Source organism: Cryptomeria japonica, chromosome 10 (assembly GCF_030272615.1).
Source record: "Cryptomeria japonica chromosome 10, Sugi_1.0, whole genome shotgun sequence".
Taxonomy (NCBI): domain Eukaryota; kingdom Viridiplantae; phylum Streptophyta; class Pinopsida; order Cupressales; family Cupressaceae; genus Cryptomeria; species Cryptomeria japonica.
Window position 1 is genome coordinate 34997333 of NC_081414.1, and position 144179 is coordinate 35141511.

Sequence of the window (144179 nt, forward strand, 5' to 3'; positions counted from 1 at the left end):
CAATATTAGGACACTTGAAGATAGTGTCAAAGAAATCTTCATCCAGTCTGATCAAAATTTTCCCAGTGGTGTCCTTTACACTTTTGCTAGCAGGATCAAAGTGACTTGTCGTTGCCATGACAAATTCAGGGTTTTGAGTAGACATAGGAAAAGTAGCAACTAAATGGACACAACTATTGATAACAGACTCCATCTTATAATATGAAGAAGGTTGCTCAACTCTTAAGAAACTCTGTTAGGTCAACATGACCTATCTCAGTGTCCTTGATATGATCTATGTTTGATGAGACTGAAGAAGGTGAGAAAATCGGATGTGGGTCTTGCTTCTTGAACTTCATGGCCTTCTTGTTTGGAGATGCCTCTGTCATTTGTACAATAACAACACTGTAACATGGGAAAACCATTAGTATTGAAGAAGTGCAATTGACCAACCAATTGTTCATTCTGACTTGAACAAACTCCTAAATGTGATGCATTTGAAACCATTAGGGTTTTCAAAACCCTCCTTGTATCATAATAAGTTCAAAATAAATTGATCCCATGAACCCAATTTATGTGTGTGTATTTGACGCAATTCAGGTTCTTAGGCCCGATTTACATTTTTTGGGCAAAGTGTGGCTCACAAGTGTAATTCGAGTTCATAGCCCCGAATTGCACCTAAGGAAAAACAAAGGTGAAAATCAGGGTTCTTAACCCGAATTACACTTGTATGAGTGAATCGTGGTGTAAGGCAGGTTCACAAACCCGCCATACACTTGAAAAAGGAAAAACTTAAAACAAGGTGTAGGGCGGGTTTGTGAACCCACCATACACAATAGAAACAATAGATGGTGTAAGGTGGGCTTGCAAACTTGCCATACATTTAGGATATAGCATTAGATTGATCAAGGTGCATGGCGGGGTCATAGACCCACCATGCACCAAGCCAAGGATTTCGGTGCATGGCGGACCTACGGCCTTGCCACACACCACCCACACAAGAAAATGCAAGATATAAAGGGAGGTGGAGTGCAGGTTGGTGAACCCAAACTTCACCTACACTTGGGCTGACTCAGAGACAAAAACAAAGAGCAAGATGAAACGCATGGTGAACCACCATGCACTAAGCCAACCCAAGGTGCATGATGGGCCTATGGCCTCACCACACACAATAGAGGGCAATGGTAAAGGGGAAACGATGGAGAACGGGTTAATGAACCTGTACTCCACCAAAACTTGGTGTAGTTAGAGTTCATGAACCCGAACTCCACCACGATATTGGAATTTCAAAATACTGCAAAAAACGTAAATCTTGGGGAATGATATGATGTTGCTCGGGTCCATCAACCCTTGCAACACCACAAATGTGGTGTTGTTCAGACCGATGAGCCCGAAGGACACCACAAAAAGTGTATAGCATATTGTTAAATGATTAGTAAGACAAAAAAATGCAAATGCATTTAACCATACTATCGAAAATACAGATGAAGGTTTCAAACCCGAAAAGATATAGAAAAGGAAGAACAAAAGCTTACCCGAGAATGAGGAAAATAATCTATGAAATCCAAAATGATCTTTCTCCTCCACAATTTCGGCTTGGTTTGAAATGAAAAATTGAAACCAAAATGCAAAGAAATAGACTCCCAATCGAATTGCACAAAGGGGTAATTAATAACTTCAATTGCCATAAATAGGTGCAAATCGGGTTTATAAACCCGATTGGCACTTGCCAAGGTGCATTTCGGGTTTACAAACCCGATTTGCACCTTCGGGGCAAAAAGGTGGCAAAGAGGTGTAAATCGGGTTTATAAACCTGATTTGCACCTAGATTTCACACTTAGTGAAAAAAGGCACAACCAAGGGAAAAACATGGCTACGATGACGAAGATGTCTCGTAAATCATGTATAGAGCTTAAAAACCACAAATGGGCTAAAAATTTGTGGGGTTACCTCAATTTTACCTAATGTTAAAATTGAGGATAACATTGGCTTTGACTGCGGAACAACCTTTTACCTTTCTTGCAGAATGAGTGAAGGTTGTAGAATCCCAACGCTCTATGTGCCTTCATCCATCCATTGGGCTAGAGCCAGGCAACAAGGAAGAACAAAAGAAATAAAATACACAAAACAAAAACTAAAAGAAAGAGCACACCAAGACACTAGAACTTCATTGAGTCAATAACTTGAGATGTTGGCCACTACGTGGCAATGAAAATGGAGTTACATCATTGTATGCAAGGAGGTAGCTTCCTTTACCAAATATCTGATGACTTGTGAAAGGTCCTGTCCACAAAGAGTCAAACTTGCCATGCACCCTTTAGGTTCACGTCTCATATCCCAAAGTAAGACAAGATCTCCCACCTTGAAATCTCTTTCTTTAGCTTTTTTGTCAAAAAGAGCTTTGACTTGATTCTTATGTTCTAAAATATGATCCACCACTTGGACTCTCTTATCTTCAATTTTCGAAAGGAACATGATGCACTTATATAGAGAACTCTCATAAGTTTGATCTTCAACTACCTTTGCTAACTTCAAAGCTGGTAGCTCCAAAGTAACTGGAAGTTCTGCATTAGTAGCATAAATAAGTTGAAAAGGTGAAAACCCAATTGCTTTCTTAGGAGTGATGCAATCTGCCCACAAGGCATCAATCGATGCCTTATGCCACAAACACTGATTATCATCAACCAATTTCTTGATAATGGTTACCAAATTCTTATTGCTAGATTCTACTTGACTGTTTCCTTATGGGTAATAGTCTGAAGAATGGGCAAGAGTGATATGATACTCAAAGCAAAACTGAGTAATCTCATATGAGGAAAAATAGGTGGCATTATCAACTACTATCTTATTTGGAACACCAAATCTACTCACAATATTTTCCTTTATGAAATCACATACCTCCTCTGATGTGGCATGCTTAACATGAACTGCCTCAACCCAACTACATTCTCTTGCACTACGATTTTGTTTGTTATGACTTGAAGCTTGTGTAGAGAAAGGTTGAGGATCACCCAATATTGGTTTGTTTTCTTCCTTTTCTCTAGAAATAGGAGGGACAAAAGAAACCACATTAGGTTGAGAGATCCTCATCATGAGAAGCATGAAGGGAAGAATTCTCAACAATGTTAGGTAGGGAAGGTATTGGATCAAGAGAAGAGGATTCACACAAGCTCCTAGGGAATAAGTTGACCAAGGCTCAACACCCTTAGTGTTTAAAGCATGGGAAGCCACGAGCCTATAACTTCTTTCTCATCAGGGTATTGGATTCGAGATTGTATACGGTGGAAATGGATAGTGAAAACAACAATATTGAAAGACTAACAAGGATTAACCACAAAACCCTATCCTAACAATGAAAGTAATCCACCATACACAAATGAAGATACCTAAGACCATGCAAATAAACAAAATAAACCAAATATACCATTCACATGTCTAGTAGGGTTTCAATCTCCATTTCTTCCTATCTCCATTGATCTTGCTTGATATATTTGCTCTCAGATTTTATATGTACACAAGAGCTCAACAAAGAATGAAAATGTGGTTGATAGCTTGATCGCAAGAAGGCTTGATTGCATAAGATCGATTAGGGTTGATAATGAAGGAAGCATCCACTTACATAAAGAACACTTTAGGAAATTGAGGGATAAGATTAAGAGGTGTAAAGACAAATGGTCGGCTAGGATTAAAGGGTAGGTAGAGGAAATAATTAAATGATAAAGGGGGTAGGTAAGAGAAGAATTAAGAGATGAATGACATGTGTCATGGGTAGAAAAGGCTAATGAATTAATTAAATAAATAAAGATTTATTTAATTAATAGAATACTTAGGATAAAATAATTAAACAAATAAAATATTTATTTAATTAGACAAGACAATTTTAGGTGTCTACAAAGACAATAGGTAATGAAACTCATACACAAGAACAAACTTCAACAAAGAAGGAAGGCAAAGATAATGGAATATGTGCTTTGATTAAACAATATAATATAACAATGAAATGATTAACTAACCACCTATGAGCTAAATAAACGATAATCAAAGCACATAAACGATGAATTTATGTCATTAAATTTAAAAATGATATGCAACTAGACTTAGATCTAAGCATCCAAATAAAAAAATATGCAAGCAATATTGGGTTCACAAAAATGATATGGAGATGAGTGAAGTTCATTAGTCTAAACATACAAAATAGGAATCAAATCCATTCACATCAACATTCATTGGAGAATAACTAATTAGGCCGAACTTCATACCCGTAGGAGAGAGGGGCACTTGGGGTTGATTATTCTCTTTTGTGATTTGATACGATTGTATAAGATAAAATGAGAAATGATGCAAGAAATAGGGATTTTGATAAGAAATATAATAAACAGGAAATACAAAATTGTAAATTAGGACATCTCAAATCTAAAAATGTGATGCAAAGAGGAACCTTTGTCTTCAATTTGGGGTTGAAAGTGCTAGTCATTGTGGATAGGCACCACTATCAAGGGGTCTTTTTGTCAGCTCAAATGTGTAGAATCTGGATTAGGATACTTTGTAGATTGTCCTCCTAAAATATCAATAGAAAAGTGTTAGACATGGCTAAGACACAGTGACCAAGGTTTTTTGTCTCTTTTGAATATGAAATTGTGTATCTTTGTCAGCACTTTCTAGATCTGTAACTCTTTGCACCAGATATGTCACCTACACACAGAAAGGAGAGGAAAAGTGTTGAGTTGTATAGGGGTTTGCCTAAGTCAAATCCCAAGCAAGAATTGACCTCCACTACAACAATGATTAATTGAAAAGGGAGCTCACCCTTGCAAAGTAGAGGCTGGAAACCTTTAAAAAATGCAAAAGTGAAATGTTATACCTTTGCTATTAATCTTATTTCCTTCAAACCTCATGAAAGGTTGATGTTGCTAGGTAGTAGGTCATACATGCCTTCCACTCATGGAGGAAACATATAAACTTGATCATGGATGCTAATTTAAATGCTTGAATGCTCGATCTCTTCTTCAATGCCTTGAAGATGACTAATTACTTGCTTAATTGGAGTGTAATTAGAATTAAATTGCTTACGAAGAGATGTTCAAATGAGGGGGAGGGAGTTGTATTTATACTCAACCTCATGAAATGTGTTAAAATTTTGAAGAAGACTGACATTAGGGAGCACTTTTCTGCATAACATTTTCTTGATTGTTGGAGGTTCAAATTTGACCAATTTTGACTAAATTGGGATGCTAGGCACCATAGTTCGAGAGGACTAGGGTGCTAGGCGCCACATTTCGGGAGGACTAGGGTGCTAGGCATCATAGACTTGGCTTTTTGAGCCATAACTTGGTCAGTGAGCATACAAGGGGTGTTGAGTTTCCTGATTTGACACTAGCTTAAGCATAATCAATTAGGTTCGGTGACATGAAAGGAAAAATATTAAAGTGAGCCCCAAATGAGTGTGAATTGTATGAGGATATAATTTATGACACAATAGAGGTGTTGGAACTCTAGAGCCACTTTTTTAGGACGCACTTGCTTAAAATTACATAGAGGTGAGAACATGTGCTTTGTCAATAAGAGAAAAAGAAAAAAGTGTACCTCTATATTGAAATAACATTATTTCTAGAATTTTAGAGCTATAAAAAATAATAGAAGCATTAAAAAAATCTAAATTTTAAGAATGTGAGATGACCTAGGAACCAAATCCCCAAATAGTACAATTCTTAAAGAAAATGGCCTAGGAAGAAAGGGTGAAAATGGACTATGATCATATTTAGAAATACTCTACACCTAAGGGAAAGTCTATAAAATATGTTTTTGTCACAAGCTTATTACAAGGTGAACATCTGTGATGAGAAATGTTGATTTGTGAAAGCACTACCCTCACAAGGAGCCCTTTGTAGACTAGACACTAAAAAAAATAAGCAATATTTTCTAGGATAGATTACCAGATGCATTTAACCCAACAAAGGCAAGGATAAGGAATTAAGACCCTAGTAGTAAATTGACCTTGTAGAAGGAAAATAAAATAGATTAAGAACATTATAAAACAATCCCAAAGTATACTTCTTAAAATCAATACTAAAATTCCACTACCAATCCTTCCACCAAGCAAGAGGTAGTTGGAGGCCTAGTTTCTGAAGCATAACATTAATCAAAAGCCAAGATCAAATGCAAGTTCATGTCAAATAGTTGGAATTTTTGTTGTAGCACTAAACAAGGGGACTAAACTCTATAAGAGACTAAGTCTCCAATAGTGTGTATGCACTTATAGAACAAGCAAAGAGCTTTGCTGACAAGGTTTTTTTGCTAGATGCAAACTAGAGCTATTAATAATAGAAGACAACTAAGGATTATGGTCTTTAAAAGGCATACACACTCTAAAATTGTCTTTCACTCACTTAAAAATAGGCTTATCTAAAAAAGGCCTTCGATATGCTCAAAACCATAAACCCCTTGACTATGACACTCATAATATTAAAAGTGGGAAAGCAAACAATGCAAACTAAAGAAAATGTAGTGCTTGAGAAAAAAATTCTAAGCTTTAAACCTTCAATGGCCTAGTCAACCCATTTAGTGCAAAGGGCAATACTTTGTTTATGGAAAGCAATATATATCCTAAGCAAATGTGTGGAACCCTCAAGTTTGTTTGGCATTGAACCAAAAAGAGTGACATGACATTTTGGGGTTCAATATGTCACTTTAAAAGAAGCTCAACAAGAGTAGTAATAAGTATGGGTTATAACCAAAATCTTGGAATAAACCTATAATCTATCTAAAATAAAAAGTGGCTTGTTATTCCAAAAGGAATTTTATTTTCAACACATTGGACATACTACCAAAGGGAGGAGGTTAATAATCAAATTAAAAAAATCTAGACGTATAAGTAGTGTCTTCCAAGGTTCAAAATTGTAATGAATTCCCCCTAACTATGATAATGTTGTTCTCATACATTATGCCTCATAATATGTTCCATATTGATGGGGTCCAAGCAACTTGTTCTCCTAAACTAGGTGTAATATTAATGACACATGAGCATGAAAAGGGTTATTTTTTAGGATTTCTTATGACCTCACTGTTGGCTCCGAGAATGCTTTGAGTAGATTGTTCTTATAGCTTAGAGGTATGATATAGGTATAATATCATTCATTAATAATGACTGGCTGCTGGTAATGGAAGATGGTGGCAAGGTTTCAGTGACCCTAAGCAGGCTCGTCAAGGACAGACTAAGGATGCCCTCCGATTCGCCCAATATTCAAATTTTGATATCAATCCCTTTACCAAAATCTTCATAAACAAACCTTTTATCAAATCGGTTTCAGACTTCCCTCCAGGGAACCGATGGTTGAATCGGTTCGCATGTCTCCAAGATCAGTCAGATAGCCCTGACACTTTTTTCAATCGTCCCTTTGCTCAACCGGCCTGCTCTTTTCAAATTCAACCCCACAAAGGAAAAGGAAATCTGCAGAATTATTTGAACTTCAAAAATTATGACTGGGGACCTTCACACAACCAAGGGGCTCGTAAGGATTCCAAAGGACACTTAGGTCATCGCCCATCTTTTCAAAAACAATTCGGGCGGGAATTTTTTTTTTTTACATTGGCCCATCCTTTCAAAAATCACTCGGGCGGGAAATTTTTTTTCAAAATCCTGCCAAAAAGCTTCCACTTGCGACAACGTTTCGGTCAAAACACCAAGAAAAACAACCGATTTTTGACATATGTAAAGCATCTCCATCTGTATCTCAACAAGCTTTATTCAAGGATTGTTTTGCCAAAGGGGATAATGAAGCAGATCAACAAGGTGATCATGGAGACCCCCTCAAGTCAAATCCAGCACACTTTGTGTGGAAAAGAAAACAGGCAAACTTCAAAGAGGCGGATACCTCTTTTCCCAATCCGGCTCCGGCTCTGGTAGAGAATGCTTCCGCCATCAAGATAACCTTTCCTGATCACGTTCTCTCCCAGTCGGTCTCTTTTCTCCGAAAGTCAGCTCTCATCAATAAGTTTAGTTCTTCGATCCCTCTTCAAACTTTGCTTCCATGGGCTAATAGTCACTGGTCAGGTCTTCGTGACATTTTCTTCATTGATAAACATTCAGGGTTTTTTATTGCTCTGTTTTCTTCATCTGAAGATAGAGACGTAGTTCATAAAAATAAAGGCTGGTTTTGTCAAGGGGTTGGTCTTTTTACCTTGTCTTGGATTCCAAATTTTAAACCAGATTCTAATCTATGCAGATTTTACCCTCATTGGATTTCTTTACCGAGTTTGCCTTTGGAATATAGAGATCCGGATATTGTTGAGACCATGGCCAATCAACTAGGAATCTTTGTTTCTCACAATCTTATCCCCTTTGAAATAATCCAAAGAGATGTTAGAGTTTTCCTTCTTCTTGCCTTAGATAAAACCCTGCCAAGGCACTTCTCTATCACATCAAAATGAGGTTTATGGTATCAAGACATTGTTTTGGACAACGCAGAGGTCATCTGCAAATATCAACACCAACTAGGCCATTTTACTAATGCCTGTAGTGGTCTTGAGTGCTCATAACTTTTAGTCTGTAAAAATCGCTACTCAGACCCTCTACTGTGCACTGTCCACCAGCACGAGGCAGTTTTGCCTTCTGAGTCTGTACAACCATGTAATGACCCCTATGAGCCTTGGGATGACTTAAATCTTGAGCCATCCTACGTTCAGTGGATTAATCAGTTAACCAATTTCTTTATCATGTATAGCTGGATTCTCTATAGCTATAAATCTTCCTTCACGTCCACACCAGTTCTCCAATTATGTGGCAAAACATCTGATGACAGAGAAGCTATAGTTTAGGACCTAATGTTTAACGAATCCCCGATTGATATTCAGAGTTTAATGCAAAATTTATCAGTTTCAGGGGTAGCTGTTTCAAATAAGGAAGGTCATATTCAGGAAGTAGCAGATGATATCCTGTCCACTTTAGTTGCCACTATGATTGAGTAAATCACTGAGGTGGAAGGTGTTAGTATGACAAACGTAATGTGTCCCTTACGACAGGCAATGTGTCGTTGTTCAACTATTGACCTCTCAGATAAAGAGGAACTTCCCTTGATGAACAAATCTCCCGTTCTGAGTAAACCCGTTGAATTAAATCCTCCAAACAAAACCCACCAAAATTTCTCTCTGATCTCCCCTCACTTAGATCTCCATTCGCAGGAAATAAGGCAGGAAGAAATGGAAGCCCCTCCACAAGATGGTGAGACAAAGAAAATACTTTTTGACTATGCACAGTCCTTATCGGTGGAGCAGAGCCCCAGTTTGAAATCAGAAGTGTTTACAACCCCTAAAAAGAGAGGTAGAAAACCTAACTCTGTGAAAATTCAAGAAGAAATAGAGGCAGGTGTGCAGAGTACTTTAGACAGAAAATTCAAAGTATCAAAAAGAATTAAAAGGAGTGCAAAAGGCACTCCCTGCTCATATGCAAGGTGTTGGGGCCTCGGAAGGATTGCTTACATTATGGAATCCTAAAAAAGTTCAAGCTCACCTATTAAATCAAGAGCACAATTGGCAAATGTTGAAAGTAGTATGCTATGACATGACCTTTACGGTATTCAATGTTTATGGCCCCATCCCCACTCAAGAAAAGAAAGAACTATGGGACAAACTGACTCTTTTACTCCAACAAGAAGAAACACATAATTTTATCATCGGGGGAGACTTTAATGCAATCTTGTCTCATAAGGAGAAACAAGGAGGAATCTGCCCACCCCCACGAACTATGCGGGATTTTCTAAGCTTCGCCATAGAAAACAACTTATTGGATGTGATTCCCAATAATCGTCTCTTCACTTGGACTAATAGGAGATCAAGCTTCCTTCAGATTGCAGAGAGACTTGATAGGTTTATCATTCCCTTGGAATGGTGCCTAATCAGGTCAGTTATTATTCAAATATTCTTCCTGTTTAAGAATCAGACCATTTTCCAGTTTAAATTGTCCTTGAATGACAATGGTGGGTATTTGCCCCTGCATGTAGTGGAACGAAGATGTTCCATTTTTTTAAGAAACTTTAGTTTATCAAGGTTCAGGCTAAGGAGTGGAATAGAAAGGTCTTTAAGAATGTTTTTGCTCAAAAAAAATCATTGTACAACAACTAGAAGAAGTTAACCAAAATACAATTTCCAAGGGATTGGATCAGCTTCTGCATTCTACACAGAAGGGTCTTCAAAGTGAGTGGGAAGAGGCTTGTAAGAGAGAAGAAGAATACTGGAGACAAAAATCAAGAGAGCTCTGGCTAAAGCAGGGAGATAAGAACACAAAATTCTTTCATGCATCCACAAAACAAAGAAAAGCATCAAATGTTATATTCTCAATTAAGCATGCGGACACAAGGGTATTGATAAAAAATTTAGCAGACATTCAAGATGGAGTAAAGTTCTTCAAGAATCTATCAGCCCCTACACCTTCTGATTTAGATCCTTCTTGGAAGGATAATGTTGAGCTTTTACTGCAATCTATCCCTCCTTTGATCTCCGACCAGGATAATAGAGTCCTACTGACCCTTTCACTCTAGAGGAAGTCCACAAAGTGGTATTCTCCCTTTCCCCAAATAAAGCGCCAGGTCTAGATGGGTTCACCGCCCTCTTTTTCCAAAAGTATTGGGATGTGATTGGTTTTGAGCTCTTGGCGATAATGGAAGAATCCAGGAAAAGGGGAGCAATGCTAAAAAGTTATAATGCAACAAATATTGTTCTTATCCCAAAAACACCTTCACCATTAACATTCGCAGAGTTCAGACCTATTTCACTTTGTAACACAATTTACAAGATCATAACTAAGGCCATTTACCTTAGAATGCATTATCCCATACCTAAGATCACCTCACAAGAACAAGGGGGTTTTGTCCCAGGTAGGGAGACTATGGAAGGAGCCCTAGTAGCACATGAGGTTTTACACTCTATCCATGAAAACCAGGAAGCAAATTTTGTTGCCAAACTTGATATGATGAAAGCATACAACCGGGTTAAGTGGGATTTTTTCTTTAAGGTATTATCTAAATTTGGCTTCTCAGACAAATGGTGCAAATGGATCAAAACTTGTGTCTCAGGTGCATATTTTTCTATTCTAATAAATGGACATCCCTCAGGGTTCTTTCAGGGTACACAGGGAATAAGACAAGGCGACCCTTTATCACCTTTTCTCTTCATTCTTATGGCAGATGCCTTTAGTAGATACATCAATTTTCAGTCTTCAAAAGGGCTTTGGCTTGGGGCCAGTCTCCCAGGTACTTCAATAGCAGTAACTCACTCTCTTTTTGTTGATGATACATTGTTATTTGGTAAGTCTTCTCTAAAAGAAGCCAAGCTCATCAAGCAAACATTGGAAATCTATTCTTCTGCTTCGGGCCAGAAAATCAATGCTGCTAAGTCTAAGATTTTCATCTTCAACACACCTTCAATCTTGTCACTAAGAATATCCAAGACTTTGGGCTTCCCAATGGATCAATTGCCATCTTCTCACCTTGGCATCCCCTTTTTCATGGGAACAAACAAATCTTCTTATTGGTCTGTTGTTATTGGTAGAATCAAGGCTCAAATTTCAGCTTGGAATTTCATTATCAGGTAGAATTCTTCATATCAAGTCAGTGTTAACAGCAATACCGAACTATTACATGTATGTTCTCAAAGCTACCTCATCTGTCATTCAACAATTGCAGAAACTTGTTAGAGATTTTCTTTGGAATAGTAATATGACAAATGAAAGGAAAATCCCCTTAGCCTCTCTAAAAAATATGTCATGTCAAAAATCCCAAGGTGGAGTTGGTCTTCATAATCTAAAGCATCGCAACAAGGCTTTTGGAGGGAAATTGATTTGGAAAATGTACACTAATCCTGTTTCCAAATGGTGCCAGATTATGCAAGCTAAATATTTGGACAACACTCAACCATCTAGAGTACTGACAATTTTGGATCCTCCAAAGGGGTCAGCTATTTGGAATTTTATGATGGATTCAAGGAATCTAATATCTAAGTATGTTTCATGGGAAATAAATAATGGTCTCAGTGCTAACTTCTGGACAGACTCATGGTGTGGGCATCCTCCAATTGCTCAAATGGATAATATGGAAGATATTATGAATATAGCTATAGCTCATTGGGGTACAAAATTGAGTGACTATGTGTCCGCCGTAGAAATATTTTCAGGTAAAATAATTTTGAAAGACCCAACTCTTCTCCCAATATCCACCCAACAATCTTCCTCCTTGGCAACTATCTTATCGAATGGGACAGTTCTCATGTCTAACAGAGAAGATGTGTTAATTTGGGCAGCTTCTAAATCAAGGCAATATTCAATTAAAGAAGGTTACAAAGCCTTGCAGCAGTAAGGTAAGTAGTCGAGCATATTCATTCTGTTGGAATGACATTGTTCTACCAAAAGCAGGTTGTTTTGCATGGTTAACGTTGAACAAAAGAATCCTAACAACAGGTAGACTAGTAAAATTGGGCATTTCACAAGCTTTTAAATGTGTATTTTGTGGCTTACAGGAAGAATCAGTTGATCACTTATTTTTACACTGCACCTTTGCCTCCCAATGTTGGTTCTTCATCATGAATAAACTCCAAGTTATGATGCCCTTCCCGAAATCACTTTGGGATAGTTTTAACTCTTGGCCTCTTTTATTTTTTTCATCAACCTTCTCAGACATTTGGAAATGTGCTCCTGCTCACATCATTTGGGCCATTTGGTGGGAGAGGAATAAAATAATTTTCAGAAAAACATCCTCTTCTCTGGATCAAGTTTTGATCAATTTGGAAAACTCGATTGTAGAAATTATAAATTCTTCTCACACTAATTCCAAGGACATCCATTCTTTCACCCAGTGGGATAAGGTAATTGCAAAATCATGTAATGGTATTATTTTGCCAATAGGGATTCCCCCGAATTGGTCCTCAGCTCATGTTAGTGACAGGGTTTCCATAAAATGGGTACCCCCTGCACCTAATTTCTTTAAGATCAACTTCGACGACTCTTCGCGTGGAAACCCAGGGAAGTCAGGGATTTGCATTCGAGATCAATTTGACAAAATGTGTGCTTTCCAAGCTTCTCCCATCCCTTTGGGTACAAATAACTGGGCGGAGGCAAATGCCTTACTAGCTGGCCTGGTGTTAGCAAGGAAATGCGGTTTCTCCAACATACATATAGAAGGGGATTCATTAGTTATTATCAATTCAATTACCTCGAAAAGATCTAAGACTTGGTACCTATCGTATGTTTTGAAGCATATCTTGGATTTACTTGACACATTTTCGGATTACATTGTCAGCCACACATTAAGAGAGGGCAACTCTGTTGCTAACATATTAGCAAATATTGGCTGCGATGGCATTTCAGTTGAGTTGGTTGCATCTCCTACCAAACTGTCTTCTTTTCCCATTTTGCTTGAATTGGTACAAAATGAAAGTACAACACTCTAATCACAAATTACTACTTAATAAGTACTTGCATGTATGCATTTAACCTGTTGTCTGCGAACATAATGACTGACAGGACACTAGCATTTATGCATTTAAATGTAGTTTGCGGATGGCATGAAGGAAAGATTAGTGTGAGTACTCTGGGATTTTCATGATGTCACTTCACATGGGGCAAAACAGATTTTGGCCTCTCACACATCCTCCCGACTGCATTACGGTCACAAGTTAATGCAAGAAATCGCGAATTCGATCTTAAAGTCCGATTAATTATTGCACTTCGAGATGTTAATTTTGCTTATAAATGGAAACTTGTATGCCTTTATATACACAGTTCTCAACGGAGATTTTTGAAGTTTTTGATTTTTGAAGTATCTCAGTGTTCTGCAATATGGAGAACGGCTCTTGCGAAGGGTGCAGGCAAATGCATTGGAAGTATATGCCATGGAACGACCGGGTTCTAGTGTGAATTTCAGAACCCTCAGCAGCTTTTCATGGACACATCAATGACAGGGACCTCGACCAACTTTTTCTTCTGCACAACCCACAACTAAGAAGAGTTGTCAAAGACTTCATTGGTGAGGAGATTTTATCCCCTCAAGCCAAAAGAATTATTTTTTCCTATCAACTTCTCAATTCCTTTCTGTCCAATGCTCTGGATCTCCTGCAATTGATTCCTCTGCTTGAACTAGTGTTCTTTAAGTTGGTAAGACAGGATGTGCTTGCACCGGCCTCGTTCCGTGAAGCCCTGGTAAAGTATAATCTATGGCAGGGGTCGGCTCTCCTTGGGGGCCTTTTTCCACGACACTTTATTCAATCCAACCATGCTTACATGGTACTCTATGACCGTATAAAGCATGCCCTTGAACGACAAAACTTCAACCATGTGAAGAACGACCTGCATCAATTTGGCAAACAATTGGACGAGCATATTGTGCACAAAGTTAGAATCAAAGTTGGGGCTCTCATGGTGATCCTGAAAATAGAAAATGTTGATCCCAATCTACCAATTTCGCAACTGGTGGAAAGGGGACAGGCTTTAGATAGGGTGCCAGAACTCAACGCACCGGTGCAGGATGAGGCCGTGGGATGGACTACCTCTTCTCAGCTCGAAGCGACTAAGGAGCGGGAAAAGACCGCATCGACCCCTTCGAGAGATGCCAAACTGCGACAACACACGAAGGTCAATATCTGGGAGGTCCTTTGTCGCCCTCAAGGAGATGCAGTGCCAGTGCGATGGGAGGTAAACATTCCAGCCTTCGATGCCCCTGAAATTCAAACCCAGGATGGTGCAGCCATAGACGAGTAAAGTAATTATGACTCTATTTTTTGCTGCTTAGAATATGCTCCAATTTGATGTGTAAGAAAATTTGTTGGCAATCGATATGACCCGGAACTTTTTGATTGCTCTTTGTTATTACCGGTCTTGGTCTATTCGTTTATTCCCACCGGTATAACAGAATCGGTCGTGGAGTCACCTTCTTAACCTGCCGGCTAGTACCAGTAATGGAGGCTCTTCTATGAACCGGTTAAGACGACAACATACCGGTTTCAAAGTTCTGATATAACACAACCGATAACCGGTTGTGGCATCTCTACAATGTTCTGACAACCAGAATTCCGCTTTCCAAGTCTTCATGATAACCAGTTGTGGGGGTAGTTTTTTAAGTTTTCTTTCGGACTTGTCCCGACCCGCCACTCTAAATTTGGCCTCTAAGAGGCTTGTACTATAGGCAGGTTCTATCTCTCTCTTTGGATATTTGGGGGGCTCCTTCTCATGCCTTTTTTCCACTTTGTTCATTGTATTTGAACAAGGATATAGGATTTTCTTCCTGATTCTTTCCCTATTGAGCTCTTGAATCAGTTATCTTATTAATATTTATATCAGTGGCTTGCCACTTTTGTTTTAAAAAAATAAAAATAATGACTGGACAATAAATTTTATGACCATCTTAAGATGGAAATCATAGAATATCATTGAAGATGCTCTCCTTTTGAAATCTACTATTATTTACAATAACTATTAATTTGAGAAACTAACAAACTAATTTTCTTTCCATTAATATAATAAGATGTGGTGAAACAAAAAAAAAAGACAAAAGGACAAAAAAGGTGTTACATCAATATAACAAACAAATTATTAACAACACTAAAGTGATATCTAACCACATATGGTTAATACCAATCAAATGACCAACCATCAAACTTTTGCTCACTTGAATCAACAAATCACTTATTAACTTGCTAGTTAGACGAATGATTATTTCAACATCTAGTTCAAATATAGGACAATGGGAAAGAGTAATAGGGACAACTTTATGACTTGATTAATTGTCTTGTCTCCTCTTGTATTAATAGCCCGTAGAGATGTCCAAACATGGTCAATTTTATTAAGTTTAAATCATTTGTTTTTCCTAAGGGTTTTTTTTTGGTAATTGCCATTGCATAAAGCATTATAGATGATGCAACTACATTTTTTGTTCAAAATAAATATATAATATAAATCAACATGCCTTAACAAGCTAACCAAGATGGATATAGCTTAGGAACTTGGCAATGAAAAGTAAAATGAATTGGGGTTAAAGAGCCAACCGTAGAAAAAAAATTGAATGTATATGATACATTGCATAGACATTATTTTTAGAGGTGTACTAAATGGGAGCAAAGCATGGGAGACTTAGGTGTCATATATATATAAAGACTTATATTTTTAAATATTAGAAATTGACTATTATAAGTAACATAAGAATTATCCAAATAATCAATAATGACTTTAAAAAAAATAAAATTCAAAGTGGCATACAAAAATAGCATAGTTCTTCAAGATAAAGACATTAAATCTTTAAAATACATATCATTGATTAGAAAATCAACAATTAAAGTAATATATAAGTAACAAAAGAATTATCCAAATAATGAATAATGACTTTTTAAAAATAAAATTAAAAGTTGCATACAAAAATAAATTAGTTCTTTAGATAAAAACAAAATAAATAATATAGATAATATAAAATATTCTGAACCAAAAATGAAAATTTATATTTTCATGTTTGTATGTATGTATATAATAATTCTAAAGTAAAATAAAGCAAGAGACTCATAAATTTAAGGAGACAAAATAAATTTGAAGTTAATTTTATCAAAACAAAGATTTATTTTCTTATTAACTTACTTTGCCACATAGAAAATGACTATCATGGTGTATATAATAGAGTTCATGCCATTACAATCATTAGTAGACTTGAAATTTGATTTAATGAATAAAATCCATTGCATTAGATATATAATTAAAAAATAGATATTTAAAAAAAATATAATAAATAAAATAAATAAGTGATAGAAAAATAAGTTTGCACTATTTAATTTTTTATAGTTAAAATAAAAATTTATATATTCTATAGCTTGCATCACACACTTAATAAGACTGTTCACATATTTCATCCAATAGAATGATGTGCTAAGAATTAAAATATAATAAGTATAGAAAGTCAACATTATATGTCACTAAAAGATATCTTTGAGCATGGTAAGTTAATTTTAATCCACATCAAGAATTTCCTTATAGACCCAAACACCATGGGAAAAAGTCCAATCTCGAAGAACTTCCAAAGTAATATGAGCAAAGCTCATGCCATTTCCTACTCAGATATTAGCATCCATCTAGCCTCTGTTGGTTATGTCAAATTCACTTCTTTTTCCCCCAATAGTTTCTCTTCGACTTCTTTTGGTGATGTATATATTTGTGGATAAAATAGTCATTTGTATTGCATTATATAGTTGAAGCTGTTAATAAGAGTTTTTCCCATGCTTGAAAGTGCTTGAAAGTGGATGTAGTCATATTGGTGAACCACCATAAATTTGGTGTTATGTCTTGTTTATTTTTTGAATCTTTAATTATGTTTCAAACTCATTTGATCTTCTCTTAATTGTTTAACAATTGATATCAGAGCAATGGTGCTCAATCATTTGACAAGAGAGATTCAAGTTTGAGTGGGAGCAATATCGTTTGAAGAAGGAAAGGTCAAAAAGTTCAATGGCCACATCTAGGATTGGTTATATCTGAAAGATTTGTGGCAACCATTACATGCTACAACAAAGAAACCAACAGTTATGTTAAATGAAGATTGCGATATTCTAGATAGAAAAGCATTGGAAGCCATTTGGTTTTGCTTATCCCTATCTATACGTTTAACATATCTAAAGCAACAACTGCTGATTTGATGAGTGCATCAGATAGGTTGTATGAAAAGCCCTCAGCATTGAATAAGGTATTTTCAATTTAGTGGTTGTTTAATATGAAAATGGTTGATGGTGGCTTTGAAGCAGACCATTCAAATGATTTTAATACAGTTATCAGTCAGTTATTTTTGTAAAAGTAAAGTTTGATGAAGAGGTTCAGGCTCTATTAATTATGTGTTTTTAGCTAGAAAGTTGGAACAGCTTGGTTATGGTAGCTAGTAACTCTGTTTTTGGTTCAAATACATCAAAATTTGATGACGTTGTTGGTGTAATTATAAGCAAAGAAATGTGAAGGAAGAGCACGGGTTAGACTATATTTTGAATGTAGAAGACGGGAAGATCAAAGTAAAGAGAGAAGAGTCCAAGAGGTTGTGGGAAATCATGAGGAAGATCAAAATCCAAATCTGGAAGTAGAGATATTGGTTGCTGGTATTGTCGCAAGCAAGGCCATATCAAAAAGCATTGCTGGTCTTATAAGAAGACTAAAATCAGCGAAGAGAAGATGAACCCAATGTAGCATAAAAAGAAGATGCAAGTGTTCTTATTCTAACCACAGAAGAAACTACAACCGATGTTTGTGTGCTTGACTTAGGAACATCGTTTCATGTCACTCTGCAAGGAAAATTTCAAAATCTACAAAGCGGCGACTTCGATAAGGTTATTTTAAATTTTTGGAAATAAAAAATCTTGTGATATTATTAGCAAAGGGGATATTTTGTTACAACTAACAAATGGATATAATTGGCTGCTACAAGATGTCAGATATCTTCCCCAACTCAAACAAAATTTGGTTTTAGCTGGACAATTGGATTCTCAAGGATCTGGAGTCACTTTTGAATCCAATAGATGGAAAGTAACAAAAGGGACTTTGGTAATTGCTTGGGGCAACAAATTACACACCTTGTATGTAGTAGAGAGCCACACTCAAGTGGGAGTTGTTCATCCCATGTCGACTCTTTCATTGCCTATGCAATCTCTAACATTGTGTGAAGCCTTGGCTGTTTGAAAACGGGCTTTGGAGCAATCTGAGAGTGAGAAGTTTTCTGCCAATGAGCTGGAGCAAGCCTCCACTGAGGCTTCATGTGAGATGAGCAATTTAGATGATGTAGCTAGCATGTTAGAATCTAATAGAAGCCCAACAATGTCTGGCAGTGACATGGAGTATCTGTAGCAGATGCAAGAAATGAAAGACAATTTGAAAATGGTTAATGTTGTGGCTACCGAGGTTGAAGGAGATACAAATTCTACCAAGGTTGAAGGATCTGCAGATTCATTAAATATCTGTATTGGAAGATGAGGGAAAATCTAAAAATGATCTGCGGATTGATTTGAAAGAGAATGAATCCCCATGTGATGGGGAAGTTTTGCGGATTCCAAAAGATCTAGGCTCTAGCCATAGAAGAGAAACATTTAGAGGAAGAACGAATAAAATGAGAGGAGGAAAATGAAAAACAAAAGGAAAATGGAACTCAACGGATTGGTGTTTTAGTCTTTAGCAGATTGGAGGCACTTCTTAACTAGACTCGACTTTATTCAGAGCTTTTGCTTGAAGATGCTAAATTTGGTTCAAGTGAGAAGGTGATGCAAAAGATCCCAAGCCTGGGGTAAGAGGTGTTGGTAGGGGTCACAAAAGCAAGATTACGAGGGATAGGGTCCGAGATGTCAGTCAGAAGATAGCACTTGGAATGACATTGTCTCCTTTGAGGCAGAATGGAAATGGCATGAGGAGTCCCATTTGCAGATTTGGTTTGGTAGGTACAGAGCACCCCATTGAAGTTGTGGGATGGATCCACCAATGCCCTGGCAGAGGAGCAAAAGACAAGGCAATTCACGTGTTGCAAGGGTAGGGGCATCCCATGTGGGTGAGAATGGATTTGGATTACAGGGATTTCAAACTTGATGGGGTTTCTGACACCCAGAGTGATGGGCTCTCTACATTTTACAAAAATTGTGCAAGCAAGGGTTGATAGTGTAAAATTAGGTGGGAAACGCACTGTTATGATGTACGGGCCTACTATTTCAGGAAAGAGCCATATCATGTTTGGTTGCTCCGCCGAGCCTGAAATCATTTACAAGGCTTTGGACAACATATTAGGTGGAGATGAACAAGAAGTCAAAACAGGTCTATGTCTCTTGGAGATATATATTGAAGAGCAAGTAATCCTCATAATGAACGCTCTTGTTGCCAGTAAACAATTTGAACAAGAAAGCATTTTGTGTTCCCTTGTTGCAGATGCCCGTATTCAAGTTTGTCCCAAGAATACAGTGAATTTCAATGTGGATAAGGTGCGAGTTGCCAAACTGTTTGGGGGAGGACTGCATGAATGCAGTGTGTTTCACGATATGGTACTGAAAACTGATGCTTTGAGAATAATCAAGCATGTGGAGAGAGTCAAGATTGCAGTGTTTGGTAAAGGTGTGGACACATCAACTCAGTGTACTAAGGGTACTGTCATGATTCAGAGTGATAAACAGCTGCTAAGTTTTATTGACTGTGACATAGCTTGAATAACTCATCCGAAGTGTTCTTAAACAAAATTTGGAGAATCTAAAGTTTTGTATAGCTTAGACTCTGAGCTTGTTTTCAAACAGACGTCAAGAATGGAAATGCAGGGGATATCATTGTTCATAGCGATATGAATTGGACTTCAAGTGGGAGATTGTTGGTTATGCAAAGTCCAACAGACTCACTTCTTTTTCCCTCCAATAGTTTGTCTCTTCGACTTCTTTTGGTGATATGGATATATTTGCGGATAGAATAGAAATTTGTATTGCATTATATAGCTGAAGCTGCTGCTGTATAAAAACAATGATCAATAAGAGTTTTTCCCTTGCTCGAAAGTGGATGTACCCATATTGGTGAACCACTATAAATCTGGTGTTAAGAGTCTTGTTTATTATCTGAATCTTTAATCCTGTTTCAAATTCATTTTATCTACTCTTAATTATTTAAGAGCCTCGAGCAGTCCCAAGACAAAACCCCCAAAATATAGTTATGCCATTACATTGAAGGAAACAAAATGTTGAAACAAAGTGCAAATTATAGAAATGAAAAAGAACAAAAAGAGATTAGCAGATACACAAACAAAAAACTGATATTAAGGTAGTGTACTTTGTGGAATCTTCCACTCATGCCCATCCAAGATTTGTAGAAAATTTCACTTACAGATGCTTGGAAAAGCTTCCACATATAATTGTCTGTAGTTAATGTGAAACCTTATTGCAGTAAGGTAACTGTGTACTGTCGTGCATAATTTTATTGCAACATATACACTTATTGTAATAACTTAGGTGTTGTAGCATATATAATCTTATTATGATGACTTATGTATTGTAGCATATACTAAAGAGAATTTGTATTTTCTTCATAAGTACAAACATGCACAAGTATATGTGGAAGTTTTTTTGAAGTGATTACAAAACCAGAAGGGAAAAAATTTGAACAAACAACCATTATAATGATTAAGTATGACATAGTAAGCCACAAATTTACTGAAATAAATATTACATTCCTATGATTTGAAGAACAGTTTTTTTTTAATCCATCAAACCTAACCCAATCGGTATGCAATTTTTTTCACAATTTAAGACAAATGTCTAACATATCAGTCATGATGTGAAATGCTTGAATTATAGGAACTCCAACTTAGCTTTTTCAAGCTTAAAATAGCATAGAAATACACGTATGAATGGATACCAAAAAGTATCAGATGATAATGACTACTCTTATTCAGCTCCTTGTTTGAAAGAATGTTATAATTAACATTTAAACATCTTCCGAACAGGATCAAATGTTACATAAATCTAAATTCCAAGGTATCAAAGTTTGGCAGTCTACAAATTCATGCCATGGAAAATGTCTTGCTTTGGATATTTACAAATGAAACATATGAAGGAAGTTGAATGGTCCATTTAACATTGGCTGTACAAGACTCAAATTATAACATTGGTAATTTCTGGAAATGATCCAGACTACACAAGTATATTCCGAACCATATCCACTATACGAAAAGACTACAGAATGGTTAAACCGTTCACAATATGTTAAAAATTCATGCTACCATCTAAAGATTCCTGGAGGTTCCTGAGGTTCACCGTATGAAGCCATTGTTGATAAATATTTTGATGCATATGCAAAGCCCCATAGCTGTTAGGTAATAAATATTAGCATGTGGAAATAGTGAATTCCTTAGCAAAAGAGAGAATGTGTAAGCCTTGAATAACTCAAAGGGTTAAGTATAATGGAAAGAAAAAGCACCTCCACATCCTTCAACTCAAAATCTTCTGTTCGGGCCAAGCAAGAGTTGCCAAATGTCTCACAGTATCCACTTGATCCACGCAACCTTAAAATATATCAATTGACAGCCTGAATTAAAATATTTCACCTCGTCTCCCTTGCTTGCTAAAGCATTCTGAATTTCTTCACTCTGTTCTTTCTTATGTTTACCATGTGCAAGAACTTGCTTCTTTTTTGTTTGGGTTTCCTACACCTAGATCACAACTTTATATAAAATATCTCTTGATTCAGAAGAAAGGATGGATACTTTAAAGGAAAACTTACAGATCTCCATCCAAGTAAAGTGCAAAGTGCCCACCCCCACCAAGTGCTAGTGAATCGTTTGAACATAAAACAAAATAACGATTTGCACCTGTGAAGCCATGGTAGAACAAAACAATCACATAAAGGAATAACGTTCTGACCATTCAGACAGATGAGTCACAAAAAAACTGAAGACCACTTAGTGCATCAAAGTGCTTGTTGCCCAATTTAGAGAGATGATCCCACTTTTTAAGCCTCATTTCCAAAAAAACTAGATGATATTCCTGAAAAAACAGTTGACTTTAGCCATGGAGAAATGATTCTTTTTTGTTCCAGGTTCTTCAATGTCTAGAAACCTTGAAAAAGCCGTCTTGGATGTGCTGTATGAGCATTTATCTTGCCTCCTTGCATTTTCCCTACTTAAATAGTTTGTGCAGGTCTACTTTATTTTAAAGAACGCTTTTTTTTACTGTCTATTTTTCTTTTAAGTTTGTTATATTTTTTTATTCTGGCCAAAATTTAATCCAATATGTTTTGCTTCTGTAATAAATTTTAACTCTTGACCAATTCTTTTTAGGCCATTAATAGGCAAAAAAATGAGGAAAACATGTCTGTGATATCAAGAGATTTAACAAAACAAAGTGCAAAATGTCTGCAGATTAAAGGCTGTGAACTTTTGTTTGTTCATCAATTTAAATTTATGCCGAGTCAAATGATTTATGACATTATTATCAATCACCCCCTAAGCAAATTTTGCATTATACTACTACTAGAAAACAAGACCATGGTCCTTGGATATCTTAATTATTTTTACACTATTCTCTATAGCAATTATACTCTAGCACCTTTTTGGAGCCCTAACCTATTGTTGATGTACTACAATTTGGCATAGTAGATCTGGAATTTAACATCCTATCAATTTTTGACAATAATCACTAGATTAGCAATTGCTGGATTGACTGGTCGGTATATAGGATCTCAGATTCTCAATTAAAGCTCATCAGCTGGAATCTATCTTTATTTTTTTATTGAAAAGCTTTGTCTCAGCATGATGAATTTCTCTCAGCCATGGATGCCTTCAAAATTCGAAAAAAAATCAACTGTCATGTCAATTGCTTTGAATATATGACCTTAGTTTATTTGTTTCTTGTTTCCAAAGTTCAATCTTCCACAAAAACCCTATCTTCACTGCTTACGTGTCTATGCCTGGCCATATCAAACAAAATGGAACAATGCTTTCACACAGAAAACCTTGCATTGGCCCTGGAGCTGATGACTCAACAAATATGACAATAACAACCAGGAGATGCATCTCTTGACACCAGAGACACATCTTGGAACCAGGAGACATTTTTGAGAAAGGCCTTGAGAACCTGCAGTTAGCCTCGAAAAGAGACATAAAAATAAACTGTAATAAATGTGTGGGTGTATGCATTTATCTTTCCAAAGACCTCAAAGCGGTAGAAGTGAAGAGGGTACAAACCTAAACAATTGCAGGCTTTTTGCAGCCTATTCTATCTATCTGCTGGCTTGCCTGCATGTGCACACAAGCAATATTGAAAACCAGCACATAACCTGCCCCTCAAGCCAATTACCCTGGTAACTATGATTCTAACTATTGGGAAGCTTAGATCAATACTTCCAAGATTGTCTTCGGTTTGGTACTTAAGAAAATGGTAGAAAACATAACTTTCTCTATTATGGATTGGCCCCCCAATCACTGCCTTCCACATACTATCCATTTTCCTCAATGCATATATCAAAAAACTTGGTAATCAACACCCTCTCTAATACCACCACTCTTATCTAATATCAATGATTAAAGAGTGTGCCTTTTGTCTTCACTAAAGGACCTTCCACAGCCAAATTAAGTATGATCTTGACTTGAGATGCCTTTCGATTACATGGCCAATTCTTGAACCTGTCATTATACAAAGAACCGTTGGCTTCAATACATATGATGTTAAAACCTGAAGGATCTCCTTCACGTCATGAAAGTATGTGATCTATCAAGGTGATTGTTCAATTCAATTCTAACCCTTCCATAAAAATTAACTTTTTAATTTTTATCCAATTGCTTCAAGTTTAATCTTGCAACAGTCTGCATGCCATCATGATCTATTTAACTAAAGACACCTGAGGGCAGAAGTTTGCTCCATTATTTCTCAAGTTATAACAAGACTTAAACTGATTCAAAGTACAAAAGTAACCAATAATATTTGAATCCAAGGTACTTGCCAATGGATTCACACAACACATCGTTCAAGCAGGGAGAATGATATATGGCTTGCAAATATCACAATTAATTTTACCATTTCTCCACAGTAATCGTTATACCACACTATCACAATTTCTTTTACTTGATAATTGCAATTTTCTGGTCCCAGAATTTTCAGCTTTGTGTAAGTGAAAAAAAGACATTCCATTCAGTTGATCAAGACTGAACTAATCATACAAGTAACTATATGCTAGTCAAGTAAAATCTTTGATGTACCATTATAAATACCTGGGTGAAAAGCGTAAATCTGGAAAAAATCGCGATCAGACGCGATTAATCGGGAATCGTCGCCGGCACCGATTTTTTCCCCAAATAAATCGCCAAAATCGGTCAACGATTCTTAACGTGTTTTAATCCCCAAAAAATCGCGTGTCTAATCGGAAAAAAACCGTGAACATATCAGGCATCCCTAAACAGCCCGCAAAAACCCTAAAATGCCCACTAAAATGTACAAATAAGCTGTGAATCTGCTATTTGTCATGAAAACGAAAGTTGCCCCTAGGGCTCTTGCATGTTCTGCTCGGCTCCACCTTAGAAGCTGAGAAAAGGGTGATCGTGACTTCTTTCTGGATGAAAGTGTGACACACTCTCTATGGGCCGAACTCCCTCTCGATCCAATCAGTGAACGAGCAAGCATAGTATAACACCCGCCTGCTACAAGTCATCCCCTATACAAAATTTTCGTGCGGCGGTAAGACTGGCACGATCAAATTGAAAACAAGCGCGACTGGAGATATTCGGGTCGTTGCAGAGAAGAAAGAAGGAGAAATCCAAGTTTTTTTGGTCGCGCGGCAATAGTTTTATTTATTTATTTATTTGTAATGTCTTTGGCTAATGGTTTTATTTTTTATTTATTTATTTATTTGTAATGTCTTCGGCTACATACGATTTAATTGTTTCAAATAGATTTTTTTTAATAGTTTTAGGTTTTAAAATTTTTATTTGTTAATTAGAATACATAATTTTAATTTTTTAATATGATGGTTATAATATACATAATTTAATTTATAATGTTTAATAAATGTTTAAAATATTAAATATACATTGTAATAGATTAATAGTATAATGTTTTATATTTTATATTTTATAATTTAATTTATAGTAAATATAAATACTTAATAATATATGATTATTAGTTGAGTGTCTGAAAGGTGGGAGCAATTGCTTATCATGTTTGGTGCGCAGCAAATGCAGGCAGTGTGAATTCGAATTGTGGAATGTATACGGACCTACCCAATCTCAAGAGAAAACGAATCTTTCGGAGGAGATATATCAGTCTCTATTGGCATGCGGTAATAAAAAGATAATAAAGGGGGAAGATTTCAATGCAATTTTGGATCTCACGGAAAAGAATGGTGGAGCGAACAAAATCACAAAGGACATGTTGGATTTCAAGAACTTCGTGCAAAGAATTGAAGTCTTAGACTGTAAACCGACTGAAGGGTGGCTCAAATGGACGAATCAGACGATAGGATTCTCCAACATTGCGGAACGTCTGGATAGATTCTTGATCGGCAATTACTGGATGATGAAAGGGATTCAGATCTCATCAAAAGTATTGCCTTTTAGTATCTCAGACCACTACCCGGTACAGCTGGAAATTGGAGTAGCTATTCAAGGTGGCAGCGGGTACTTAAAGTTCCAGAATATGTAGTGGAGAGACAAATCATTAAGGGAGCAATTGGAAGAATGGTGGAATCATTGTAGCTATATTAAAGGTACGCCTAGTTTCTGTTTTTTTGAAAAAGATATCATTTATTAAACATCCACTTAGAGTGTGGAATAAGGAGGTTTTTGAGAATTTTTTTTTGGAGAAAGAACGACTAGAAGCAGAATTGGAGGCCCTCAATAGGAAAGTATTTGCTGATGGGATGAATGTGGAAGACTTCAGTCAAAAGAAGGTGCTAAAAGAGATGTTGTCTGAGGTGTTAGCCAGAGAAGAAATCTATTGGAGAGATAAAGCTAGGGAGTTGTGGATTAATGAAGGTGATAGAAATACAAAGTTCTTCCATGCTTCAGTCAAAGCAAGAAAAGCACAAAATCTGATCTGCGAAATTACCTCAAGGAATGGAGTCAGTATCAAAGATAGGGATAGCATTGGTCAGGTGGTCGTGGAATACTTTGAGAAAATCTTGAATACGAATGAAAGGACTGATGAAAATCTTAGGGAGCTGATGTTGGAGGCCACCCCTAAGTTGATATCACAAGAGGACAACCTGATGCTAATGGCACCATTTACAAAAGAGGAGGTTAGGGCTGCGGTATTTGGGCTCCATCCGGATAAAGCTCTCGGGCCGGATGGCTTCCTTGCAAGATTTTATCAAAATTGTTGGGAATTCATCAAATCAGATTTGTGCAAAATTATCGAGCAGGGACGAATTAAAGGTAAGTTTGTCAAGGAGATTAATAATACTATAATCACTATCATCCCAAAGAAGGAAAGAGGGAATACATTTGAAGATTATAGGCCCATATCATTATGTAACGCAGTGTATAAGATAATAACCAAGGCTATAGCTAATAGATTAAATAAAATACTGCTGAAGCTAATCTCTTTGGAGTAGAATGGCTTCGTACCGGGACGAGAAATAGCTGACAGCATCATTCTTGCATTTGAGACAATACACTCCATAGTCAGTGATAGAAAAAAGGCGATGATAGTTAAGCTTGACATCTCCAAGGCATATGAAGTACATTGGGACTTCTTATTCGGGGTGCTGGAAAGAATGGGCTTTGACAAAAGCTGGATCAGAATGATCGAAATCTGCATATGCTCTCCCCATTTCTCTATAGCTGTGAAAGAAGCACTATATGGTTTTTTCAAGAGTAAGAACAGCTTGAGACAAGGTGATCCGATGTCACCTTTCCTTTTTGTTCTCATGGCGGAGTCTTTTAACAAACACATCATCAACTTAAGAGAGGTTGCTATTTGGAAAGAGATCACAGTTCACGAAGGGTTGAATTAAATCACGCATTCCCAATTCGCTGATGATACGACGTTGTTTGGGGAGGCCATTGTTAGGGAGGCAGAGGTTATCAAGGAAGAGCTAGAACTCTTTGCATCCACGGCTAGGCAGCATATTAATGAGAAGAAAACAGAAGTAATCTTTTTCAATACAAAAATGGCAACATAGAGGAGAATTGCTAAATTGCTAGGGTGGTAGATTTGGCAAATTGCCGACTAAGTATCTTGGGGTCCCACTATTCTCTGGAGCTGCCAGAACAACAGTATGGGAAGATCTGATCTCGAAGTGTAGGCACAAGATGGAATTATGGAAACACAAATGGCTCTCATTACTTGGTAGAATACAGCTCATCAAGTCAGTATTGGCGGCGGCTATGCCCATCTACGCCATGTCAGTTTTCAAATTATCTAGCAAAGCTTTACAAGTGCTGGAAAGCTTTTTCAAAAAACTCTTATGGGAGGGAGCTAAACAAGTGAAGAAGATCCCACTTCTCAAATGGAACTTGGTGTGCAAATCAAAGACGAATGGAGGGGCGGGATTGAGAAGTATGGAAAGGCAAAACCTGGCTTTAGGGGTGAAACTCATATGGAAGATGTACAGATCCCCCGAGAAGATTTGGTGCAAGATTATGCAGAAAAAGTATCTAGATAATGGAGATCCCAGTAGAATCCTCACAATGAACAGCACTAATGGTGGGTCAGCAATATGGAAATTTATGAGGGAATGCAGACCTATAATAACAGATCGTTTGACCTGGAAAATTGGAGATGGGAAAAAGGCGAATTTCTGGTTTGACTCATGGGACGGACACGAGAACATAAGCAAGTTGGTTAGTCAAACAGATTGGATGAAGGAGGCAGAGCTAGCTTACGGAGAATTTGTGGCATATTAAGTCAGAGAAACATACCCAAGCAGTGGAATTTATGAATGGATTTTGATTAGGACGGAGAGCATGACCAGTGATGATCAAAGGAAATTGGATGAAATTTTAAGGGATAGAAGAATTACCATTCAATAGGTTGCCGATGAAATTGTATGGCGCGGAGCTCGGTCTGGCGAATACTCTGCCAAATTGGGCTATCATGTCCAATGCTTAGAAGAGGAGGATAAAGACTGGCCAATCCATCTTTGTTGGGACAAGATGGTGGCTCCCAGGGTGGGAGCCTTCTTGTGGACAGTATTACACGGAAGGATTCTTACAGGCGAGCGGTTGAAATTGTATTGTATCTATGGTCCAACGGTATGTGTACTATGCAAACAAAATGAGGAAACTACTAACCATTTACTTTATGATTGTCCCTTTGCAAAGCGTTGTTGGAATTGGTTATGTCAGAATGGGTATCCGCAACAAATGACTATCTAGAAAACTGTATTAAAAGATGGTCGAGACTATATAGGAATTCGGTTTGGGGGGTTGTATGGAAGATATCGCCATCGATGCTGATATGGCAAATATGGAAAGAACGGAATCGAAGAATTTTTTAAGAAAAAGAGCTTCCCATTGAGAAAGTGATCGACAAAATCAAAGCAGGAATAAGTGAAGTAGCCAATACAAAGGCCTATGGCAGGAAAATTGAATTCATTTTTGAGTGGGATAAGCGGATTCAAAAGGAATGGGGATCATTGAAGCCTCCTAATATCAATATCATGTATAAGGAGGTCAAACGATCTCGAGTCACATGGGAGGCTCCAGGTGATGGGTGACTTAAGTTAAATTTCGATGGGGCTGCAAAAGGCAATCCAAGCACCGCTGGGTATGGCTGTATAGTTAGAGATGAAACGGGCAAAATGATATTTAGTTTATGCGGTCACCTCAGTGTCGCCACAAACAACACGAGATCATTTAAAACAATTCTCTCTGCCGGTTAAACTCTTTTCTGTCACACTGCTTCTCTTCTCTACATTTCCTAAGTTTGCTCTGTTTGAATCTTTTTAACTTAGTTTCTGCCTTGCTAGATATCCTCTCACACTCTGTCTGCTCTCCTTCACTCTCTGATGCTATCTTATCGATTCAGACATTGTTGGTTAGATGTAATGTCCCCTTTCTAGGTGACAGGAGAAGAGTAGTGGGATGGTCTATTATTTGGATCTCGTAGGCTGGCAGTGGTGGATAGAGACTCACACAGGGTATTCAGTATCCGAAGTTGGTGTTTCAGGCAGTTTGTGGGCCGTTGGGAGCAGTTCCTTGATTTTAGGGAGATTCCCTACTTTTTAGGAGGTTGTGGCAATTTCCATATTTGAGGTTCCACAGGACCATACCATGGTTTCAGTTTCAGGAAGATTGGGTGTGTTTCCTAGTTTCTAGGAGCATCCCTAGATTTTAGGGATGGGACTGCCAGTTGGCCCATCTTGTCCGGCATCAGTCACAGACAGGTGACAAAGTCAAATTCATGTTTGGTTGGTTATTTTGGGCTATTATTGGATCTATGGAAATATTTTAATATATTTAAATATTTCCTAAGTTAGCGATTAAATAAATTAAAATAAGGCTATGCATATAGCCATTTCAGAGTAATAAGGGGTTTTTGGCTTCATCTGGTTTGATATGCCTATGTGTTATAGCTCGTTGGAAAGGTCTTGAACTTTGCTACATGATTCTCACCTCCCGGAGTCTTTTTGGATGCTTGAAGCTATTTATTCGCAATAAAGTGATATTTTTCTATAGTTTGACGCCATAATTGGGAAAGTGTCACTTTAATTATAAAGCGCAAGCTCTATTATTCTTTGGGGTTCGATTTGCAAAGGGAAAGGAGTTATAAGTTGATGAAAACCTAGTTGATAGCATCTTTGATCATTTTGAAACTTGCGAATTTGGGAATTGCTCTGGAAGAGTGATTTTGGTCTAGGACGCAAACCCCAGGTCTGAGCTTGCTGGGACGTAACCCTCAACAGGAGTTGACAGTGGATTTATCCAAGATTGCACAGAGATTGTTAGAGGTAGAAGACACATCTCCTTGTCCTGAAGATTCAGCGTGCATATTGGGGGTTTCAACAAGGCGGCTAGTCTATTTCAGTTGGCACATGATTTGCAGCAGCATCCACGCCTCCTTTGCAACCACACCTTGTTTGTATGTTGGCTTGAAGGGTTGTATTCAGCTTATTTGGTCTTCCTTGTTTGTTGCCAGTAATATTCCTCCATCTGGCATCAATCCAGATTGAGAACGGCTCCAAATAAATGTATGGATTCTTGTTGAATACAAAACTAGGTTATTTGCCTAGTATGATTTGCAACATTTTCAGATTGCTTGTGTGTTCTTACATATGAACATTGTTTACTGTTTTATTTCACAGTTGTTGCTATTTATCAATTACTTTACTTATAACATCAAAACCCAAAAAGAAACAATCCCTTTCTCCAACTTTTTTCTATTCTATAAGATCACCGGAAAATTACAAAAATATAGTATGTTTAATTAAGAATTTACAACAGCAACAGCAAAAGGATCCATTTGGGATCTTTCATTAGATGAACTGTTACTCTCTGTAACTGTCTATCAGTTACCTTAAACCTTGCCGCTTAAACCCTTCTTACCAGTTCTTCGACTAACACTCAGTCACTTCAATATTTTGCTATCAACACTCAGACTGATCAACTCTCACCTGGCAGAATCACACTTTCTCATCAATCATCTATCATCCTCTTTCTTTTCTTCACAAAGCTTAAGTCTTAGATCTGCATATTAATACACATGCTTTCCCGCCAAAACAAAAACTCAAACTTCACGTGCTTAGGGTTTTCTTCACCAACCACAATCCGTATCAAATCGGATCTCATCTTCTTGAATCAACAACCTACAATAGGTCAGAAAAAAGCTCTGTCCTTTTTAATTCTTCCTATAAACGTTTACTATATTTAGCAAACTAGACTTTGTTCATCGGTCTTGATTTTGTCAATCACAATGAATGATCTGACTGTTTCTTTCTCCAAATCAACAAGACCATCAGATATCCTGCTTCGATCATAATGTCAAAGAATAAACTCTCTGCCCTTCGATCCAGTTTGAGCCGCAATCCTCTGCAACCAATCCATGATTTTTGTAGTCGACATTTGATACCGACCTAGTCGGCAACTACCTCGCTGACGCACCATCCACCTACCACTGCATGTTCGCCACCTAGAGTCCACATGACACCTCTATCAACATCCAGCTCACTTGATTGTGTCAGTTCAAACTTTGGTCACCGACTGAACATGCTACCGGTATACTAGTATACACTAACCGGTTAACCTCCATATCGTGTAGTTCTCTGTTCTGCCGGTTAGGACATGCTATCCCGGACCACACTTACCGGTTTTGCTTGCTTACCGGTTGACATCAACATGCCAACAATCTGCATACCGGTATCGGTTGACATCAATGACAATACAATGCCAACAATCTCCCCCTTTGGCATTGATGTCAATACATATTATTCACAATCCGAGCTCTTTTTCCACAATCCGGGCTCAAAACATGCACTATCTCCCCCTTTGACAACAATGACAAAGGGCTCAGACATCAATTACCTGTAGGTCTAACCACTCTACCCTTTCTCCCCAGCAGGCCAAATGCGATTTTTATAGATAGACAAATTGAATAGACAACTTCCCAATGCTTCGAATCAGCCGGTACTGCCATACAGACATCTGATCTCCCCCTATGTTCATCATATGGTCAAGAGTAAAAATGTATGGCTGTGAACTCCCCCTGAACCACAGATCTCCATGCACATTTAAGTGCATAAAGCTGGTGAGACAACTCCTAACTTGTGTCTTAGATATTCAAATGTGTTTACCGATAGAGGTTTTGTGAAGATATCAGCGACTTGTTCACTTGTAGGAACATATTCTACCTTCACTTCTTGCTCTGCAACCTTCTCTTTGAGAAAGTGGTATTTGATAGCAATGTGCTTTGTCCTTGAGTGCATAACCGGATTCTTTGAAATGTTGATTGCACTTCAGTTATGACATCGTATTGAAATAGGGTCAGATATTTCTATCTGAATGTCCTTGAGGGTCTACTTTATCCATAACACCTGAGAACAACATGTAGCAGCAACAATATATTCTGCCTCAGCAGTAGATAAGGAGACTAAATCCTGCTTCTTGTTGTGCCATGAAACTAACCAGTCACCTAAAAAGAATGCGCCACCGCTTGTGCTTTTCCGATCATCAATGGACCTTGCCCAATCAGCATTAGTGTAGGACTGTAGAGTGAAATCTCCTTGCTTCAGATACCATAAGCCATAATTAAGTGTTCCTTGTAGGTACCTAAAGATTCTTCTAACTGCATTCTCATGTGATTGTTTAGGTGCAGCTTGAAATTTTGGCACCATAAATACTACCTGCACTATATCCGGTCTTGAGGTAGTAAGGTATAACAGACTACCAATCATAGATCTATACAGGGTTTGATCCACTTCCAGTGACTCATCAACCTTGCTCAACTTGCATTCGGTCACCATGGGGGTACTTACTAGTTTGTTGTCTTCCATTTGAAACTTCTTCAACATATCTCTGACATACTTGGTTTGAGAGATAAATATTCTTTTATCTTGTTGTGAAATCTGCAAACCAAGAAAATATGACAGCTCTCCAAGCATTGACATCTCAAACTCTGATTGCATCTGATCAATAAACTCTTTACACAAGATATCCTTGTTGCCTCCAAATATTATATCATCCACATATACAACAACAATAATCAAGTGATTTCCATCTGCTTTGATGTACAGATTACTATTTGCACTTTCCTTTCTAAAACCTTGCTCCTTAAGATACTTATCCAACCTTGAATACCATGCTCTTGGAGCCTGCTTTAAACCATACAATGCTTTCTTCAATCGGCACACAAAAGTTTCATCATCATGCAGTAGAAAACCTTACGGTTGTTCTATGTAGACTTCTTCCAAATTACCATTCAAGAAGACAGACTTAACGTCCATTTGATATACCTTGTATCCTTTGAAGGCAAAGAATGCTAAGAACATTCTAATAGCCTCAAGTCTTGCAACCGGTGCAAATGTTTCTTCAAAATCAATTCCTTCTACTTGAGAAAAACCTTTGCACACTAACCTTGCTTTATGCCTGACAATCTTACCTTCTTCATTCATCTTGTTCCGATAAACCCATTTAGTACCAATGACATTTTTATCTGTTGGTCTAGGAACTAATTCCCAAGTCTTGTACTTTTCAATTTGCTGCAGCTCTTCTTCCATTGCATCCATCCATTTCTCACTTTTGCTGGCCTCATTGAATGTCATGGGTTCCATTTCAGTGATGAGACAGAAATTCACTTGTTCATTGTTCCAGGCAAGTCTTCTTCTTGTCTGTACACGGTCACTTTTATTTCCTATAATATTCTCTTCCGAGTGATTTTTTTGCACATATTTGTTAGGGGTCTTGCTGGGTGCTTTTCTCGGTTCACTTTTCGACTGAACTTCATCTTCATCACATGAATCATCATACCAGTTTGCGTGTGCTTGTTTACCTTTATGCAGATCTTCATCAACTCTTACATGCGCACTTTCAATGACTCTTCTCAGTCTTTTATTGTAGCATTTGTAGGCCTTGTTATGAGTAGAGTAACCTAAGAAGATGCCTTCATCACTCCTAGAATCAAAACCACCTAAACTATCTTCATCTCTCTTGATAAAGCATTTACTTCCAAAAACTTTGAAATACTTAACTGATGGCTTCCGGTCATACCACAGTTCATAAGGTGTCATTCTGCTATTTGTTCTCAATTGAACCCGGTTTAGTGTATATACAACAGTATGAACTACTTCCTTCCAGTACATATCCAGTATGTTTGCTTCATTCAACATAGTTCTTGCCATCTCCTTGATAGTCCGGTTTTTCCTTTCTACAACACCATTTTGTTGTGGTGTTCTTGGGGCTGAATACTGTCTTCTAATTCCATGTCTCTCACAGTAGTCTACAAACTCATTTGATGTGAACTCACCACCCCGATCAGATCTCAGACACTTCAGCTTGCATCCACTTTCCCTCTCAACCATCTTCCGAAAGATTTTGAGCCTCTCATACGCTTGTGATTTTTCATGTAAAAAAGTGACCCATGTCATTCTTGAAAAATCATCAATGAACAGCATGAAGTATCTCTCACCGGCTAAAGCTCTTGTTTTGGTTGGACCACACAGATATGTATGCACAAGTTCTAAGGGCCTTGAGGTATTATGTTCTTTGGTCTTGAAGGTTACCTTAGTCTGCTTACCTCTTAGACATTCATCACAAAAGGTGCTTGCGGGTTTGATGATCGGTGGTATATGTCTCACATAACCTTTCTTGCTTACCTTAACCAGATTATCAAAGTTTATATGGCCTAATCTTTTATGCCACAGCCAGCTCTCATCTACTTGTCCCATCATGCATTGGGACTCAAAGTATTCCTTCAGAATGTACACATTTCCATCTATCCTTTTACTTTCTGCAACAATCTGCCCGGTACTTTCCTTCCTTATCTAACAACCGGTAGAGTTAAATGTGAATTTGTATCCTTTATCACACATCTGACTCACACTTAGCAAAATATGTTTTAGTCCTTCTACATAGTATACATCATGTGCTTTTAATTTGCCATCTATGTTCAGAGTACCTTTGCCTTTTATCTTGATGGAAGAGTTGTCTTCGAACCTCACCGAACCTCCATTCCAATCATCAAACTTGATGAACTTCTTTTTGTCTTCGGTCATGTGATTGGAACAGCCACTGTCAACTACCCATAAATTTCTTCTTTTTGCATGCAGGGCAGTCTGGACAATCAAAGTTAACTCAGCCTTATTCTTATCCTTTTCAACCCAAACCGGGTTGGCTTCCTTCTTTCCTTCTTCTTGTCTGCTGCAATTTTCTGCTCTGGTTTTGCTTCCGGTCTCTGATCTGGTACTGACTTCTTTTGCTTAGATGTCCTGAGCTTGCAATGTGACTAACATTTTGACAATGATAGCATTTCACATTGACATTGAAAGATGAACTTGAGAATTTATTGTAGGACACCGACATACTTCTCCTACAATCATAACTCCTATGACCAAACTCATTGCAATGATAACAAATAACATTCATCTCTCGGAGTGTAGCAAACGAATTTCTACTTTCAAAACTAAGAGGGGGCTTACGCACCAAACTACACTCAGCAATTCATGTCCAAACTTATTACACCAGTAACAATAACCATGGAATTTGGGTACATACCAATCTTGTCTCTTGGAATTGACAAACCTTTGTCTCACCAAGTGTCTTTTTCTCACGTCATTGACTCTAGTGAACCCTGCATTATCAACCTTGGGCTTGCCCTTAGGATCTGCATTCCGGTTCACAAGCTGATTTCTTGTGACTTCAACATAGGTCTTTTTCTCGGCAGCTTTGCTGACAGTAAAGGTTTTTTTTTTTTTACTTTTACTTGAAGGAGTAAACTATATCTCCTTGCCTGATGTGTCTTTACTATTGGAACTTTGTCCTTCTTCAAAACCTATACCTCCGGTATCTTTTGAGTGCTTCTGATTACTCAACATTTTGTCCAAGGCTTCAGTGCTGCTCTCATATTTGCTTCTCGTCTTCAATTCATTCTTGCTCTTTTCAAGCTCCTTTCCGAGCCTTACAATTTCTTCTTCCAGATTCTGATGCTCCTTCTCCTTCTTTATCAAATCGAAGGATGTAACTTCACATATCCTTTTAGTTTCTTCCAACTGGAGTTTTAGATCAAAAATTGTTTTCTTGGACTCCTCCAGAGATTTCTCTAAACTATCTTGTTCTTCTGCTGCAGCATACTTAACCTACTTGAGTTCCCTTCTTGTTTTACTCAACTCCTCAAGAGCACTTATGAGCTCACCTTCCAAGTCCACTTCAACTTCAATGTCTTCATCTTCATTAGCTTCATCAACCGGTTCATCTAGTGCCATAAAGAGATTGGTTTCTTTTTCATCCTCACAATAGTCATTTTTTGAGGCACTTTCTTCATCTGTGGCATCATCTTCAAAAGCATATAGACTATTCTGCTTCCGGTAGCTTTTTCTTTCTTGTTGGTAGGCTTTTCTTCTTTTTATCCATACCCGAAGGTCTGCTGGTGCTTTGTAGCTCCTCTCCATTATTCTCACCATAGGGACATTTTGAAGCAAAGTGTCCTATTTTACCACAGTTAAAACATTTGACAGGTAATTTTCCTTTGTACTTACCGGATCCTTTTTTAAGCTTCCTTACAAAGTTTGCTACCACTGTATCTGAGTCTTCACTAGATTCTCCATGAGTAATTTCTTCCTTACCCAAATTGATGGAGTTGAAAGCAACCTCTTTCTTTGAAGTTCCTTCACCGGTTGTTCTCATCTCATAAGCGGTTAGGGATCCAAATAACTCATCCATTGAAAAGGTTTTCAGATCCTTGGCTTCTTCTATTGCATAAACCTTTGTATCATACTTTGATGTGAGAGATCTAAGCTCCTTTTAGACAATGACTTCATCAACTATATCCTCTCCAAGTCCTCTAATAGTGTTCACCGTTTCATCAATTCTTTGAAGATAATCAACAATCTTCTCTTCATCTTTCATCTTCAAGCCTTCAAGCTGACCTCTTAGTGTTTGCAGTTTAGCCTCCTTGACCTTGACATCTCCTTCAAACAATCTTTTCAACTTATCCCAAGTTTCCTTGGTGGATGAGCAGTCCATAACCTTAACAAATTCATTATCAGACAAACCACTAAGAATGGCATGCTTGGCCTTGACATTGTTTTCATACGCCTTCTTAGCATCCAGATATGTAGGAGGAGCATTAGGGACAGTATACCCATTCTTCACAGACATCCAAACATCAAAACCCAGGGAGGACAGACAGGTTTCCATTCTTATGCTCCAGAAAACATAGTTGGTACCGTCAAACATGGGAACTTTGGTGGAGGATTCATTCCTTGCCATTGTGTTCTTAAACTAGAATCTATCCAAGCTAGAGAAAGCTTTAACCAACCGGGAACCTAATGCTCTGATACCAATTGTAGAACACAAGATATCACTAAGAGGGGGGTGAATCAGTGATTATAAACAATTTCAAATAAAGTGTGCAACCGGTAGGATAATGAAAACACTAACAAGCAACTATACACAAGAGGATATCACATAATACCGAATATACGAGGAAAACCCAATGTGGAAAAAACCTCGGTGAGAATGCTGCTAGAGATCTGCTGCTTGAATCCAACCTCACAATGAAATAACAAGTTTACAAAGTGTAACAGTTCTAATAACCGATAGTGTCTAAACCGGTAAGATAGCAGCAAAGAGTGAAGGAGAGTAGACAAAGTGTGAGAGGAAATTCGGCAAGCCAAAAACTAAGTTAAAAAGATTCAGATAGAGTGAACAGAGAACCAGTAGAGAAGAGAAGCAGTGTAACAAGAAAGAGGTTACTCGACAAAGAGAATTGTTTGCAGGGGTTACAAAATGCATTTGTAACAAGTGTTTATCATTGTATTGTTTTATATCTCATTGTATTTCACTGAGTGGGTTCTTGGTGCAGGGGTTGGTGCTCAGAATAGATTAGGGGTTGGTGCCCATAAATTGCTAGGGGTTAGTGCCCTAAAATTTGTAAACCTGTTATTTCATTGTGAGGTTGAGTTGGAGCAGTAGATCTCCAGTAGCATTTCTCACCGAGGTTTTTCCCACATAGGGTTTTCCTCGTATATCTGGTGTTATGTGATGTGCTCTTGTGTGTCGTTGTTTGTTAGTGTTTTCATTATCCTACCGGTTGCACACTTTGTTTGAAATTGTTTATAATCACTAATTCACCCCCCTCTCAATGATATCTTGTGTTCTACACTCGGGTCACATGGGAGGCTCCGAATGATGGGTGGCTTAAGTTAAATTTCAATGGGGCTGCAAAAGGCAATCCAGGCACCACTGGGTATGGATGTATAGTTAGAGATGAAACGGGCAAAATGATATTTAGTTTATGTGGTCACCTCGGTGTCGCCACAAACAACGAAGCGGAAGCTATGGCACTAGCAAGGGGTTTGAAGCAATGTACTGATTTGGCGTTAAATTCAATTTCGATAGAAGGAGACTCACAAATTTTGATTAATGCAATTAAGAATGAAACTACACCTAATTGGAAGATTCAGAGGTCACTAAAGGATATTTTGACCTTTCTTGATAAGATTCTGAATTACAAAGTTTCCCATATATTCCGAGAGGCAAATAGGGCAGCTGATCACATAGCAAATTTGGGAGTAGGCTTGAGGGACAAAGAAGAACAAATTTTGAGTGAAATCCCAAATGAGGAATTAAACATAATCCTAAAGGACGATTATTGTGGATCGTGCAGGAGGAACAAGACAGGCATCGGATAAAGCAGGACAGAATAAGTGCACGCGTCTGGAACTCAAATTACGATTTGATTCCAACTTGACCTTGCCTGCTTCAAATTAGGACTAAAACAGGAGCCGTCAATCAAGGGATGAAGTGATGTTGCATTGGATAAGGGCATGGCAAGAGTCCATGGACGGATTTGGTATAATGAGTGCTTTGTTTCACGGGGATTAGTGTTTCTAATTTTTAGATAGAGCTCACTGATCGATAATGATGAGAATCCCGCAAACCTTAAATTGTAAGATTTTGGAGTCTTTATCGAGTTTCTTGCCTTATTGAACTAGCCTCATAATGCCCGATTATAAATATATGGCTAGATCGGTCTCTGGGGAGCATTGAGGGGTGTGGCTGTGAGGATGGTTCATCATTTTGAAATGAGCGGCTTGTGCGAGGAAGAGACATTCCAGCAGCAATGTCGAAGGCTTTTCCATTCGGATGAGAGAACATGGGATGCGGTGTGGAGGTTGGCGAGGGGTACTCTGGGTGACTGAGAGACATTGGTGCGACAATTTTATTTATGAGGCGGTGCTATGCCCTCTGGTTGACATTCTGGATTCGAAAGAAGTTTGTGTCCAAAAAATTGATGGATTGGTAAGATCAGTGGGATGGCAGGCTGTCGCCAGTGCTATTTTGGATTTAGATTCGGATGGATGGACAAGCATACTGGAGTGTTATTTTAATCCGGTCCACTATATCACTGACCCGTCAGATGAGAGCTTTGATTCTGAAGATGAGGAGGCCGTGGAGGCTCGGGCTGAGCAGGAGAGAAGGAAGAACTTCATCACTGAGGCATGGGAGGTATTTCAGGTGGGAGTTATGAACCGTGATTTGGGGCCTTTAGGAGATTGTTGTACTCCACGGACAATTGGCTCACTGTTGCGGCGATGGTTCGGGTGGTTGATATTGGGGAAAGAGTATCTGTCATTCTCCATTATTTGGATTAGTGTCCGATTAGTGGTTGATTTTTAAGTTTCTATGTAAGTCGGATGAGCTGAATGTACGGGAGCTATCCCCTTTTGATAGCACTTAATAATTAAAAATAATAATAATATATTATTATATATGTTCAGAATCGATTATATTTATAGTATCTAATTATTAATATTATATATTATATAATAAATTAATGTTTTAATTTATATTTATCATTTCTTATTATATTATTAATTTATTAAATTGTATATAAAATAACTATATTATAATTACACTTTTTTAATTCTTGTTCTTAGGTTATAAAAGTGTATATATTTATTATTTTTATTTGCTTATAATATCTCTATACTATGGAAATGCCCGTAAATACAAAAAAAAAATAGTTTTTGACTGTTTTTCTTCAAAATTTTACATTTTTTTGTAAATCCAATTTTTTGCCGATTTTTTCAAAAAATCTTATACTTTTGGTTTGCCAATTAATTCCCCAAGATTAATGCTTCTTTGTAAAAAGTATGGGGAAAATGCTTAGATATGAATAATCAATAAAAAGAAAAGAGAAAAGTACCTGTTGGACGAAACATAATTGGTCTGCCAGAAACATTTGTAAATACAAAATTATCATTTGATCCCTGGTTGCGTTTCACTATTAGAGTTTGGATTGATATAAATCCACATAAGAAAACTTAATAAAACTATACAACAAAGGAAAACTTTGCATGGCAAGAAATCTTCATACCGAATACTTTTTACTGCTGGTTGGTAGTAAAGGTGCTGCTAATAAGCCACCAAAAACAGCACCCTGGTGATCCCCAACTACCTGTCAATACATCCCAGATTCCAGAGTGACATTACAAGCATTCAAAGACATGATCATTAATCATTTTTCCTTATCTTAAACCAAACATATTAAGAAATCCAGATAAAAAGAAGTTTGAAAATAATTTCTGTTAATCAAACCGCGACTGAAGAATGCCGGCAAAGTCTACTGTCCAATTGGTTCACATCTCTCATCCTCGTTGAAAATACCTTATCTAGTTAAATTACTTGTTACTCATTTCAAGACCTTTAAATGGGATGTCTTTTATATAGAGTAGAGACAAACGGTTCATGCCACTGAAGCAATGAATTCAGATAAAAATAGTATGAGCAAACTTAGACCTTCAATGATAGTTAGAAAAAGGTATTTGATGTTATGAGTGCAGTAACACTAGATATTTTATAGTGGACCACAAGGAAGTATGGCCTGCACATTGTTTTGCTAATATCACAGACAACTATGGTAGCAACTCAGATATGACATTCTCTCTTGCAGATTATTCAAAATTGCTTGATAATCAGAGATAATACTCCTGAGTCGCGACCTTTTTGCAGGCTCAGCAGTAGGATTAGCTTTTAATACGATCAAGAAGCCAAACAAAGGCCAAGGTCACCTTATGTCTGAGGTTCCTACAGGTACAGTGTAAAGAGAAGTTTATTATGTACAAAGCACTCTCATTTAAAGATCTGACCCCAAAGTAGACAAGTCCACAAAATATATTTTCTTAACATTGCAATTAAAGTAGCTTAATCAGATATTAGCACGTGTAACTTAATTTGTTAGGATTCAACATAAAAGTCTACTACCATAACTCAAACAAAATATTTAAATTAAGAAATGTTTATCTCAATCCTGAACAAGGTCAGGACCAGTCTATAATCGTAAATAAATCAATTACAATTGTTTTCTACATTCAGGCGTTATAAAGAAGTTACCAAGAAACTTAAAACTACGATAAATAAGACAGAAACATACCAGAAGACATGGACCAGGACAATATGCGCTTCTCCGGTAAAGTGTAAGGAGTGATATTCCATGCTTCCGTGTACTGTTTCAAAAGAGAAAACAAGTCGTAGTTTAAAAACAAAACAACCTACTTTAGCTACAGCATGCATGTAATAATAATTGTACTGTAAAGGACTACCTATAAAGCAACATCCATTTTTGTCCTTGTGCCACTGTTGGAAGTGCAGAAGATAAGAAGCTGCTAAAAGACTTTGAAAGAAGAAATGAAGGTTCAGTCATTTCTGGAAACACGCCTTCTTGCATGCTTTCAGATAAGCCCATTTCGGACTTGAGATCATTCTCTGTAACAAGTTGCCAATCAGCTTCATGGTTATTCCCTACATGATTACCAGGCTCTTGGCTAGAATTTTGATGTTCATATTTGGAAGTGCTTGTTGTTGGATTAAAAGATTTTCCTGAGGAGTGCTTTGCCTTAGCATTGCGATGCTTTCTGCTACCAACAATCTTTGGGCCTTTCATTGAGTCTCTCTCATCCATCTCAACATACTTGCCCTCATCGTCATCTGAGCACTGATCACGTTCTTTGGTACATTTAAACAGAGAGAAAATAAAAGCAGTAAATGAGGAAGTGTCAGGCTCATCAGGCTGATCTGACGTGGACTTTTCTGAAAATGTCTTTCGATGACTTTTTTTCTTCCCCATGTTATCCTCCTGACTAGGATAAAGAAAGCCAGAGTCAATCTCCCTGGTCAAATTAAAAAACAATAATATTTAACTCTCTTGATAAAAATGAGAAAAACAGTGCAAAAACAAAAACATGAAGAAACATCTTATTGATATGCAAAATGTGTGCAATATTTATTAACTTAAAACTATGATTCAACTAAATTCGCATAAAACCATGGTTATTTGCAAGGCTTATATTAGTGTCACTATCATAGAGGATACAATTTGAAAAATGAAGATTACCTTCATAATGCACCAATACAATTCGAAAAATGTAGATTACCTCCATAATGCAACAATACAATTTGAACAATGAAGATTACCTTCAATACAACCACCAATTGTCCCCAATAAAAATTACATTAAACTTCAAACACTACGTTCCACACACTGTTTCCAGGGCAAGTATGGGGGAAATGAGGGGATGCATTTTCAAGACAGTAGGGAATGGGAGGCCTTTAATTAAGAGATAGCAGGGAATGGCAATTAAAAAAATGGGGAAAGTTTTAAATATAGGAAATTTCAAAATATTATAAGGTTAAATTTTACATGATAAAGGAGAAATTCATAATTCATTGTTTACTAAAGATGGCATGTTTCAGCATGCAAATTGTCATGATGTCTAAAAGTATAAGGCTAATTTTTTTGATAAATGCTTTTCCTAATTCAAAAAAGGGAACGTTGAAAGCAGGCCCAATCACATTGAAGTGAATTTGTCAAATTCAAGTAGGGATATTAAATGCTATTGACATGGCCTAGTAGGTGAGTAGATCATTAGACAACAAGCTGACATGGTCAATGATCGATGGTATTGATGAAGCATTTCATTTGGCCCCGCCTCCCCGCCAAAGAGTAATGTTCATTGCAGGTAAAAGTAATGGTAATGTAAATGGATGATGTGTGGAGCAGGCTTGTCATGTCTGTTTTGATATTTTCTTCCACCCCGCTTTAACCTCCATTCGTTCAAGCATATTAAAAGCAATAAATGATCACATGTAAAATGGTTTCAATAATGCTCAATTCATTGTGTATTCAATTTGTAGAGCAAAGGTAGCAGCATACATTAAACACCATGCATATCTCCTATCCCCTCTATTATATTGTAGCATTGTGCATTTGTCTTCCCCCACCCATCTTTTTTTTTTTTCTTTTTAATGAAACGGGCAGTTCTGTTTTATTTTGGGTGGGGACAATCATAGCTGTACTAACTCCTTAATTCAATATAATAAAACATTTGTGTCCTTGTGTTTAAACCTATTAAATCGTTGTGTACTTGCATTGATCAATCTTCGCCTTCAGCTGAACATGATGAGTGTGTAGTTGTAAGTGTGTCAACCTTTTGCTCTAAATGAATCCAAAAAGACATACCATTACTTTTGTTCATAATGTGTGAACTAACCCAAAAAACACAGTACAAACTGTAAATAGCAACTACATATTGTTAAATTAAATTAATTTTGTTATAAAGATCCTCCCCTTCTAATTTGAAGAGCTGTTCTACCACATCCCTGTTCTATTTTGGGTCATTACCAGAAACTGTAAATTAAAATGCTAACGTATTCAAATGGTTGATGCTTCCATTTGAGTTGTGCAATACTTCAGCAACCCTTATGATGTTGATGAATGAAGTGCTATGCCCTCTCATTGATGAGTGTGTGTTTGTTTACTTGGACAACATTCTTGTTTTCAGCTAGACATACGAAGAGCATGATAAACATTTGGAAAAGTTATTGCGAGTTTTAAAGAAGAACGAGTTTCAATTTAATGGTAAGAAATGTGAATTGTAAAAGAAATTTTGATTTATCTTGATCATGTGGAGGGTGATGGTGTAGTTAAGATTGACCCGAAAAAAGCTGAGGCCACTGTAAATTGGACCAAGCCCACCAGCATTATTGACATGAGGAGATTTGTTGGGGCAGCTCAATGCTTGCGTAAATGTATAAAGGCATTTTTTTCTATAGCAGCTGCTATAATATGTCATGGGAAGAGCTTTAAGTGGGAGGGCTTTTGACTAATATAAATAGTTTCATATAAATAAACAGCATTCCTCATTGTTCCATATTCTCATAATTTACTGAAGCTGCTCTCATAACATCTAGACGTCATAAATCAAATCTTTCAGATTAAATAATATAATTTCACAGAGACCCATATAATACTAACCCGATAAATAGCAAAATATCAATAAATCTCCATACCAGCATTATTGACATGAGGAGCTTTGTTGGGGCAGCTCAATACTTGCATAAATGTATAAAGGCATTTTTTTCTATGGCAGCTGCTATAATATCTCATGGGAAGAGCTTTAAGTGGGAGGGCTTTTAAGTTTTGATTAATATAAATAGTTTCATATAAATAAACAACATTCCTCATTGTTCCATACTCTCATAATTTACTGAAGCTGCTCTCATAACATCTAGACGTCATAAATCAATTCTTTCAGATTAAATAATATGATTTCACAGAGACCCATATAATGCTAACCCGATAAATAGCAAAATATCAATAAATCTCCAATACTGCAAATTTGTCTTTGAAAGAGACTTAACAAATTTGATAAACTTAGTCTGCAAATGCACTAATTAATGCCTGTATGATATCTGTAGAACCCTCTGTGAAATCTGTGGGTAAAACCTCCAACAAACTAAACAATATAGTGCAACTGTGAATCCTAAAATGAATCCACTTCAAAGATGGAATTGGATTTTCGTCCAATCCACCCAAAACCCAAGGGTTTCCATCCTAGGGCTTGTTGAGCTGAAAGCCAAAAGCTCTCAGAGCTCTCCAAAATAGAATAATAAAACCAAACATAATGAAATGAGCCTCTCACTGCTCTTTTATAACCAACTCGAGAAACTTCTAGAATGCTTTTCAAATTTCCCTCTCCTTTTAATTTTTGACTTTAAACTGGAAAATAATAAAGTGACCCTCTTAATTTTGTGTTGACATAAAAAGTCACTCAATAATCATGTCTAGAACCAAAATAATTAAATATGAATGATCCTGAAAAGCTTAAAACCGTTCAATATTTAATTAATTCATTACTTTCATGACCTTATTAAATAATTAAAATAAGTTGTAATTAAATTTAATTTATTTTTCAACAACTTAATTTTAATTATTTAATTATATTCTAAGTTCAAAATAAAGGGGACTACATAAAACAGCAAATGAGTTCAGTTTGAACGTGCCAAAGAACTTAGGATCTGGGCTATTTGTTTCAACTTCCAGGCATTAGGATTCATGCTTCCAACTTCTTGGGAGTAACCAACATTTGCTTACAGAGGTTTGTTTTATGCATTTCCAGCCATTGTTGGAGCAACATATGGAGCAATGCAGCATAAGGAGCAGATGATCTGACCCTTGACTCCTGTTGAGGAGCTATAAAGGTCATGTTCAGACCAACATTCACCCTTCTTGATTGTACTTGACTGTTGACAGTTGATTAGGAGAGTAATTTGCTCATCCAAACTGGAATTTTTCCCCTTTGAGGGTTTCTCCAGAAGAGATTTTCATGTTTCAGTCATTGTCTAGTGTATGTTGCTTCATTTTCATGCTTTCTATTGCTTTGGTAAAATCACAAAATGTTTTCTTGAATATCCAAGACTAATCCATATTTACAAGGAATGTAGCATTGTTTTTTTTTCAAATGGGGCTTTTTTTGACTTGCTAACAGCCTAGCACAGTCAAAGCTGTAATTGGTGAACTTGCTGAGAGTATCTGAGGTGGTTTACGGATTATTCCCCTAAGCATATTGATTTTGAGCATGATCCTCCAAATTACAAATTTAAAACTTATTCTCTTTCAAGCATGCCGATTATGAATATTCAAGGGCATATGCTTTTATTTCCTCAACTTTATTTTCTCATTTTACGTTTTTGAGTACTCTACAAATGCTCATACACCTTTGATATATACTTCGTTTTGTTGGATAAATGGAGCTTCCACAATCATTTTTAGTTAGATGTAATTTTTATGGGACCTTGATATGTAATGCTATCTCCATGAGGATTAATTTCCATTAGTAGTTACTACTATGATTAACTTTTTTACATGTATGCTGATGATAAACACAAGTCAAGGTGACCAACACAAGGCAAGGTGACCACATAAACACAAGGCAAGGTGATGACCACAAAGCACACAAACACCTATAAGCAATTTTAGTATGGAGAAAAAATGATGATTATAAAAAAATTCACCTCGATTTTTCATTTGCTGGCCTCTTTCCTGTTCAACAAAGATTGGTGCATGTAGTGCCTTAAAAGCCGCCCTTGTCCCACAATTTTTGTGAGTGTAGGACCAACCCAATATTTTTTTATTTTTCTCATTATTATTATTAATGTGGGACCAACCCAATATCTTTGTCAACTCTTTAGATTCCATAATTCTCTCTTAGGTTCAACACAAATCCCCTAGCTGTTTCAAGTGCATCACACTACACTCTGTATTCTTGTCATCTAGTACATTTCCATAGTTGTTCCACCAAGCACATCAGAGCACAATTCTCGAACAAAACTGATTACAAATTTATGACTTAAATGATTGCTCCACTAAGTGCATCAAAGGACATTTTTACAACACTTTTCATGTTAAACCATTCCAAGATTCCTTTAGTCCTTTTCAAATCAATTAGCAATCCTCTATACACCCATCCCAAGATGTGTTTAATCCTTTCCAAATTTATCATCAATCTCTTATAGATCCACTTCTTAAGAAGGCCAATCTTCCATTAATCACTTTTCTCGATAAGTCCTTCCTCTAGCAACTCGTGTACCTTGCCTATGGAAGTGTCAATCAACTCACCCCTAACAAGGGCTTCACTTCTACTAGGGTCTTTCTACCCTTAAATTCCTCTTTTTATTTTTTAACAACACCCCTCTGGTTTCTTAACTTCTTGCATAACTACTTGGTGAGACTAACATTAACTTTTTTTTTTTTTCATTTTTTTCAGAGACAAGAACTGAAACTTCTTTTCCTTGAAAATATAACAATTTATTTTTTCTACCATCACGAAATTCAATTTTATCACACTATCAGGGCCTTGCCAGCAACATGTGGCACAAATCCATAGCTATCTCATCGCACACCACTTGATCTTTGATAACAAATGTTGAAATTCACCTTTCAGATTAAAGACCTTTATGCAGCCATCTAACATTTAATGTACATAAGTGTCAAGTAAACTTAATACACAACTTTTGTGCCATCTCTATAGATGCACACATATTTCTGTTGCCACTATAAAAAAATCAACCCGCATCACATTCTTCCTGATATGAAATGGTTTTGAACTGCTCTCCCTCTGACACAAACCTTCCTCTTTCCTTAGAGGCTTTAACCACAATCTACACAACATCAGATTCTCAATATACTTGGCTTCAACTTGGATATCCTTTTCTAACACTTCCTTTTGTTTTTAATAACTTTTTTCTTTATTCTTGACACTCAAATTCTCATGACCATGCTAGCCACATTTTAAACAAATTCCCTCAAATGTGCTTCCACAGCCTCTACCCCCTTTTCTGCTGATTGTCTATTTATCCATCTATCTGGATTTTCACAAATTTCTGGAATCGGTGTGCAATGAATCTTTTTAAGACTGGCAGACCTGTTCTGTAATCTGTTTATGATTTAATAATTTTTTTGCTTTTATATTAAAATCAGCCTGTACTCCCATATCATCTTCCTGTACAGATGAAGAGTCACCTCTCTGACTCTGCTGTGAGAAGCTGATTTGTCATCCTTCGCCTGAATTCTTGGTCCTTGCCATCTTTCAGCTCATCTGTCGCTTTCATTTTCACTTTGTAGTTTTCTTAACTAGATTTTCTTCTACCTCAAGGCTAATGAACACGTCTCTTCTTTAAAGCAATATTTACTAAATCAACTCATTTTGAATTTTAAACCTCAAACCATTACCATACCTAGATAATTTGCCAGCTTCCTCAATGTGATCAACTCTAAGGTCAGATTCTAGGATTCCATAGCACACTACTTTACATTCAGCTCCTCTTGTTTCAGGCCCAGCAATTTCTTAAGCCAGTGCAGTTATGAATACATGGACTTAAACTTTCTTAACAGTTTTGACATCATTCCAGTTCGGATCTTTGTTTTGTCTCTTTTCTTGATTATTAACCATAGAAGCAAAAATCTCCAAAAAAATTGGTCCTGCAGATGATTTTTTCCTTCAAAAAATCCCGATTTTTAAAAAATTGTTGACTACAATTTTCAACATTTTTTTTGTATTTAAATCGTGTAAAATCAAATTTGAGACCTTAATCAATCTCCTGCCAACTTGTTAAACCCTCAAAACCTGCAAAATGCTAAAATATTTAAATAACAGTTAGGGCACAACTACAAATAGGAGCCTGTCAGAATGTGCATAGAAGACACAACTAGTTGTAAACAAGGGGTTGGGAGGTGGTGCATATGAGTCAAAGGTAGGCAATTTTTTTCTGTAATACTACTGCAAATACATTCTATAAATTCACGCCTATAAATGGTATTTACACAAAATTCAACCAGCATATACAAATAGATCAGTAATTCGTTAAATAAAATTTTCAATGTGCATATCACAATTTAAATTAAAAGAAAAAAATATTAAATCTATTTTATTTTGGTGGGGCTTCCATCCAAAGAAATTGTATTTTACTATTATGAGAGGTGAATGGTCTATATTCCGAGGTTATATTTTTACCTCAATATTCATACTTCATATTGTGTGTCTACTTTATCATGGTTCTAGGATTTCTGTCCACAACATATGCTGTCACACATTGTTTGATAATGGGTCTGCTTCTTATCTGCATTGAATGTTAAATAAAATTTTCAATGCACACATCACAAGAATCTTTCAATTTAAATTAACAAGATAAAACATGCTGAATCTAATTTGTTTTAATGGGACTTTCGACTAAAGGGATAGTATTTACTGTTATGACAGGTGAATGGTCCATATTCTCAGGTTATATTTTAGCTCACTGTGTCTACTTCATATTTTATGTCTACTTTATCATGGTTTAATTTTGTATCTACTTTAAATCTTGATTTTCTGCACTACTAAATTGTTATTGTGAAGATTGGTTGGTAATTTGGTCCAAACACCATTTGATGGTCTATCTTTTTCTACAGCGGTAGCCTTGTAAATTAGTTCTCTAGAAAAAAATAATCTATATTCATGGCTAAATGGCTTGCTAATTTAGGTTCTTTGTCATATCATTGCATTGCTTAATGAGTATGGCAATGCTGTAGTTTCATTTTTTAGCATAGTCTCGTTATTAGAAGTGAAGAGGTAATGTTATATGTAGGTCACATTTGTCTTCATAACATTTTATCCTGTCAAGTTGTACAAAAAACCTTGGTTCCAAAAACTTCAGCTTGATGTTTATATGTAAACCCAGTATTGCACCAAGATGTCCAATCTTTGTGACATCAAAATCTTGATCATTGTGGTTTTGTATTCTTATTTTGATATTGTGCATAACTATCCTAAAATGTACTTCTACTTTATATGAGTTAGTACTTTAAATAAATTTGATAGTTTGGTTTAATAGCAAAGCTTTTGAGTGTGACTAAGTTTTATATCTTGCATCTTTAAAAATGCATAATTCATGCCCATTTGACTCTACCTCTAATGAGAAATAGTTTTCTTTTATTGATTGATTAGATTTCTATTTGGATGGTATATTCTTTGAAGTTTCCTACTTGAAAATTTCTCAGTGTTAAAATGTTTTTTTCCTTTTATCCTTCTGGGCTGCAAACATGTTTATTGTAGTTGTTTTGAGGTCTTACTAAGTTTTCAAAGGTTTCAAAGTTTGTTTTGATGTAATCTCTATGATTAAACATGCTTTTATATTGATAATAATTTGCAATGCAGTGTTGTTAGTAATATTTTACCATCCATTCAAATCACACAACAAGACTAGAGGTTTACTCACATAGCATTCAATGAAATATTTTTGGACCCTTGTCAGCTAACAGGGCATGGATAAGGGTGTCAATGATGCAGTATCTTGAGGGGTAGTCAGTCTATTTGTTCTAGTTCAGTGTTGAGTTCAGTTTTGGTCTTCGTTTCATCAGTTTCTGACATCTTATGAGGATTTCCTTTTTTTAGGGAAAAATGCTAAAAATAGACAGGGTCCTATTTTCACTGGCATGGCGAATTGTGGCCCCAGCTTCTGACAGATTTAGTTCCTGAGCAATAATAAGGGAGATATGAATTTTTAAGTGGTTCTCGCAAGCAATTAATGTTTTAATGAAATATTAAAATAAAATTATGAAGTGCATCACTTAAATTTATTTAAGTGAAAATTTAATATCTCCTAAGTTGGGGCATCCCTTTTAGGGTTAAGTTGGGAACCCTAAAAGCAAGTTATGATTTTTAAAAACTTAAAAGCCAAAAATCGTACCTTTTGGGTATTTAGGCAGCCAAGATGAAATTAGACCTCATTCATTGATATTGAGCATTTGACATTTCTTCTAAGCACTTGGCTATGGCGGCTAGGATTTGGACCTGTTTTGGAGAGCGTGCATTCTTCAAAATTCAGTAGCTTTGAGATTGTGAAAGATCAATCGAATTGTTGCAGCTTGGTTGGCTTCATTCAGAAGTCAAATTGAATCAAATTGGGGCAGATTTGGCTTCTTACAAGGCACATTTGTTGTAGACTTTCTATTTGTTGTTATTGCCGATAATTTTATGTGGTTTGGAAGTCTCTTTCCCAAACACACAGCTTGCTCATTTATTGGCGCCATTTGCTTACTGTTTGGGCGTCTTATTATTAAATAAGAGCAGATTTGATATGTTTTCAGAATAAAAAACAAAACTTTGTAGGTTGCTGGTTTGAATCTTTTAATTTCAATAAATTGGTTAAGGACCTACGGGTATGCTTCTAAATTCTCCAATTCCTTGTTTCAGCTGATTAATTTCATGTATTCTTTCAATATGTATTGAAAATTAAAGAAACCCCTTCTGCAACTTCTGTCTATTTCTAAAAGACCGTCTCTAATAATTAAAAAAAACAGAAAAAAATATTAAATTACAGTAGTTTGAAGAATTGAACCAACAAGGGCTCATCACAGTGGTATCAGAGCTCTGATCTTGCCTTCCTAGAGGGTTAGAGATTTTTATGCATCAACAACAGACTGGGCCTCACGGTTATTATACACACAGGAGATTTAGTTTACAGGGTGATCCTAATCATACTGAAGAAATACCCATGGAAATCATGGGGGACAGGAATGATGGTGAGCAACACCGAGAGGCTGTTAACAATGAGGACCAAGATGTCGGAGTTATTATGAGGGGTTTAGTAACAGGGCAGCGACAGGTGGCAAGTATGTTGAAGCAATTGACTACAACCATACAACAGATCACTGTGCCAAGGAAGCATAATCAGAACCGGGAGGAAAATGGAAGTGTTGCTGGTCACCTAAGGGAAAGAGTGACATCCACAGACACCTATGATAGGTCTACACGCCCAACCTTTGTTAGAAATGAACTTGAAGAAGAGGACGTGGCTGAGGAGGAAGATGAGGCAGCCTTTACAGTTAATGTGACCACACTTCATGATGAATGGGATGCATTACCACCAAGAGTTAAGGAACATCTTAACTTTCACAAGTTTATGAGTCAAAGGAGGGAACACAGCAAGAAGTGGAATTGGAATGACAGGAAACCTTGGAACAAAAGTAATGATCTCAAATATGCAATAAACAAGCTCACACTTTCTACTTTTGATGGCAGCGGTAGAGTTACAGCCAGAGCTTGGATTAGCAAGTTGGATACCTTCTTGACCCTACGTCCTATGTCAAAAGAAGACGCTATTAAATTTGCAACTTTGCATTAGGATGGGGTAGCCCATGATTGGTGGCACCATGGGATGATTACTTTGCATCATGACCTTATCACTACGTACCAAGAATTCACTGATAGATTGGTTAAGCGTTTTGATAAAAGGGATCCAAAGTTGTATTCAGGGATTTAGCTCAACTGAAACAAATGGGCAGCTTGGAATCTTACATAAGTGAATTTCAGAAGCTTTCGGTTATGGTCACTAACATCTCAGAGAGAAGGCTGGTCATTGTTTTTGTTGAAGGTCTTTATGAGCCCATGAAAAATTGGATTAAGGCTTTTGATCCCCCTACTTTGCAAGAAGCCATGAGGAAGGCACGTAGCATGGAACTTACCGCTCCTCGTAGTAAATTCACTCCAAACAACTCAAAACTGTCCTCATCATTTAATGACAGCAAGTCTGATCAAAAGAAATCAGAAAATGTGGACCAAGGGAAGAAGTTTGCAACACCTTTGGATAGGGAAACACTTAATGACTTGTGTAGAAGGAAGCAGAGTTTTCATTGTAAGGGCCCTTATGATCAAAACCATCATTGTCCCCTCAAGCCTAAGGGTCAAAAAAGGAATATGGAGTGGTTTTATTAAGGAGAAAACATGACTGATAACATAGACCAACAAGTTGATCAAGATGACTTAGAGACTGAAAATTCAGAGAAGGGAGTTGAAAATGAAGGAGAATTTGATCTATGGGAAGCTCATATGTCTAGCATGCAAGGAGAAGATTCTTTTAGGTTGTGTGGACTCTTGGCTGGTCAAAGAGTCATTTCTCTACTTGATACAGGTGCAATTCATAATTTCATAGATGCACGGTTGGTGGAGAAGCATGGAATTCAAACTCAAGAGTTTGAAGGCATAAGGGTGAAAGTTGGTGATGGTAATGTGTTGACTTCTAATAGAATGATTTCAGACTTGTTGTGACCTTTTTCACACATCGCCCCATTGCAAATGGAGACCCTCTCTTTTCCTGCTTTCTAGGGTTTTTTGTTAGTGTCCCGTGGCCTTCCGCTTCAGTTTTGAACGGTTTGAGTCCTAAGGATTGAAAGCTAGTTTTTGCAAGCCAAGTGATAACAGAGTCCGGACACCGCCAAAGTGCCTACAAAGGCCAAAGGACGAAGATCGCAATTGATTTGGACGAATTTAAACAGCTTTCTATTTTTAGAAAGTTTGCTTTTTTGCATTTTCCTATTTTTTAGGAAGTTTCGTTTTTGGCATTTTTAGCCCAATCCCCGGTATGGCTATTTTTAGAAAGTTTTCCCTATTTTTTAGGGATGTCTGCTCTTTGCTTTTTCGGAATGGGGACCTAGGGTTTGCACTGGTGGCACTGACCTACTTCAATTGTGATCGAAAATTTTCAAGTTTTGACCCAAAAAGCTAGGTTCCTATATTTTAGGGGGTCATGGCACATTCAAAGGATAATCATCAAAAAATCATCTAAGTTTGTAATGTCATCCTAATCCTCAAATGTCCTGAAATTTGGCTAAGTCTGGAATGTCATCCTGATCCTGAAATTTGACTAAGTCTGGAAAATTGAAGAATCCTCCAAAAACTAGATTTTGCATTATAACTCCTGGAGGTCCGAAACCACTCTCAAACATCCTGACAATATATATGAAATATAACTTAAAGAAATACCACTTATACTTGAATGTTATATTTCATATATAGTCCGCCCTCTTGATGAAAAGTCTCCAAACTCCACCCAAGGTGATGATGCATGGTGAGCTTCCAAAAGTCCGCCCAAGGAGGACACCTTCCAAAATCCGCCCTATGCCTTGAGAAGGTAGTGAAAAGGTCGCCCATGATGGTGTGCAAGCCGCCTTGGTGTTGTTCCAAAACTCCGCCCTATGATGGAGAGTACCTAAAGTCTGCCATGTAGAGGGATGTCAAAAGTCCGCTCATGATGGTGTGCAAGCCTGTTAAGGCCTCCCAAAACTCCACCTTAGAGGTTGTCTCTTCAAACTCCGCCATGCCTTGAGAAGGTGTCTAAAGTCCGCCTTGGTAGTCATGCCTTCAAACCCCGCCCTATGGTGGAGATGTCATAGAAGTCCGCCTTGCATAGAGAAGCCTCAAACTCCGCCCCCCTTGACGATGCTTCCAAACTCCGCCATGCTTGAAGAGGGAGCACAAAAGTCCGCCTTGAAGAGGGAGCTCATGAAAGTCCGCCCTCCTTGATGCCTTCCAAAGTTCGCCATCCTTGGTGATAGACCGAAAGTCCGCCCTTGGAGATGGTTTCAAAAGTCCGCCTAGCCAAGGTATGATGATGCCATGGAGAGATGCCTCCAAAGTCCGCCCTAGGAGTGATCTCTAAACTCCGCCATCCTTGTTGGAGGGATGTTAAAAGTCCACCCATGATGGTGTGCAAGCCTCTTAAGGCCTCCCAAAACTCCGCCTTAGAGGTTGTCTCTCCAAACTCCGCCCTATGGGATGATACCTTCAAAACTCCACCCTGCCTAAAGGTTATCAAAAAGTCCACCCAAACTTAATGGTGAAGGTGGTAAGGTCATCAAAAGTCCACCATGTTTGATGAAGATAGCCATGTCCTTCCTAAACTCCGCCCAAGCAAGATGATGGAGGTGCTTCAAAAGCCCGCCCTAGGAGGAAGGCATGTGAAGTGAACAAGAAAGAAAGTCCGCCTCCATGAGCTAGAAAGTCCGCCCTACCTAGTAAACACTTCCAAGTGTAGTGTCTAAGAACCTAAAACCTCCGCCCTATGTAAGAGACATCAATAATGGCAACATGAAGAGTGGAAGTCAGTAAATGGATCAAGCTAGACCAAGTCAGAGGTTAACATGATGCAATCTGAAGGAGAATTGATGACAGAAATTTAGCTAAATAGTAAATATGAAGTGATACTTGGTGCCAAGTAGAATTTCAAAAAGTCCGCCCTACACTTGGACATGCAAGATGATTTCAAAGTGAAGAAAGTCCACCCAAGGTAAAAGTGCAAGTGTTATGATATCTTCAAAGTCCGCCTTGGTAGTGCTTGCAAGCCTCTCAAAAGTCCACCTAAGGTGATGAAGGAAGATGCCTATCTCTCCAAACTTCGCCTACAAGATGGTTTCAAAGCAACACTTAAACTCTGCCCTTGGTGATACTTCAAAAAGTCCACCTTGAGGGAAATGTAATAAAGTTAAGGCATGAAGTGCACATAAACATAAGGAAAGTTATAAAAGTCCGACTTTGCCTTGCAACACAATGAGAAACAAACTTCATGAAGTTCGCCTAAGTCAAAGGTGAAGCCAAAAATACTTGCTAAGTATTGAGGAAAGGAGAATATTCTTTGGTGACGTCATGAAAATCTTCATGGAATTTGAACTAAATCCCAAATTAGAAAGTTTCTAGGAGGATATTTGAGAGATCAAGTTCGAATATATAGACTAAAATCAATTTAGAAACTTGCACAAGAATAAGATTTTTGAACTTGAAAAGATGACAAGCCAACTAAAGACTAAAATAGAAACTTTCTCCATGAATATTCAGGACTGAAGCTGATTTAGAAACATGAATTAGAAGGATATTTGCGTGTTTCTAATTGTGAAAACCAACTCTAATACAAATAAGACATTCCTCCTTTCAATATTACACAACAAAAGTTCGAACTTTCTAAGCGAATTAAGAGCAAATTTCAGAGTTATCTTGCAGGTTGGAGAATTTACATGTGAAAATCCCATTCTCGTGGCTAAGTATGAAAATGAAATAAAATCTCCAAACACTTAGCCATTCGCAACCTCGATTTTCATTAATCCAAGATAGAATTTTAACTTATTTTCTTTTGGTTTTACAGGTCGCAGGAGGAAATAGAAAAGGGATCATCATAGAGATCGCAGTTCGAGTTCCAAGCCAAACGTAGGATTGAGGACAAGTTCATGGGCAAGGTTCATGCGAGCGTGAAGATAGCCAAAATTTGTCTAAGTATGGGGAATGTTTCACAAAGAAAATTCCAATTTCCTCAATTATGACGAAGGCATGGAGAAATTCTTCTCCAAATTTCAAGGTATCAAGAAGGAGGGTATGATCACATCAAATGTCTGAACAACTTGATCCTATGTAAAATTCCCTCTTATTATTTTTTTGGATTTCAAGCACAACAACATTACAATGCACCCATTAAAATTAGGAAATATAATTCCAATGCCACTGAAAGGTAACCCTTCCACTTTCTGATCACCAAGAGCCCAATGTGGGAAGGTGAGAGCATACGGTGACAAGGGGTTCGTTAGCTTTCTAATCTGCTGGAAATTACAATGCAATTACAAAACTGGGCGGCAAGCCAGCCCCTTCCACTTTTCAGCGGGATGATGAACACAAACTTGGCAGTAAACCAGCCAAGGCAACAAAGCATAATAGAACCAAATCACTCTACCGCTCATGCAGCAGGAGGACTTTTAAATGAAACTATCACTCAACCGCATATCTCAGCGGGAGGACAATATCACTCAATCACTTGCTCAATCGGAGGACAAAACTGAATTACAAACATACAGGCGGCTAAGCAATCCTCTTCCACTTGTTCAGCGGGAAATACAGCATAGAATGAATTGGTCAGTACTACTGAAGCAATTCTTACAATGATAGCAATGTGAAAGGAGATAGAGTGAAGTACATATCTTATGAATTCACTAACACATTCTAACCAATAATACTAACTACTTGCTGTTCTGAAATCAAATACAAGGAAAACGCAAAACCAGCCATCCCGAAACCCACTAAATTGCTTGTAACTTAATCAAAACCCCATAGAATCATGCCAAATCAAAAGCAAATGAAGCGTATGACATAAGCAAACAAAACAATACCTCGAAACTGCAACTGAAGAGCACCAACAGAAATGCACGCATCCCAATGCAATTCTGGAAATGGCGTTTTTGCTGAATAGTTCGATTTGCAACTAAAAATTGGAGAGTTCTCCAAATGCCACACCAATATAGGAGACTTATTGTCTCTCCGGTACGCTTACAACGAGCCCTCACCCAGAATGATGCATTCAACACACAAGGAGCAAAGAGCAAAATACACTTTCAGCCGGCACACACCAGCAACACCAGAAAACTAGCAGCACACAAATCTTCACCAACACACCCAAAAATCACCAAAAAGCTCACAACTACGCACCACAGCTAGGAGTGATGTCTCACACTCGAAACCGGAAGGAAGGATCTAGGAGGTATTCACCCTCGAAGAATGTCTGGAGTCATTCCGACAGCATAACGATATATTTTCTCTGGATACCCAAATGAGGAGCCCAACCTCTGTTTATATAGCTTTTCCAATCTGAAATTCAAATGAAACTGCCTCCCAATTTCGCCTCATTCCAATTGCATTTCATTTCATGGTGGACCCAAAGTGGCGCCCACTTTCCTAAGTCAAAATCACGCCAAGGAGAGGGGCCACGATTTTTGGCATTCTAAACTTTTTTTTTTTTTAAATGTAAAGAATGAAGTCTTCTAATCTCCAAATAAATCGCCCAGGCATGACTTAGGAAAAATATCATATTTTGCACAATTTCCCATAGCATCAATAAGTAATAAAATAATTATATAATAACCTTAGGATAAGAAATAATATTTAATTAAATTGTTTATAGTTCCAGTGCTGATTATTAACGGAATCCAGATGAGGCTGAGCAAAGAGGATCACTAAATTGTGCTGGGAAAGGACCAAATCCAGGACTGCCAAAAATAGAATGCCCCAAACTACTACTTACTAAAAATAGTAAGTCATGAAATAATGCTCCAAAAATCGTTATCTTCGCAACCAGAGAAAGAGCTTGGCGAGCTTAGCAACTCTGTACCATCCTGACAGCCAAACCCTAACTTACTAAAAATAGTAAGTTCACATTCCACCCCTAACAAGTCTGGTCAAAACTCCAAGGAACATGGGAACCCTTAATTCACCTTTCCACATAGCCTACGGGTCTCCGGGATAGGCCAATGGACCACTGAATGCAACATCACAAGGAAGGGGACATTACATCCTATCATTTCACATTTGCAAGGGGTTATCTAGAGCTTTTACCCTCCTCCCGCACAACATAAATTGGCAGCCGAAGGCAGGATCGTCATAGAAAACACAAATGGAGTTTCAAGCCAAATTCAGAATTGAAGACAGGACCACGAGCAAGGTTCGTCCAAGCATAGAGAGGACCAAAATTTGGCTAAGTATGAGAAATACTTCATGAAGGGATTTCTTCTCCAAATTCGAGGCACTTGAAAGAATCTCAAGGCATCAAGAAAGAAAAATTCTCAAACTTGGTGAAAATATGGAAAAGTTAAATAAATTTCCAACTTCTTGAAGGATTTCATCTCCTGAAGAAATTAAAAAAGACAAGCTCCCAAGCAGAATCAAATGGTGACAAGAAGGAATCAAATTTCCATACTTCGACAATTTCTTGACACAAATTGGAGAATTCAAGGAAGACATCCAACACGTTGAGGTGGCACCTCGTCATCTTCCAACCAATCAGATTGTTCCAAGTCAGCATGTCCAAGTTCGATGAACCTGACTTATCTAGAAGCTTCTAAAAGGGCACACTTCACAATGCAACAACCTTTTATTTTCATTTATGGTTCATTTTTAGCAAGGAATGGCAACTATGCCACATGTAATGTTCTCATTCATTCAAGTTGATAGTGTTTTGGGAAACCCTAATTAGGGTTTGTAGCTTTCAATCTGGGCCCTTGATCACTGTTTGATCTCGACCGTTCATTTATTTTCTGAAAAACTATATAAGGCTACCTCCTCTCATTTGGAGAGTGTGAGGTTTTTGATGTATTGTTGCGTAAGGTCATTTCCAGATAATATATTGCATGTGCGCTTTCTCTTAAGGCTTTGTAATCCCTATTGTTTGAATGATTTGCATGGTTTCAATTTCATCAACACTTAGTTAAAGTTAATTTAGTTTACTTTCATCGTTGTTAATTTGGATGAAGGATTTGATAAGTGTCAATTGATGGTGTACCTCCGCTCATACTTTTGGTGAATGGATGATTTCCATTTCACCGTGCAAAGTTAGTCTGAGCCCGTCCCCTATGCATCCCAACATCTTAATCATAAGCACAATCCATTGAAGATTGCATCAGCTTTGTGTAGTTGTCCCTAGTGTGGCGAAGCAAAGTTTGGTTTCTCGAGAGCACCCAATTGATACCGTCTCCAGAGTTCGTAGGATTAGATTAGCTTTCTAAAACCCTATCCCTTTTTCCCTTTTTGAAAGTCTAAATCCCCGAAAATCCAAAAAAAAGAAGAAAGAGCCTAAAATTGCTAAATCCATCTAAGTCCAACAGTTCAATAGACATTTGTTAACGTAAGTCCCCCTTGAGATTTTCAGCATACACTACCCAAAAAGCTATTTCACTAAAGTCACTTGTTTGCACATATAGACCTTGGAATCAGTAGTGATTTTTCAGGAGAGGATAGAATACCTTCGAGTATCCTATTCTAATGTTTGGTAGATGATAAAACAGACACCAACATAAAATGGCACTAGAAGGAGGGCTAAACATTTTACAAGTGGAGAAATTCAGCTGGAGAGAACCAATATGAACTTTGAAATGCCAAATCGGAGATATGTTAGATCTCTTTTATGTCAAAAAAATCCAAAAGAGTAAAATATTGAAAAATCTAAAAAATAGATTCCTCTATGGATGGGCGACCGTTACATATTTCTTACTGTCAAGACAGTCTCCTTGTGGATATTGCTCAAATTCAGGAAAATTTGAATGCACAACTGCACCCCAGGAATTTGTCTCGATTTACCATACCAAGGAGGTGCCGAATTCATGAAACGACTGAGCATGATGAGATCAATTGCTTGGCATTCTTATCAAGGATAGAATTAGTTCTACAAGGAAAAATTTTCTTTTGGGATGTTCCAAAACCAAAATTGTGCATAAAGCCTGACGATGAAGGCAATGGAAATGATCCTTTCACAAGGTTCGTACTTAGAATTCAAAATCAAATAGAACAAGGTAATATTCACTTGAAAGGCGTATTGCTCCCTCGCTGGTGTAGGATTCACAATGAACCACATTCAGAATTCGCTTGTTCTATATGTGAAGAGGCTACCAACCAAGCTAGATGTCACTTAGGATTATTAGAATTGCCAAGGAAATGCATCTGGAACGAGCATCTTAGTCCTATATCAAGAGAACAAAGCATCGCAACCTCATCAGGTTATAAAGGAAGAAAATTGGAAGAAGATAGTAGAATTGAACCAAGCATTCAAGTGGATGAAAATTGTTCCTATATCACACTAGAACGAGAGGCCATTGGAGTAAAGATCAAAGAAGCAATGGAATACATCCAAGCGAAAGGAACCACCCAAGGTAGTTGTCAGCATATGGAAGCAAATGAATATATAGAATTGCAAGTTGTTGAAGATCATCAAGAGCCAGAAATAGAGGACTTAGTTCAAAGTAGAGATGGTGCACTTCAAGAAGGAATTGTCCTTGATGGAGAAGTTCAATCATACATGCTCAAGATCGAAGAAATGATAAGCAGCTTGAGACAAGATGGAATGTTTGATGACCAATGGGCTACCAAGATGGAAGCAGAATATGAAGTGCAATTCGGGTCGACGCTTGATCCAATGTTCACAGTCATGGAGGAATTGCTAGATGAAATCGAAACAAATGGAACGCTACCTGATGAACAAACAACTGTGATAGGGACAGAAAATGAAGAACAATTCGGGTTGGGGCTCGATCCAGAGTTAGGGATTCAAAAGGGGCCAACACATGAAATATTCCAAATTTTCGAATTCCCTTTTGAATCTAATTCCAGCAGCACTCCAGCCAGTTTGGAACGTGACGTTGATCTGCATGCAAGTGGTATGGTTCACCATCAAACTCGACCTCCTGATGAAGCAATGGATGATGAGCAAGATTTCCTTTCTGTGAATGAAGACCACCAAGTTGTATCTTTCCCTACTGTTGACTATAAGGAATATCATTTTGATTATGGAGATTCACGAAAGACAACTTGTTTATGGATTAATCATGGTCCGGATGAATTACCCTAGTTACTAATCTTTCCCGAAGTTTTGCTTGAGTTTCAAATTTGTACTTTGAAAGAATATTTTTCTGAGTTTAAAGATAAGTTTGCAAAACTTCGGATTGTGACTACTGCTTTGTTGTTCCTACACGTCCTGAGAAATCATGCTAGGAGTTGTATATACTTAGGTCTTTTGAGTGTGGTTCTCTTAAAATTTTTGCTTTTAGTTAGAGTAGGTTTCTTTCATTTTGTGTCTTTAGTTTAGTTGTCTTTGCTTTCGTTAGTTTAGTTGTTTTTGCTTTTGCCTGCTTTGCAGAATCATATGGTGACAAGAAGGAATCAAATTTCCATACTTAGACAATTTCTTGACACAAATTGGAGAATTCAAGGAAGACATCCAACATGTTGAGGTGGCACCTCGTCATCTTCCAACCAATCAGATTGTTCCAAGTCAGCATGTCCAGGTTCGATGAGCCTGACTTATCTAGAAGCTTCTAAAAGGGCACACTTCACAATGCAACAACCTTCTATTTTCATTGATGGTTCATTTTTAGCAAGAATGGCAACTGTGCCATGTGTAATGTTCTCATTCATTCAAGCTGATAGTGTTTTGGGAAACCCTAATTAGGGTTTTGTTGATGTGTATTTTGTACACGACCAAACACAGAATCAAATACCTAAAAGGTACCTTATCCTCTCTTGAACAAAGTTCCCGATTGCTGAAGATCTCGCCGAAGGATCAGTCGAGGCAACTCCAAGGTTCTGCTTTGTAGGATCTCTACTCGTGGATAAGCTCTTCGCGGTATGATGTGATTTTGCTGGAATCACAAGGGAACTTACACTCAATGACCTAAACGTCTGATTTGCTGGAATCACAAGTCCTATTAACTAACTGGAAGACAAACAAATGACAAAAGATGTAGGGTTCAGGACGTCTACTCTACTACCTAGAATGCGAGAAAATGGATGAATGACTAGGTGGAGTCCTATTGGGCTGGGTCTCACCATCAGGTTGAACAATTCAACACCAACTCAGTGCGATCTTCTAAGGGATGCTTCCAATATGTTCAAATCGTACACCCTCTGACAATGATCACCATTCAAGATAATGTATGAACAATAGATGTGTAACGACTTAAGATTAAGCTCATTTTATGTCAGTTGACCACGCAAGGCGCACTTACCATCAGTAAGAGGCTAGTGGTATGGACTAGACAAATTCCACACAGGTGCATTCAACAATTTTCTTCACTCAATTTAATCATCTATCATCAAAAATGAAGATTCAACAAGAGACCATGCACATTGCAAAGAAACAACATATTCCACCATATATTCAATGAAAAGAAGTCTTTACAATTAAGGCAACAATGTCTTGCCTTCTCTTCTTAATCTATTCTAATTGCTATTGTACTATTCTGGCCTCTATTACTAACTATTAACTATTAGCTATTATTGACTAACTCTTAGCCTTTACAAATGAAGAGCCAAGGCTTATATAGTGCCCTCAATACAATTCAATGGCTCATATCAACTTGAGATCAATGGCCGAGATTTTACAATGAAAACCCTAATTAGGGTTTGTTACAACAAACTTAATTCTGACCAATGAAATAATTGCATTATTTGGACACGTCTTCTCTGGAATATTCGACCAATGGATAGCCGGGGTAGGTACATCGAAGTTAGTGCCATCTCTTGATGAATCAGGTACATTGAATCTAGACATGCTAAAGTGGACCAACCCGACTGGAGAAGTGATGACTGGGACGCCACCTTGTCTGACACTTGGTTGATGCTCAATTTGATGCTGCTGAGAAGCTAACTTTAGTTAACTCTTCTGAAACTATCTGCTTCTCCAATGGACCCTTGCTCTGACCTCCTTTGTCTTTGATGTGCAGGATGGATGGTGTACTTTTCCTTGGAATGCTGGACTGGAAGATGTCGTCCCTGATGATGCTAGATTGGAGAAGGTCATCCTTGTTGATGCTGGACTGGAGAAGGTCGTCCATGTCTTGGTTTGGTCCTGTGGAGGTCGTTATTTGATACCTACACAAAAGCTTAGAGTTAGGGTTTGAGCATAATATCTTAAGATATAGGATTCAAGACCTTTCAAGGAAATAACTAAATATTAATTTGAAAATGATGATAAATCTAAGAATTATGAATTTTCAAATTAAATTAAAATCAGATTGTACAAGACTTACATTTTCCAAAGGATTACTATGGAAAATCCAACTAAATTTTGAATAAAAATTTCAAGAATCTGATTCTTCATACCTCCTCTTTGAATGCTTAACTATCAACCTTGGAAAATGAATAAAAGGAGATCATGACTTCGTTGGGCAAGAATGTTAGATCTGAATTTCTGGTCTTCCTTTGGATGAATTATGCTCCAATCAGCCTTCAAAAGAATTTCGCCTTCCACTAACCTCCAAACACTTAGCAAATTCTGGAAATTATCCTCCAACTTAGCAAGAAATTAGCCTCCAAATCAGGTGGAATTTGCTCCTCTAATCTGCTCTTCAAATTCACATGAGAAGAATTGAATGAATGATTTACAATTGCTACAATACATCTCCCTTATGTAGGGCACTCACCCTAATTCTCCATGAGGCCGACTTAGCAAATTAGCAATAAAATAAATCAAAATCCCTTTCAAAGGATGGCCGACTTGCTTAAAAAAAAACAAAATAATAGGCTTGAGCGCTCACCTTAATTTTTTATTTTTACAATTAATTTCAAGGCTTGAAAGGTGAATTTTTCATTTATTTTAAGGCTTAAAAATTAATTAATTAAATTGTAAATGCCTTACTTCATGTGAGCTTGATTTAGCTTCCCAAATGTCTTGAAATTGGCGAATTTAATGAAAATTATGGGCTAGCTTAGGAATGTCAAGGTTTGATCAAGGCTTAACAAAGCTTCTTTCCTCCTTAGGCATCAAAATATCCAAAGTGATGGTTTGAACCCCTTATCTCAACTTGCTCACTTCATAAATCAAAATCTTCACAACCTAGATTTGCAAATTCCGATGTCCTTGTCTTCACAATCTTGTAACTTGCCTTTGACTCAATCTAACAAGGTTGAATGATAGGCCTTTTGATGATTTCGCCCTGGACCCTTTGGAAGGGTCAGGAGCGATTTTTCTAATTAGGACTTGAGTACCTTGTTTTCTTGACTCCAAAATCTTCCGGAAGGCGAGCTCATGTTTTTTTTGACCTAATCAAAGTCTTGCATTTCACATGAGTAAATTAGGTGAAAAATGTGAATTTCACCCTGGACCCTTTGGAAGGGTCAGGAGCGATTTTCTCTTTTTCGGTCAAAATTCACCTTAGTTTGATCATTGACCTCCTCCAAGACAATTTCCAGGATCTATTCATCTCACCTACTGAGTTGACTCATCAATATTTTGAAGGAAATACCACCCTTTTGGGAATTTCACTCTGGACCCCTTGGAAGGGTCAGTAGTGAAATTCTCTCTTGAGCTCAAAATTCACATTTTTTGAAGGTCCAAATCTTTCCAAGGCATTCTAAATGGCTTCTTTCACTGTAGTCCAGGCCTAGCTTTACTTAAATTTTGAAGGAAAAGGTGACTTTAGGGTTTTTCGCCCTGGACCCTTTGGAAGGGTCAGGAGCGATTTTCTTTGCTTGGGCTTACTCCTCCATCATTTTATCTTGAATCCACCATTCAAGGCTAGGAAATAGTCCTCTTCTTTCACCCAATCCAAGTTTGATTTGTTTTTGCAAGGCAAAATAGGGGATTTTAGGATTTTCGCTCTGGACCCTTTGGAAGGGTCAGGAGCGAAAATCAGGTTTTAGGGCAATTTTCACATCCTTTCATCTTCAAATCACCTCCAAGGCATAGAACATCTTGCCTCACTCCTCTCCAAGTCATGAAAACCAAAATCTTGTCTTAAATTGCAAGGAAAAAAGGAGAATTTAGAAATTTCGCTCTGGACCCTTTGGAAGGGTCAGGAGCGAAATTTTCATTAGGCTTCAAAACTTTCCTTCTTAGCAACCAAAATCCACTTTAAGGCAAACCAAATGCCTTCCCACACCCTTGTCTAAGTTTAGTTTTGTCCAAAATTTGGAAGAAAAGATGACTTTGAGGATTTTCGCTCTGGACCCTTTGGAAGGGTTAGGAGCGAAAATCTCTTCTAGGCTCAATTCCTTCATCTTTCATGATTTCTTGCAACTTCAAGTCACTCCTTGGGGCAATTCCTTCTTGATTTTACCTTATCCCACACTTGACTTAGCAAAACTTTGTTAGCAAAAGAAGTTTTGAGAAAATTCGCTCTGGACCCTTTGGAAGGGTCAGGAGCAAAATTCTCAATCTTGACCAAAAATTTTCATTTTTTCAACTTGAAACTTCTTTGCAAGGTAGGATTTCATGTTTCATTGTGCTAGGAATAAAGTTTCATGTCCAAGAAAGGCTAAAAATAGGTTTACAAGGAATTTCGCTCTGGACCCTTTGGAAGGGTCAGGAGCGAAATTTCCTTTCCTGGCCAGAATCCTTCATTTTCACAACTTCTAAACATGCCCAAGGATTTCAATATGTTCATTCTTCCTTTCATCATGTCTTGGACACCTCAATTTGACCAAACCAAGTAAGAAATGTCTCTTATAGAGATTTTCGCTCTGGACCCTTTGGAGGGGTCAGGAGCGAAATTCTCCATTTGGGCTAAATCCTTCATTTTTTCAGTTCAAAACAACCTCAAGAGGCAAAAGCAAATCATTCTTCTTCCATCCATGTCAAAAAACTTGACCTTCTTTAATGCAAAATAAGAGCTTTTGGGAATTTCGCTCTGGACCCTTTGGAAGGGTCAGGAGCGAAATTTCCTTTCCTGGCCAGAATTCTTCATTTTCTCATGCTTTCAAATCTTCAAAGGTGACAAGAATGTCCAACCTTCCTTCCAAGATATACCCTGCACATCAAAAATTAGCCAAAGTTAGGGAGAAATGAGCTTTAAGAAGATTTTCGCTCTGGACCCTTTGGAAGAGTCGAGCGAAAATCTCATTCCTGGCTAAATTGCTCATTTTTCAAGCTTCAAACCATCTCACAGGGCAAAGTTAGGTCATTTTCCAAGCTAGGAACAAGGTTGCAAGTCTATCCAAGGCAAGAAATAGGGTTTATGATGAATTTCGCTATGGACCCTTTGGAAGGGTCAGGAGCGAAATTCTCCTTTAGGCCAAAATCTTGTTCTTCAAAATCAATCAAACTCCCTCTCAAGGCAAAAACATACCCATTCATCTCCCATCAAGCCAACGCCTAGCCAAAATAAGGAGGAAAACAAGAGTTATAAAGATTTTCGCTCTGGACCCTTTGGAAGGGTCAAGAGTGAAATTCCTAATCTTGACCAAGATCCTGACTTCATTTTCACATTTCTTCATTCAAACAAGCGTTTTTACCTTCATTCAAGCCTAGGAATGCATTAGTTCTAAGTTTTGGTCAAAGTAGAATGTCTTATGGAGAATTTTGCTCTGGACCCTTTGGAAGGGTCAAGAGCAAAATTCTCTTTGGACCCTTTGGAAGGGTCAGGCGCGAAATTTGACATTTTGGACTCTCCATCAGGATCATTTTATGGAATATAACATTTAAGTATAAGTGATACTTTAAGTTATATTCCATATATACTTTCAGGATGTTTGAGAGTGGTTTCGGACCTCCAGGAGTTATATTGCAAAATCTAGTTTTTGGAGGATTCTTCAGTTTTCCAGACTTAGTCAAATTTCAGGATTAGGACATTCCAGACTTAGCCAAATTTCAGGGCATTTGAAGATCAGGATGACATTCCAGACTTCATCACTCACCAACTCGACCTAACTCAGGCCCTCAAGAATGATACCCACTCACAAAGCAAGACACAATGAGCAACGAGAGCAAAACCAAGCCCTAATTAAGACTCTCAAAGAAACCCTAATTCTGGGGCCCTGTGGACTCACCCTGGCTCAAGCAAAGCCTATAATCCAACAATCCCCTCGACAGCACTCATCTTGCAAAGGCTAACAAACAAAACCCTAAAAGACCTAGAAAACAAACCCTAGAAAGCAAAAAAAAGGGGTCCCCATTTGCAATGGGGCGATGTGTGAATACGTCACAATAGGTTTGTAGCTTTCAATCTGAGCCCTTGATCACTGTTTGATCTCGGTCATTCATTTATTTTCTGAAAAACTATATAAGGCTACTTCCTCTCATTTGGAGAGTGTGAGGTTTTCGATGTATTGTTGCGTAAGGTCATTTCCAGATAGTATATTGCATGTGCGCTTTCTCTTAAGGCTTTGTAATCCCTATTGTTTGAATAATTTGCATGGTTTCAATTTCCTCAACACTTAGTTAAAGTTAATTTAGATTTACTTTCATAGTTGTTAATTTGAATGAAGGATGTGATTAGTGTCAATTGATGGTTTATCTCCACTCATACTTTTGGTGAATGGATGATTTCCATTTCACCATGCAAAGTTAGTCTGAGCCCGTCCCCTGTGCACCCCAACATCTTAATCATAAGCACAATCCATTGAAGATTGCACCGGCTTTGTGTAGTTGTCCCTAGTGTGGTGAAGCAAAGTTTGGTTTCCCGAGAGCACCCAATTGATACCGTCTCTAGAGCTCGTAGGATTAGATTAGCTTTCTCAAACCCTATCCCTTTTTCCCTTTTTGAAAGTCTAAATCCCCGAAAATCCAAGAAAAAAAAAGAAAGAGCCTAAAATTGCTAAATCCATCTAAGTCTAGCAGTTCAATAGACATTTGTTAACGTAAGTCCCCCTTGAGATTTACAGCATACACTACCCAAGAAGCTATTTCACTAAAGTTGCTTGTTCGCACATATAGACCTTGGAATCAGTAGTGATTTTTCAGGAGAGGATAGAATACCTTCGGGTATCCTATTCTAATGTTTGGTAGATGATAAAATAGACACCCACAGGACTTACCCATGAAACTCAATAATTATGAATTCAAAGCTGATTTTTATGTGATTAACATGGGAAACATGGATGTGGTCCTTGGCATGACATGGCTTCATGCAATAGGTGAATTTACACTCAACCTTAGAGATATGGAGATGAGATTCAAGGTTGATGGGACTAATCATATTCTTAAAGCTATCAAGGCCAGCAACTTATAATTAATCACTCCTAAAAGAATGGAGAGACTCATCAGACATGACATGGTGGATTGGGCAGCAGAGTGAGTGTAAACTAATGCCTACTTATGAGCAGCAGCATAAAACACCTTACCATTCAAATATTCAAGAGCTTAGAGTCAAGCATAAAAAGGTGTTTAGTGACATACCTCCTGGTAGGCCTCCTGATAGAGGCATAGAGCACATTATTGAGCTTGAAGAGGGCACCAAGCCCATCATGATTACACCCTACTGGCACCCCAAGCGATTGAAAGATGAAATTGAGAAGACCATCAAAGAACTTCTAACAATGGGACACATAAGGCCGAGTAAGTCTCCTTTCGCTTCATCAGTTGTTTTGGTGAAGAAGAAAGATGGCACACTTAGAATGTGCATTGATTACCGTATGCTTAATAGAAGGATGATAAAGAACATGTATCCCATTCCTTGCATCAATGAGTTGTTAGATGAGCTTTGCAGAGCTTGTTATTTCTCTAAGATTGACTTGAGGACAGGTTATCATCAGATCAGTGTCAGGGAGCATTGAGAAGACTGCATTCATATGTCATTGTGGACACTATGAGTTTTTGGTTATGCCTTTTGGGTTAACCAACGCACCAACTATTTTTCAGTCCACTATGAAAAGGGTCTTCCAGTCTCAGTTGAGGAGATTTGTTCTAGTTTTCTTTGATGACATTTTGGTTTACAATAGGACTTGGGAGGAGCACCTGGTTCACTTGGATATTGTTTTAGACATACTTGACAGGAAGTCCTTTTACGCCAAGGAGTCCAAGCGTGCATTGGGAATGGCAGAACTTTTGTATTTGGGTCACATAATCAGCAGAGAGAGAGTTCGCATGGATCCAGATAAGGTTTGTGCCATTGTTGATTGGCCTACACCTAAGACCTTGACTCAGCGCAGGGTGTTGGTTTATGTGCCTTCTACCGTCGGCTTGTTAGTGGTTTCTCATGGCATGCCACACCACTTACTGATTTGACAAAGAAGGGTGCATTTGTTTGGACACCTCTAGCACAGGAGTGTTTTGAGAAGTTCAAGCAATTGATGACTACATGTCCAGTTCTTGCTTTACCAGATTTTACCAAACCTTTTGAGCTTCATTGTGATGCATGTGGAGAGGTTATTGGTGCAGTAATTATGCAGGATCGTCATCCTATAGCTTTCGAGAGTAGGAAGCTTAGGGGTCCTGAGAGGAGCTATAGTATTTATGATAAGGAAATGTTGGCTATCATGCATGCAATGGCTAAGTTCAGGCAATATTTAGTTGGCAGCAAGTTTTGTGTCAAAACTGATCATAATAGCTTGAAGCATTTCTTTGGACAGAGGGATCTAAATGAGCATCAACAGAAGTGGATCAACAAGTTACAATCTTATGATTTTAACATCTCCTATGTCAAAAGGACTCAGAACATTGTTGTTGATGCTTTATCTCGCCGTCCCCATTTGAGCTCCATGGCTTTTGTTTCCAAAGATTGGAAACACTTGATTATAGCAGAGTATGCCAAGAATCCATGGGCCTCTAGTATTATTGATGGGACAATACAGGACAGAAGGTACTCTCTTGTGAATGACCTCATCATTTACAAAGAGAGGATATTTCTATGTTGAGACATGGACCAGCTAGGACTCGAACCTAGGACCTTCCATACGCTGCTGGAGTGCTCTACCACTGAGCTACTGGCCCCTCTTGGACCAGTCCATTGTTGGTCCGGGTGTGGCTTATTTCCAACGCCAACACCCCCCCTTAAGCCACACCTCTCGTGTGCTTGGGGCTTCTAGCCTGGACCTGGCTCTGATACCATGTTGAGACATTGACCAGCTAGGACTCGAACCTAGGACCTTCCATACGCTGTTGGAGTGCTCTAACACTGAGCTACTGGCCCCTCTTGGACTAGTCCATTGTCGGTTCGGGTGTGGCTTATTTCCAACACCAATATTCTAGTCCCAGGTTCTAAGGTGAAGCGCATAGTATTGAGGACTTTCCATGATTCACCTATGGCTAGACATCCTGGTTACTTCAAGACCTATAGGCAGGTACGGGAGAGATTCTCTTGGAAGGGTCTCAAGTCTAATGTTCTTCAGTTTGCCAGCAGAACAAGAAGGAGCACAGCTTTCCTGCAGGATTACTTCAGCCACTTCCTATTCCTAACAGGAAGTGGGGATGCGTGTCTATGGACTTTATTACGGGCTTGCCGAAAGCTCAAGGGAGAGACAACATTTATGTGGTAGTTGATCGGTTGACTAAGTATGCACATTTCTTCTCAATCATGACTACTTATTCAGTTGCACGGGCGGCTGATCTTTTCTTTCGTGAGGTATTCGGATTCCATGGTTTACCTCGGAGTATTGTCAGTGATAGGGACAGCAGGTTCATGGGTCACTTCTGGCAGGAGTTATTCAGACTTTGCTGAACAGAGCTCACTCTGAGTACCAATTACCACCCCCAAACTGATGGACAGACAGAGATTGTCAACAAATGGGTGGAAGGATACCTACGGAACTACATTTCAGGGCAGTAGAAGGCTTGGGTGAAGTGGTTACATTTGTGCGAGTATTGTTATAATTCCACTCACCACATGACTATTCAAATGACACCTTTCAGAGCTTTGTATGGATATGATGCTCCTAGTCTTCTAGATTTATTGATGAGCGATTGCAGAGTACCGAGTGCTGGGAATCTGTTACAAGAGAACCAGGATATTATGAGAGCACTTCGTGATAATATTCGGAAGGCTCAAAATTAGCAAAAGCAATATGCTGATCAGAGGAGGGTTGAACGATCTTTTGAGATTGGGGATATGGTGTATCTGATGCTACAGCCCTATAGACAGTCCTCTCTTAGGAAGAAGGGCTCAGAGAAACTCAAGCCACGTTATTATGGTCCTTTCAAGATTACCAGGCGAGTTGGCCAGGTGGCTTATGAGTTAGATTTACCGACAGATAGTAAGGTTCATAATGTGTTCCATGTGTCACGCCTTAATAAGGCATTGGGACAACATATAGTTCCTTCTGCAGTTTTACCACCCTTGGATGATGAGGGGAAGTTAGTGCTATAATCTGAGGCCATTTTGGATTTCAGATAGCGTCATTTGCGAAGAAGTGTCATCAAGGAATTTTTGATTAAACGGAAGGATCTGCCGATAGAGGATGCTACTTGGGAGAGTGATACTATTTTACAACATCCAACTTTGAGTTTGCTTGAGGACAAGCAAATTCTGGGAGGGCGAACTGTAATGTCCCCATCCTAGTCAGGGACAGTGGTTTGAGGAGTTAGCCTATTTTTGGACCCTTGTAGGCTAACAGGGCATGGATAAGGGGGTCAATCATGCAGTATCTTGAGGGGTAGTCAAACTATTTGTTCTAGTTCAGTGTTGAGTTCAGTTCTAGTCTTCGTTTCATCAATTTCTGACATCTTATGAGGATTTCCTTTTTTTAGGGGAAAAAATGCTAAAAATAGACATGGTCCTATTTTCACTGGCATGGCTAACTATGGCCCCAGCTTCTGACGGATTCAGTTTCTGGGCAATAATAAGGGAGATATAAATGTTTAAGTGGTTCTCGCAAGCAATTAATGTTTTAATGAAATATTAAAATAAAATCATGAAGTGCATCACTTAAATTTATTTAAGTGAAAATTTAATATCTCCCAAGTTGGGTGTCCCTTTTAGGGTTAAGTTGGGAAACCTAATTGCCAAAAATCATACCTTTTGGGTATTTAGGCAGCCAAGATGAAATTAGACCTCTTTCGTTGATATTGAGCATTTGATGTTTCTTCTGAGCACTTGGCTATGGCGGCTAGGGTTTGGACTTGTTTTGGAGAGTGTGCATTCTTCAAAATTCAGTAGCTTTGAGATTGTGAAAGATCAATCAAATTGTTGCAACTTGGTTGGCTTCATTCAGAAGTCAAATTGAATCAAATTGGGACAGATTTGGCTTCTTACAAGGCACATTTGTTGTAGATTTTCTATTTGTTGTTATTGCTGATAATTTTATGTGGTTTAGGAAGTCTCTTTCCCAAACACACAGCTTGCTCATTTATTGGCGCCATCTTCTTACTGTTTGGGCGTCTTATTATTAAATAAGAGCAGATCTGATATGTTTTCAAAATAAAAATCAGAACTTTGTAAGTTGCTGGTTTGAATCTTTTAATTTCAATAAATTGGCTAAGGACCTATGGGTATGCTTCTAAATTCTCCAATTCCTTGTTTCAGCTGATTAATTTCATGTATTCTTTCAATATGTATTGAAAATTAAAGATACCCCTTCTGCAACTTCTGTCTATTTCAGAAAGACCATCTCTAATAATTAAAAAAACACAGAAAAAAATATTAAATTACCGCAGTTTGAAGAATTGAACCAGCAAAGGTTCATCAGAGACTTCCCAGTCTGGCAATCACATTTATCGTCTCTTCAGGTCCATGTTTTCATTTTGGTTTGTTTGGTTGAGTTTCTTGTTATTCATCTTCAACTTCATCACTCTAGATTTCACTCTCCTATACGGGCTAAATCTATGGCATCCAATCTCTCTTACACAACTCTCAACATTCCTTTATTATCATTTGTCTTTGTCATATTCTACCTCTAGCTAGCAGTATTCCTCTCTTGACTATTTTGTGATTTCTTGGCTCTACTCCAACTAAACTACAAGCCACTCTCCCTGACTTCAAATTCAAATCTCCATTACCACTCGGTCAAGTTCACATCAAAATATGGGAACCACAAATGTACTAGAAAATATGGCATTCTTCATTCACTTCTCATAAATGTAATATACGAGCTATCTGGCAAAATACTTTAACAAACCCAAAATTCTACTCTATGTTCTTAAACTCAAACTCGAATACTACATTTAACTATTGGGATTTCTAGTTATCTCTCTTATAAATTGCACTCACTCACTTCCATGCAAGCTTCCCTCTTTGCCAAGTTCACCCTTTCAAGTTCAGAGATCCTCTCCACTGTCCCAGACTGTATATTTAATTTTAAATTTCTTGTTAGTTGTTGGCGGAAAGATCAAAAACGAGAAAGATATAATGATTCACCTTCTACCAATTACAACATATTCATGTGTTAAGATATGAGCCAAGCTACACAATTCCTAATAGATTGACTGAGGTGCCCTGGCAGCACATGTCCAAATGTCAACATGCTGTAATCATTCGTAGTTAGAAACCAACCTGCTGCATATTCCCCTTCTTAGCAAACTCCAGTTTTACCTTTCAAGTGTCAAAAGAAGGAACAACCATCTCCACCGGCCTACAAACGACTTTGAAAATCAACCCTGCCTTCTAACTTTCCGGCTCTGCCACCAAATCTGAATGTTGGTGGGAGACAAGACCACTGTCCCTTCTTTACCTACTTCCATTTTCATTTCCCTGGGGAAAAAGCTGGTCACCCTTCTTTAAATGCTTAACTTCTGGACTTCTCAAATTCTTGAGCATGCAGAAGAAGGCAGCCATCTTTTGTTCACTCCTTAATTTTAAGGGGGATAAAATTAGGGATATTTGCCCCTTCAAACTCCCTTCTTAGAAAAGAAACTCCAATTTTCAGGTGTCAAAATCCATCCTCCAGCCTAGAGATGCCTTTGAAAATCAACTCTGCCTTCTTAATTTCCTGCTCTACCATCAGATTTGAACTTTGATGAGAGACAGGACCACTATCCCTTTCATATCCACTTCCATTATTGGAAAGGGTGGGCATCCCTTCTTCAAATGCTTCACATCTAAAATTCTCAAAATTTGAACATGCAGGAGGTGTCATAATATTGGAATAGGACGATCATCCTTTGTCCACTCTTCAATTGTCTCCTCTTCCTACCTTCACTGGCAAAGATCGACTCAACCACAATTGTGGAACCTACAATTTCAAGATTGTCATTTGTCTAACAAACTTTTAGTCTTCAACTAACCAGAGACAAGGTCAGCTACTTCTTCTAATGGGCAAAATTTGGTCTTCAATGCACAATCTTAATCTAGATGAAGAAAGGTCACGATTCCTTTCTTCCCTTCGATTAAGAAAAGAAGAAACCACAGCCATTGCCAATTGAGGAATGGTCCACAATATGCAAGATGTGATGTACATCCAAGGATGTTCCTGCACCAAATTCAGACTTAGCAAGTGGAAGAATCTTCTCTAAAAGGTAGCAATTCACTTTAACGATATGTGCTATGTATTGATGACTCACATACAAAGTTATGGGCGTGACAGTATTATCTACATTTATTTTCTAAATTTCCTCTTCTATATGAAATATTGTTTATGGATATGGTGCATATACATGCTAGAAATGATTCATCAAACAATCCATTATGTTTAGTTTACATAAGCAACCTCAAACTGGCTACGGTACCATATTTGGGGTAGATACAAGTTGTGCATTGTTTGCACAAAATGTGTCAAGTTAAAAAATAAGAGATATACTGTGTAGAATTATGTCCAACTCAATTTATCTTCTCAAAGCTCAGACGATGATAGATACGTCCACAAGAAAGAAGAGCAATAGAGTTACATAGGATTGGTAGGAAGAGCCCCTACAAAAATATTGAACTAAAAGACACTCTTGCTTATGTATAGCCTAAATGTGTATAGTATATTTCTTAGTCTTAATTGTCACAGTCCAATTACCATATATTGATCCCATCTTAATTTTGCATAGATTAATCGAAATGAACATGTCAGTCTTACTATAGCATGTTAAACAAATGCCCCTGAATATGCCTCACATATTGTCCGGGCAAGAAAGAGGTAGACGGTCTTCCCATAGTCACCTAGAAATCAAGGAAGCTTAGGAGTACAAAAACAGAAAAGAAATGAATCCTCAATGCTTGTCGTGGCATGCATATTGGGCAAGATCAGATATTTGAAATAACTAAAATCCTTCAAACTAAGCTGCCCTTGCAGTTTGCCATTTCCATTTTACCAGACAGTATGGGTAACCAACTGAGGACACGGCTCAATCTGGAATCTTACGCGTATCTGGTATCCTGTCATACAAACACCAAAGCTGGAAACATAAATGTGATCAACTTACAGCTCTAAAATTATCTACATAGGTGGCGTCAACGACTCGCCCATAACCAAGAGCAAACAAAACAGGAAGCATAAGTCGTGACAGCATATGCACTATGAACACCATCACTGTCAGAGTTTGAGGACTAACTGTAAAAATGAAAAAATAGGTACATGTATTTTAATTCCAATGGTGAATAAAGTTTTATGGACTAACTGTAAGCATGAAAAAAATGGTTACATGTATTTTGAATTCTAAAGATAAATGCTATGCCAGGACGCATGGTTCATAGAAAAAATCAGAACTCTGGTTGCCAATATTTGGGAAAGGTATCTAATTGCTAGTAATACTTCCAAATTCTTGCAGCACACAATCTTAAAGACAAAATGAGCGATACTTCCCTAAGTTTTACCAACTTCAGTGGCAAAACAATCCCCACTGAAGTTTAAACCTAGGTCATCAACTAGCCAATTGCTCCAACCCTACCATTAGACCTTTTCACAGTGGAATCTAGTATCATATCTTATGTTTAAACAATTTCACAAGATTTGTCAATGGCTGTAAAGATACAGCCATTCTAGAAGGTGAGTTCATGTTCCCAAATTCATAAAACACTCCTGAAATTCCTATTAAAGGGATTATTCTACCTAAATTGTTTTTGACGTCAATGTTTTGAGACAATTACACGCAAATCAAAGGAAAGACCAAATCAAATACACTCTACGCACCAATTTCCAGCATGGGTTTGGCCTATGTACGAATGAGTGAATATATATCAAGGATATGGCCTCTGTGGAATATACACCTCAGCACTGTCACGAGTTCACCTCCCGGCAAAAAATATAAAAATGTGAGATTGGGGGAATGATTTTACCTGGTTAGGTGAAGAATTGGGTCGATCGGACATAAGATTCGACAACGCCAATAAAAATGTTTCGGCGAAGACGCGATAACATCCAACCATCGTCGAACTGAGAAAGCCGATCATAATTCATGCCCAATTTATTATATTGCTTGATTATTGCTTGTTCGACACCCATCACGAGAGGATTCGCTAGACTAAGTTGACGTGTTCTTGAAACGGAGCATATGCCGCCTCCACCTTGCCTAACGGAAATTATTATTTTTATTTTTTTAAACTACTTCGGATGAAATAGGTTTTTAATTTAAATATTATTTTAAGATCAATATATTCAAATTACGAAGGTGAAGTTGAATGTTTCTAAATGAATCTACATAGGATCAAGTCTTATTGAGTGCAAGGTTTCTACATCATAAGGGATGAGGTCAAGATCATTGTCTCGGTTGAATTTGGCATAATGGATACCTCTTGACCCTTGGCCCTTAGTCGAAGAGGTTTACCCTATGGCTTGTGCTTCGATATAAGGTACCTAAAACAAATTTGGGTTTGATAAAAAACCCTCCATTAAAAAATAAATAAAAAAGAGAGTAAACTTATATATCCTAATTAAATTTGATTAATTAACAAAATAATAATATGATATTCAAAAAACAACATGGGTAGTAGAATGACAAACTCCTAAAGTTTATGAGAGAAAAAATTTAAAACAAAAATGAAATTTCAACAAAGGGCAAAGCCCAAACTTAAAAAATATGTAGTTAGTGCAACAATAGTAGGAGGGGAATCCTTATTGTCAAGTTTTCCCCGAGTCCAAAAAGATAATATAGTTAATGCAACACTAATAAGAGGATAATTCTTATTGTCAAGTTTTTCTCAAACATAATTAGGAAAGAATTATCATCAATTAACTCCTAACCAACAACAAAACCCTCTTCCTTGAGAGTGTCATAAGAAGGTTGTCGGGCACAAACTGGAGAAATAGCCAGTTCCAAGTGAGAGAACTAGTTAGAGTCTAGCCTACCAGGGTGCCACACCAATGTGAAAACGGTGGAAGGTGACTGTGAAAGCTAAGACCAACTATGGGTAGCATTAGCTTTGTTTCTCAGAAGTTAAAGAGTCATAGGACTAGGATTCACAATCTCTTTTAGCCAATTGAATTTCACCTCGTTGGTGCCCTCAAGGAGGAGAAGAGGGGGGAAGCATAACTCTAGCAATAGTGTATGGAGCATTACCCCAATGATCCAAAAGATCCTATAAATGTGTCACTTCAAGTGCAAATTTACTATTTTGCATAAGCACGTTAGAACAAATCATTACTTTAGTATACAAAGAAAAATGAACATCAATCAAACATCCTACAAAGAGTTGCATTTCTATCTTTCCAAATGTTGAAGAGAATTTCCACCTTGAAAGCATGCCAAATATGGATATACTTCAAAGGGAGATGAGGTCAATCTCCTAACAAAATCATATGCCACGAAAAATTATCAAAACCTAAAAGGCCTGAAGAAATCATGAATCCAATTCCAAGCTTCTTGGACTATAGTGCAAAACTAGAAGAGATTCTTGAGAGTCTTAAAATGTCCACAAAATGGGTAGTGGGGATTAAGAAGTCATATATGAGTTAAACAAAAACCAAGTGGAAGGCCTTGATGAAGAATGCATCGGGCAAAATGGGTCAATTTAGGTTCAAGAATAGTCAACCAAATAGACTAGAATTGGTGATGCAAGTACTAAAAGAATACTGAAGCTACCAGTCAACAATGGTTTAGCTAATCAACCTTAGGAATATGAGGAGAGATCCATAAATATCCTTCACAAGGTTTGTAATTATGAAATGGTGTGTCAAGATACCATTCTCCAATCCTTCCTCTAAGGCATGAATGATTTAAACCCAATTTTTTGAATAATTTAGGAAGAAATAACATCAATAATGGTCTAAAAAACTCTCACAGTTCTAATTGGATAGCTTGAATTTCATTTCAATTGACCAAGAGAAAAATTATTGGTATCTCTATGAATGAGATCAAGTGGCACTCTAATGCCTCGTTTAAAATATTTGAAGACATAGATCCATACCACCTTAGCCAAAGGGCAATCTTGATAAGATAGAATTAGAGACCGCTAAATAGAGTGTTCTTTGATTGAAAGGCCATTGCAAAAATCATTTTCCATCCAAAGAAGGCAAAGCTTAATAGCCTCCCAAGCTTTCCAAATGTTCTTAGTGATAAAAGTACCTTAAACATGAACTATGTTGCAAGGGCAATAATTAACCCAAAAAAATTCATGTTTCTAAAAAGAATTAGTGAATCATCTATCTTCATCCTTGTTGGTAAACAGATTTGTCAGTATGAATTCTCCTTCAAAATTGACCATGTTTGCTCGAAGAGCAGTGACAACCGTTCCAACAGTTGGAGAGATTGCAATCAAACTACAATCTTCCTCTGCATTTGAGAGGGGCAGCTCCCTCATATGATGGAGGTTTTTGGGATTTTTGTGTACTTTTGACCTGAAAGTACAAAAAGGAAGCAAAACACAAAACTAAAGAAAGTAGATAATAGAAACCCCAATGGCAGACACACGAATACACACTGAGATTCCACAATAGATAACCATTACAAGGGGGTTTAAGCATAAGATGGGTTTAAAATATGCAATGATGATGAAAGAAGCACAACAACTCTCAACATACGAAGAGATAGGCTATACTAGCACAGACAAGTCAAGATACCAAGAAATGACGCGTTTCATCAAGTCAATTACATAGATTATTAAACTGAAAACCAATAGATTCCACTGATACACAAAGGGATTACTAATTTAATATACGAGAAATTAGTAACAATGAATCATGAATACGTTCAACGCATACGAACTCAATGCATTCTTCATTATTCTTTTGAAAATATACAAGTCCAAAAGCTTTGTGTACAAAATGTTTAAACCAAAAGTTCTCAAAGTGTTGCTCTACAAAATTCTCCAAAATTTCCATTCTATAAGAGTCCCCCCTTTTACAATGCAAACGACTTGTATTTATAGGTTTGAAATAATAACTACCTTGTAACCACTTAGCCTAACTACTTAAGTGAACACTTAGAGTAACTACCAAACTAAAGACAAGTTAGGATTTACCTATCTTTTACAAAAATTGAGTTCAAAAGCTAACTTTAGTTACAATAAGTGACATAGGTCACTCTTACAAAATGGTAAGTAAAAACTTGAAACTTTTGAAAGGAGCAAGTTACCGTCTTTGTTGGGGTAGTTTCCATCTGCACCTGCTTCATCTCTAATACCTTTGAAAGTTTTTTTGACATTGAACATTGTCTGTCTTTGCTTTCTTAATCCACACTTTGCAACGTGTCTATGCTATCACATACTTAGATGAAACTTCTATTTATCATGTTCTTCAGTGGATGACCATAGCCTATTCCAAGACTTCTACTGTCTGCGCAAGCTACTGGCAAATGAGTGTGGAATTTGGCTTTACTCCTCCTGACATCATTTGCTTGGAAGTTTCTATCACCTTTCAAAAAATTTATTGTGTGTATATCGCAGACCATGAGAGCACATATTGTTGCAGCCATGCATTATTGATACAAATGCTATACATGAAAGAACAATAATGTATCAACTCCTTTTTTAACCATAATCTTCAACGTTTGGCAAACAAGGTAAGTCTCAATAAGCATCAGGAACACACACTACATCCACCACTCACATGTGCTTTTGAGGATATGGATTCCAAAAATATCTCCTAGACATCCTTTCCTTTCATGAAAATAACATTTCATTGAATAATGAGGAGGTTGGTATAAGGCATGATCGAGTTTTGTGTACTTATCTTCACTACAAAGTCCATTTTGCACATATTCTACAATCATTTCATTTATTTTGCAAGATGACATCGATTCTAGGCATTTTGTTCAAATAGATAGAAGACTTTGTGCACACTTCCACATTTTGCAAATATGTCTAGCATGACAGTTGCAACCTTACACCTGCAACTTGCATTTGCCAATAAGTTTCTAAGGTCTTTTCAACCTTCTCATTTTGTGCTCGATCTTGTAATTATTGCATTCCATTCAATAACGTTTCTTTCAGGTATTTGGCAAATAGGTTGCTCTGTGTATGATTCTGCATCTTGCATGCATCTCTATGGTGAGCAATTCCAACAATAATATTTGACAAAAATCTCCTCATTTATACGTTTCGATGGATGACAGAGAAAATGTGGGAAGAGCTTGTAAAGTTCGGCTTCACACCTGTGAGCTGCATTTGCTTGAACGTTTTTGAAGCATGCACAATGAATTTATTTTGCACAAGTCATGTTTCAACATTTTGCATTGCATGCCCGTGGTTGCATTTCCAACTATAACTTTTGATGAAAATCCTGAATTCTATTATGCTTTGTAGACGTCCATACCATGTAAGGAACTGGCAAAGGTTGTGGCATTCGAATTTACACCTGCCATTTTGAAATTGCTTGAAATTTTCTCAACCAATTTCAACGAATCCATTTAGTGCATGTTCCATAAACATTACATTGCACGAGACAAGATCTCATCATGACATTTTATCAATCATTTCGAATGCTTTCTCTATTCTCTATAGGTCGTAGGTCGTAGCTTTGGTACATTGAAAGACCCTGTCAAACAATTCACTTGCCTTATCTTTGCTTCCAAATTTCTTTGAAAATCAATTTGGGTATGTTGCCTTTGGGAAGATGCAAACAAAGGTTATTGAGCACGGCTCCATACTAGCAAAGTTTTCAAAACTTTTAGAATGAACCTATTATTTCCTTTAATATCCAACGATCATGCGTTCCATCCCGTGAGATGATGTCTCTTCAAATTGTTATGTTTGAGCTGCTCCCATACGAGACTGTCCCTATGACCACGGCTTGCCAGCACACATTTAATGAAACATTGTATCTGCAAGGCATTATGCCAAGTGTTCACGTGCTTGTCTTTTGATTCCACGTTTAGTGTGTACGAAAGATTTTCCAACCAAAATATATGACGAACATCTCACTACCAATATGCTCAAACAAAGAGGATGTTGTTGAAGTGTGAGTTCAGTTATGCGACTATCGATTGCATTAGCTTGAATGTTTATAACCCCAATTCAACAAATCCATTGAGCTCTATTCAACAATCATTGCATTTCACTTCCTGGTGATAGTATCTCTTTGAGGCATTCGGTCGAACAGTTCAAGTGCTTTACCCATGCTTCCATTTTGCACACATGATTGTCAACCAAAGCATTTATAGCTAGAAACCTGACAAAATTCATATTGATGCATAGCCATTCATTGTTTCAGCGCTCTCATTATTTGCAAAGATGATAGAATCTGGGCATACACATACCAACTGCATCTGCTTGAACATTTCTAAAGCATCCATTGTGCATATGCAAGCCATGCTCACGATATGCTATGAGAAGAGATTTCATGTAGTTCTCTATCAAATCATTCATATGGCCTCAAACAATACATAAGCCTTCTCAACATCTCATGCCTATAAATAACTTGCAATCATTGTATTACATGAGATGACATCTCTTTGAAGCATTCTGTCAAATAGCTCAAGTGTGTTGTCCATGCTACCACATTCTGCATGAACATCGACCAATATAATTGTTGCCACATTTGAGACCATATACTAAAGGAGATGAGTAAAGATTCGAATAACACATTCAACTAGATCCGTCGATCGACACTTTTGAGAGTTTTTAGTGACCTTGAACAGGCACATCTGAAGTGTCTCCTCAATCCAATTCAATCTCAAGCTAGTTTTCTACTCGATCCTCATGATTAAAACAACTTGAGTGGAGCCCGAACCTAAGCCACCTCCATCATATTTTCATTGTCTTGTGAGAAAGGTTAAGAATGTTCCAAAACGGAGCATTTCTAACCTTTTCATGTAACTCATAAAGCGGGCCCACACAAGGTTAGAGAGGAAGGTTAGAGATGCTCCATTTTGGAGCAATCCTAACCTCTTATTTTTGAGGTTATAAATTTGGGTTTGAAATGCTCAAAAATGGAGCATTCCTAACCTTAATCACTCAAAGGTTATGATTTTGACTTCTAGGAGTCATTGACCACAAAGTGGGAGAACGGGGAAATGAAAATAATGGTATTTTTAAATAACTTTTTCCCTAAAATGATCACAAAAGGAAATAAATTGAAACCAATTTAAAATATTAAATTATTTTTGAAAAATAATTTAAATATTTCCCATTAAAATTTAATACCCAAATTTAGGAAAAATGGCCATAACTTTTTAATGGTAAGGAGTTAGGCTCTGAAATTTGAAACATACTTTCAAGGTGGGACAATGGGCATATACCATCATTTAGTCCTCATGAAGAAACCTAGAGTGAGGGATTTAATTAATTTAAGAGCGAGGGACATCAAAATTTGAAAATTTAAAATATCGCAAACTGTGAACTGAGTTCACACAAAAATTGGTCATATGGCACAAAATGATGCTTAAGACATGTTCACAAAGCGATTTCCCTACTCCTTGTAATTTTCAGAATTCATCCATTTTTCACATTTTGACTGGCATATTTATGATTGACCACAATGTAGATTAAAAATGACAACCTTGGATCACATGCCCACTCATTTTGCAAAGACACATATTTGAGCCTTCATACAACATTAGGACCAATTCAAAGTTCAAATTTTGGGTATTTCAAATGTGGGGCAACAATCCTTAAACTTTCCCTAAGGAAAGTCTCAATCCAAGTGAATTGTGATTTTAAACAAATCCCCTATAACACCATCAATACCCATAGGGGAGATTACATCCTCATTCTTTGTAAGAATAACATTTTTTGTAATTGATTATTCTTTCAATTTTTCTACCTAATTCTTCTTCTCTCTCAAACCAACTTTAGCTTGCTTATTTTGTACATACCTTTCCTCCAAAGGGACTATTGCGACAATCATTTACACTTCTCTTTGAATTGACATCAACTTGATTTGTTCACTTCCCATTCCAAAGGGCCTTGAATATGTCCTCCTAAAATTTCAAACATGTTCAAAACAACAATAGTCCAACCTAATTGATACCATAATTTTTTTAACACTTCCTTTGCTTAACATGTCTATTTTCTTTAGATGTGATGGAGGTATGTTCAAAGCATTGAGGTGTGTAATGTTAGGATTATGGTGTCATTTACCTTTGTAGATCCTATGACATGGTTCCAACATCCTTGGAAACTTTTCCAAGGTACACTCACAAGGGGTGTTAGGTTTCACTAGCAACAATGAAAGTATGTTGTGAGCACAATTATTATTATTTTTCCCACATGTAGATGCCTAGAATGAGATAAGTAATGACTTAGGAATGTTAGAGCATATTTAGCTAATAGTTGTTTTTTTACAACTAGTTATGTTTTTTTTGCTTAATTTCACTTAGGAGTGCTTATTTTAATTGTGTACCTAGTTTAACTTTTATACATCTAGTTTAGCTAGAGTTAAGCTTTATTTAACTTCACATGCTTGAACTTTAGCTCTCCTAAATTTAGCTTTCTGCTTTCTTTATAAGCACCTCATTGTACAATTATAATTCATTTTGTATTATTTGTTTTTGAGTAATATAACATTCTTTTTTGTTTGTCTCGTTTGTGGAAGGTGTTCTTGTTTGTTGTTTGATCTTGTAGGTGCTTGTGTTGCAAAATTCATCATTGTATCAGAGCACAAATTCAACAAGCCCCTTCTCAAGCTTTGAGGGTTTTCTTTAGTTAGAAGCGTTGCAGGATCATAGATTTGCTTTCTTGAGGATTTGGAGGTGAGTAAATTTTTTTCAATTTTGAAGAAAAACGAGCATCAACATTGCAATTGCAACATCAAAAAACCCTAAGATTGACTGTAATTTCATTGAAATTCAAAAAGTTGAAATTTGGGGTCAAATTAGCTAAGGGCACATTTTTTGAGGCAAAATTTGGGGGTAGTTGAAAAATCTAGGCACTTTGGAGCGAAACGGAGGTCACCATTGCGCTCGAAAGTTTGAGAACCTAAAAACCACCTATTTATCTGTCAAAATCAAAGATCAAGGAATTTTTTGCCAAAAAAATTCGAAAATTCAGTTTTTGAAAAGTTTCTATTTTTGAAAACTTTTTTTCAAAAAGTTTCTATTTTTGACAACTTTCGATTTTTGAAAAGTTTTTATTTTGGAAACTTTCTAGTTTTGAAAAGTTGCTTTTTAAAAAAAATATTCATTTTTGGGAACCCTTCAAGACTTCCAAACCATAAAAAGCAGCAGTTGGTATTTTGCCCATAACTTACCACATATCCCCATGTTGTTGCTTAAGTGCAATTTTTGTTTAAAATTAAGCAGCTAGAATGTTCCAATGCAAAATTTTAATTAAGGGGAAAGGATAAATTGAACTCTTTTCCTATCTAAGTGGAGCAACAACTACTTAAAATTTAAAAATAAGCTTGGAAAAAAAGGGGGCTAGAAATAAGCATCAACTTCTTATTGAGAATATTGACACGTGGCTCCACAATTTTTTTCCTTTTTACTTGTTTCCAATTTTTTCTCCAAAATTTGTAAAATTATTATTAAAGAGTTCTTTTAATAATGTAATTTAAGATGACTGCTTATTCTATAAGCATTAAAAAAAATGACATTCATGGGGCCATCAGCTCCAAAAACTGTTGTTAAAAAAATTGAGCAACAATTGCTAGCCAAAATAAGCTAAGGAGTCGCATGGGGACCTGATTCTGACGTTGATTTGATTCTCTGGGTGGTTTTGTTAGATTCTACTCTTGGTGTTTGTTAGAAAAAGGAACCTGGCATGATAACAACAACATAAGTGTTGCTCTTCCCTCTCAAATTCTAGTTAGACACCTTTAATGTACATTATAGAGTGCCCTCGAACCAAGATATGCAAGTTGGGAGCCTATCACAATATTAATGGTATTGCAAGTAGGTCGTTGAAGAAAATTGCACATTTTTAGCTCCCTGAAGATTTTTAGTGGCATACTGGGCCTTTGCATCACCATCATACCAAAAATTAAAAATATGACGATCATGTCTTTGCATTTCTTGTTGACAATCCAACCTCAGGCTAACACCATGCCTCAAACCAAATCTGTTTTTTCATCCTCATGTTCACTCCCCTTACTCTATCAGTATTGGGGCTCAGGTCCCAAGCCCACTTTCACCCATTAACACCTTTATTTTCTTTTTGGTCCTATGAAAAGACTCTTGCAACAAGACAAGCATTAAGCCTATCATCATTCTTTCCCTATCTTCTATTGAAGCCAAACTCACCCTTTTTCACCATCAAGGAACGATCTTTTGGTTTGCCTTCATCCTTTGATGCCTCTATCTTTATCCACCTAACTTCTTACCTTGGCTTCTCCTCTTCCTAGTCTTCAACATCTTCCCATATCTGCTTTTGGAGTTGGGAGCTCAATGGGAACTAGGAACTCCCAATCCTACCTTATTCTTGTTAAGGAATGGAGTGTTGTACACCTTACATAATGTTATAATGTTTGATTTATTATAGTTTGTGGTGCATCTAGGGGACCTAGGCATATGTGCATAATAAGAGTTAACATTATTGGGGCCACTTTATGTCTTGTATGTAACATTAGTAAATATTTAATGTGGGATTTCACATGTGAGAGGTATTTAATTTAATATTGAAGAAATATATTTAACAAAGTGAAAGTTTGGTACCTAATATTAAATGACGAGTTAATGGTCTTGTTATCTCATGGTATTAGTCACATGGTTTTATGTAATGTGACTTGGTGGTTTTGTGTGAGCTTGATCCTATAAAAGCAAGCACATAGGTAGTTGTCTAAAGGTGACTAGTTTGCCATTTTAATTAAGGGGTTGAGAGAAACTCTTGGTGCATTTGTGAGGGTTTGAAGCATGGCATGGTTACAACTTGTCCATATATAGTACTTTTAGAGAGCTTGCATTTCAAAAATATTTATGGAGGATTTTGAAGATGCATTGTAATGATTTCATCGCTAAAAAATACATGAGTGATGAATGCTTTTGGAGGTTGGGTTTTTCCCTCGAGGGTTTTCCCAAGGTATATCTTGTGCCATATTTGATGTGTGTTGTCTATTCTTTTTCAAAATAATCATTTGCATAGATTTCTTTATTTGGGTTATGTAGAAATTTGTCATGTTTTGGGTTAAGTAGAAATTTGTCATGTATGGGTGAAAATTTCCCAACAATTATTCCTTAGACTAAGCCTAATCCAATCTCTTTATCTATCTTGCATGCTTATATACATTTCTTTTGGTTCCCTCAACTTACCTTTACCTTTACCTTTATGTCCCCCAATTTTTGTTGCTTTTTCTTTTAATTATCAGGGGTTAGAAGTTACATCAAAATCGGGAACCTTGTTTAGGGTTTTGACGATTTCAAAAACCTTGAGAACTCTTGATGTCTTGCCTTCAAGTTCAACAAAACCTTAGCTTTCTTTTCAATTGGTGTGGACCTGAAGCCTTATTCCCTCAATCAATATATGTGTACCTTTCATTTTCTCAACTCAATTTATCAGTGGTTTGCGGTCCTAAGGGAACTAAAAATCCCATCGATTATTTTGATAACCAGTAGAACTCCTAATGCACTATAGACTTTTTTCTCTCTCTTCCTTGTCGATGCTTAATATGGAACCAAGAACGCCATTGGTACCAAAATGAAAATAGAAATACATGTTAAATCTTTCTACAAGATGATACTCAATAATTGCATGTGCCTCATCATTTTTTTTTCCAAATCGATGGTTCTAACTCCATCAAGAACTAAGTCAATGCTTAAAAGGAGGCTAAGAACATTGTCTATGGTTTTGATTACTTCGAGAACTATTGTTGGCACTAGGTGGTTCTTGGAACCATTGAAATCACTTGTTGGACATAACTTGATCAATTTTTCATCCTCGTTTCCCCGAATTTGATCTATTTATATGTGACTAACCACATCAATAGATTGGTTGGGCTCTTTTATGGCTATTTTATGGGATGTCCCCCTCTCCTCGGTTGCAAGACTTAGAAGGATGAAATTTCTTGGACAATTATGCAAAGACGAAAGCAAGGTCTTCTCAAAATACAATATAAGTCAAAACATCAAAGATAAATAAAAAAGTACAGCATCATTTAGTTTGGATCCTCAAGTGTTTTATGTTATCCTAATTGATTGCAATTGCACTTGATCTTGCCTAGTAGCTTGACTACAATTGTATAGTCTTTGTCCCATCTAAGATTTGGATTTGTTGGCTTTGAGCTACTTTGTTTGTGGTACAATGTTTTTGGTTATTTCAAAACCAATTTATCTTGATAAAAAAACTTCTACTATTGTTACTTGTGTTTTTTGCAAAGATGCAAGTATTAAAATGCACACCCAAAATCCATGCCTAGGAAAAAAATCTCATCAATTTTATGAAGCATTATTGCCACTAAGATGTTACTTTTGACAAAGTGGGTGCTAATTAATCTCTTGATCTCTAGTTTGATCAAGATGTCAAATATCTATCTAAATTGTGCCTCTTTAAATAATTGGTGCATACTAATGTCACTTCTCCTCAAAATTACTACATCTATACTAATGAATATAGGGTTTTCAGCCCATTTATTAAGAGTAACAAACTTTTGTAATATTTGTGTGCATTTTAGTTTTCAACATTTTGAAACTCTCAAATGAACCTTTTTATCATTTTTCTCCATTCTCATTATGGATCATGAAGTGTTATCTAGGCAGTGATGAAAGATAATTAAAAATCACCAGTATCTTTGATGTTTTGATGATAAAAAAAAATATCACAATATACAATTGCAAGGTAAGTAGACTCGACAATCCAAGACATTCTTCATATTTATAATGCTTTTAAATGTGAGTTTTCGTAAGCCATTATTGACTCAAATATATACTCCTACCCAAAAAACGCACACATGTACAAGCACTAAAGAGGTATTCACGTGAAACAAAACCCCACCTTAATCTTCCTTCTTTAAATCAACATTGTAGTTCCTAGGCCTACAAAAATGTATGGTGTATCATCGTCCCACCAGCTGGGGTACAGCCCCACATAAATTTTATGCTGAAAGACTTATAAATGAACTCATTTCTTAATATTTATAAAAAAAAATTACACTAACTTGTCACACATACAAATGATCTTCAGACTGCTCCACACCCATGCCGTGGTCTGAGTTAAAAAGAAGCTTCCATGAGAATACCCTGATTGTAATAACTACAAAGTATAACTTCCACAGCAACATAACCTGAAATGTTCTACAATTGCAAATATAAATGCATTGAGAAATTACATAGGCCACTCAAGCTTTGCATGCAAATGGTACCACATGTTAAGAATATATATTGTGTATCACTGTCTCACCAGCTGGGGTACAACCCAGATAAATAAATGCTGAAAGACCTATAAACTAAAAATGAACTTGGTTCTTAAAATCTATAAATAAAAGATTACAAGAACTTGTCACACATACAAATGATCTTCAAACTGTTCCATGCCAATGACATGGTCTGAGTTAAAAAGAAGCTTCAATGAGAACACCAACATTGTACGAACTACAGAATATATCCTGCACAGCAACATAACCTGAAATGTTCTACAATTGCAAACATAAATGCATTGAGAACTTACATAGGCCCCTCAAGCTTTGCATGCAAATGGTACGACATCAATATCCGTCAGACGTTTCTGTGAAACATTGAACCAGAAAAATAGAGCAGTCCGAGTGTATATAACTCTAACTTGCTGTAGAGAAAGACTCCCTTTGGTTATAACTGCTTTTGCACCACCTTCAATTCGAGTATGTATAACAGATACACAACTTTCTCCATTAATGCTAGAGGCCAATGCACTACTCGGTGTAGCAGGTAGGACCTCTGCAGTGCTCACAATTGGACAGCACAAGTGCTCCAAAGGATGTTCCTCACACTGTAGTACACAACTTTCAACTGTAAGACGTCCATTCCTATGAAGTAAACAGCTCCCAAGCTCTGCCTTTATTGTTAGATTAGCAATTTTTCCAGTGGTTAAAAACTCCAAGGCACTGCAGAAATAACAGTAAATGAAAGGCTTAGTTACCACAGATTTAAAACAATTGGTTGAAAAAGTTTTTGAAAAAAAAAAAGACATGATTCGTTAAAATGAATAAAATCCAACAAAACAAAGCAATGTTCACCTATTCTATAGGCCAGGGTTACCACGGATTTAAAACAATTGGTTGAAAAAGTTTTTGAAGCAAAGAAAGACATGATTCGTTAAAATGAATAAAATCCAACAAAACAAAACAATGTTCACCTATTCTATAGGCCAGGGTCCGCATAATCAGAAGACACGCGTACATGATCCGATGATTTTTATCCATAACATAAAAAAAACTGACATCAAACAATATTAATGTCTATGGTGTTAATAGCAAAATAGGAATTGAGCCCCATGTCGCCATCTCCAAGGCTTGAATGATGTAAAAACTCTTTTGTCCAAATTAATTTGATCCAGAGTCCTTTAAAAAAACAACTAATCATCTATATTTAGTCTCCCATACCCCAAAGATGAAAAGCACCATGGACCAATATATATTAAATTGTAGAAATCAAAATCCCTAGGATAAGATCAGACACAATATTTTTTTTAGTGTTAGCCAATAGAATGTGGAAAAATGTAAAACACTACCCAATACATCTTTTGAATGGCCTGTTGGATACATTTGACACTGTATTTTACAAGGGGCTGTACACAAAATTTTGTAAAACCCAGAGAAGCTTTGAATTTCCTTCCTATTCAATTTCTGATAACTTCTAAGGTTCCTGATGGGTCTGTAAAAGCATAGTGAGTCATTGTCGTTGCTATTTTTGCATTCAATTGCATAAAACAAAGGGATTAAAATGAACTCTAAGAGCATTCGTAGATTCAAATGTAGACTACGTTAGGCAAAATAAGAACTGAAGAGTGTTAAAAGAACTGTGTCTAATCTTAGGGACTGAAATTAGTTTGTATCAAGCTAGTTGTGTGCCCAAGAGGCCTAAGATTGTATTGGACATTGATAATAGAGGATAAGGCGGTGATTTGCCTCACTTTTGCTTAAGTTTTCTTCTGGAATTCATGTTCTCCCAGGTAAATCCTCATGCCTTCTTTTGTAATGGTCATGTACTCTCAGTTTCATTCAAGTTCATGGTTAAATTGCTTGTCTAGAAAGCGTAGTTCACAATTTCTTCTTTAAGGTCTGTATGTGATGAATATTATATGGCCTAGCCATCTCTAATTTCTAGATCAAAAAGGGAGCCACAAAGAGATGGCAAATATCGACCACAAGAACCTAGTTTACTCTTATTTAGTGAAATTATTTGCATACAATATTGGAAACTAACAGAACATGGCAGACAGAATATTTATTTTAAAGAGTTCCTGTACATACATGTAGATCAGGTAAGCCAAGAACAAAATCAAACACATTGCTTGTCTACAATTATTCAATTTAATGGGGTGCCAACAGTTGTCAGTTAAGATCATGCCATTAGGAACTGCTACAAACACCTAAAAATAGTCGGATTCCTCGCCATTTGAAAGTCTTAAAATGTGTAATGATAAATGATAATAATAAAATTAAAATTAAAATATTAAATAATACAATTAAATATAATTAAATTTTAATTAGGTTAATGAATGGTCGAAGACATGAAATGATAAGTTGTGACTCCCTCAAACATGAGATATAAAAGGGAGAAGAGAACCTCATTTGAAGGGATAATTTGTGGAATCAGAAGTGTAGATCTGACATAAATAAGAAGTGCAGATCTGAATGTGAAAGGTTGTGTTCCTTTCAAAACGCAGAAATAATGAAGAGTTGCACTCTTTCAAAGGGTGCTAATGGTGTAAAGGGCATGTCTCTTGCCAAAGGGGCATACATGATGAAGAGGTGTGACCTCTCCCTTGTTGACATGTAGCTAGGTCGGATCCCTAGCAAGGGCCGACCTAGTCTTGGAATTGCTAATTGGCCTTTCGGCCTTAGCAATTCTCCATAAAATGCACAGCTTATATGTTTAATATAAAGGTATTGGTCTGGCCCTAAATAAGTAACTTGTAATTAAATAGGACTGACCCTATTCTTGGTGTCAAATCAGTAAGGCCGACTTGAGGTCTTTTAGGTACCCTTACCTCATATATATTCAATTGTCTTGTAGTCTTTCATACACAATGAATAAATGCAATTCGCAGCAAGCGAACTTGTGCTTGGGGGTGACAATAAGACCTTATCGTCTATGATTGGGAAGGCAACAATTTGATGTTTGTCTGCGGTAACAAGCACAGCCCGAAAGTCAACATGGTATCAGAGCTACGGCTTTCCTAAATTGCAGATTTAGTCGGATGCCGCTTGAGCGAGTTGCAGTCGCAGTGTGACAATCTCAATGTTCGCTTGGCAATCACCATATAGTCAAGGGTAGTCGCTGTGATCGCAAGGAGCATTCGCATCGAGGTGGTGAAGTCGCAGCCTACGTATTCGTGTTATTCGTGTTTGCCTGATCGCTAATGATGGTGGACTGTATTCGAAGACAATCGCAGAGGCTGAGTTCGTGTGTGGGTGTATCGCAGTTATGTCCGTTGTGATAGCGAAAAGTGTGGGAGCCTGAGTAGTTCGAGTGATTTCCCATGGCTTCTCAAGGTCTGCGGCTTTGAGCTTCGCACGCTTCCGCATCTCATAGAGCTGACGCTCTCGGAGGAACCTCGCTTTGAGAATTTGCTTGCTTTCTTCGCCAGGGAAAATACGAGGTTCCCCTCCCATTATTGGAGAGATGTAGATTGATGGAGCGGTCCATGACCGCCCTCCCAATGCCCACTCTGCTAACTGCATTGTCTTTGCTGCTACACTAACAATCCGTGGTTGCAGGGGAGTGATCAGTCCATCGTAGTTGCCCCACGATCACAGTGATTCGAGGTAGTATTCGTGAGCATTCACAGAAGTAATCACCATGTCTGTAGAATCATGTGTACTTAAAGGCGTTAATCACAGGGTTGTTCATGGCGCTTGCGTGATCAACATGACTTGCATGATCCGTATTGTAATCGAATATGCATCTTCAGTGTGTTCACGGTAAATCACATTTCGAGTTTAGTGATCACAGTCGTTGTATTTGCAAAGGATTGCATTTGCATTATCCGCATGGTGGTCGTGGCTTCGCAGCCCCGTGTTCGTTGATCGCAGAGTATTCACGGAGTATTCGCAGTGGACATTGGGGTATATCCAAATCATTGAGGGGTCATCGCAGTGACTGTGTTAGTGATGTTCGCGGTGTATTCGCATTTGCATCCACAGCGTGTTCACAGTGTGAGCCATGGATGGTTATAGTTGCGCAGCAGGGAGGTGTCAACAGACATGTTTATAATCCACATCGTGATCACTAAACTCGAAGACAATCGCAGAGGCTGAGTTCGTGTGTGGGTGTATCGCAGTTTTGTCCGTTGTGATAGCGAAAAGTGTGGGAGCCTGACTAGTTCGAGTGATTTCCCATGGCTTCTCAAGATCTGCGGCTTTGAGCTTCGCGCGCTTCCGCCTCTCATAGAGCTGACGCTCTCGAAGGAACCTCGCTTTGAGAATTTGCTTGCTTTCTCCGCCAGGGAAAATACGAGGTTCCCCTCCCATTATTGGAGAGATGTAGATCGATGGAGCGGTCCATGACCAACCTCCCAATGCCCACTCTGCTAAGCATTGTCTTTGTTGCTACGCTAACAATCCATGGTTGCAGGGGAGAAATCAGTCCATCGTAGTTGCACCACGATCACAGTGATTCGAGGTAGTATTCGTGAGCATTCGCGGAAGTAATCACCATGTCTGTAGAATCATGTGTACTTAAAGGCGTTAATCACAGGGTTGTTCGTGGCGCTTGCGTGATCAACATGACTTGCATGATCCGTATTGTATTCGCATATGCATCCACAGTGTGTTCACGGTAAATCGCATTTCGAGTTTAGTGATCACAGTCGCAAGGTACTCACAGTCGCTGTGTTGGCAGAGGATTGCATTTGCATTATCCGCATGGTGGTCGTGGCTTCACAGCCCCGTGTTCGTTGATCGCAAAGTATTCACGGAGTATTCGCAATGGACATTGGGGTATATCCAAATCATCTCGAGATCATCGCAGTGACTGTGTTAGTGATGTTCGCGGTGTATTCGCATTTGCATCCGCAGCGTGTTCACAGTGTGAGCCATGGATGGTTATAGTCGCGCAGCAGGGAGGTGTCCACGGACATGTTTATAATCCGCACCGTGATCACCATGGGAATATTCGCATTTTTTATCACTGAGCTGATCATTTAATCGCGACAAGGTGGAAGCTCGAACCAAATTAGGGTCGTGATGCAGTTATCATGTTTGCCAGGAGTCATGGAGGCATCAAGGTCGTAGTGGTGATCGTAGCAGGCGTATTCACACATGGAGGCCACATCTACCGTAAGGTGATATCAATAATCACAGTGCATCGAGGTGCGTATGGAGACTCATCTCAATACACGGAGATCACAGCAGGTGGTGATCGCAAGTTACTCACGGTGATCTCATTGATCGTAGGGTATATATGTGGATGATCACAGGGGTATGTCCGCAGTATTTGCCTCGTCATAATCATTCAAAATTGGAAGGATGGTCGCTGCCACAGTGCTCTCCGAGAGCCATATTCACTGTGTTTGTATGCGCAAGAACCCCGAAAGGAGTTCGTTGTATTCGCACTTGAATGGGTCGCAATATAAGAAATTGGCAATCACAGAATATGATCAGAGTGCGTGGTCGACATTCTTGATCGTTTGTCAATTCAGTGAAAGCGTTTGGTGGCTTGGCATGTTGACGCCACCAAGATGGAGATAGACGATGAGCAACGGCGAGGGCCGAAGGCCACGCAGCCATCTTCGCTAGATACTTCAGTATGGCTGGAAGCTCCAATACTAAGCCATAACGTTGGTAGAAGACCAACCTAGAAAGAGATAAGTATTCATATGGTTGAATAAATTTTGTTGTCATTAAATCATGTATGATTTCAGTATTGACATTTCAGCTTCACTTCATGAGGTAATTCTCAGGGTCAAGGGGTGTAGGCTATTCAGAAAGTTCACCGTCATGCACATTGTTTGACCATCAACAACTTTGGTTGTTAAGCTAACATTATGAGCATCGTCACTAAGCTGAAGGTAGATGGCAAGAGCCAAAGGCCACTCAGCTACCAGAGATTCATGAAACAGCTTGAGGATGCGGGTAAAAGAGATAAGTTTATATATGCTTGTATCATGTTCATGCTATTATTAATCATGTTTGATTCTAATATTGATGTCAATAAGTCTTAAACTATTATGCTTTAGAGGGAGCTTGGAATAGGCATGAGAGCCTATACAAGTTTTCAGCTCATTTCCTACTTAAAGAGATGATTGACGATATGTCATTATGCTATGGTTCCCTTCGTAGAAAGTAAAAGTAAAGGAAACGGAAATTTAGCATTCTTCTAATTTATAAAAATCCTATGATTGTTTTCCCTAATAGGATTCTTATATTATGTATCTCATATCAAAGATTAAGAGGGAGTCCTACGTTCCCTACAATCCTCAATAAATACTAGATGGAAGAATTGTCAATATTCGGTAAGCTTAGGATTTTTTTTAGGTCTAATGCATTTCCTTCTAGGATTAGAAGTATGACAAAGATCTAACTAAATCAATTAATGTTTTGAAAAAATTTAGAATGATGGATTGCAAACCTATGTCTACTCCTATGGAAACTAACTTGAAAGGTTGAGTACATTTGCGGCTAACTCTGATTTTGCAGATCCACTTGAGTACAGACAGTTGATTGGATCCTTGATGTATCTAGTTAACACTAGACCTGACACCTGTTATGCAGTGAGTGCTCTCAGCTAATGTCCATTCTTCGCTTGTGTGCAAGAATGGAAGGTTCCATTCTATGCTCGTGTGCTAGATGGAAAATTGTAATTATGTAAAGACCCACTTGTGTATTACACTTTCTATGCTTGTGTGCTAGAACCATCCAATGCTTGTGTGCTAGGTGGAAGATGTAATTCTATGCTTGTGTGCTAGATGGAACTCTAAAGGATCTGATTATGTATTCTTTTTCTTCCCTAGTTAAGAGGGAGTGTTGCTTGTAACTAGGCTAAGAAAAAGGGGGATTCGGATTGCCTAAGGCAACATTTGAATCCCTAAAGGGCTAGGCCCTTTTGCCAAAGGGTAACGTGTAGTGCTAGACCCTTCACGCCAAAGAAGATAGCGTGTTCCTAAATAGGGCCAGCCCTATAATGAACACACCACACTCAAATCAAATTGGCGCCAAAATATATATTTAAATAAGCCGACTTAAAAGGGTATATGCACCATATAAATAAAGGCTATTTGGCAAGTTTAAACACAATCATTCATTCATGCTCTTAGCGAAATTCATCTGCCTCTTGGTGCGCGAAAATAATCAGTGAACTTGGCAAATTTATCCAAGGAAGATATAGCGAATTGTGGTGCTCCTTATTGCTGTTAGATGGTGCATTAAAGTGCAGACCTGAGAGACTCATACTTGCAGACCTGAAGCAAACTTGAAAGTGCAGATTCAGTTGTAATGAAAGAGCAGACCTGGTGAATATAGAAGTGCAGACCTAGTGTATTAAAAGGGGCAAAACTGATTCATTCAAGTGGGCAGATTTGAGTCACATGATTTGAGCTAAGAATTGTATTGTTGCAATTTAGAATTGAATACATAGTCAGAATTGAAGCTGAGTATATTGCAGCAAGTGTTGCCACTAGAGAAGCAGTGTGGCTTCATAAACTTCTTGCTGATTTGTTTGGACAACCTTGGGAACCCATAGTCATTCATTGTGACAATCAGAGTTGTATGAAGATGTCTATCAATCCAGTGTTTCATGACAGGTCAAAGCATGTGGAGACTCATTCAAGATATGGTACAAAGAAGTGCCATACAGTTGAAATACATCAGCACAGATGAGCAGGCCTCTTGCTAGAGTGAAGTTTGAATATTTCAGAGATACTCTTGGTGTTGTGGAAAACACAGCTTTGGTTGAGAGGGAGTGTCAACCCTAGTGATACATTTAGTTGTATCTTCCACCCTTTGCGGGCAATGCAAGGTGGAGCCATCCTCTGCGGGCAATGCAAGATCGTAGTTATCCTTCTCAGGGAGAAGGTTGAAAGATCTCTTCCACCCTCTGTGGGCAATGCAAGGTGGATCCATCCTCTGCGGGCAATGCAAGATAGATATCATGGAAGAAGTCCATGATGTGTATTTATAATTTTGTATGTATACTCACTTTTGCAGGTGTGCATAGTAAGATTTTGGATCCATCCGCTGCGGGCAATGCAAGATGGATAGCATGGAAGAAGTCCATGATGTATTTTTCTGATTCAGGTATGCTTGATTAATATCATAGATGTGGATTACATGATGCATATCAGTTCATGATGTAGAACGTCATTTGGTTTTCATGGGAACAGCCATGATGTGACTTGTTTATTTGGAAGTATCCTCCCTAGCTAAGAGGTAGTGTTGACATGTAGCTAGGTCGGATCCCTAGCGAGGGCCGACCTAGTCTTGGAATTGCTAATTGGCCTTTCGGCCTTAGCAATTCTTCATAAAATGCGCAGCTTATATGTTTAATATAAAGGTATTGATCTGGCCCTAAATAAGTAACTTGTAATTAAATAGGACTGACCCTATTCTTGGCATCAAATCAGTAAGGCCGACTTGAGGTCTTTTAGGTAGTCTTACCTCATATATTCAATTGTCTTGTAGTCTTTCATACACAATGAATAAATACAATTCGCAGTAAGCGAACTTGTGCTTGGGGGTGACGATAAGACCTTATCGTCTATGGTTGGGAAGGCAACAATTTGATGTTTGCCTGCGGTGAACAAGCACAGCCCGAAAGTCAACATCCCTCACATTGGAGGATATAAAAAGGAGAAAGTCTCATTTGAGGAGGACATCCAAGGGAGATCAATTTGAAGAATAATTTATCATTCTCAAAGGGCAACAATGAAGAGTGATGACTCATTTCATATGAAGAGGTGTGACTACCCACAAATGAAGATATAAAGAAGAGATTAATTCAATTGAGAAGGGGGAATTGGAGGAACCATCCATAAGATCAAAGAAGACATAAAAGTCAATGGATCAATATCTAATATCAGAATTAATAAGGGTGAAAATTAGCAAATTTTGATATTTACAAGGGCAAGATTTAGGGAAATTCAAAAAGGGACATTACAAAATGAAAGAAGAAGAAAACGTTGCTGCATATTTTCTAAGAGTGGATTAAGTAGTGAATTCTCTTAAGGGTCTTGGTGAGAAGGTTGATGATAATCTACTTATTCAAAAAATCTTAAAGTCTTTACCTTTAAGATTTGATGTAAAGATCTCAGCCATAGAGGAGGTGGTTGACCTTGATAAATTGTCCATTAACAAGCTCCATGATATATTGACTGCGTATGAAATGAGGGCAAACACATAATCTTCAAAAATAGAGACCACTTTCAAACTTTAAAGAAAAGCAAACAAAAGAAGATGTCTTTGTTCATGAAAAGGTTGAAGAAGGATTTCAGCAAACAAAAGAAGATGTCTCTTATATGTTTTAACTATGGAAACTCTGGATAGTTTGCAGCCAAATGTCCATATGAGAATAATGAAAATAGCAGTTATGAAAAGAAGCCTAAGTTTAACAAAAAGAAGTACAGAGGAAAAGATAAGAAGATGTGGAAATCCAAAAGAGAAAAGTGATTCATTTGAAAGAAGTGATGAAGAATCTCAAAGTGATGAGATTTTGTTTATGGCTCTCGAAGAAACTCGCGCTGAAAATCAAGAAGATAAAGATGTTTTTGATGACGAAGATGGAGAAGTGGATCTTGAACAAGAATCGTTAAGTGCTCTCAGTGAGATTAAAAGTCTTAAGAAGAAAAATCTAAATTTGAAGTTGTTGCTCAAAGATGAAAGTAAAGAAAAAATCAAGATTTCACAGGCTCTTGATGATGCTAAGAAGCTCATAGATGACCTGAAAATCCAGATTAAAGAAGCTAAGAAGGTTCAAGAAAATCTAAAAAATCAGATTAAGTTTAAAGAAGAAAACTGTGATAGATCAGAGGCTGAAATTGTCTCTCTCAGGAAGTAAGGCAAATCATCAACACTGCTGAACCAAGAAAAGATAAATCAGAAAAGTTCACTATCTTTGGATGATCTACATGCTTCTCAAAAAACAGTCTTCAGATAAAGGTGGAATTGGCCTTGAAGAAGGTCAAAGCTCCGAGTCTTCAAAAGAAGAACAACAGACTCTTAATGGTGATACCTCAAAGATGTCTTTTACAAAAACCAGAAGTAATGGTTTCAAGCAATCCACCGGCACTAGACAAACACTCTTAACCCATGTCCCCATGCGGTGTTGCTTAAGCCTATTTTATGCTTATTTTTAAGCAGTGAAGGTGTCCCCATGTAATTTTTTAATTATGGGAAAAGGATAATTTGGAATCTTTTCCTACTTTGGTGGAGCAGCTGCTGCTTAACAATTGAAAATAAGCCAAAGAAAAAAGGAGGGGCTGAAAATAAGTAGCAGCTGCTTATTGGAAAAAACTGACACATGGCTTCTTTCCATTTTTTTCTCTCCTATGTTTTTGCCTTAAATTTTTCTCTAGATTTTATTTGCAAGAAATAATATTAAAAAAAAAATTTAAAATGTTATTTAAGAGGACCGCTTAAAAACAAGCAGCAAATTTGATTGTCCATGGGGTCACCAACTCCACAAATTGCTGCACAAAAAGTTGAGCACTAGCTGCTAGCCAAAATAAGCTAAGCCACCGCATGGGGTCCTGTAACTAGGTTTAATCATTTTTTCTTTCATGGTTATTGTTATGCTTGTAATTACTTTGGACACAAGGCAATAAATTGTAGAATGTCTTTTAGAAATGATTTCACATTTGTGAATCAAAACTCCTTTGTCCCTTTAAGGAGTTATAATTTTGTTTGTTACAAATGTAATAACATTGGACATAGTGCAAGGTTTTGTAAGAATGGCAGGGCAGGTCTCTCGAAGAAAGATATTAAGAACAATGCTAAGGAAACCGAAGTGTAGAGGAAGAGAGAGAGAGAGAGAGTATGAAACAAAGTCTCTGATTGTGCAAACAGCTCTTCTTGCACAAAATGAGAGAGATATTTGGTATGTGGATAGTGGCTACTCCAAACACATGACCAAAGATGAGAGTAAGTTCTTGACTCTCAAGAAATACAATGATGGCAAGGTAAGGTTTGGTGGAAATTTGTCTGCAAGGGTAGTTGGAAAAGGTACTCTTATGTTGAATGATGGAAAGACTGAAGTTGAAAATGTGTTGTTTGTATAAGGCTTAAAACACAATTTGCCCAGTGTTAGTCAATTGTGTGATCAGGGACATAGCTTAACTTTCAGTACCGATTGTTGCAAAATTAGTAAAGATGGTGTTCATATTGTTGATGCAAGTAGGCCAACGAACAATTTAAGTATTCTCAATGATGTTAAGACTGAAACTTGTTGTTTGAGTCTACATGATGAATCTTGGTTTGTGGCACAAAAGATTTGGACATATAAATTTTGATAATCTTATTCAGATCAACAAGAAGGGGGTTGTTACAAACTTGCCTAAACTCACTAAACCATCTGACACTATGTGTAAGGATTGTCAATTGGGCAAACAAACTCATAGGAGTTTTAGATCAAAGGAGTACTCAAGCACAATGTGTCTACTTGATGAATCTTGGTTGTGGCACAAAAGATTTGGACATATAAATTTTGATAATCTTATTCAGATCGGCAAGAAGGGGGTTGTTACAAACTTGCCTAAACTCACTAAACTATCTAACACTGTGTGTAAGGATTGTCAATTGAGCAAACAAACTCATAGGAGTTTTAGATCAAAGGAGTACTCAAGCACAATGTTTTTAGAGCTGATACACACTGATTTGTGTAGTCCTACAAGAACAACAAGTTTGCAAGGTGAGAGATACTTTATGCTTTTAATTGATGACTACTCATGTATGACTTGGGTGGCTTTTTTGAAGGAAAAGTCAAAACCATTAGAGAAGTTCAAAGCTTTTAAAGCTTTGGTTGAAGAAAATGAGAAGAGTCTAAAAATTAAGTGCGTACAATCAAACAATGGAGGTGAATTTACCTCAAATGATTTTGTGAGCTTTTGTGAGAAGTTTGGTATCAAAAGACAATACTTAGCTGCTAGGACACCTCAACAAAATGGGGTAGTCGAGAGGAAAAACAAATCAGTTCAAGAGATGGCGAGAAGTATGATGAATGAATCTAAGGTAAGTAATTGTTTTTGGAAAGAAGCAGTCCATACAGCTGTCTAAATTTAGAATAGAGGTCCGATTAGAACTAAGCACAAGAAGTCACCATATGAACCGTGGAATGGTAAGACAGCATCTGTTAAGCAATTTAAAATCTTTGGCAGCCCTTGTGATATTAAGAGAAATGAGGATAACTTAGGCAAATTTGATCCTAGAGCTAATGAGGGTATTTTATAGGATATTCTTCAAAAAGTAAAGCCTATAAATGTTCTAAAAAGAGATTGCATAATATAGTTGAGAGCACTAATGTGAAAATTCATGAGATTGCTAACTCTTCTGACAAATTGCAAAGTTATGATAATGATTTACAGAATGGTGAGGCTGAAAGTGTTGTTCAGTCAACTTCTACTAGTGTGCAAGTTGGGACAGCAAGTAACAATGTAGGAAATACCGCTTAAAACAATCAAAATGAAGGAGTTGGTATACATTTAGAGGGTGGAACAGCAGATAATCAATTTAATACAACAAACACCTTCACGTGATATTTCTTTGCTGTCCATGATTGAACCCAAAACTTTTGAAGAGGCAGCAAAAGACAAATCTTGGGTAGCAGTTATGAAAGAAGAGTTAGATCAGATTCAAACGAATGAAACTTGAGAACTTGTCCCAAGGCCTAAGGACAAGAATGTGATTGGCACAAAATGGGTCTTTAAGAATAAATTGAATGAGGATGGACAAGTGGTGAGAAAAAAGCCAAGGTAAGTGTGCAAGGGATATGCCCAGGTTGAAGGTATTGATTTTGATGAAACCTTTGCACCTATTGCCCGTTTAAAGGCAATTAGAATGTTCTTAGCTTTTGCCTCCTTTAAAGGTTTTAAAGTTTTTCAAATGGATGTTAAATCTGCCTTCTTGAATGGTAATTTGAATGAAGAAGTTTTTGTAGAATAGCCTGATGGATTTGTGTTATCAACAAATCAAGATTATGTATGCAAGCTGAAGAAAGCTCTTTATGACCTCAAAAAAGCACCACGTACTTAGTATGGCAGGCTAGATTGTTATCTACGACAACAGGGATTCAAAAGAGGCATAGCGGACAGCAACCTGTATGTTAAAGGGGAAGGTAAACATATGCTGATCGTAGTTGTTTATGTTGATGATCTAATTTTTGGTAGTGACTGTCAACAGATATGTGAAGTCTTTGCTACCGACATGAAGATGGAGTTTGATATGTTAATGTTGGGAGAGTTATCTTTCTTCCTAGGGCTTCAAATTCATCAATCTCGGGAAGGTATTTTTACTTCCAAAACTAAATACATTAGAGAGATGTTGAAGAGATTTAAAAATGAAAAATGTACTCTTGTAAGCACTCCTATGGTGACTGGTTGCAAACTTAGTAAGGATGATGACTCTTCTGATGCTAATCAAACTCTTTACAGGTCTATGATAGGAAGTTTGTTGTATGTTACAGCCACTAGACCTGATATAATGCAGGTTGTAGGATATGTTGCTAGATTCTAGGCTGCTCCTAAGGAAACACATGTTCATGCAATTAAAAGAATTTTTAAATACTTCAAGGTACTATGGAGTATAGGGCTTTGGTATCCTAGTGGAAATGATTTCTCACTTATAGCCTATACAAATGCAGATTGGAGTGGCTCAGTTGATGATAAGAAGAGCACAAGTGGAGGTGCTTTGTTCCTCGGGAGGTGTTTAGTATCTTGGCATAGTTAAAAGAAGCATTTGTTTCTCTCTCAACAGCTGAAGCAGAATACATTGCAGCAGTTTCTTGCTGCACAGAGGTTCTTTGGATAAAGCAGTCATTGAAAGACATTAAGGTGGATTCCAATCATCGTATTTCTATTTTTTGTGATAATACAGGTGCTATTAGCATACATATCTAAAAATCTTGTTTTGCACTCTAGAACCAAGCATATTCCTATCAAGTATCACTTCTTGCGTGAACAAGTTAGTAATCAACAAGTTAAACTTGAATATGTTTCTAATAAAGATCAGATTGCAGATGTGTTTACTAAGCCCTTGCCAAGATATGCATTTGAAAAGCTAAGACAGAAGTTAGGAGTGGTTTCACTCCATCATTGAAGAGTTGTATAGTTCAAGGGAAGTATCTCTTGCATTATTTTATGCCCCTATTCCATGTTCATAAGTATAATTATAGATTTGTATCAGTTTTGGTTAACTGCAGATTTATATCAGTCATTGATGTCATAGGTTTGCCTGAGCTTGTAAAGATGTTGATTATGCATTATGGTCAATTTGAGTTGTTTGCTTTTTGGTTGAACTCCCTATGTGACTGGTTGAGCAGCTTAAGCTGCTTGGTTACCTGCTTGAGGTGCTTGTATGCTTGTTGGAGCTACTTGGGTGTCTGGTTGAGCAAGGTGTGTGTCTGCATCGGCAGTGTGTGTGCCTACTTGTCTCTTGTCAGCAGCTTAGTCAGATTTCATGCCGGGCCATTCTTGAAATGTCATCCTTGAATAGTCAATGTAGCTATTGATATTAATTTCGACCATGTTATAGAGGCTATAAGCTACATCACAAATTTTTATTAAGGGTGGCGGATATTTATTTTTAGCCTTCGGTTATCTTTTTGAGTTGCATCAAATATTTATTGGTGTTGTTTCAAGGAAGTCGTAATTCTATTTCAATTCTTTGTTGTCGTCTTTCACCAAGTATTTGATTTAATGAATCGTGGAAGTCGTGCAAGTTGAAAATGATAATAAGACATTTTCGTGCCATTTTTTTTTTAATCAAGGGGAATCATTTTTAATTGAAGTGCACTTCAATATGGTGTTTGGCATCAATCTTCATATGTCTTCTGAGCAATTACTCTTCATATGTTGGGCGTATTGAAAATGATCATAAGACATGTTCGTGCCATTTTTTTTTTTAAATCAGGGGGAATCATTTTTAATTGAAGTGCACTTCAATATGGTGCTTGGAGTCAATCTTCATATTTCTTCTAAGCAATTACTCTTCATCTGTTGGGCGTATTTGTTGTCGTCTCCTTATTCGTTTTTCTCTGCATCAAATTAATTTTCATTACAAGTAGCTATATTTGGTATTTTTTTTAAAACCTGATGAATTTTTTTTTATGGATATGACCTTGTCATGTATTGGGTGAAAAGTGTGGGAAGAAAAAGATGATTTACGGGTGAATTGTGTGATTATTTCTTTGTTAAAAAATCGTGGGGTGGTCTTTGTTGGTGTTGGAAATAAGCCACACCCGGACCAACAATGGACTGGTCCAAGAGGGGCCAGTAGCTCAGTGGTAGAGCACTCCAGCAGCGTATGGAAGGTCCTAGGTTCAAGTCCTAGCCGGTCCATGTCTCAACATGGTATCAGAGCCAGGTCCAGGCTAGGAGACCCAAGCACACGAGAGGTGTGGTTTAAGGAGGGGTGCTGGTGTTGGAAATAAGCCACACCCGGACCGACGATGGACTGGTCCAAGAGGGGCCAGTAGCTCAATGGTAGAGCACTCCAGCAGCGTATGGAAGGTCCTAGGTTCGAGTCCTAGCTGGTCCATGTCTCAACAGTCTTCAAAAGTTTTTCCTGGCATCATTTTTGAACCTTTTTTTGGCGTCAGCGAATTTCCTCTTTAGCAGGGTTGTGTATATGGAAGATTTGTAAAAACACGTATTTCTGAGATATACGTTTTTTTCTAAAGAGTATTATTCAGTAGTGCACAAGCTATGAGTATTTTTTTGTGCCCTCGTGGAGAACAGAGTACAGCGATCATTATTGTGTTGATTAAAAATTTGGTGGTGTGTATGGTGGATGTGATTGAACAGAAGTTACCGGACTATTTTTTTTTTAAGTGTTGGTTTCTGTTTTTGAAAAGCTGATGTTTTCTTTTTGGATATATGAGAATTCTTGAAGTTGATAGGAAGATATCTGTGGGTGCATAACATTTGGAGAGTGTTGAACGAATATGATGGGGCCTACGATTTAGTGTGTTAAGTGTTCCTGTTGAAAAGTTTTCTGAAAAGAAATGGACAAGATAATGATCATTGAGATATATTTGAAAATCTAAAGAAACATATTTCGGTGAATATAGAGGATGCAGCAGAGTGAATAATAATATACTTCTGAGCAATTTTAATCAGATAGAATTTATAGTGTTTTGAAAGGTTGAAGTTGGTGCTTTGAAAGGGTTGGTGGCCTTTGTGAGTTGAAGCTCACTTTTGTATTTTTGGGTTGGTGCCTATTTGTTGAGATTAATAAGAGCTTGTTAATGCCATGGTTTTTCACCCGAAAGGGTTTTCCATGAGAAATTCTAGTGTCCGACTCTCCCTAGTTTATTTCTCATGTTTTATGCTTGTTTTTGGGGTTTCAAGTTTTAATTTTTTCAAATACTAATTCACCCCCTCCCACACCCCTATCCTCCTATCAATATTTGTTGTGTGCTTCTCACACTTAATGGGACCTATTCACATGTTAGTTTACTTAAGGCCTAGGAATCTTTCTAGAAGTCTTAGTTGTCTTGACGAGATCTTATCTTATTTTATTATGTGATGTTCCCAAAATTTCATAAAGTGCTTAATTGAATTAATTAATTAAGTTGTCCAAAAATTAATTTAATTTATTAAGGATGACTTTTATTAATTGATTTAATTATAAAATAAAGTGATAAAATTAAATAAGTCACTTTATTAAATAAGGTTCTCCAAAATATAATTAATATTTTAGTCAGCCAAGTTGGCCTAATGTTCTAGATGCTTCTTGGAGTTCTTTATAAGGAGGCTAGATGGAAAAAGGAAGACATGCTTGATATGATGAATTTGTCTGATGTTTTGCATTAGCTAATCACTGAGGACAGAAACCTTCAGTGATCAAAAGGGTTGGACGAAAACTTAGTTCTTCCAAGTGGTGGATTCGCAATGGAGTTCACAGCTGGGCAAATTTGTGAAGTCTCCATTGCAGACAAATTTGTAAGGGATTGTTTATGAAACAAAGTTGTTACATCTGAGAATAAGATTATTACTTTTCTGATTGTGTGATGGATATTTCTGATTTTGGCCACTTTTAATTAATACTATAAGTTGGTGGGCTGTAAAGACTGGAAATATTTTATTTAACCTTGATATCAGGTTTATTGATTTCTAAACTTATATTGGCGAATGCACTATATTGTCAAATAAATAATGTGAGATCATGATTGAGGAGTATCGCAGATAAATTGATATTAGTGGACTGACTCTGCTATAGGGGCACCTTATAATTGAGGAGTCCAAGATTCATTATAATATTTGTGTGGAGTGTTATGTCGGGTGGCAAATAGTGGTGGAGAAAAGAAAATGAGCAAAGTTTCGATTTTATAGTTGTGGGTCTGATAAATCAATGTTCTGAAGGAAAATACAGAACATATCTATTGGTGATTGGATCTTATGTTCATAGCAGAGTATGCAATTGCTTCTACCGGTTTCATTCACCCATACTGCCAAAGGCAACTATTAACGGGCTCCATTGAGGCTCGGAATTAATACTGGCCATGGATAATAAATAGTGTAATTTCTATTGCAAGCAGATATATTAATCTTTGCTATATTTCAAATATTGGTCAATGATATCATTACCGTGAGAGTACCGCAGCTATTTCTGAGATCAAACCAACTGCAACTGAAGGAAGCAATATTGCCAGATACGTGAGGAATTATCCTGTTGGGAGCTGCTTATCTTGGAATAATACAAAGGGGTGCAATACTAGTTTTGGTGACTTCCAACACCAAACATCGACTTGTATCGATCTATTCATAGCCACAAGTTTTCAATCTCTGAAACTCCCCTGTAAAGAAGATATTAGACTAAAAGTTGTGAAAGATTTATATGATGTTTCAAATTGCATTGAATCCATGCGTAATCTATTATTCCAGTTTGATTGTGTGTTGGAAGTTGATTTTTCTGGAAGGCATCTGTAATTTGATCAAATATATATTAAGTCTGGACATTGTATTGAACAATCCCACTGATTTTCCAAATCAAGTGCTTCTTAAGTTGATTAAAATTTCTTTTAATTTGTTTATGTGCTGGGAGTGCTTGTGTTGTGCTGTCTGGTATCTTTCATATTACTTTTTGAATTCTAGGGACTTAATATTTGTTATGTTAGTTGTCACATGTCATAAGATTAAGACATGTGTCATGATCTTGTCTAATCTTATGCCCTTACCTTGCCTATATAAGGAAGGTACCTCTAGCATTTTAACATCATTTTTGTACATGATCATCATATATTGTATTCTTGATTTGTTGAAATAGCATCTTCTATTGTTGCTTCTGTCTCGTTTTGTGGAGGTTATTTGGTGTTGCAGATTAATGATCCTGGGTGCTCACTTCAACATTTAACATATCAGATTAGCCTCAACAAATAACAATTGACTAAGATAGCTGTTAATACTAACTCGGCAGATCCAATTTTGGATCAGAATGCCTAGGAAAAATTCTTGAAATCCCTGGGGCCAACATATCATCATGCCCATTTTCAGTTGAGTTCAATCACTTTGAGTGGTTAGGTCCTTGCGTGTATATGTTCCTCTGTTTTCATTTAATAATCATCTTCTAAGATTTGATTTAGATGTCCATTTGCAATCAATATGGGATTAGTTTCAATAAGAACAAATGACAAAGTTTGCTACTAATACTCATAGTTGGACTACTCACCGAGTTTTAAAAAACTCGTGAGTATTTTTCCCTGGCGAGTAATAACGCCATTAATACGCTGAGTTTTTGGAAAAAACTCACCAAAAACTCGGTGAAGTCCGTGAAAAAACTCGTGCACCTATGCATAAAAGAAAAAAAGGGCAAAAATGAGTTTTATTTCATCATTTGTTGACTTGTATTTTGCTGAGAAGGGGAAAAACACCCTCCCAAAGACTTGCAAACTGATTTCCATCGATTCTTGCCAATTCTAAGCAGATTTGAAGCGGATTTGAGGTGGTTTTTGAAGAAAAATCAGATTCCAAGGTAAGTTTTCTGATTTTTTTTTCCTGTTTTTTTAAAACATTTTATTTATTTTTTGTTGCATCTAGATGAATAGAAAATCTTTCCTAAGTAGTCAAAAATGATTTAGAGTCATTGGAACAAGATTTAACACTATGTTTGACAAGTTTAGTTGAATTTTTCCCTATTTTTGAAGAATCTCTAGTTTTTCAAAAAAAAAATCAAATCCTAATAGTTTTTTTATTTTTTTTTACTTTGAATGATGTCTAAAATTATTTAAACTAATTTAGATAGTTTGCTAAATTGTTTAACTAACATATTAACTTTGTCTTTTCACTTTGTATGTGTAGGTTAACAGTTAACCATTAATTCAATATGGCAAATTCAAGGTATAACTAGCCACTAGAAACATGCCCATCTGGCTATATAGGCACCCGTCCTAAAGGTGCTAGAGATAGGGCTTGGAGGTATGCCTATGAAGAACCGAAACCTGGGTCGGTGATTTGCATTAAATGTGAAAAAATATTTCATGGAGGCATAAATCGCCTCAAGTACCACCTTGCAAGCATCGAGAAGCATGATGCTAGGGCATATCCTAGGGCCACAGAAGAAATAAAAAGAGACATTAATGCCATACTTTCAACTGTGGAAGAGAAAAAATTGCAAAGGGAGAGGGCAAAACTAGCCATGAGAGCAGCCATAGCTGAATCTCAAGGTGCTTCAATTGACATTGAAGAAAAAAAAGAAGCACTTTAGGACATAGTGGGCTCTCGTCGTAGCCCACGTATCCGTAAACTCAGCACCAACTTGGCCACCACTTCTGCTTCTTCTACTAGAGAACCTACTACATCACCATCACTGACACAGTCTATAGGTAATTATTTTGTGCCTAGCGACACACCTGGAGCACAACCATCATTAGAAGCAACTGGATGGAATAGGGAGGCACATGAGAAAACAGACATTGCATGTGCCAATTTTTGGTACTTCAACAACATCCCATTCAAAGTGGCAGACAATCCTTATTGGCTAAATTTGGTTACCGCAATGGCAGTTTCAAAAAAAAAGGTACAAGGCCCTTCTCGCAAGGACTTGGGTGGGAGGTTAGTAAATAATCCACTTGATTTCATTTTTAAATGTTTTTCTTGTTTATTAAATCAAAATTGTGTACTAAAACCTAATTTCACTTTGTTCTTGTAGGTTGCTCACAAATGTAGTTGATAGGGCAAAAGAAGTGGTGGAAGACCAAAGAAAAGAATGGAGAAAATATGGCTGCACCATTGTTTCTGATGGGTGGACAGATGGCAAAAACCACACCATTATTAATTTTTTGGTTGCTTGCAAGGACAATGTGGTGTTCTTGAAATCGGTGGATGCCTCCAACAAGGTTCAAAATGTTGAGACTTTGGCTGGAATGTGTTGAAATGGATAGCTAGTTCAGATCATATTTTAATGTTGCCTTGTGGCAATTAAAATATTATCATATTGTAATATGGTTAAGCGATTCATGTCTAATAGGGCTGGGACCAAAATGAAACGTGTGGTTAAGCGATTCATGTATAATAGGGTTGGGCCCAAAAAGGAAACGTGTTACAACTTGCAAGTTATGTAAGCCCCAAATTGGGCGCCAAAAGTGCAAATTAAAATATGTAAAATATTGGCAATTTGGTTAAAGCCGACCTAGAAAACTTGAACATTAATCTTGTTTAGATTCATTCTACACTTCAAATACAATGAATCATCTTCATCAAGTGTTGTTACCCTTATGCAAATTCAGTCAGCGAACTTAGAGGAAGAAAGCGATATAAATCTTCATGCTGCTGCAAGTCTATCCGATCCTTGAGTGAATCCATTGGACAGCTTGCTGAGCAAGGTTGTGTTCTATCCTTCAGCGATCTCCTTCTCCAAGTGGTGTCAATATTCTGCTCTCTCTGAAGATATACTAGAGCTGCATATACTTGGTTCAGTCTGCCCTAGATTGGCACTACAATCAGACAAGTAATCCGATTCATGTAATCTGCTTATAAATAGAAGGAACTGATCTGAATCTTTGACGCTGGGTTTTTCCTCCAAGAGGGAGGTTTTCCCAAGGTACTTGCGTCTTGTGTTGTGTACTTTATTTGTTATTTCTGCTTATTCTCAGTCTGATTATAATTTAAGTAACTAGATTAACATCTGATTGCTTGAAATCAACATAATGTTGGAGCACATTGTCATGGAGGTGGGAGTTGAGAATGTGGTGCAAATAATCACGGATAATGTAGCAAAATATGTGGCAGCGGGTAGAATCCTCCAAGATAGGCACCCCACTCTTTTTCGGACACCTTGTACAACACATGTCCTTGACCTTCTTTTGGAAGACATAAAAAAACTTGATTGGGTGATTCCAGTTGTGGAAGATGCAAGGAGGATCACAAAATATATTTACAATCATCCTTGGGTTCTTCATTTGATAAGAGAGCACACTCGAGGGAGAGTTTTGGTGAGAGCCAGTGTCACAAGGTTTGCAACGATTTTCTTCATGTTGCGAAGCATTCTTGGTGCATTGACTTCTTTGAAACAAATGTTTGTGAGTCAAGCATGGCTAGACTCACCTTATTCAAAGAAGCCTGAAGGAGAGGGTGTTGCATGTATAGTCTTCGACAACCATTTTGCACAAAAGGCTGTGAAGGTAACTTCAAAACTTGAATTTTTAATTATTCTTGATTCAAGTCTCTTATTACTAATTTGTAACTTCATTAATTAATCTTTTTGTAATTTGCATTTTTCAATTATAGGTTTTGGAGCCCTTGGTTAGAGTTCTCCACTTGGTAGATGGGGATCAAGCCCCAATGGGTTATATTTATGAGGCCATGGATAGGGCCAAAGAGTCTATCAAAAATTACTACAAGGGAGATAGACTCAAGTTTGATCCCATCTAGGAAATTATTGATAAGAGGTGGAACAATCAGCTCCACCAACCCATTCATGTAGCAAGGTACTTCCTCAACACTTGTTTTAAGTTCAAGGATTCTTACTCAAATCCTAATGGAGAGGTCATGGAGGGCCTCGCTACATGTATTCAGAGAATGATACCTGAGGTTGAGGTGAGAGACCTCATTGTGGCCAAACTCCAAAATTATGAGGAACAAGGGGTACGCTATTCTCTTCAGAGCTGGCCAGGAGAGGAAGAACCACTCAAACCCCAAGTATAGCATTTGCCATTTGAATTTTGGGGTCTAAAGTAATTGATAAATTGATAAAAAATGTTTTCACTTTTCACTTTGCTTTCTAACTTTTCAATATTTTAATTTGCAAATGCTTGGTGTCAAAGTTGGGGTGGAAATACCCCAAATCTCAAAAAATTTGCCCTCAGAATCTTATGTCAGCCTTGTAGTTCATCCAACTGTGAGCGCAATTGGAGCTTGTTTGAGGCCATCCACACGAAGAATGTTAAATTTTGATCAGATTTAACAAGTAGGTAATTTTAACTTTGATCTCAGTTTGATATTAATTCAAATTATGTATGATATGAATCCAATCTGCAGAATATAGGTTGAATTCGCTGTGAGTGAATCTCACGAACTAATGTGTGTATATGTCACAATTGAATGTGATTCAATCTGTCATAATATATATGATCTGCTGGGTTTATATCTATAGCCACGATCTTTAGTGATCATTGATTGCTGTAGGTTATTGAATTCCTCCAAGTTGGTGATAATCATGCACTGCTATATTCACAGACTGCTGTATATTAACTCCTTATTGTATCACTGTATCATCTGCTCCAAAGGAAACATGCTATGTAAATATATGATACTCAATGGCTTTCGATGAAGTCATGACTCTATGAAGAGACACAATGGCCATTCACTACATTAATTTGTTACAAACTAATTCATATAATCGGAATTATGTTCAACCAGGATCACATACAATCGGTTATGAATAACCGATACTGATTTAAACAGCCCGATAACAAAATAGAATCGATAGTTAATAGGTTATACACGACTATAGTAAACATGACAATGATTACTAGAATAACAAATCGGTAATCACAATTAGTCTATTTGATCTGTAAGTTAAGAACATATTAACAGGAACAAGTAAATTGAATACACACAAATGTCTAAGGCTGATAGGCCAATTAGACATTTGGATTAGCTAGGTTGGTCAGAGGAATCCGACAGTAGCTATAACATCTTCAACAAAGAAGAGGAGCAAGTTAGCTCAAAAATGATTAAATGACCTTGTCTTTGTTCAATATAATCTTCGGTTGCGCATAAGGAAGGTAGAGGAAGCAGCAGCTAGTCCAATTAATTTGGATGATATAGATTCCTACAGTGATTGGACATCACTGGAGCAGCCTCCATTGTTTATAGAGGATGATGTCAATGATTTGGAGAGGCAGACTATGAAGGAGGAGGGGGGTAAATTTGGTTTCACACTAGATGACATTGAGGAGGATGAGAAGTCATTGCCAGTGCCAAGAGAAGCTAGAGGCAGAGCTACATCCAAGATGGAGGACGAGCCACAGCCCGAGTCAGACATACCAAGCGAGGAGGCACAGTCACACCCAATGCAGACTTCTAGGACTAGACCCTATAGTTCTACCTCTCCCCTAGTTTTTATTAGAGGGGGGAAGAGGAAGATGTAATTGTAATGATGTATTTACTTTTAGTTATACAAAAACTGTTTACCATTTTGCTTCCAGCCATCAGCATTCCTCATGAGGATGCAATTTTGTACCCACTTTGCGTTTAAATATATCTAGACAGCTTGTTTCTTTTGTGTTCTCATTTATTGACTCATTGGATGCATCTTCTCATTGAATTTTGCAAGAAAAAAGTGCATTTCTAATTAAGCTTAAGCAATTTTTTAAGTTCTTGAGTTTTTTGCCAAGTACTGGCCAAGTTTTTCCCGGGTTTTTTTTTTAGGCCTTGACGAGTTTTTGGTTTTGGCGAGTAGTTCAACTATGCTAATACAAACTTAACAGATCCAATTTCAGACCAGAATGCTCTTGAAATCCCTTTATAAACTATGAAGCAGATTTTGGAAAGAGATATCAATACTTCAGTATTTTTTGAATCCTTAGGCACTACAGCATACAAAGACACAACAAATCAAACTGTACTGCAGTCCACTGTAAGTATAGGTCCATCAAATCAATTTTCAGACTGATGATCAACATCAACCAGATTATATCATACTCCAATGTCATCAACTTCAGAAATCCATCTAAAGCATAGCAACAAAAATGCTACCACTTATGTTCCTAGAAATACAGTAAAGCAGTACTGTAGCATATTGTCCAACAAGCATTATTAGGCATGTATAGACAACAAGCATTGTTGAGCAGGTATAGGGAGGTTTATAACAGTCGGTGAAAATATATATCTCCTGATTAAATAACTCTAGAGCACACTACATCTCTCAGCCAATGTACATTTTCAGCTGTTGCATTTTGGTATAAATCTTCTTCAAAAATTTAGACTTAGATTGAAGAAGTACATTAATTCATTACCTTTGCTAATTCAAGTGCCAAACACATACCTTTTATGTATCATAAAAAAATATTTGATTGACTTTGCTAATTCGTGGAGATTGACCAAAAAGACAATTATCCTTCAAAGAAGTGACACTGAAATTTCAAGATGTGTACCTGTCATAACCCCGTGAGCAAACAAGCACAGTATCATCTGGCGAAGAACCTCCACCAACCTGAAGACAAAATATATCCAGATGCCAATTAAGCCACATAGTCCACTCACTATCAAGTCATGGACAAATAAAAAAACCACATACCAGGCAAAGAGGCTTGTTTATTTGAATATTATAGGCCCAATGGACTGCTCCAGCATCGATCAATATGGTATCTCCAGGCCTAAAAATTAGACAGCCAATAAATAAAGTAAGACAAAATCATATGTAAAATTAACGACACTATTCACCCTCTAATGGTGTGGTACACCATGCCTCTAGTTGCTTGTTAGGCATCAGCCAATTCTGTAAACCCTCCTCTTAAGCTACATCCCCAACTTGGATCATTTGGTCTCTTGTTAAAATTTCACTCATATCTCATGTTTCTCAATTTCTTTCTGGCATTCAAGTTCAATGAAATGAAAAACAGTAATTATAATCAAGTGACCTTGCAGCACTAACTGCATCTTCAATTGTTGAGAACACGCCAGGCTCACATAAAGCACTACCAGACTTATCCACACGTAACCACATGCGAGGGTCTGAAGCTAAATGCCTCCACCTACAACAAACTCGTGCAGCATTATATCGATCTGCAATGCCATATAAGATTTTCCTCAGACCCAGAAGAGTAATAGTAACACTTGCAGTGAACTCATCCTGAAACCAAAAGAAATTAACTAATCAATCTTTTAGGTTTATTCCTTAGAACACAACATGATGCTGTAACTTTGTAAAGAATACCAACCAAATCAAAAATATGGCAATATGTGCATATAGGAGAAGCAATTGGAACTGTAGCTGTATGAAACTAATGTTACACTAAAATCAAGAATCGTGTAAGTTACAAAGATAGGTTTTAACAGTCCATGAACAGATAAAGAGAAAGCTTTTGGAAGAGTTGTGTAGGAGATTTTGCCTCAACATTCAGATTGAAAGTTTTAAGAATTATGTAGTTTTACCAAAAGCTTTTTTTTCATAATGTAAGTTGCTTGAGTGCATCCAAGTTTGTAAAATGCTTACCAGATGAATGCTTTTGTCGTATCAATCAACCAAGCAGGGTTTCCACATTTATTTTTGAGTCAAGTTATGCAGAATTTAAAAACATCAATAAAACAAAATGTTATAGGTAATTAGCTGAACATTATATTGTCATTGTATGTTACAGTTTCAACATTTGACCAAACATCCTTTTTCCATCCAAACAAGGTAAACCCCTGGAGGATTTGGTAAACTCCCAAGCATGGATTTTTAAGGATATCAACCTATGGAAATGAAACTTTCCTTTAACTGCCGTCTGACTTAAGCAACCAAATACAGCAACCCCTAGCAAATAATTGAGCTTCCTTTGGATATACCAAATTGATTTATCTAAAGATTCGCTGTGCCATAAGAAGTCAGCCATACAAGGTCAAGGATCTTTTCCTGGCTGCTTATTAATAGATTCAAGGGTGTGAGCTGTACCTAATACATAGCTATTAAAAGTATATTTTTTATATCAAAATGAAAAAAGTGTGCATAGCTATGAAATGTATATTTTTTTTATTTTATATAAAAATGAATAAAGTGTATCCCAAAAATACTCTACAATTTATCTCACACATGGATTTGTCATAATATAAGACCAAGCCTATACTTTAAAATTTAAACCAATTAAAGATCAAGTTTAGAGTAGGATACCAAACAAAAGATATGACCTACCATGTACTGCACTTCAACTAACAGATATTCTAACTATGTTCTTAAACATTTAAGTATTTGAATATACTGACAATAACAAACAGTTTGAATGTTGGATGTACTAAGTGGCAGAATTGTAGCACAGATTCATTTCTTGCACAATTGCAAGAAACAATGGTTCCATATTCTCAGGAGAACCTTGCTTAAGCATATAATAAGAGGATCCTTTAGTGATCATCCTAAATCATCGACATTTACATGAAGACTTTCCCTTCCTTGGAAGCAGTGGTCAAGAAAATAACAGGATGGATCTTTGAAAAAGATTATTTACCTTCACCTGTTTGCTTGTGATGTTGAATGTGTTGATCAAGTAGAAAAAGGCAACATGAGAATATTTATTTACCCAAAGGAGAAAAACCTGTAAGATAATGAAGCATAAGAATATTTATAAGGTGTACACCTATGTCACATTGTTGCACCGAGGCGAAAGCAAGATGATGTTATGCAGGCGCATGAGGAGTTCCCGGTCTACGTAGATTTATATGGCCCTACCCTGACTCCTTCCTTTTGCATGTGATCACTCCACACCTTCCTGGTCTTGCTTCTGGCGATGGGGCTGAGTTTTGGGGCACTTGGTCTTTATTCTTGCTACAGTATAGGGTTTAACAGGGGTTAATCACTTCATTTGTTCCTGTTGTTTTCCTCTTGGTGTAAGGAGGATGGATCCTGGTGGGGTTTTGGGGAAGCTCCTTAACCCTTCCTTCAAGGATATTTTAAACCCGAAGGAGTCTTCTGGTGCTGAACACAATAGACCTGTCCAGTTTCTCTTGCATGCAGCCAATGAGGCTAGATCTGAGAATAGGATGCCAAACCGTCTGAAATCCAATGGGTGTTTGGATAAAAGTAAGGACCGACCAGTTATAGTCATCAATCCAGAGGCAATTGTAGATGATATTCTTTACCTCTCCGAGCACGCCTTAATCTGTAACTTTATGGGTCTTTGAATATCTCTCCAATTTTTGGAATGCCTTAATCTGTAACTTTATGGGACTTTGAATATCTCTCCAATTTTTGGACTACAGGACTCATAAAATTTGGGATTCAAAAGGAGACATGGAGATAAAAATGGCTGCAAATGGATATTTTATGGTAGTTTTCACTAGAATGGCAGGTCATAATATATTATTCGAAGGAGGTCCTTATTTTCAATAATCAAGTGAATTTGTTTATCAAGCTATGGCAGTGGGTTTTGATCCACTGGAGAAGCTACCGGCTAGGATTCCTGACTGGATTTGGTTACCTAGGCTCCCAAGGGAATTCTGGAGATAGGAGATCCTTCAATCAATTGCTGCAGTTATTGGAAAACCATTGAGCCCATCTCGGCACACTTTGGTTAGAAAGGTAGCTACTTATGCTCCTATTTTTGTGGAAATAAATTTAAATAACCCTCTTCCAGACTCTGTGGAAATTAGACTAGGCAGTATGAGCTTGATCCAGCAGGTTGATTATGAAGCCCTTCCCTTCTGTAGTCGGACTTGTCATGAATATGGACATCTTCAAAGAAATAGTAGGAAGCTGGGAGCCAAGCCCACACAGTCCTCCCTTACTCTCAAGTTGTTAATCCAAAGACAAAGGGAAAGGCTCCAATTCTCCCAAATCAAACTAATGTTCATGGGTTTATTCCAATGAAGCCTCACGCGAAAGCAAGAGTTGAAAACTGCACTCAAAAACAAAATCTAAGAGGGTTCTCCGACAATAAATTTGATGTTATGGAAAATCCTCATGGAGATCAAAATAATTGAGCATGATGGGATGCTATCCAATCAAGGTGTCACCTTTGAGGAATCAAGTTTGCTCCTTTTGTTCCTCCTTTGGATCCTGGGGTGTTGAGCATCCCATCTCAGAATGCTTTAGTTGCCAAGGACTTGTTGCAGCTTGAGGGTCCTCAAGAAGAAACAGGGTATCTTTGATGTAGAAAGTGAGGATGCAGGGATGGAAAAGTTTCAATTGGAAGCAAAGTGGAGATCTCTACAGATATGGGGTCTATCTCTGAGGTAAAAGATGACAATAAAAAGAAGGCTCTAACTATACTAGGTCTACAACAGAAGAACATTAAGAAGGGGGGTAATGATAAAACCGCCAAGGTTGAAAGGAAAAAGAATCAGGAGAAAGTGAAATTGATAGGGGAATCATTGGTTGAATCTGGTGTTATTAAGACATTAAATTCACACTTCAACACTCCTCAAAAATGGTTGTTATATCTTGGAATGTTAGGGGGCTGTGTAGCACTCCTCATCAAAAGGCTACCAGGAATTTAATTTATGAGCATCAGGGCACAAGGAATGGCTGGTGGCAATGCTTGTTTATGTCATGTAAACTTTACTCTGAGATGGTGGGTGGCGAATAGAAGCTCTCTTTCTTTTGTGGCGAGTAGCTTTGTTATTGGGGAAGCTATTTTACTCTCTAATATTTATGCCCCTAACGATTTGCTAGGTAAGGTTTTATTTGGTCACAAATTAGAAAGATGTGTTCCTCAGTTCCTTCTTTACCTTGGATTATTGCTAAAGATTTCAATGCTATTGGTAGTTTGGATGGAAACTAGGAGGTACAGGTAGGTTTGGTCCTCCTCCTTCTTTGTTTGGGGATAACATTTCCTTCCACAATTTCATGGATGTTAAGCCAAGCAATGGTGTCTTTACTTGGAGCAATAGGAGGAGTGGGGCTAAGGCTATTTCCGAAAGATTAGACAGATTTCTAGTTTCAGACTTCTGGATTGGCAAAAATTGAGACTCTCATTCTGAAATTTTGGAGTGGAAGGATTCTGACCATTGGCCAATCAAATTTTCCTCCTTTTGTTTAATATCCCCAAGAAGGCATCATTTAAATTCCAGTTTGTGTGGCTCTGGGATGCTAATTTTGCTAGTTTAGTTGAAAGATGGTAGTTAGAAGTGAGGCCATCTTTTGGTACAGCTATGTATTCTTCTTTGAGAGGCTACAATATGTTAAATCAAAACTCAAAAGATGCAGTATCTCTCCATTTGGGAGCATATTCAAAGTCAAAAAGTAGATTTACATCAATTGGACAAAGTTACTACTATTATGATTATCAGAGAACGAGGTATGTTGTCGAACCTCCTACAGGAAGAGAATAAGTTGTCAAAGGTGTTCTCTGAGTGGGACTTACGGTTAGAGATTTTTTCATTTTTTAGAAACAAAAATCTTGAATTGACTAGCTCTAGAAAGGAGACAAGAACACATCCTTCTTCCATAACTCTATCAAGGGGCATAGAAGAGGAAACATTATTGCTTCTTCTCTTTCATCAGATGGGGTTCAGTTAGACTCTTTCCAAGATGTATCTACAAAGAAGCGGTTCAGCATTTTATCTCATTATTCAATGATCAAGGGAGCAGGAACCTGGAAGAGGAGAGTCAAAAGTGCTTAAATGCATCCCAAGTATGGTTTCAGAATCTATGAACAAAACCCATCTTGAGCCTGTCTGTTTTGAGGATCTAAGGACAGTGGTTTTCCAAATGAAAGAGAGTCTCTTGAGCCCAATGGCTTCCCCATTGAATTCTGTCAAACCCTCTGGAAAATCATAAAGGCTGATCTGCTAAAAGTGGCTAGAGAATCACAACATAACAAACAGATGCTCAAGGCAATTAATTCTACTTTACTAGCTCTTGTTCCAAAAAAAGAAGGTGCCAATTCCTTAGATAACTTTTGGCCCTTTGCCCTTTGTAATGTCACTTATAAAGTTAACACCAAAAAAAATGTGTATGCCTACGTCACAAGGTTTGTGTTCATATTCGTGTTTGGAAAAGACAAAATTCAAATCAAGTTTGGCAAAGACAAAATTCGCCCGAATAATAAATTTAAATGCATTATAATATATTTTTTAATATTAAAATATAAATTAATTTTTAATTTAATTATAAATATTAAATATGTTAAATTTTATATATTACATATATAAGTAATTAAAAATATAAAGTAAATATTTTCAAATTTAAATGCATTGTAATAATAAAAATTAATTTTTAATTCAATTATAAATATTAAATACGTTAAATTTTATATATTACATATATAAGTAATTAAAAATATAAAGTAAATATTTTCAAATATTAAATTTTAATATTAAAAAAGATAAACTTAAAATATAAGCAATTGATACATTTTCAATATATTAAATTTTATAAATTACACAAAACAAAATAGGGGGAATGCCATATAAGAAAAAGGATTGGCCTTCTGTCTGAATACATGGGCTCTTCACTATGGTTTTACCTTGAGTCGTATCGTATTTATTGTCGGATTTGTAAGCCTAGCTTTAAATGGCCTCGGTCGGCTTCAGCCCAATAGTTTTTTGTTGGGATTGATAGTTTGGCAATTGTGAACAATGGCTCCTTCAAGCAAGCGTCCCCAAAAATTTGTGCCAACAACTTTTAAGGAGGTATGCCTTCTGAAACTCCCACGGATGTGGTTTTACCCACCCTAGATTTTGATTTTGCATATCAATGGCTAGAGCAACATACTCTTATTGGTTACTTTGTTGGGAGGTCCCCCCCTGAAAGCATATGCTATGGGATTGGGTTGCCAAAACTTGGGCACCTCATGGGTTCACCTTGATGATGTTCAAAACCTCACCAAGAGGATTTTTCTATTTCGTTTTGCTGAAGTTAGCCATGTCCAAGCCATTTTCAACACAACCCTTGGTATGTCCAATTGTCTCTTTTAATTTTTCAGCCTTGGACTCGAAACTATGTCTCAAATGGTGTGCTAGTATAGCTTCAGTTTACTGGCCTCCCCTTGCCTTGTTGGCTTCTTCCAACTATTGCTTCTTCCCTTGGGAAGGTTATTTGCATTGAGCCAAACCACTTTTATTAAGCTTGACCCCAAAAAAAGGTCTATGATTCACTTGTCTCAAGATCTCAGGGATTCAATTGATATTCAAATTAGCAGTTTTCGTCGCACCTAGCGAGTGCTCTATCTAAATTTGCCCAACAATTATTCCCGGCCACCTTGTCACTACTTCCACACCAAGTACAGCATTAATTAGCAGACAAGCTCGATGTGCCCATCCAAAACCCAATTTTTTTTAACACTTTGTTTGCTAAGACACCAACCCATACTAGCCCACATTTGACGAATTTGGAATCTTGAATGTCATCCTCCTCAACAAACCAGATGGATTGCTTGATGGAATCGTGCCATCCAATGCACCTCATGCTTCCTTCGCATTTATGGTCGTCAACTGACCATTTTTTTGTCGACAATCATAGGAGGCCACCACCTCGGATCTTCGCCACGCCACGAAAGCTCTTGTTGCAAGCCATTTTTCTCCTACCTTGCAAGTTAGTATGGCACAACTTCATCAGCAAAAGTAAATTGCAAATAGTTGTTCTGCAAGTGGCATTCAAATAAAAGCTAGACTTCATTGGCATAAAGCGGGTGACCATGCATCCAATGAGTTCTTTCTTGCTTATTGCACTTGTCATTCTTCCCAAGGCATCTGTAAAATTAAGGATGGCCAATTGGTGCTCTCTAAGCTACCAGATATTCTCCAAGCTTTTGTTAGCCATTATGAGAAGGTTTTCACTACTCATGAGCCTTGCCCCAAGCCAAAGCGTGCTCTTCAAGATTGCCTCTAGGTTATCCTATGCAAACTTTCTAAAGCTCAAAGTCCTTTTGTGAGCAATTTCTTACACTAGAGGACTTAAAGGAAGTAGTCAGCTTTATGGCTAATGATAAAGTGTCGAGATGTGATTGTTTTCCACATGAATTCTACAAAGCCTTGTGGAGCTGTGTGAACTCTAATTCATAAAGTCTACCTTGAGCCTTTCATAACAAGTCCTTAGGAAAGCTGATAAAATGAGGAAATATCAAATTCCTACCTAAATGTGGGGATCCAAAAGACATTTGCAAATGGTGGTCGATCAGGCCGCTTAATGTTTCTTAAAAGGTCATTGCCAAGGCCCTAGCCCTGAAGATCCACCATAGGCTTCCTCAAATAACTCATCCTGAGCAAAAAGGCTTTATAAATCTAGATTCATCTAGGATAACATTATTGTTGTCTACGAAGGCATTGAATGGGCATATCATTCTAGGCAAATAGCCATTTTTCAAAAAATTGACTTCACTAAAGCACATGATCACATTGAGTAGCCTTTCATTCTTGCTATGAAAGGTGCTTTGGGATTTGGCCCCAAATTTATCCAAACGATCAATATGCTTTTAGTTGATATGTCAACTTGTATCACCATCAATGGCCATTAGTCTTAGACTTCTAGCCTTTACTGCTCAATATGACAAGGGTTCCTTCTTGCCCTTCTTTGTATGTTCTTGTTGCTGAAAGGTTTAGCTATTTGTTGGCAAACTCCATCTTCTGCACGAGGGTTAAAGGAATTGCCTTGTTTGAGTCATCGAACCAATTGGTCAATGGTCACTTTGCAAATGACTTGTTTCTCAATCTTATTGAGGGGCAAAATATCAAGGAGGCACTCCAATGTCTTGACACCTACCGGCCTCTGGCACGGCTATTCAATGGCACAAGACTCAATGTTACCATCAATTTGCTCATCTTGCGCCATCTTAGCTTCTCAACTATGGCTGGAAATGGATTGAAAATGGGGAAATTTTCAGATTTCTTGGCATTCCCTTTGCCTTTCAAGCCTCTACAATTGATCTTTGGAATACAGTCCTCACCAAAATTAAGAAGAAGCTCTCATACTAGATTACCAAACCGCTCTCACTCATAGGAAAATTTCAGGTATACTTTGAAATTCTTGCGGCTACCCATGTTTATTACTCCTCTTGTTGGGCTTTGTCTAAGGCCTCTTATTTGAAGCTTGAGAGACTTCTCTACGATTTTCTCTAGGCATCTTATGAGGACTACAAAGGTTTTCATTGTGTGGCCTAGGAGTTTTGTTGTCTCCTACAAGAGTTTAGTGGGCTTGGACTTCTTTCTATCCAACGTCAAGGCTTGGCTCTTTGTGTCAAATGGATTGTTTGAGCCATTTCTAGCAATGAGGCTCGAAAGATTCTTCTTCGACATTGTATTTCTTCCAGCTTTCCAATCAATGGACCTGCCTACAAGTGGATTGGTTTTCAAACCCTTCTTTTGATGAAAGAAGTTGTGCATATCAAGGGCACTTTTTTTGCCAAAAGCATCTGGCATGCTTGGGAAACCGTTAAGCCTTTGATTTTTTCGGTTGGGTCTGGTTTCAAGGAGGGGCTATCCTTCAACCAACACAACCTTTGGTGGTCAATGCTCATTCAATACCAAGGGCTTCCTCTGGTAAGGCTACCTTGGGTCAAAGCCTTGCATCCCCACGAGAACTCACATGGGATGATTTGCCTTCTCAATACCATCTCTCTCAGCCAAACCAAGAGACATGTGACGTTGTCGAAGATCCATAAGATCGATGTCCATTCTTCCAGGCCTTTATGGAAGGATTGGCAATGGGCTCCCATACTGCTTTCTACAATTACAAGTCGTATTTGGGGTAATGCTGGCTTTCACCAAATCTTCCTATGGTGTCTAGTTTAAATTTGAGATGGCATTTACAGTCACCACTTTCAGTCTAGCAACACATATTTCACAACGTCTGGTCAACATTCTGATGTCCCCTTTTATTTTAACCTTGGAAAATAATTCAATGATTAAAATTATGTGGTCAAATATAGGTAAATTTCACGATGACTAATTTTAATTATTTAATAAAGTCATAAAAGTAATTAATTCCTAAGTTTTTAAGTGACCTCTTTATGTCAATGAAAAATTATAAGAGGGCCACTTTATTATTTCCCGGGCTAAAGTCAAAATTGAGTGGAGAGGGAAATATGAAAATGTATATAAAAAGAAAGGGAAATTTGAAAGAAATTAAAAGAAGAAATTAAAAATTTTCTCTAGAAGGTTATAAAAGCATAGTTTGGGCCTCATTTCAGATATGCTTTGTTTATTGTTTCTTTTGAAGAGCTTTGAGAGCTTTTGGCTTTCAAGTTAGTGCCCTAGGACAAAAACTCTTGGGTTCTAGTGATTGGATCAAAACCCAATTCCATCCTGAGGTAAATTCACTCCAAGATCCATGGTTGCATTGCATTGTTCAAACAGCTGGAGGTTTTATCCTAACATATAGCATTTTAGGTATTTTTCCAGTGCATTCATGGATAGGTTTGGGAAAAATTTTAATTTCATACATGAGACAAACTTGCAGATTGTGGATTTCAGGGTTGAAAGTCTTTTACCTTGGCATGAGCATATATATCTTGGCTATTTGGAAATAAAAATAAAAATTTGGCGTGGTTTCTTTGATATTATTGCAAGCCATAAGTGTTGACGTGTTTTTTATGACACTTCTAACACAAATAGAGTATTGAATACTCTATCCTCTCTTGGACAAAATCTTCCCAAATGCTGAACTATGTGATCACTTGAAATGACTCCAAGGTTTATACTATCAAGTCTTGACATGTGGATAGTCTCAATGGTTGATGTGATTGTTGGTAATCCAAGGGGACTTACATTGTACATGAATGCTTGAATGTTGTTGGAACCTGGAAATTTATTTGACTTAAACAACAAAAGACAAAAGAGATTGAGGGTTAAGGAATCTAATCTAATCTTAAGATCAATGATAACAATTGATCATGCTTGGATGGACATATTCCTCAAATTGAGTTTTGCTTCACCATGTCGCCAACAACTACACAAAACCAATGCAATCTTCCAAGGGAAATGAAAGGCTTTCATATCATGAACATTCATCCAAATATTGGAGCAACTTGAATAAACATATCCACAATTGAACTTAGCACATTTTGAGGTTCACGCTAACTATGCACTATAATTGAAAATTATCCAACCACAAATAGTATGAACCAAGGAACTATCTAACATCCATTCATTACTCCATCATAATCAATGAACTTTAACTAACATTAAGAAGTAGAAAGAAACCATGCAACAAGTTGAAATAACACACAATGATCCACCATAACTTCAATAAAATCAAGTATTTATTCCATCATGTCTTTACAACAATATCTTGTTTCCTCCTCCTACTCTATTCTCCTTGCTAACTTCTAAACTATCTATTCCTAATCTATTGTCTAGCATCTATCAACCTTACAAATGAGGAGAGCAAGCCCGTTTATAGAGCTCCCTTCACAAATAACTGGCCAAGATCAAATCCAAATCAATGGCCATTTAATGCTTGACCAATAGGAATCAAGGTTAGGTACGATAAACAATAATTGATGAAGTGAAAGGTGTAACATGCTCCACTCTTGAATGAGTCAAGTTCATTGAACCTAGACAAATTGACCTCTTTGAGTTGGATGATGGAAGTGAGTTACCTCAACATGTATATCTCTTTGATCATCACAAATGCTTGTGGTTAACCAATATCTATTGATACTCAACATTTTGAATTGCTCCATGATGAATGAGATGATGCTGGAAGATATTCCCGAATTGCATCATCTTTATTTGATATCGTTCGTCCATCCTCATTGGAATTTTTTGATTCCGGGTCACGAAATGCTTGACCCTTGATCAATATCTCATACTTGTAGTCCTCGAGTTCCTTCATTCTTGCATTTCACTTGCACCTGTTGTCATCTTGGATCTGATCCTCATCCTCTATGCCAGTGAATCTCGACCCCTTCATCATCTTGCTGAGTCTTGCATCCGATCATGAGCTGCACCTCTTCATTGACTATGCTGACATCCTTCCTTGAACCTTGACCTCTGCAAGCTGCTGCGATGTCCTTCTTCACCATCTTTCCATGCATTGCCTTTGCAGCAGACCTGAAGGACAAAGAAAACGCCCAATAATGATTGTGAATGGATTACAAACACCTAAATTTATCCCTGTTTCCAGAAAAGTGAATGTTAACAAATTCTGATTTCATTTTTAATAATCTGGAAATGTCCACTTTCAGATGTAGAAATTGTTCAAAATCAGCACATATATCTCCTCCAACTTCTACCGACTGGTATCTTAAGTCTGATTTAGCTTGTTATTGGATTGGTTATGATGGAACTCATCTCAGGTTGTCACAAATCACCTTGAAACTTGACAAAAAACACCCTCAATATCAGAAAAAATACTGTTCCAGGTCTGATTTATCTTCTTTTATGCTGAATCTCCTTGATTTGCTTCTGATTTGAATTGCTTCCTTGCTGGTATTCACTTCATCATTGCTGTGACTGCTGTTGCTATTGTTTGTATTGCCAAACAACTTATTTTCCTTTATAGCAAGCTTCTTATCTTGATGTGAAACCCCTGGATGTTGATCAACCTGCTGATGTAATTCACTTCAAATTAGGATGTCCTTTTAATGAATGGAGATTGACTGTCTCTCTCACAGTGCATTTATATGAGTTGCAATTATTTCTCAAGGAGGTCGGCCTTATTTGTATTGATTTCCCACATTTTGATCTTGAATTTCCCTTATTTAATGTTTCACTTTGAGTCTTCACACATTTCATTTAGGTCTAGGCTTGATTCATATGCTTGCCGTATGATTCCACACACTTCACATTGAGCCTACGCGTTTGATGCTTAAGTCCATATGCCACCTTTAGGTCTTCTTCACACATTACATTTTAGGACCTCTATTCACACGCCTTAATTTAGGTCTACACATTCAACTTTAGGTCCACATGTTTGATTTGGGTCAAGACCTTATCTTACACAATTCATTGTATTCCCTTCACACATTTTGTGAGGAGTTATTTTAATTCGACCAGGACCTATCTTGTATCTTGCTACACATTACAAGTTTAGGTGAGGACCAATTCCCTTACACATTTCACTTCAGTCCACATTCACACATTTTGACTTGCTTTTTACCCCAATTAGCTAATAGACAAGCATGGATTTCACAAGTCATGGATTTAAGAGGGTCATAGATTTTTGTGAGTCATGATGGACAAATTTGATAATGCCACCTCCAAGTCCTAGACTTCATGTTTGTGGATTTTGGAGGGTCGTGGATATTGGTGAGGCGTGGATTTTAGCAACTCATGGACAGGCTCAATAGCTTCCATCTCAAGTTGCCTTCGTTCTTACGTGCTCAAGTTGATCATCTAAGACTTATGCTTGCAAATTTAAAAGATTTTGAGGATGAATTCATTTAGTGCCACCTTCGCTCAACATCACCCTCAAGGTACCCATGTCGTGGATTCTGCCTAGGTGTGCATTTTGTCTGGGCATGGATTCCTTGAGGTGGTGGACAAACTCACTCTCACTTCTCAAGTTCACTATTTTCACCAAGTGGGAGATAGCACATTGTAAGGTTGACTTGGTGTTGTATTGCTTCTCATTATCATTCTAAGTATTGAATCATCTCCATCAAGCACTTCACCCTATGATCGTGAATTTTGGCAAGTCGTGGAATCACCACTTGCACTTAAACCTTATCGCCACTTGAAGTTGATTTCATCCTATGTGAGGGTTTCATCCTAGAATTTTCGAAAACAACTTGTACTCTTTTTCATACTTCCCTCATCTTCACTCGTAATCTTCTTGAAATCCATTCTCTATCCACTTAGACTTGATCAATCCTTGTCTCCTCATCCTAACCCTAGAGTGCCCTACTTGCTTGACTATTCTCCTATCTTGAGACCCATACCTCAACTCAACTTAGATAATACATTGTGAAGCATCATTTAATGAATATCTTGGTACTCACCTATCACCTAAGCACTTAGAGCTGCAAAGACTCCAAATCAATCCAAAGGGAGACCTGTCTATTGCTAGATTGCCTAACTTGATCATATCCTAGCGACAAGGCATTGCATCCCCTCACAAGCAACAGGTCAAAGATACCAAAACTAGAAGACTAAGCTAAAACAACTACACTATCAAGCAAAAATTTGAGGTCCCCATTTGCAATGGGGCGATGTGTGAAAACGCCACAATAGCAAGCTTATATTATTACGTGAGCCTCTATCACTGGGTGTGGCACCTTTCATCTCTACGTAGAGTTTCTTGGATCAACTGTGGCTTGTAGTTGCTATAAATACTTCATACCATAGTTTTAAAACTCGTGGACTCACCACGAACTCACGAGTCTCTTGGCGGGCCGAGTCGACTCGCCAAGGACTCGTGAGCCCAGTCCTAGCGAGTCCTTCCCAAGGACTCGCAAGTCTTTCCCATGGACTCACGTGAGTCTTTCACTTGGACACGCGAGTCTTTTGATTGGACTTGCACAACCCAAAAAACACACCCAGCAAGGTAATAAAATGTTTGTTTTTTTTAACTTTTTTCATTCATTTGGGTTTGTTTCTTGGTCAAAACAAGGTTGTAGGGTTTGAAGGAGAAGAGGAAACAAGATTAAATCAGCAAAAGAGATCTAGGTAAGGATTTTTCCTCTCTTTTTTTTTCATTTCCGTTTTTTGAAAATCCAAAAAATCTTGAAAAACAAGGGGATATGCTGCCAAAAAAATTTCAATTTCCCTTCCTAACTTATTTCCTTATATTTTTTTCTTGTTTTTGAATGCTATTTTTTCCAAATGATTCATTAACATTTTTTTTGTTGATATTCCACAAAACCCTACTGATTTTTTTATTTTTTTCATGTTAAAACAGCAATGGCAAATTCAACTCCAACTCCAAGGGCAACCCCAAGGTCGGGAAGACAAAAAGACAAAGCATGGAATATGGCATTCTAGGAAACAAAAAGGGGGAGGTCACTTGCACCAAATGTACGAAATGGATGACTGGTGAAATCAATAGATTAAAATACCACCTTGCACAAATGCCTGGATATGGTGTGGACATATGCCCCAAATCAACTCCAGAGATTATTTGAGAGATGAAGGCCCTTCTTGTTAAGCATGATATGCAAAAGGAAGAAAGGCAAAAAACAAAAGATGTCATAGCAGCTGCAATGAATCCCACATTGTCCACTTCGGGTCCCATTGGTCACACTCGTGGTCATGGAAGCCCATATTTACATCAATCACTTTCATCTTTTGGTGACAATGAGGGTGAGGCTAGTGGCACTTCTGTTAGATCAGACCCTATTTTTTTTGTTCCACGCAATGTTCCAGGTGCACAACCTTCACTTGAAGGTACAGGATGGAATAGAGAGAAGCATGAAAAGCAAGGATAGCAGCATCAAACTTTTGGTTTTACAATAATATACCTTTCAATGCAGCAAACAATGTGTATTGGGAAGGTTTGGTTAATGCATTAACAGTTGCGGGTAAGGGTTTTAAGGCCCCAATAGGTCATGACTTCAGTGGGCCATTGCTAGAGTAAGCTGTAAGAAATACACAAGTTGTGGTTGATGATCAAAAAAGATATTGGAGGAGAGAAGGATGTAGCATTTTATCGGATGGATGGACAGATGGACGGAATAGGACTCTTCTCAACTTCTTGGTGGATTCAAATGGTTCAATGGTGTTCCTAAAGTCTTTAGATGCCTCAAATAAAATTAAAAATGCAGAGACTTTGTGTAATCTATTGGATGGTATGATTCAGGAAGTTGGAGTTGAGAATGTTATCCAAATTATCACGGACAACGCAGCTGCATATGTATCTGTAGGTAGAACGCTTATGGAGAGGCATTCTACGATTATATGGAATCCTTGTGCTGCACATTGCTTAGACTTGTTGCTAGAGGACATTGGGAAGATTGGATGGGTGAAAAAGGTGGTTGAAGATGCAAGAAGTGTCACCAAATTCATCTACAACCATACTTGGGTCCTTGCTTTGATGAGAAAACACACAAATGGCAAGGACCTTGTGCGACCTAGAGTGACACGATTTGCTAGCCACTTCATTCACTTTGCAGAGCATTCTTGGTGCCATTCCTCATCTTAAGTAGATGTTTGTGTCTGATGCTTGGTTGGGGTCTACATACTCCAAAAGCCCTGAAGCAAAGAAGATTGTCAGCATTGTTTTTGATGAAGGGTTCAGCAAAAGTGGAGAGGAGTTGACTGCAGTAAGTAACAAACACAAACGTAAACTTTATACAAGATAATCTATTTGCTGATTTTATTTTTTAGGGGTTAATTTTGTACTAATTTAAAATTTGTTTTCATTTTTTTAGGTGACAGAACCTTTGGTAAGGGTTCTTCGTATGGTGGATGGAGAGGGCATGCCAATGGGTTTCATTTATGAGGCCATGGATAGGGCCAAACAGGCCATTTCACATTACTATCGTGGAAATACAAGAAAATGTGAAATCCTTTGGCGCATCATTGATCATAGGTGGACAAACCAACTCCACCAACTGATACATGCCTTCGCCTACTTCTTGAACCCGAAATTCTACTTCTTTGTTTCATTTAGGGTTGATGAGGAGGTCATGGCAAGTGTTTTTGCATGCATTCATAAGATAGCACCTGATCCTGAGTTGAGAGACAAGGTTCTTGATGAGTTGGAGGTGAGATTTGACATTTGCAATTGCTCTATCTTTATTTATGAATTTGGAAATATTCATTATTGAATTTGAGTTTGACACTTTGACTATCTATTTATGAATTTGGAAATGTTCATTGTTCAAGATCTACTAGAGTGTAGATGGGAGACTCTTCTTTTCACAACTAGCAATTGATAAAAGAGGAAAACAACAACCAGGTAAAAAAATTAGTTCAATACGGCAAGAAAAAAACTACAAACTTGATTGTTACATCTTTTTCTCAATTCTAATATTTCTACATGTTTTTTGTAGATTTATGGTGGGAGAATTATGGTGCTGGCACGCCTAATATTCAAAAGATAGTCGTTTGTGTTTTGTCTCAGCCATGCAGTGCTTCTGGGTGTGAACAAAATTAGAGTGCACTTGAGAGCATTCACACAAAGAAGAGAAATAGACTGACACAAAAGCGGCTCAATTATCTTGTCTTCGTTTGGTACAACCTTCGCCTTCGAGCTAGAAAGGTGGAGGGTGTTTCACATGAGGCCATTGACTTGGATGCAATTGATCCATATGGTGATTGGACAGTGAATGAACAAAATGATGGTGATGATGTCCTCCTTACCAAAGAAGAACTTGCAGAAATAGAGAGAGGAGCACTAGTAGCACAAGAAGCAGGAGCAAGATTGGATAAAATGGAGGAGGACAAAGATGAGGATGAAGATGAGGACTTTGATTTAGATGAAGAATCATCCCACCATTTAGATACCTCAACACCTACTACTAGTACTACTACTAGCTCAAGGCCTGAAAAATTGAGCTATATTAGGAAAAGTACAAAAAGGAAGATGTAGTCCTCTTTAGTTTGTTCGTTGTTGTTTTTCACATTTGGACATATCGTTATATGTAATTTTGTAAACATTTATAAACTTATGCTACTATTATACATTTTAGAGTTTGAAACTATGAGTATGAATGATGGAATTTCAAATATTGAGTGTTTGGAGATCATATGACATGTGTAATGTTTCAATTATGGCTCTTATGTTCTCTAAATGCTTTAATTTCTTTATGTTTCTATTGTAAAACTACGGTTTGTTTTTTTTGCCTAGTCCTTTCACGAGTCTTTCATGAGTCCGAGTCCGAGTCCAAATTTTGGTTTCCCGAGTTTGTGGCGAGTCCGAGTATTAAAACTATGCTTCTTACATTATGCTTATTTGATGTCGATGGTTAATATTTCTGCCATGTCGAGCTTGGAAGAGGGATGCATGTTGCCTCCTTGCAATTCAATCCCTAACCATGGCCTATGTTATTCTTTGGTGAACGTGTGAGGAGATTTATGAGCTACATGGAAACTTCTTGTAACCATTTTCATCTTTCTCCTGAGTTGTGTGTAATTGTAGACCAACACGTGGGCATTGATTCCATATTTCCAACGGTCAAGGGTCTTGTTGAGTGGTGTTTTGTGACCACACCAACACAGAATAAATTTTTCCTATGGTCACTTTATCCTCTCTTGACCAAAATCAGATGTATGCTAAGATTGCAGGAAGATCATACATTGACTCCAAGGTTACAATTGCGTACTAGCGACTTTACTATGCATATAGACTTGTTTGGCTTTGATGTTTGCTGGTACTCCAAGGGGACTTATGTTTGGATCATTCTTTCACTTCTTTGTTGTGGCTGGAACTTCATCATAGGATATAGCAATTTTGTGATGCTTCTACTTCAAAAGAATTGAACTAGAATGGACTGAAATTAAAGGGAATGGGGTTTAGGAAGACTAAGCTAAATCTATGAACTCAATAGATAGCAATCCTTCAGACGAGATCTACCACACTTCACTTCACCACTAGAAGACAACTACATGAAGCGGGTGCAATCTTCAAAGGTTGTGCTTGAAGGATTTTAAACCATTGATGAACAGCATCAAAGAACAATGTTCATCCCATGATTCAAATTATGCGCACACATAAAATAGCCCAGTCCAACCTTGCACTGTTGATAAAAATCATCTATCAACAAAAGGTATGAACAAGCAATCTTCACCTTAAAACACTGCAATCGACCTTGTTCATCTAAATGCTTGAAAATAAATTTCTACTCTAAGTGATGAAGGTGAAACCATCCAAGTTCTGAAAAATAACTCAGGTGAACACCATCAGAGAACGATGTATCACTGTTATTATCTCAATAACTGTTAAATTTATGGATCAGAATTAAAACTACAGAGATACAGAGCAATATCTGAATATATATATATCAATATCTTTAAGTTATCAATTAATTTCTTATGTGCTAGATAACTTCAATAAATAAATTGATTATTTATTCTTGCTCTCACAATATGTATATTGCAGTATATGTATTGCACTTAGTATATATATGTATCGCAGGATATATATATTGTACACATCATATATAATTCTCTCGCAGCCTTTACCCGATCACACCTAGCAGGCTAATCACCCTGATCGCAGCATATAAGTGCAGAGGTCTTCACATAGCATATAAGTGCAGAGGTCTTCATGCACAGCAGTCTAGAATTCGCACAGATGTAATATCTTGTGTATCGCAATTATCTACACACTAATATATCTCCGGACTTCCTTAAGGGTCGTGTCCCTTTAACATGAAGAGGTGGCTAGATAAACCTGTATCGACTCATTAAAGAATCGAAACACTAACTAAACACAAAGTTACATAATAATGTTATTAATTAAATATAGTAATAATTATTATTATCTAATCAATTTAACAATAATAATAATAAATAACATAATGATATGTATAATTAAATGTTGAAGGCCTTAAGGCCAATTTAACATTTAATTTTATCCGACTAAAGCTATGAATCATCAACAATAACTTATCGCAACAATTTCATACAAATCTCCCCCCTTTACAAATGAAGGGGTGACCCCTTTTTAAAGGGCCTCCGGGAGGAAAATGGATGGCCTAGATTACAAACCAATCAATGGCCAAGATTGAACATGCAAACCCTAATTAGGGTTTGACCAATAAATTCCTAAATACATGACACCAAGTAGTGGGGAGAGTCATAAATGAGGAATCACGCCACTTTACATGAATGATCCATTACATTCAAAAAATCGCGCATATGGATTAAATGAAAATAAGCCATTACTTCCTGGAATATGGTAGCCGCCATGTATTTAAGTATGCCACTACTCAATCAAGGTGTCCACTAGCAATAAATGCACCATCGTGCCACCACGCACTCAATAGATTCTCGCCATGCAAATGGACCCCACCGTCATTGGAACCTTTATATTTTTTTGGGTTGTGCTTCACTAATACAGAATATGCTCTTTGCATGTTGCCAACTCATCCTTTACAAGAATCTTTCCATTTCGGGCTCACAAAAGACATTTTGGAAGATCTTACTGCCTTGGAAGAATTTTAACAATCTTTTCCACTTTTGAAGAATTCTTGTATGTCTAGAATTCTAGGAGAGAGAAAATCTTTGTAGTGAGATTTTCTGTCTTGAAGGAATATTTTTTGCGTTCTAGTTCACATCTTGTTCTGAAGGAGATTTTTCCATCAACTGACTATTTCTTCCATGTCAAGGAAATTTTATCCTGTCCAGAGTTCTTGGAGAGAGAAAATCCTCACTTGGCCAATTTTTCTCGTGCCTTGAAATTCTTCACCTTGGGCACATATCTTCCTTGAGGAAGGATTTTTTTTAAAAATTTGAAATTTTTGCTCTTGCCTTGAATTCCGTTCTCAATTTTGTCCTCGAGCGCTATTTTCACCTGATGAAGGAATTTTGGAACCTCTTGAAATTATTTCTCCAACCATTTCCAGCATTCTCTACCTCTCCTAGAGCACATTTGGTCATGAAGGAAGGAATTTAAGATTTTTAGACTTTTCCTCCAAAACCCCTTTTAGACTTTTCCTCCAAGAGCCCTGTTTGGCGCCCTTGCTTCATCTTGGGTGGATTTTCACTATGGAGGAGGAATTCTTGCTTGGGAGAGAAATTCCTCCCCTTTAACATTTTGGCGCTTCTCCAGTTTGGGCGTTGATTCCACTTGTAGGAGGAATTTTGGCTTTGAGGAAAAAATCCTTCGCAACATGCATTTGGCACTCCCTCCTTGCTTTGGGTGCTAATTTCCTATGGAGGAGGAATTCTTCTTGGAGGGGGAAATTCCTCCTACACCTCACTTTGGCGCCCTTGCACTAAACTTGGGCGGAATTTCCACTATGTGGAGGATTTTCTTACATGGAAGAAAAGTCCTCCTGTACCTTGATTTGGCACCAATTCCCAATCTAGAGCACCATCTTGCCTTAGGATTGACTTGACTTGGAATTTCTTGCATGGTCCCCATTTTTTGTTCATCTGGATTTCCTTGCCATTTCGAAATGAAGTGGATTTTTCGTGCCTTAGAAGATTTTTCATGCTTTTTCCACTTCAGGAAGGAACTCTATACTTAGCCATTTTTTCTAATCACCTATCTACTTTTTCAACCTTTCGGATTTAGACATGGATTTTCAGGAATGCTCTGCCTTGAGTGTCCTGATCACTACCTGAGATGGACCTACCAAAAATAGATTTACTAAAAATAGTAAGTACTTCCAAACATCATATCAGGGCAAACCAGGACAGGGTGATACTTACTAAAAATAGTAAGTTTGATTTTTGGCAAAATTAGACCAATTCGGGACACAGTGAAACTTACTAACAATAACAAGTACTCAAAATTCGCTTAAATTTCACTAGTAGCTTCCTTGAAAGATTTTGACTTCATTGCAACGTTCAAATTTTCCAAAACCCTAAGGAAATGACCTCAAACCTAAGTCTAAAGGGCAAAAACCCTAAAATAGACAAAACCGGTTCCAAACTTAACCGAATTCACTCAAAACACTTGCAGACTTGATCAGAATTCATCAAAAACACTTGCAAACCGGGGAGATCGAAGGGATCGCTACAAAAAATCAAAAGGACCCAAAAAGTAGGGGGTCCCCATTTGCAATGGGGTGATGTGTGAAAAACGTCACAATAGGCCTATGAGGGGATATGTGGAGCTTCCAAATGTTTGGAATATTCAAGCATTCCTACAATATGTTTGTAATACCAACTATATCAAGCTACCTTGGATACTATAGCTCTGTTTTGTAATTCTGAGTACAATTTTTGAGATGAATCATGTCCTAAATAATGTTTCTAAGCGTTGTATATTCATCTTCAACAGGGTTTGTAATAAAGATCAAAACATTATATTTTCCTTTATGTAATGTGATTTGAATCTATTAATTACTAAAGGTTTTGGTTATTTCAGTTTAAATACCAAATGAATCTCAATGTTATATTAACATATATTATTTAATTTGAGCGAGAAGTTCTTAAACCTACAACACACTTGTGCCAATGCTATTTTAAAACTAAAACTCGTCAAGCCAACTGTTTGACACAATAACTCATAGAAAAAGAGTGCAAAAATTCGAGTTAAAATCAATAGGGGTCTTTAGAGGTTGTAGTTGATCCCAAGCTTTCCCAATTTGCCTAGTGTATTCTTTTCCAAAGCTTGCTTGTGGGGGCTCATCTCGAACATATGGGTATTCAAAAATCCTCATTCCCCAACCAAAGTCGCTCAAACACCTTTTCTAGTTTTGTCACTAGTCTCAGCAACTTTGGAGTTGGATACATGATTTTTTTCACCCTTTCTGTCCAAAGCCTTTTTCTTGGCATATAGCTCTTTTGGGGGACTAATCTCACATTCCCTTCAAGTATACTCAAATTTAGCATGCTTTTAGGGTGGAGATCCTCTTCACATTATGGAAAGCTAGAAATTCAACAGCTTTTGCTCGCTACTCTCTTGATGCAAATGTTGTGCTTTATGCTAAAGCTACTATTTGCTCAAATGTTCTGTTATAGATTCAAGTGCAAGCCAACAAGGTAGCTCTGGAGGTAGCTCACCTTCAGGAGTTGCTTGATCATTAGGGAAATGCCCCTTACATTATTGTCAGAGTGCCTTCGGACCCTTCTACCTCTCATAATCGTTGTCCTCACAATTGGCACAAAGGCCAGAGTTTTTCAAGAAAAATCAAATAACATGAAAACCCCAAACCCTTTTCTCATGTATATTTTAGGGCAAATTGAAAAACAACATAGGCTTTTAAAGTTCACCAAATTTTGAACTTCATGGATTAAATTTGGTAAACCCTGTGACATTGGTGTAAACAACCCCAATATCTTCTCATTCTTGACCCATCCGTAATGAAATTTCGTTTAAGTCTAAACAAAGTTGTAGGAAGCATCATGTGGAGTCACCATTTGCCATTTTCTAAACCAAAACACACTACAAACACCGGGGAAACATCCAAAAACTGTTTTGTAGTGATTTTATTCAAATCTTCTAGGCTGTTTCCAGGGAATTTCTATATTTTTTATTTTCATCTTTTAAAGAGAAAACTGGAAATTAAGTGTATTTCAGTCGAAATATTTTTAATTGTTGTATTCCATGGATACACATCCCCCATGGTCCAAGTGATGTTTTGAAGGTTTTGGGGACTCGAGAACTATGGAGGGAGACCTCACCTTTTTCAAGACTGGACAGCTTGCTCCGTTTGGTGCATAAAAAGTTTTAAAAGATAATTTTTTAACAAACAAAAAAATGCATAAAACCCCTATAAAGCTAAAAAAGGGAGGATTGTCATTGCAAATTCAGAACATTGTCTTTACTTTTTAAATTTCGTCTGATTTAGTTTTTTTACATTATTTTAACAGCAGTCCCCTCATCATCCCAAAAATTTGGAAAAATTATGCCATCCCTGAAACCACCTCATCCCAGATTCTTTTGCACAATAACCAGGGTGGCTACTGTTTAGAGGGGACATTTCCAGTACGTTCTGGTAAGGAAGGCTAAAATGCTTGCAACACCTGCTTAAGAGATTTTTGACCAAATGACAACCTACATGTCATCTAAATATTCTCATAATATATTTCCAGAATAATTCTGGTAGTTTTTCATGAATATGCTTAAAATCCTGCAATAGATATGTATGTTCTATTATGTATACAACCATTCAAACATATAAAAGGTCCAGAGAATCACCAGTTTATATTTTATGTTAGAATTGCCAATAAACATCAAGGCATTAAAATCCAACCTCTTCTCTACATGTTTGTGTTCATGTCTTGTAGCACAAGTCATTTAATGAGTGAACCAATGTACAGTATCGTATTCATCGTAGAATATGGAAATTGATATTCGTTGGATCGCAGTAATAAGCTTCAACGACATCTAAGTGAAAATAAGCCTGAAGACATTTAAAGCAAGTTGACTTTTGTATCAATGAAACCACAGGCATTTTGATCTTTGGAATAAAATTCTACTAGTTTTCGAGCCTCAAAACAATTTCAAACTTGGGGGGAAACTCTCCCAGGCACCTACAGACTCAGGGAAACCGCCCTCTCATTACGGAGCAAGACTGAAATAAGGGCACTTTACTTGAGATAGGCAAGGAGACCAAGGGCTCAATTGGCATAGGGCTCTGTCCAACCTAAGAGCACTGGATCAATGGCCATAAGGGCTCGGTCAACAGGACAGCACCGGCACCATAAGTAAATAACATATGTACAATAACCCTCGGCCAAGAAAAAACTGATTTTTTATTGTTTGAAGAGAAGCAAATTGGTACACCTACACTCTCGTATGCCCTATTTTTAGTTTCAGAAAAAGAATCCATAAAACCTACAGTTGAGTGGTAAGAAAAAAATGGTTTAATAGGAGTAAGCGGAAGGCACGTACCGGGCAAAGGCGAGAGGAAAGTGAGTATACGCATGAGGCAGCCGTCGTCCAACGCATTTATTGGCGACATTTTACACATCTTGAGCTTCTTTTGCTCCATCTCTGTCTCCTCAATTTACAACCTTTCAAACCCTCCACAGCTAGAATATAACCCTCGTTACTAAGAATATGTACATGGTGAAAATCTCCTTGTCAAGCCCCTCGAAACTGTGATTATATAGATCCATCCCAGAAGAGCTGCGGCAGTGGCCATCCCCCCATCAGACTCTCCTTTGCCCAGTTCCACCCAAATTTTGCAAATTAGAGGCGAAAAAAATGTCGATTTATAAATTCTAGCTGTGTGAGGTGAAAAATGCATACGTAGTAGTTTTCTCTTTCGTTTTCTATACTTTCCTTGGAGGCATAGGTAATAATTCGGCTAATAAGCTATTTAAAGAAGGTTGAAAACATAGAGAACCATTGCTGGTATAAAATGGTTATGGAAGGGTTGTTAAGTCATAGGAAAAAAACATGGATGAAGCAGAATAACAAATGGTTGAACAAGTGGGGCGTTAATTTGTAAGAATGTCCTAACACTAATGATGGAATAAAAAGTTATGTGATTGATAAATTTAAGATTGTCATGTGGACAAAACAGATTGGACGAAAAAAAACATACTATATCAAAGAACTTAACCCAGCAGAAGATCATGGTGAAAAAACATATCTAGGGGCAACTATTAAAGGGAAAGCGAGGTTGTTGGTTGCACAATTGAGGACGGGATCACATCATCTTAGATGTGAAACCAGTAGGTGGAAGATGCCCAAAGAAACTTGGGAAGAAAGAGTTTGCATTTTCTGCAATAAGGGAGCAGTGGAAACAGAATGGCATTTCATCATGGAAAGCACGGCTTATGAGGATATTTGTAATCAGTACAAAGATAGTTTGAAGGTTGACAACATGCATCAACTTTTTGAAGAAGATAGGATTAATCAGATAGTCAGCCTACTAGTTAAGATTAACAGCAGGAGATCCGACATGGAATAGAGTTTCAAGAGAAATTAAAGTTGGATACCTTGGTCCCATAGATTGTTTGGTCTTGTGGACATCATTAAAATCTTTCATTCATTCATTCATACGGTTAGATTGTATATATAAATGGTCTCTCTTTTTTAATTTAGCCGAGCTTTTTTTTTTAAAAAAAAGGGGGTCATTGGGATTTTATTTAGCATTGTAGTATGGCAAGAGTTGTTTTGTTAGTTGCATGTTATGTCTCATAGGCTATTTTTGGTCTCGTGGATGTTAAAATTCATTTATTTCTTTCAATAATGAAGTTAAGCACACATATCGAAGACAACTGAAAAAATTTGTCATTTTGTAATTATCCTTTTTAGTTTTACATTGTTGATGAGGATCCTTTGTTTAGCATCGTTCATGTCAAGTAAGGGTATTGCCTACCTAGCCAGTGGATCCCCCCTATAGCCTATAGTCAGTGCCTAAGATTCGTAGCAATCCTCTGCCATCCTCTTACTCTCTGACCTACACGCTTGTCGTCCCGTACGATGCCTCGGAAAAGAGAAATTTTATTGGGTCAACATTTTGCCATGCCCATGTTTTGCCCATAGGTGAGGCTGATTTTTTTTAAGGTTTTTTAAAATAAAAAGAGGGCAGGGACTGCGCAAGGGATTTGAGGAGGGGAGCCTAAGGGCCCACGAGGTTGCGGGGACCCCCTGCCCTTTTTTTATTTTTTTAATAAATATTTAATTAAAATCAATTAAATTAAGATATAAAAAATATAAAATATTAATTAAAATGAATAAAAATATAAAATAAAATGTTTGTAAAATTAATATAATATTAATAAATTATAATTATTAAATTTATATAATAAATAATATAATTATCTATTTTTAAAATATTATTGTTTTAAAAAATATTAATAAAATAATATTAAATAATAAAATTAATATTGTAAATTGTAATGATTAAACGAAAAAATAAATTTATTGAGGTTTAATTCAATAACAACACCTTAGGAAAACCCCTTGGCCTAATAGAACCAAAAGTAAAGGAGGTCTTGTCTACCTCAATAACTAGTCCTCAATTGCTCAACTTGATAATGTGTCTACGATCTTATTTCCAAGTTTAATGTGAACTTTGAAAGAATATTTAGCTCTAGGTATTTCAGGATTACAATTCATATCGTCGACAAGGATTTAATAAATTATCAACAATTAATACAATAAAGAAATGGGAAATCCATAGTAGCACATTGACCAACTAGATGAATAGTTTAACTTTTACATCAAAAAATTTCCTTAAATATTATTGAATGTCTAGAGAAAAATTAAATACTAGCATACCTATATTTTAAAAAATCTAAGTAAGATACGTCGAGAGATATCAAATTATAAAATAAAATAAAAAATCATACATAATTATAAAGATTTTTAAATAATAATAAAGAGTCTTCTTCTTCTTCTTTTCTCTTGAGAGTTAGTCATTAAGTTTAAAATTTATTTTAATTATTTATATTTTTATAATAATTAAAAATTATTATAATTAATTTAATTTATATTTATTTATCTTATTAAAATTTTAATTGTGATAGAATAATTATATTTTGAATTAAAAACTTTCTTTTATTACTATTTTCTTTTGATAAGATGTCTTTTAATACTATTTTTCTTTATTAGATATTCTATTTTTATTTATTTATTCTAATTCTTCCACTCCTCCTTTTCGGGATTATTTTTTTATTAAGTTAAAATTGCATTTTAATTATTTGTGTTTTTTAACATCTAATTACAAATAATAATGAAACAATATTAGAATTTATACATTTTGTCTTATTAAAATTGTGAGATTTTGCCAAGATCTAGAGGCAATGGAAAGCACAAATAAGAGAGAACAAAATAGATGATAAGAATAAACTGTATTCTATTAAGATGAAAATACTAATCAACTAGATCATCAAAAGTTACGTACTGTATTCTATTAAGATGAAAATACTAATCAACTGGATCATCGAAAGTTACATACAATGAATATGAGCATGCTTATATGGGCAAGGCTATAAGGATATGTGAGCACACAAACATGACATGTGGCTCAATAAGAAATAAGGGTAGGTAGGAAATAGGTGTGGTAGGTAGGAGAAACAATATAATATTCCACATGAGGTGGATCACCCACCGAATGTGGAATGTAACAACAAGATAAGACCACAAAAGGTGGAAATTCTCCTACACACACTATCCCAATGTGGCACAAACACCCAAGTGTCTCATACCCAAACTACTATGAAATGCATTATCATAAGTAAACTTAAGTAAGGTGTAATACTATCAAACATGAATAAACAATTACATCAACAAAAAAATTATTTATTATAGAATAATTATATTTGAATTTTATTCTAATTTATATATAATAAAATAAATTTCAACTTAACACTTAAATTAAACATTTAAAGTGAGAGAGAAGAAAGAGCAGCTAACTTTTGATTACTCATTTCATGTTGACAATTTAAGGAAATCACATGTCTCTAGGGAGTTATGTTGATGGTGGCATGTCATTTGATTGTTATCTCCATTTCCATATCTCACCCTTATCTATATCTCCTTACCTCTCCCTGTATCTCTCTATTTTCCCCTTCTATCCTTCCCACTCTATCTATCTCTTTATCTTTCCCCCTCTCTATCCCCCCTCTCTCTCTCCCTCTCACTCCCTCTTTTTATATCTCTATTTCTATATCTCTCTCCCTCTCCCCCCTCTCTATCTATTTGTATTTCTTTCTCCCACTTTAAATCTATATATATATCTCTTTTACTCACACACATGTTCCCTCTTTCTCCCTTCTTATCTCCATATCTATATCTCTCTCGCTCACACAAACACACATTCCAACCTATTTCTCACTCCCTATATTCTCTATTCTATCTCACTATCTCTAGATCTTATACGCTCCTCTTCCTTCACCTCTCTCACTTTCTCTATATTCCTCTCTACCTATCCATATATCACTTCATATATCTTTATCATCCTATCTCTGTATCCCCCCCTCTCTAATTCTCACCCTCTTTCTATCTCTATTTCTCCCTCTCCCCCTTTTTCTCTCCTTCCATCTCTCCCTCTTTCTCAACCCCTTTATATTTTACAAGTTATATTTACTCTCTAGATACTTTATATCCCTATATCTATCTCTTTTCATCTCTATATATCCCTTATCTCCCTCTTTCTATCTTATCTCTCCCTATCTCCCCATCTCTCTCTCTCTCTCTCTCTCTCTCTCTCTCTCTCTCTCTCTCTCTCTCTCTCTCTCTCTCTCTCTCTCTCTCTCTCTCTCTCTCTCTCTCTAAAGTCTAAACCTTTCTCTCTATTACTTGTATTTGTCACCTTGTTTCTCTCTTGCCCCCCTCTCTCTCTCATTCACTCCATATCTCTTGCATAACATATCTTTTTCTATATTTCTCTCCATCTCTCTATAGTTCATCTATCTCTTTTTATACATATATCTTTATCTCTCTATATCTATATTTTCCTCTATCTATATCAATTCCCCCCCACTCTCTCTATGGGCCATCCCTCTCTTTCTCTTATCCTCCTCTCTATTTCTCCCCATCTCTCCCTCACTCATTTCCTCCATATCCCCCTATTTATTTATTTATCTGTACCCCTCTCTCTCTCTTTCTTCTTGTATATCTCTGCATCTCTATCTTTCTCTTCCAATATATATCTATCTCCCCTATTTCTCTCACCCTCTCTCTATCTCTACTTGTTCATTTATTTATCTCTCTCCCTCTTCTTTCACATATCTCTCTATCTCTTCCTCTTTCTCTCTCCCTCTCCATCTCCTCTCTTTCTATCTTTATCTCCCCCTCTCCCTTGCTCTATCTTTTTTTCCCTCCTCTTTTTCTCTATCTTCATCTATCCCCATAATCTCTAGACATGCCTCCTTCTATCAATCCATATCTCTCTCATTCTCCCTCTTTTTGGACCTCTATATCCATATCTCTTTTCCTCTCCATATCACTTGTTTCATCTATCCCTCTATCTCTATCTCTCTCTGCCACTATATCTCTCCCTCTCTATTTATCACTTCCTATCTCTCTCTTTATCCTATTTCTTCATCTCTCTCCAACTATTTTTTTTCTCTTCCATATCTATATATTCCTATACTCTCTCTATCTCTCTCATATCTATCTCCTTCTCCCCCTTCTCCATCTCTATCTTCGACTCCATCTATATCTCCATCTTCTTCTCTATATCTATATCTATCTCCTTACCCATCTCTCTCTCACTCTTACCCCTCTATATATCCCTCTTTCTTTCCCTATCTCAACCTCTCTCTCACACTCACCCTATTGCAAACATAACATGAGCCTGTTGCTAATAAAACTTGATTATCTTCTCAATTCAAAAGTTTTATTTCATTTATGATTGAATCCTTGTAAGTGGATGCATAGTTCTTTTTTTGGTAAAATTGAATTTTCTACTTAATTAATTAATAAATAAATAAATTGATTATTTTATAATTATTTTAAATAAAAAAATCAATAAAAACTATATTTTTTTGTTGAAATTTTTTAATTGTATACATTGATTGGACAAATTAATCAAAAAGTTGAATTGAATAGATGTAGTAGTATCCTACCTTGAAAGGAACTAACAATAACATTTATGAAAAAGAAAACGCATAAAATATCTCCAAAAAAATTATAAACAAAATTTCTATTCCACAATACGGAGTACAACCTACTAATGGATTGACACCACTAATTGATGAGATTATATAAAACACAATTTTGTGGTCAACGATTATGGGCCCACTAGTTGTGATTTATTGAATTGTTCCAACCTCCACATTGCCAAAATTCTCTTAGAATTGGAAATCGTGAGAGAATAGGTTTGATCTTTGAAAGTCAAGCTCACTAAATCCCATGAAAGTCATTAGAAAGGAACATATCTAACTATTAGCCTTAAATGAACACAACAAAGCACACATAAATTATATATTCATAATATCATCCAAAGCATCTCAAACAAAGTCTTTGGTCAATGAAGTAATGAACATATAAGTTTTGATCAGAATAAGTCAATCTTTTTTATTTATGTTGTACAAATTTTTCATTTGGGCTTTCGATTATGTCTACAATGGATATTCCCACAATTGCATTGGATCCGTTTCATCTGAACTTATGATGTTGTTCATTGTATCGATTGTTGGGATGAAGGATGGGAGACCTACTTCTTGCACTGATCGTTGAGAAGCTCCAGTTGAATATTTGCTAATTGAGACTACAATTATAAGACTTGTTGTTCAAGCCTATGAATTGCACCCGCACAACCATACACTAGATCTTGAATCCTTACACTTGCTTCGTATATCATTCTTGACACAACATCACCTCTCTTCTCTACTAATAATTCCTGAGAAATGACATAGTTATAAGAATGATAAAGATTAGTTGGTTGATTTTTGTATAAATTTTACAATAAGATAACAATGCTTATGCATGCTACTAATGTTGGCATAATGTGTCGGTAGAGGGTTGGTTCCTAGTAAAGCAAACATTTTTTTTTAGTGCATCTATGGGTTTCATATTGTTTATGTTGGATTTATAAGGTTCAACATTTGTCGAAGGTGTTGCAAGTGAGATAGCAAGTTAAGTGGATTTGATCTTGAGAGGAATTCTATGGTTAAGCACATTTGAGTTAGAGTAGTATTCTAATGGACAACCTCTTAGGAAGTTCCAATATTTTATCTTTATGAGCATCACCTAGATGCAATGATTGCTAAGTGGACCATTCATTCTCATGGATTTGTGGGAAGATTACTATTTATGAAGTATTTTAGATATAATTAAATTCTTTCAATGGTAGCTTTGAACCCATAGTGTGATCTGTCTTGAATGGATATGCATTTGACAACCCTTAAAAAATTTAACTAAAGCCTTCCTTTTGGTCATTATAAGTCTATGACCATTCAGTCCTTGTGTTTGCATGGAAAGCCAACTTTTTCATAGGGTGAAATATCAATAAGTCAATGGATTGTAACATTGAACACTTATGAGAGAAACTTTTGACCATTTCATCCCTTAAAATACAACTTAATAATCTTTTCATTCTCCTCCAACCAATCCTCTTCTAACTATTTATTGTAGGTAGAAATTTTCCTTTCTTCACAATAAGTAAAGAATTTTAGTTTAAGGTTTTGTTAAGGCTATTCTATGTATATTCCACTTGTAAGGAATAAATTCGCCTATTAGGTTTTATTGGCTAACACAATGCAACAACAACAAGAAAAAGAACTCTCTTTAGTTTTTGCTTTCTCCCATAATG

At 37.2% G+C, this 144179-nt stretch overlaps 3 protein-coding genes across 12 annotated transcripts; 1 reads left to right on the forward strand and 2 right to left on the reverse strand.

Annotated features, from left to right (window-relative positions):
• The first annotated feature begins 19572 nt into the window (after nucleotides 1-19572).
• LOC131038206 (T-complex protein 1 subunit theta-like) lies at nucleotides 19573-20157 on the forward strand. The gene has a single exon (XM_057970559.2). It carries the CDS (start codon nucleotides 19573-19575, stop codon nucleotides 20155-20157), a length of 585 nt encoding a protein of 194 aa, XP_057826542.2.
• Nucleotides 20158-21339: 1182 nt separating this feature from the next.
• LOC131038229 (uncharacterized) lies at nucleotides 21340-76243 on the reverse strand. Of its 9 annotated transcripts, XM_057970595.2 has the most exons (10): nucleotides 76087-76231; nucleotides 75941-76002; nucleotides 48923-49028; nucleotides 41675-42207; nucleotides 41506-41578; nucleotides 40450-40530; nucleotides 40279-40342; nucleotides 22211-22298; nucleotides 21908-21992; nucleotides 21340-21796 (listed from the first exon to the last, which is right to left on the reverse strand). In XM_057970595.2, the coding sequence occupies exons 3-10, from the start codon at nucleotides 48932-48934 to the stop codon at nucleotides 21707-21709; spliced, it is 1026 nt and encodes a 341-aa protein (XP_057826578.2). In that variant the 5' UTR covers nucleotides 48935-49028; nucleotides 75941-76002; nucleotides 76087-76231; the 3' UTR covers nucleotides 21340-21706. The 9 variants fall into 9 exon arrangements, with proteins under 9 accessions (XP_057826578.2, XP_057826577.2, XP_057826584.2 ...); XM_057970594.2 differs by lacking the exon at nucleotides 75941-76002 and having other exon boundaries at nucleotides 76087-76243; XM_057970601.2 differs by lacking the exon at nucleotides 48923-49028 and having other exon boundaries at nucleotides 76087-76230.
• A 12015-nt stretch (nucleotides 76244-88258) lies between these two features.
• On the reverse strand, nucleotides 88259-137260 carry LOC131038224 (F-box protein SKIP5). 2 transcript variants are annotated; one of them, XM_057970581.2, is made up of 5 exons: nucleotides 136856-137260; nucleotides 113472-113683; nucleotides 113129-113207; nucleotides 112986-113044; nucleotides 88259-89128 (listed from the first exon to the last, which is right to left on the reverse strand). In XM_057970581.2, the coding sequence occupies exons 1-5, from the start codon at nucleotides 136910-136912 to the stop codon at nucleotides 88726-88728; spliced, it is 810 nt and encodes a 269-aa protein (XP_057826564.1). In that variant the 5' UTR covers nucleotides 136913-137260; the 3' UTR covers nucleotides 88259-88725. The 2 variants fall into 2 exon arrangements, with proteins under 2 accessions (XP_057826564.1, XP_057826565.1); XM_057970582.2 differs by having other exon boundaries at nucleotides 113472-113616; nucleotides 136856-137258.
• Nucleotides 137261-144179: the final 6919 nt, after the last annotated feature.

Coding starts and splice junctions, on each gene's coding strand:
- LOC131038206 (XM_057970559.2), top strand. CDS start 19,573: ATGGGCTCTCTACATTTTACAAAAATTGTGCAAGCAAGGGTTGATAGT.
- LOC131038229 (XM_057970593.2), bottom strand. CDS start 76,200: ATGATCGGCTTTCTCAGTTCGACGATGGTTGGATGTTATCGCGTCTTC. Junction 40,343..40,449: donor CCAGCAGTAAAAAGTATTCG/GTATGAAGATTT, acceptor AAACGCAACCAG/GGATCAAATGATAATTTTGT. Junction 21,797..21,907: donor TTGAGTTGAAGGATGTGGAG/GTGCTTTTTCTT, acceptor ATTACCTAACAG/CTATGGGGCTTTGCATATGC.
- LOC131038224 (XM_057970581.2), bottom strand. CDS start 136,912: ATGCGTTGGACGACGGCTGCCTCATGCGTATACTCACTTTCCTCTCGC. Junction 113,684..136,855: donor TTTCCTCTCGCCTTTGCCCG/GTACGTGCCTTC, acceptor TTTTGGTTTCAG/GATGAGTTCACTGCAAGTGT. Junction 113,045..113,128: donor TAAACAAGCCTCTTTGCCTG/GTATGTGGTTTT, acceptor TTTTGTCTTCAG/GTTGGTGGAGGTTCTTCGCC.